Source organism: Panthera leo, chromosome F3 (assembly GCF_018350215.1).
Source record: "Panthera leo isolate Ple1 chromosome F3, P.leo_Ple1_pat1.1, whole genome shotgun sequence".
NCBI lineage: Eukaryota > Metazoa > Chordata > Mammalia > Carnivora > Felidae > Panthera > Panthera leo.
The window spans coordinates 13,398,176-13,542,354 of record NC_056696.1 but is presented as its reverse complement, the minus strand read 5'-3'; the positions used below and the strand labels follow the sequence as shown (position 1 = coordinate 13,542,354).

Here is a 144,179-nt window from a genome sequence, read left to right as displayed (position 1 = left end):
TCTGGCCACTCCCATGTCTTGGAAATAGCTTGAGTTTTAAAGTCAGACGGGTCTGGATTCACACATTAACTATGCAATATTAACTGTGTGACCCCTGACTTCTCTGATCCTCAACACCTCATCCCTAAAGTGAACACCACCTCATGGGACTTTTAAGATAAGATACAGAAAGTGCTTGGCATGTTAAAACAGACAAACAAAACAGAGGAAATAACCTCAACATTCAATGGAAGTTAGTTAGTTCTTTCTTCTCCCCTAAAAATAAAACAGAACAGCGATTTCAAGGGGAGCCATTTTGTCGCAAATCATTCTAAGGTCCAGTACTCATCTCTCCTTAATAACTGATGCCCTTGTTATGCCATCATAGACCACCACGGTTGGAGAAGTTAAAGAAGACACGATGACCAAATGCTGAACCTGCTCTATAATCTGCCTTTGTGCCAAGTACCTATAGATAGTTTTCTCACGCTGTAATAATCATAATCCTATTTTTGAATGTTGTGCTGAGAGCTATAGATATGTGTTTTCATTTATTTCACATAACAAGTTTACAAAGTCGTTTTTCATAGTTTACAAATGGCAGGGTGGAAGCTCAAGACGGGTAAAGATGTTTGCCACCACACAAATAGTGTGAGATGAGATGCGAACCCGGTTCTATCTGGCTCTGAATCCTAAGCTCTCGACTGCTATCTATGCTGCCTTATGCTCCCGGACAACACAGTACGGAACTTCAACATGCATCGGCGCACATCATCTTTTAGACTCTACTCAAATACTCTGATGACATGAAATTCACTTTGCCATCTAAGCAACTCATTCCATTTCTTGACGGTTGTGTTTTTCTATGAATCTTTAATTGGAATCTGATGGTTGTCACTGTGAAGCCGAGAGGGACACTTAAACAATTGCATGCAAAGAAATGTGCCCTAAGAGGGAGTAGACAAGAGAAGAAGCTGTTGAATTCTCTACAGGTCCCCTGGCCATTATCCAGTTTGTAGAAATATTCCCCAAGGTCACCAAGTGTTATGTCCTCATTTGTTGGAACATTTTTGTGACCAGCATTTTAGGACTGTGCTTGCTGCCTCTGGCTATTAAGAATCTGAGGGACTTCTGGGTGGCTCAGTCAGTTGAGGTCCGACTTCGGCTCAGGTCATGATCTCATAATCGTGAGTTCGAGCCCCACGTTGGGCTCTGTGCTGACAGCTCGGAGCCTGGAGCCTGCTTGGGATTCTGTGTCTCCCTCTCTCTCTCTACCCCTCCCTTGTTCATACTCTGTCTCTCTCACTCTCAAAAATGAATAAATGTTAAAAAAATTAAAAATAATCTGAAATGTGGCTAATCCAAACTGAGATGTAAATGCAAAATATACACTGTATTTCAAAGACCTCATGCCTAAAAACAGCAATAATACTTTTGAAAAATAACAGAATTATTTATTAATTGATTATATGTTGAAATGATAATATTTTGGATATGAATAATTACTTTATGAAAATTATTTTCACTTTTTTACTTTTTAAAGCATGTCTGCTAGAAAATGTTAAATTCCATATGTATAGATTTACATTTGCAGTGGACATTATATTTCTATTGCACAACGTTGTTCTGTACCCTCAAGCCTGGAATGTACCAGATGTTTGAAATGTATCAAATCCACACCTTGCCCCATATAGTCTCAGAGAACAATAAAAGCAAAAGCTTATTTTTCTTCCAATCTATGCTGCTTTAGCGCTTTGAGTATAAAAGCTATTTTGTATGCACTGAGGGACTGGGGCGTGGCTATTGGTAAAGTGACTATCCCTTATCCACCCTTGTTTAGGGTTGACAGAATCTTTATTTACACCAGAAATACTGCTCTTTGTGTTACAGGGGAATGCATGGCCTTCGCCCTTCAGACCCATGAAGTTAGCCACGGAAAAATTCAGGCATTTGTCCCCAGTTTTGCTGGGCGCGGGCAGGTGGATACTGAGGGGTGATGTGGAGAAGACGAGTGGGGAGCTATACTAAACCGACTCCACGTGTAAGGATGCTCACCTGAACGTGTATAATAAGGTGTCCAGCTAAACACAACAGAACGTTATCCAGGGTAACCAATCGTGTTGAAGACCTGAGTCGGCTCTGATAACTGCTCCCCGAGAATCCAAATGGTGTTTCCAACCACCCCGCCTAGAAATAGTCTGTGCAGGTCACAGAGAGGAGGCTACAGCTGATTTCCATCTTGGAGGAAGGAATGGTTCCCGTCAGCCTTCCTGCCTGCCTGCCGCCTGCCTGCCTGCCTGCGATTGCAGCTGAGCCATATTTAGCCTCTAAAGCTAGATGTTTTAGTGCCTGGCTCTTTTTAACTGGCATATGTTAAGAGCTTTGAATTAACAGGTGCATAAAAACTGTCAAAAAACACTTAAATCTCAAGACAGACTGTCAGTTGTATTAAAAAATATGGTGTTACATAACCATGCACTCTCAACACGTCCAGCGTGTAACAGCTTGGAAAGTCCTTTCTCCCTGCTCGAAGCCCAGCTATGCTAATCCATCCCATGAAACTAAAGGCCACGGTCCTTTAACTCTTGATGGAGGAGGCGGGTTGTGTGTGTGCGTGTGCTCACATGCGCGTGTGGAGGGGGGAGTGGGTCAGAAGCATGGAGGGGCAACGTTTCCATTCTGCGACAGAAACTTCTTTCCGTTTCCAAGACCCCCATTTGAAAACTAAGCTAACTGAAGGAAAAAAAGAACTCTCAGAGCCCTAGAAGGCACACTTGAAATTGTTCTTTTTAAGGAAAATAAACAATTCATCACGTAATATAGTGAAATTCAAATTCAAATTAGCAAAGGAGGGCAGAGAGAGAGAGAGAGGGGGAAAATGCTCTCCTTAAAACTGTGTGAATTACACAAAAGTCACTTTGTGGTTAAAATATAAAGTAAATAGAATCGATTATGATCCAGTTGAAACAAGAATAAATAATGTTTGCTTTCACGATATTAACAGTTGCTTTATTACTTTAAGATAATAGTTATAGACCATTAACTCTAAAATTGGGATGAGATCTTTTGAGATGAGCACTGGGTGTTGTATGGAAACTATGTTGACAATAAATTTCATATAATAAAAAAAATAAAAAATAAATAAAATCGGGATGAGAGAACCAAGCATCTCTGAATTAAGTACTTTCTTGCACATAATATGTACTATAAAAGCATTTTTTAAAACTCAAATTAGAAGTTAAGTACGACCTTGGCTGTGTTGTATACAGTGAGGTCTTGGATTCAGCATGGGGTCCTAATCTACCAAACAGCTGGGTGATCATGGCCAAGTCCGTTACTTAAGCCTCATTTATTTTTTGAATTGTGATATGCAGCTGGAAGGGGGTGGGATGGGCGAGAAAGACTCCTTAACATTCATGTTGATTCTAGAAAGAGTAAAATCCTATGATTTATGAAACTCTACCTGGAATGAGAGGATCACTTCTAGATATCCCTATGTTGAATACTAGAACCACTATATTGAAATGACGAGGCAGGTTTGTTTGTTTTCTTTTTGTTCCTCTTGTGTCCTGGTATTAAACTTCTTGTTGTTGTTGTCTCATTTTAATATGCATTCCAGAAGGGCATCATAGGTCAGACTTTCCAGAAAATGGACTCTGAGATGGAGGAGCAAAAGTTGATTGGAGGGTACGTTCGAGGACAACAATGGTGAAGGGGGTCAAGGAAATAGCACTTGCCAGGGAGAGGTTGTGTTGTGACGCATCACAACACAGGCCTCAGACGGTGGAGGAGTTCTGGCCTCGGTTCTTCTCAACGGAGGCAAGGGGGCCAGGCCTTTGTGTCCCCTTAACTATTAGTCCTTAATTGCAGGCTGCCTCCCAGGAAGGGGGCACTCCTTTGGCAAGGCCATTCTCATTAGCCTAGGGCAACTCCTGGAGAGAGTATTACAGTGAGCCATTAGTGGCCAACACTCCCCCTGGAGAGGGACCAGGGACTAGAGGCCTTGGCCCTGGAAGGGTCATCTGGCAGTATCCACCACGAAGACAAAGGTGGGGTCTGTTCTCATGGCTGTTATTGGAGTTGTCTCTTACAGGATGCATGATCCTAGGCAAGATACTTAATTTTTGTCTTCTTAACCCGTACTTTGCTCGTTCCCAAACTGGGAATAATAACAGAACCAGGTACAGTTATAATGAAGGCTAAAAGAAATAATATTTGTGAAGCCCCTAGTGGAGTGCCTGACACATAATGTATGCTTTGCCGTCTGCTCTTACTAAAGGATAATCCTTCTTTGTGTCTAGGGATAGTTTCACAAAAGGGAGAGCCAACAGATATTAGATTGTCTCGAGGTTAGTCCACAGATGAAAATATTTTCCTGTTGTAAACCGCTTTCTTTTTTGAGGGGTGCTGACATTTTGGATCTAGGTTGTACTTTCTGCCTTTTGAAGGATGTCACTCTTGTCAGAAAAAAACATATTGGAATGATGTAATCTCCGCCGCCCCCACCACCTCATCCCATCTTGACCCCAGCTCTGAGCATTACTGGGCGTTTAATTGTTAATACATCAGGGAATGACACAGGATGTATCCTCCAGAAAGGCCTTTTCTGCCCCACGTATACATTAACTTGAGAGGCTATCACTAAGCACCCCGCCAAATTCCTCAGACATCAGTTTATTAAGATGCACCGTGTTTGGAAGGGAGAGCGGGGAGGTAGACAGAGGCCCGTAGTTATTTTGCCAAATTCCATTATAAATGTGAAACCCAGCCAAAACCAGATAGCACACGGTTCCCAACGCTGTTTGCCCATTGGAAGGTGTTAACATTACCATTATTGTTTTATCCTTATTGATTGGCAACGACAAGTTAGTTTCTGTAATGGGTATGGAGGAGAAAGAGTTTTTGCCAGAAGGAATTACATTCTAAGAGAGATCAAAGTGTGGGTGTTGCATCTGATACACATTTCCTCTCTGCTCGGATCCTGGGCCTTATGGCCTGTTTTGAAATTCCGATACGCATGTCAAATAGTCAGGGCTCCCTCCTCACTCCAGCTCGTTCTCTCCTTCCCTCCCTCTTTGCCCACTGACTGCGGTTTCCTTGGGGCTTCTCCTCTGCTCAGCGTCAGCTAGTCTGATGTAACTATCAGAGCAGGCCAAAGAGGGAGAGGCGGTGTCATAAAACCAAACCCTGTTGGTAAATATTTTGACTTCAGAAAAGCTGAAAAACAATTGTTATTTCGGAAGTTGGATGGCCAAGTCCCGGAAGGAAATTCCTGGAAAGGGCCCTGGCCCTGGCATTGACAATCTCTTTAGCTGGGAGATATTTTTATCTTTGAATATGGAACAGGAAGATCAATTTCTCCAAACATCGGAATGAAACTGAATCTTTCCCAGCCCGCCAGCAATTTATAATAGAAGAAAGTCACTTGAGCCCTAACTGTGGAGGAGTTAAAACCATATCAATAAAACAAATGAAAAAGACCCAAACAAACGAAACCCACTTTTCATTCCACTGTGTGAGCTAAACAATCCCAACCCTCGGGGCGTATTGGTTTTTATTTGAGTTGATTTACATTTAGCCATCCACTTTGCTTCTCTTTAAAGGAATCTGAGGTGTCTTAGGGATGGAAATGCGTTTTTCTAGGTTATTTATATTCGCAGTCTTCATTGTGCCATCTTGATGATTAGGTAACACCTCAGACAGACCTTTTTTTTCCAACCTTGAAAATAAGTATATAACAAGTCCCTGAGAAACAGTTAAAAACTCCATTCATTTGAGACCTTTAGCTTTGCTAAAAAGAGATGTTCAATGGCCTCATAACTGATTCCTACCTGGCACTTTTGTCAAAATTCAATGGACTGTGTTTCTGTAGCACAAACCTTCGAGCCAACCGAATCTTGTACTGAATGACAGAGTTCCGGGGCGGGGGGGCTTGGGACGCCCGCAGGACCCTAGGGAAAGAACAGGATGGAGGTGTTGGGGGAGGGATTTGGAGGGGGACTGGCACATTCTAAGCACCTCTCAAGACTACCCGGGAGCCTCTCACTTCCCAGACCCTCACCTCTGACTTGCCTTGCTTTGCCACAGCCGGGCCTGCCGGCTCACCTGCTGGGGTGGGCAGTCTGCCGCTTTGCAAACGCCCAGGCCTCCCCCTCAGCTGCCTCCCAGGAGGCCAGAGTGTCGTCTCCGCCCGCGACCTCCCGACTTGGATAGAGCCCTATAACCACGGGCGCCCTCCACATATGACACACGTGTCACCCGTCGACAGACCGGCAGCCACCGAGGCGGCCCCAACCAGGAGGAGGGGATCCCCACCCCACGGGGCGAACTTCGACCGATGAGAAAGGGAAACAGGGAGGAGCTGGCTGGATGAATTCCCTTGTCTTCTTCCTGCCACGGGCTGCTCGGAGCATCGTTTCTTAAAGCCCATCTGCCGAAGTTCCTGCTGCGGCTGCCTGCTGTCCACCCCTGCGTCTCTGTAACACTGTGGACTGGGTACTCAAAGCACTGGCCGGTGCCGTGTGGTTTCCTATTCTTTCCTATGTTTCCTTGTTTCTTCCTCTCTCCATCTGACTTCCCCGAGCGAAGCCCTGTCAGTTCATTACCACTGACCTCAGGATCCAATAGGGAGCCAGAGCTAAAACAAGGGCGTGGCATGAAGACTTCGGAAAAATCTAGGCTTTTCAACCACCCTCACAGACCACTGTTTGAATCTTAGGAAAGGGGTACACAAGTTAGGAGATCTCTCCGAGGAACTGGGAGTTCTAGACAGTCCCCCTTTAAGATCCGGGTAGCAGAGGGTGGCACAGATACACGCCTCTGAGGGCAGAAGGGCAAGAGAAGTCTCTCTACTTCCCCAGAGCAGCAATTCAGCAGGACACTCTGGGCACCACTGGGGAGTAAGGGACCTCTGGGGTAGGAGACAGCCCGGCCCTCGTGGCTGGGATGACGAATCGTCATAGGAAGATCACTAAAGAGGAATACAGAAGGGGAGAGTATGACGGGTGGTACACGGGGGGTTTGGGAACTCGTTCAGAAGAACCTGCGAAACCCCTCTTAGAAGTTTTAGAACTATTTGGAAATTTGGGAAAGGCGATGATTGACGGAAGGCTGAAAGATTCTGCAATACAAGCTGGACCAAAGCCAACTTTTATAATGCAGTTGTTGGGTAAAACTGACTAACGGCATTCTCCGTGAGCTAGCCACCCTGTGATAACTATTTGCTATGTACCCTTAGCCATATTTCTGTAGGGGACAGTGTGACAGTTGGTGAGGGCCATTTGCTAATGGGATGTATCACGATTCGCTTGACCTTATTATCTGTTTTCTGCATCCAAAGCCCAGTTATCAACCCATGAGATGTTCCCTTTCTGTTAGAAATGAACACCGACATCATTTAAGTCTTCTTAAATAAGACTTTCATGTTACATACTCAGAGCTAAATGCTTCTCAAATGATAGCTCTGGGGAAAATGGGATTGATAACTAGACACTTGAAAAAATAATGTGTTCTGGGGTAGGGCTCCCAGAACACATTATAAGCTCTCTACTTATAACAAAAGGCAACTTCCAGATACTCTCAAACTATGTTTGAGAAATTATTAGTGATTATTAAGCTAAAAAAAAGTGACTATGGGGAAAAACAAAACAACGGCTATGAACTTGTACTTGAGAGCTGATATTAAGTAAGAATGAAGGCAGAACAAACGACTTCTTCCCTTAAATCTTAAATTATCTATGTCATTTCTTTTTTTAGATGTTTATTTTTGAGAGAGAGAGAGGGAGAGGGAGAGGGAGAGGGAGAGGGAGAGGGTGAGGGAGAGGAAGAGGGAGAGCGAGAAATCCCAAGCAGGCTCCACACTGTCAGCATGGAGCCTGATGCAAGGCTCCATCTCATGAACCGTGAGATCATGACCTGAGCCGAAGTCAAAAGCCGGACGCTTAGCCAACTGAGCCACCCAGGCACCCCACAATTTCCAAGTCCAGGAATAATTGAGGGGCCTACCCGGTTGCACAGCATTAAGTGTCTGTACAGCAAGGAGATCGATATGAAACAAATGTTTCCCTACATATTCCCTACAACCCAGCCAAAGTAGCTCAAAAGTCCATACCAGCTATGCTCATGAAATTCCTATTTTGGAATTGTATGATTTTCTTTTCCTCCTAACCCTTTCTTTGAGTAGTTAGAAGGGTCACCATTATTTTAATCTTAAAATAAAAATACTGAATAAAAGCAACAAAATGTCAAAATTATCACACATGACATGAGATTTAAGGTTCAATATCTTATGGTCAATAGATCTATTACTACTGCTTCACTCTAGTAGATATTCAACTGTGATATGTTCACACATATGTTATTATGTATACACAAAAGTTACAAATGGATAGTGTTCATCACTGTTCATTACTGCCTCTCCTCTCACACATCCCCTCCCCACCTGTCACTATACCTTCTTTCATTCAACCCAGGGATCAAACTTTGGTTGAGTTTCATTGAGGTGTTTCTAGTATCACAGCCCCTGACATATGGTAGATATTCAAGAAAGGCATGTTCAAAGAATGAAATTTATGAAAGGAGATCACTGTAGTGGATTAAATCTCTTGAAACTATCTCCTAGCCTGAAAAATCTAGACGGTCTCAGGCTACGCACTAAGCTATTTGAAGCATATCATTTTGAGACCTAACATTTATTCCTTTTTGTTCTTTTACCTGGAAGAGTATATTCCAGTTAATCAGGCAAATAAGAGACCACAGGTAGAACCGTATGATGGGAGCAATTATATAATTTTTCATAGAAAAAAACACACACGGGTTTTGTGTGTGTAATAGGGCATTATCTTCCTCTTCTGGTATGTGATGATCCCCGTCCTCATCATCCTCTGTGAGCGAACAAACACCACAGAGGACGGTGGAGGAGGCAAAGGTGGAGACAGGAAGGAAGTCTCCGGAGACAGTAGGATGTGCTTGGAAACAAGCACTGTATTAGGAATCAGGGGATGGGGTCTTTGATAACTTACTTAACTTCTCGGTCCTCTACGTCTTCAGCTATAAAACAGAGGCAATAGTAATTGCTTTGTCAATCTTAACTGGTAGAACTCTGAAGTTCTGTATAGCTATAAAACGCTATTTGGTTCACATGACAATCTACCGAGGAGGTAATGGGGCATTAGAATCAGACAGACATGAGTTTAAATCCCAAGTCCCTGAACTAGAACTCTACAATCTTGGCTGGGTGATTTAATTTTTCTGAGCCTCTGTTCTTCATTTTAAAATGCGTCTAATCATACGTACTAGAGTGGACGTGACAATAAAAGGCCATCGTGTTGCTAGACGTAGCACTTGGATGCCTTGTTCTTGTAAGTTTGGTTTAAAATGCGATCATTTTAAACAAACGGACATTTGTGGAATATTTCAATTCAAGAGTCTGACAAATTGAAACTTCTCACTTATTTACTAAAGTAGATGGCAAAACTTTGTAAAATATGTCATGCAAACTAAATTAAGTCCCTGAAGATGAAGCCATAATCTGTTTTCTGACTTGTGGTGAGACCCAAGGGAACCCAAGAAATTCGAAGCAGTTAGCAGTACCTTGGTCACATGATGCTTACAAACAGAATAATTGTTTTCCATCAGATCCCAGCACTCAGTAACTAATTAGAGAAATAGCTGACATGGAATATTAAAAGAGCATATGTCAAGTGAAAAAATGAATCACCTGTGATGAATGACCTACAATAAAAATAAGGTTTACTCATAAAAATGTTTACAAATGGCAGAGGACATGGTAAGAGCCAACAATTTATTTATTTTTTTAGCTTTACTTATTTATTTTGAGAGAGAGAGAGAGAGAGAGAGAGAGAGAGAGCCAGCACAAGTGGGGGAGGGGTTGACAGAGAGGGAAAGAGAGACAGAGAATTAATCCCAAGCAGGCTCTACACCGTCAGTGCAGAGCTCCAAGCGGGGCTCAAACTCACAAACCTACGAGATCATGACCTGAGCCAAAGTCAGACGCCTAACTGTCAGACTGAGACACCCAGGTGCCCCAGAGCCAACAATTTAAATCAACTTTTAACAACAGATAAAAGGCTAGAAACAGTGGCATACACAATCTTTCTCCAAGACTGCTGGATTTGGTGGGCAAAAAGTTTCAAGGCTACTTGACTAGTTTACAAGATTTGCAAAAGGGCAAAATTACCCTGGTGTCTTTTTCTGTTATTATGGTCTCTGATGGGACTCGAAGAAAGGCATTTGCTAAGATAACTTTTCATAAGGTAGCAATAAAGAATAACACGATCATGAAGAAATGTACTGAGGGCAAAACCCAAGGTTTAATAAGAAAATCTGTGTAAAGATTTTCCACAGATCAACAAGAGTTACCTGAAAAGATGGGTGATGAGACTCTCTAGAACCAGAAGGTTTACAGGTCAAAGAGTGAGAGGAGGAGAAAGGGGAGGCACATGTGTGTGGTCGCAGAAATACGCCACCCCTGGGCAGGAGAGTGGCACACCATCCGCCAGGTGACAGCAGATGCCAGCTCTTAGACATGATGCTGAAACCTTGGACTTCATTCCTTGCTGACTGTTGAAAATCTCTCTAGAACCCACAATCAGATTCTGTCTGCTCTGGGCTGACCCTGTGTCCTGTGCTCTGGATGCATGTCATTCTGGACTCCTCTGTTCTCTTTGGGGGCTGACTGCAAACACGTTTTTGTAAAATCTTCTTTGCTTTCTACTTTTCTGGTTAGGGAAAAAATATGAATAGAAGAGAAATAAGAATGGGGGAATGGTGGTGAAGGGCTTTAGCCTTGCTTGTAACCACAGGTGCCTTGTAGGACTGATTTATGTTTGGCCAACTTAGAGAATGTTTTTTACCAAAGCGATCCAGCCCTAATTCACAGAGCTATGTAGTCTTTCACTCTCAATCTGATGTGAACTACTAACATGATGTAAGCTCTCGAGTGCACACACCGCCTAAGGCAAGGATTTCAAGTGAGAGTCAAGTTCGCAGTCTTTTACAAAGTATACTTTCTTACCCCGTCACTTCTCCAGTTACCAAATCATTTCCAACCTGTCTGGACCTTCTGAGGCTCGTGCATAAATCAGGAGAAATGTGGTTGGAAATGGCTTCCTTTTCTTCAAAGCAACGTGTACCAACCTCAATGGAGCATTAGAAATCCATAATGATGCGTGTGGTTTCCATTATGCCAAGGGAAAGCCTGTCCTAACTACTCCAAACTGTCTCTCCTGTGTATGACATCACAGCCCAAGTTGATTATAAAAATTACAGAGAAGTCCCTGGGTTACAATCAAGAAGGGATCTTCTAGGATCTCAGACCTAGTTTCTCATTCCGATAGAAGAGGCTGGTGTTTGGTGGTTTGGCATGATCTCTGAAGAAGAGACTCTGTTATGAGATTTCTGGACTTTAAATACCACTATCCTTTTGGGATTTTAGAACTCTTCTGAGGTTGTTCCCAGCCTGAGCCAGAATGATCACGAGAGGCCTGGGAACAAACATAAAACATGCAGCCTTGAGGCAACAACAATGTGTTCACGGCTTTTTTTTTTTCCCCCTTCTTCTGTTTTTCTTCTTTTTTTTCCTTTCCTCTCTCTTCCCCCACTCCTCCCTCCCTCCCTCTCTCTTTCCCTTACATCCTCCTTTCCTTCTTCAATACCTTTATTATTGGTAGCTTGACTTTTAGTTTTTAGTCTCCTGGTATAGCTCAGCATCCTGGGCAGGTAGAAGAGGTTAATAAATGTACATATTTGTCAAATGCCTTCTTCTAGCTACCTTGTTTTTTCCTAAGATGATGATGATGATGATGATGATGATGATGATGATGATGATGATTTCCATTAGTGGGGAGTAACACTGAAGTTCATAGACAAATGGGCTCATTACCATGATAAATGGATCTTTATGTGCCATTGAGAGTTAATCTAGTTAATAGAGAGGCCAAGCACTTAGGAGAAAACACTCATCAAAGCTCCTCCGCAGTGAGTATATGAAAAGACACGCATAATCCCCGTCCTCCAAGAATTACAGACTAGTGGAGAAAACAAAATAGAAGAAGGTCAATGTTTACTACACGTGTTCATTAACTCAGTTGATGAGCATTAATTGAGCACCTACTCGGTGCTGGGAACTTTCCTAGGTGTCAGAGATAAAACAGGGAACAAAAGAGAGCTGTGATACACTTTGTACAGTAAGCGACCAAGCGTTTTGTGCAGACGACTTTATTCGATGTTACCAAGAACTCTGTCAGCTGGATACTATTACTTCCAGTTCACACTTGAGAAAATGAAACTTCAGAGAGGTTAAATCACTACGGTTTGTTAGGGAAAGAGCTTCAATCCCCAACCAAGTCTATCTGAGTCCAAAGCTTATATACTTTCTATTATCCTACATGGCCTTCAGAGACTAATGAAGTCATGAGATACAACAGGGTAAGGTAGACCAGGCGAGGTACCAATTGACAGGAACCCAGAGGAGGGAAACCCGGCAAAGGCTGGAGCCGCGCAGGAGGGTCGCACGGAGGCACCCGGTCTGAAGGCTCCAAGACAGAGCTTAGACATGGAAGGAAGGGAGGGGAACCGCACCTGAAGGTGCAGAGGCACATGGGTGGGTGTGCACAGCCCAGGTAGGGACAATGAGTGCTAATGGCTTCACTGAAAAGCAAGATTCTTCTAGGCACGAACTGGGAGACAGAGCTGGAGGCAGGGCTGGGCCACACTGTGGTGTGCCAGAGTCGGTGCTGCGTCTTTGGAAGGACGGTGGACAATGTGGAAAGTTAGACTCGGACGCGATGACCGTATGTGCCCTCCTGCTCTATGACCACTGAAAGCTGTCTACCTTTGCAAAGGCATCATTCCCGTGTCAGTGAAAGGGACAAGCATGCTTTTAGGTGACTTCAAGAATGACCAACTAATAGAAACATTGGTAAATTACTGGATAGAAAAGCTAGTGTATGATTAGCTTTCCGCTCTGGATGTATTTTTTTAATGGCCACTCGGATTCTTCTTTGGGCTGGCTTGGTGTGCGTACAACTGGATACATGAGTATGTAGCCAATAAAACTGGTTGAAGAATGTGAGAAATTTATCTACTACATGAAGTCATTGTTTCATATTTGTCTGAAGCTCCCAGCGGACTCTGAACACCAGATTTTTGTTCCCTCTGCTTTCCACATTGCTCTTTCCCATGGGGAGAGTCTTTTGATATCAGCATGGGGTATATGGAATTCTTTGGGGGTGAAAGGTGTTCTTTCTATTACAGTAACTTTTTATTTAACCAGTTCATTTCCACATAAAAGCTGCTATTAATGCAACAAAATTAGAAGGGGCGTACCAGACTTGTTTTTTAATTTTCCTGGGTGGGGGGGGGGGGCAGTGTTGCTGAGCAAATTTATTGAGCAGCTGCGATGGCTAAGGTCACACTAACACTGAAAAGAGAAGGTCCTGACATCAACATACCCAAAGATCTGAATAATTCTGGGCTGCCTCCAGTTTTGAAATCCGTTTCTCCAGGCTGTTCGTTTCTTCTTTTCTTTCTCCCACACGGGTTTCTGGCTTTTTCCCTTTTCCTAATGAACCCAATTTTATGTGAATGTTTTAATTTTGCCTGCTATAATGCAAATAGTTCCTATGGTATAACCTTTAGGTCAATTCTATCAAGTATTATTTGCTCAGTCTGTTCAGGGGGGAAAAAAAATCACTTTCTTCTGCCTAGACCTTGTGTAATTGCATGAATTCTCTGATTTCGTTGGCTCTGCAAATCTATTCCAAGGTGCATTGACTGAGGGGATGGAAGGGAACTCATTATACATTCCCTGCTGAGATCGTGACCTGCAAATGATGATGGGGAAATCAAGCTTGATCGCTGTGCTTTCTCTTTAGTCTAATTTCTGCTGAACTTTGGACTGTAACTTGTTTTTTGGCTGGAGAGCCCCAGGACATACTGGAGTCTGACCAAGGGGGTGCCGAGACCTGGATTTTCACACCATGAAGCTGGTAACAGTTTTGACTTCAATGCCTTGAAAAGTAGGTGATTTCAATTGCCCTGTTTCCTTTCAGGGGAAAATGCTTTCTTTGCACCTAAACAATCTTCCGGTGCTTTTGACTGACAAGCATATTGTTATGATTATGACTGGACTTCTTGACTCCTGCAGGGATAGCATTTAAAACTGCCTGAGACTGGCACAAATCAAAATATTCATCAACTTAAACTATGTCAGCTAAAATGGAAAAGCCAAAATTGTAGTGTTTTATATCATGTCAGAAGTCCATGAACATGGTGCAAAACTGCTTAACTCTTTCCCTGCCTAAAGAAAATTATAGTACATAACAGAAGTTATCTGGATATTTTTTCAAAATTATACCTACCATATAAATGCCCTGTTATTCTCCCTTTATAGTATCCGTTGACTCGAGGGGCTTATTGATTCAATGAACTTTCCTTCATTCCCATTCATTGATTCATTTGACCCTTCAATGGATACTTTTGAATGCCTGTTACGTGCAGGGCACTCTTGTGGGAGGGGAAATTCAGTTCTTGCCCACAAGTTGCTGGTGATCCATTATCAAATAGCTATATATCCATAATAGCTATAAAATAAACAGGACTTACGGTAAGTGCTACATGATAGGTACAGGTAAGCTGCCCAGATAGGCTAATAAGGATGAAATCATCTCCATGCAAGAAACGGTAGACTGGACATCCAAGGAATTGTTGGTCAGCCTCCACTTTTTCAAGACTTTTCCTCTCCTCCGTTGGTGGTGGGTAGTCAACAGCCTTTTTGTGAAATGGGATTCTGCCCTTCCCTACTAGCCCTCCCTCAGGTACTTGACCATTGGCCACAATGATCTGATCGGTAGCCCTTCCACTGGAATTTAGGTAGTAGAGCGAGAGACTTCTGTCTCTGCATAGTAGAAGGAGCTGAAATTTAGACCCTACCTATAGAGGGGCCAGAAAGTGTAGAGTGAATGAAACCAACAGGCTAAGAAGAGCAGAAATCAGAGAAGGCATGGTTTTGGTGGGGATTCAGGACTTCAGTGCCTTCGTAAGTCGCGATTACATTTCTGTCTCTGCCTCCAGTCCTCCCCACCCCCTCTCCCAACACCTGCATTTCATTTTCAGAGAGAGGGTGGGCAAGAATGAGTTGACTTCTATTACTTACATCCCAAAGAACCCTATCTAATGCAGAAGGCTTTGTAAGAAAGGAGAAGGATGGGTTTGTCTCCACTTAACAGAGAATAAGAAAGAGAATAGAAATCCTAGTGTTGCAGGATCATATTTTGATGTATTAACAAATGTGTTTTTCCTTGTGATTTCCTGTTACCCTTGACCCTCCCCCATCCAGGCAGCTAGACCATGAGTCATTCCTTGCCTCAAGGGAGGGTTGTCACAGCAGAACCAGAGAACAAAAGAGACAAATTCTTGGCTTTTGAGTTTAAAAGGCTGAGCTTCAGGCTTCAGACAAAAAAGATTTGGAAGAATATTTGATCAATTTGAGCCAATTTTTTCCTGCCCACGTAAAATAAAAATTCCCCTGGCTGGAAGACAAGAGGCTCTTCTAAGGAGAGCAAAAGGGTTAGATGCTGGTGAGTCCCCGAAAGCGGTTCTTGCTCTCTACTCTTGCCCCCCTCAGCAGGCTGAACCCTGGCATGAATGTGGGGTTTTCAGCTTCTGAGAACAAGACCTGTGCCTTATTTCCAAGTTAGAATCCAAAAGATGGCAAACCTCAGAGAGATCCCCTCTACCCAGCACATTGCCAGAGAAGCTTTCTGGCACATCTGGAGCAAAAGGGGGTGGGTTGCCTCAGAGAGTTTTCCATGGTCCCAGAGTCGTAAAAGAGGTTGAGCCTAGTATTTTCTGTGGCCCCTAGCAACGTGTAGAAGTAGTCAAAAGAAGGTCAGCCCTGGAGGACTCCCACTATCTGGTCTAAGGGACGTTGAAGATGTAATCTATAAGAATTGAGCATGATGGACGAGTGGTACCATATAGAACTTAGAGAATGCCAACCTAGACAGATATCAACCAAGGACCAGATCCTGAGACATGTAGGGGCAATTCTGAGAAAGTAGCTTAGCCTCCCTTCCGGTGGCAATTTGAGCTGGACCCACAATTCTCTGCGCTCTGCACTAAATATTTCCCCAAATGGATGCTCTGGTCAGATGGTTTAAGCATCTTTTAGATATGGCATACACCTCCCTAGATGGGACAGAGTTTCTGCTAATCACCCTAAGGGGGATGTCCTTCTTTATGGCCAGCTTGTATTTCATTGCCTCATTCAAATACAAGAGCTCCTGATTCAGTCTCCTGTGCCATATCAATTATCTATTGCTGCATTAAAAACTACCCCCCAAATTCTTCTCCTAAAACAACAATCATTTTATTTGTTTCCTATTCTGTGGATAAAACGGCAAAAGAACTAACTGCCCATGTGATTCTAGTCCAAATTGCTGATGCAGAATGGTGAGAAAATAAAATAATTGTTTTAAGTCACTATTTTTCCTCAAAGTCTTGTTTTCTGAGGCATGATTTATGTAAAATGAGAGTTATCCCTTTGAGATGCAGTTTTTTGTAAGCCATACCTGATTTAGATGATATATATTTATTTATTTTTAAATGCTTATTCATTTGAGAGAGAGGGAGCACACGTGCGCACGTGTGTGCGTGCGAACGGGAGAGAGGCAGAGAGGGAGGGGAAAGAGAGAATTCCAAGCAGGCTCCACACTGTCTGTGCACAGTCCAATGTGGGGCTTGATCCCATGAACCGTGAGATCATGACCTGAGCTGAAATCAAGAGTTAGATGCTCTACCGACTGAGCCCCTGGGGCCCCCGAGTTCTCTTCCTGGCTTGCAGATGCCTCCCTTCTTGCTGTGTCTTCATTTGGAGCATGTCGCAAGCTCTCTGTTGCCTCTTATGACACTAATCCTGTGGGATCAGGGTCCCACCCTTGTGACCTCAATTATCCTTAGTTACCTCCTTATAAGTAAGCCTTATCTCCAAATACAGTCCCACTGAAGGTTAAGGTTTCAACATAAGTAAGTTGTCGGGGTGGTGGGGGAGGGGGGGACAAATTCAGTCAGATACAAAGATACAAAGACAATATAAAGACAGATATAAAGTCAATAGAGGTTTTCATAAAAAATAATTATAAATGTGGCTTTGGAGTTATGAGTGAACCCCACTAAGAGTCAAAGAGAACCAACACAGTTTTAAGAGAGTTAAATGGACAACAATCACCATCAGTTTGAACTAAAAGAGACTGAGACTTTCCAAAAATGAAAAGAGGTCTCTGGACCCTCTAGTTAATACGGATGGGAAGCAGGCTGGTAAAGCTGTTCAGTGGCAAACGTGGGTCATTTCTTAGGGAAAGGGGAAGCTATCTCCGAGTACAGAGCCCAGAACTGTGGAGAACCCTGAACTAGGGAGCCATCCCCTGAGATCAGAACTCAGGCCCAGAAGGAACAGACCTGGCAATGTGCCCCGGGCTGGATTTCAGAATGCCTTTGGTCTCCGCTCTTCTTCTTTTTAAAAGGGAAGGTCCACAGAAGCTACGCTGTTCCATTTGCTGTTCCATTTTGCATGTGGAGGTGCGGTGAGAATGGGGAACTTTCCATTTTAGCTCACGGGTCTTTAGATTAAGAGGAACAATGCTGGCGGCGCAAGGTGGGGGGGGGGGCTCAAGTTGTTAGGCATCCGACTCTTGATTTCAGCTCTGGTCATGATCTCACTGTTCATGGGTTCAGGCCCCACATCAGGCTCCGTGCTGGCAGCACTGAGAAAGAATCTTAGGATTCTCTACCTGAGGAGGCTCATTCACACTTGATCAGGTGAGGAGATCCTGGACTGATGCCTGAAACCATTATGGGATGAGACTTTTGAGGGGGGTGGTGTGTGCAAGTTGCGTGTGGAACAAATGTGAATTACGATCACAAGCGGGGGGGCAAATTGTGGTCAACGGTCTGTGAAGACGGCCGCCACGATTCCCCCTGTTCCTAGATGACTGTGCCTTCGCGACGTGACTCTCCTGCTCCTCTCATCAAGAGGTAGAGTCCACTCCCCCCCCCCCCCACCTGAATCTGGGCTTGTCTTGCACCTGAATCTGGGCTTGTCTTGTGACTCGCTTTGATCAGCGGAATGCAGCAGAAGGGAGGTATGTGACTGCAGAATCTGGGTCCCAAGAAGCCTCCCCTGCTCTTGCCATCTTGAAACCCTGGCACCTCCATGAACAGAAATTCAAGCTAGTCCTCTTGCAAATAAGAAACTAACTGGAGAAGAGGCCCAGGGCACAGGCATCACCAACTGCCAGAACGTGAGCAGGGCTCTCTTAGACCCTGTAGCCCCAGGGAAGCCACCAAATTACTTCAGCCGCATGAGAGATCTCCAGCGATATCAGCGAGTTGCTCAGCCTAGATCAAATTATTAACCCACAGAATCTTACGCAAAAGTGGTTGCTGTTTGAGGACACTCAATTATGGGATGGTTTACTATGCGGCCATAAGTAACTGATCTGTGTGCCTAGAACGGCAGACTTGGTTTCCCTTCTTAAAGGGCATGTTGCACTAGCAATAGGAAGTCAGGGGAGGACGGCTTGGGGTAATTTCCCTCGAATGGAGATTATTACGCCACGGGCAATAAAGGCTCCCGGGACTCATTTCTGAGCGCACGTAGTGGAGTATGATGGCAGGATCTCCTCCAACCCTCTCCAGGCAGCGGCATACACCCCCGTTCTCACACCTGCTCTCTGATGCCTGAAGTTCCTTCAGCTGGGGGCTAAGACTTCCACTGCACAAGCTAAAATGCATTGCTTTAAAATATTTCACTAAAAAGGGACACTCTTGGGAAAAGTGACCTACTGACTTAGCCACCCAAGACACAACTGTTGTCTTAGTGCGCTTGGGCTGCTGTAACAAAATAGCGCGGATTGCGCGATTTCCAAGGAACGGTTTACTTCTCACAATCTGGGGGCTGGATAGTCCACGATCAAGGTGCTGGCAGACTGGATGTCTGGTGAGAACCTGTTTTCTGGTTCACAGACGACTGCCTTCTTGCTGGGTCCTCGCGTAGTGGAAGGAGCGCGGGAACATTCTGGGGTCTCTTTGATAAGGGCACCAACCTCATTCGTGAGGGCTCAACTGTCATGACCTAGTTACCACCCCAAAGTCGCAACTATCACATGGGGGTTGTTTCAACATACAAATTTTGGAGGGATGCAAACATTCAGTCTGTAGCACTATCTTCAGATCTTTTCTTAAAGAGCAGATTTTGAGAGAGAGAGAGAGTGAGTACTGGTCACCTGGGCTATCTAAGATAAACCACTGTTTGGCCAGAATTCTGTCCAGGGCCTGTGCCATGGGAGACATGAAGAACCACAAAAAATCTCGTTCTCAGAGGTTGGGTCAGAAGATTTTTTTAACCATCTTCTGAAGTGATGAATAAGAATCATAGAAACATGGAGAGGGATCTGGCAGTAAGACAACTGCCTCGATTTGCTCTTCAGGGCATCTGTCAGTTTGGAAAATTTTCACCCCACTACGGCTAGTGGGTATCTGGATTCTCCTGGGTAGAGGCCGGCCTCTACCACAGTTTAGGGTGCAGTTGGCCACTAGCTCCAGAATTCTCGCTGTCTTCCACCAGCAGCACGGCAGTAAGGGAAGGGAAAGCTCAGGCTAGAAGACCAGAGATGTTTCTGGACCTGTGTGACACTGGGGCCGCGTCTATTGGTAGTTTCTGAGGGAAATGCACATGAGGTAAATAAGCCAAGATATTGATAATTACTCAGTGTGACTGCTTCGGCCATTTGTCAGTTATTAAGGCCAGGTCTAGGCAACTGCCATTATAATTATACCAGACTGCAGTTCCATGGATATGCCTGTGGGCTTTCGAGTTTGTGACTTAATTGCCTGGTTTGTGTTTGGCTAAGAAAATGAGAAGGTGGATAATTCTGTGGGGTCTTCAAGTAAGTGAAGGCTCTGGTGCACACGCAGAACTTCAAGACGGATGCTGGACACAACTAACGGCCACGTGTACTAAGCACGTGCAAGTCTAACCCAACGACTGAAATAACAGCTCATGAGATGACTCTTCTAACTCTTTTTATTCATTTCCTTCTTCTCCCTCGACCCTCCCAGTGGGATGCTATACATCGCAGGGTTATTATTTCACTCATCGTATGAACCTTGGGCCTAGTGACTTATCCCTTGAGGCATGCTATAATCACTGAGAAATGTGCTCCCTGTCACGTCTTATTGCTTAATTATGGCTCTATTTTAGGCTCCTAGAGTCATTTGGCTTGGAAAGACCCCTCTTATATGTGATCTCGGAACACGCGTCCGTGTGGAGTTACCCTTGAGTCCACACGAGGCTGTTCTATCGCCACCTTATTCTGGCTTGGGTAGGGATTATTGCCCCTTGATTCAGCAAGCCCTTGAGTTACTGTCATGAGTGTTTACATTCACGCTACTGTCCCAAGACGCTATCAACCCTTTGTCAGAAAGGCGTGTAAAGTTACTTTTTCTAACACCTGGGATTTTCTTGTACTGGTAAGTCCTAGCAGCCCCCTCTTTGAAATCAATAACATGCAAAAACCTCTTTTTCTAATACTCTTGTTGTGGTGGTGACAATTTTTTTTAACTCAGAATCTGTACATGTTGTTTAACACAGGCTTTTTGTTGTCTTAGTTGTGCGTCACTCCTCACTGCTAAAGGCAAGCTGAAAGATACGGCAGGTCCTAGATACATTCACAGATTGCGAGACAACCGGATGGAATATTTAAAATGAGGAATGTTCTAAAAATTGTGGACTTCTGGAGCATGCGTCCCTGTTGTGTTCCAACCACTCATTTTGTCCCCCTTCAAGAAGACATGATGTTTTGTTATCAGCCTTTGAATGTATATCCGGGTCCTTCAAGTAGACTACACGAGCTTGAGGACAAAAGGCACAGATCACACACCTCTCACACAGCTCTGTCCATACATGTAGCTACATGCAGTTGTTTGATCAACTGCATGAAGAGATAATGTTGCATTTTCAAGACAGCTGTTTGGGATTAGGAGCTTGCAAAAGTAGCCTGACATGAAGGTAAAGGCAGACTGGAGAATAGTGTCCTGCTTCATTCCTCCAGAGAGCAGTTCAAGTCAGGCCTGGGGTAGATCTATGTTGAGAGAGGGTATAATTACCCTGGGTCCAGAGTGGCCCCAGGTCTTGTCTGGCAGACTGAGTTATATCTATCAGGGTCTTTTAAAATGCTGACTTGGCTTCTTAGAAATACAAAACCCAAAACATCATTTATAAAGGTCACTGGGAATGGCCTGGGTCAGAATAACTTGAGTCCGCTTTGTGCCAGTGTCTTCGAAGAGGAAGTTGCTGAATACTTACATAAAGCTCTTTGAGAGTACTATGTTGCTAAATCCAAACAAAGAATGAGCAAGGTTTATAGCTGAGTTTTTACTCTATAATTCAAATGCCAATCCAGCAATAAAATACGTTCTAGAAATTCCAATCAGAGATTTCTATCATCTGACTTGGAAACCAGCTGTGCTCTCAGTGACTATAAAGATTTACCACCTGCAATTGCTGTAATTCAGTAGAATTATGCAGAGGTTTGAAAAGCGAGAAAAACTCTCGCTATATTTTAAATGCAAGGAGAACTGTGCTTTAAGACATTCTGCTTCTCTGAAGCCTATAAGAATTTAAAAGAAAGCAGTGGGGCATCAAGGCGTACGAACACTTAAATTTGGGAATTCAAGTTTACCCTTTTGAGTGTAATTTCTAAAGATGATGAGTAAAAAGTACCACCGTTGGTTGGCTATCTTTTAAACAGAACAAGCGACAGAACCCCAAGTAGTTAACTCCTAAATTGCGTATCACATCGAGAGCCCCGGTAAGCTTATGCTTGAACTGTTTGAGAAGTAGGAGCAAGAGAAGAAGAGTTTGACCAGGGAGGGACAGCTAGACAAAGCGCTCCAATAAACTCAGCGCTGTAATTTTGAACCAATAATTTCCTTCGCAGAAAGTAACAATTATTTGTGGATTTGTGAATCCATATATCAAAAGTCCTTTGAATGTGTTTTATGATTTTAAAAGATATCAGGGCTATCCTACGAAAGCCGGTGCATATGGTCCTCATACCAGTGAGCCCCCACTTCTCTTGCTCGAACTCCTCTCACACATGGGATACAGCTGCCTCGTACAAAACTGATGCAATATAACTTTGTCACTTATATCATCACCTGAGCACTCGGATACCACCCTGGGAAAGCCGAGCAAGGCAAGTTTTTCAAAATAATGGTTTCAGCGGACCTTTTATAGACACATTTGAAAGCATTTCGCAAGCACGAACACAATCCCTGAATGGGTTATTAAGCAAAATTTTCAAGTGGAGGGATGCAGTGAACTTTACGGCCTGATGCATAGAAGAGATACACCAAGAGTTTTAGAATGGCAACGTTACTAGCACTTGAGTTAAGAGAAGCCAGTTGGCCAACATGCCGTAAGTGAAATCTCAGCCTCTCAAATTCCTCTTCCGTAAAGCGAGAGAATTAAATCAGATGACCTGTGAGGTCCCTTCGAATTCATTTATTTCATGGTTCTCCTTTTTCTGTATACCTTATAAATACTTCGACAGAGAATTAGATTGCGGCTACCTGTATGAAGCGAATGTTACAGAACCTCATTAATGATGAACTGTCCTTAACAGAGGCTTATATAAAAGTAGACGGCTGTATCTACCACATAGAGATACGGAATACGTGACCGCCATGTAACACTTCAGGATACATACTAAATTGTTGGAAACATTAAAAAAAATTTTTTTTAACGTTTATTAATTTTTGAGAGATAGAGCATGAGTGGGGTAGGGGCAGAGAGACAGGGAGACACAGAATCTGAAGCAGGCTCCAGGCTCCGAGCTGTCAGCACAGAGCCAGATGTGGGTCTTGAACTCATGGACTGCGAGATCATGACTTGAGCTAAAGCCAGATGCTTAACTGACTGAGCCACCCAGGCAGCCTTGAACATTTTTAAGAGTAAACAGAAGACCACGTTATGGGTGTATCAGACTTGTTTATTCCTTAGAAAAATAAGAGTATTGGACAATGATGCTTTTAGTTTTTATGAAAGTCATTCATAAATAAAAACACAACTATCTATGTAAATGCTTCTGTTCAGAGAAGTCAGCACTGGAAGGCTATAATTTCAACCCAAATTACAGAACATAAAAATACACAGCTCATCCACATGAATAACCTCAAATTCATTTAAAAATAGGATGTCCCCAACTTTTTCGACAGTATTATAAATACAATATTACATTTGTCTTTATTCTCTTTTATAATAGGTTTTTTTCAAGACTTTAGTATTTGCACTTTTGGAATTTCTAATAAATAGATCATAATTTACTGTGAAATTCACAGATTTTGTGACAAAACAACAGTATTTATTTATATATTCACATATAGCACAATGTGGTGGTCAAGTATTAGTGAAGTGATAGTAATTAACAGACTATTAAAATCACCATTTGGACAATTTAAATGCTTTATGACAGGATAATTTATATCCAACGTATATAACACATATTTACAGACAACTTTAGAAAGAAAATATATCAATTTTTTTTGATAATCAATAGTAGTAATAGATTTTCTGTATTATTTTAGCCTCACTACAGAAACGTTTTCATTGTCTAAATTTAATCAATGTGCTGATTAAAGAAAAGACAATACATTAACAGTAAAATTATGCATGCTAATGGTGTATTTGTGTGTGTGTGTGTGTGTGTGTGTGTGTGTGTGTGTGTGTGTGTAGCAACTAATGAAAACTCAGGTTGTAAGTTAAAGCCATTTAACAGGCAAACTGAAGACGAAAATGTTACTGAAGCTGTCTGGTTCCTTCTGTTAAACTGCAGCTTCCAAGTTGGGTTTTGCAGCTAGACCACGATCCAATAGACAATTCAATATGCCACTTCTGTTAGTTTTTTCTCCTTCTGTCTCTTTCACATGCTAATTTTTATGTCTTTATGGACTACATAAAACAGGTATCTCATTGTCAACACCTCTCCTAGGAAAAGTCACAGGAGTCTGATTAGGTGTCGAGTATCACTTTCCATCTTACTCTTCTAGATTTACCTGGTGCAACACACTCTCAATCGTGTAGCGTCTCTTCCGTCTGTTTAGGCGGTTTGTTTCCACCTGGTATTAAGAGTGCACCAGGAGGACCTGGCCCTGGATCAAGGTGAATGTGTGCCTATATATCAAATAATCATAATGCGAGGGTTCAGAATGTCAAACATGTTCTGCTGAAACTAACCACGGATTCAAAGTTAACACCGTTTTATCAGAGCTCACGGCATAATCCACAACAGACGTTTACCAGCCGCAAGGTACAAACTCTGGCACTTCATGTGGTCAGAGCGGCTGAAATGTCCTTTACAGTAATTTTAACTTCTTGACTTTGGTCTGCATTCAGAAGGGGATTGCTACTGGAATTTTCACACCGTTCATCTACCTTTTGAGAAGCGGCTGCGTCTCGATGATTTCTGTTCTCTTTGGCAAATCCTAAAGTCACACTCTCCCCAGAAGGCTGAGGTGGCCTCTCCAGATGAACCATCTGTCTCCCTGCTTCGGCTTCCTGTTCGCGCAGCAATCTCTCCACCTCCACCTCAAGCTCCAGGGTCTCCTCATCAGCTTGTACATCCAGTTGTTGCATCAACTCCTCCAACTTCTTGGCCTTGCGGAGCTCATTTTGCTGTATGATGGTACAGAGGTGTTCGGTGAGTTGCTCTTTGATCTCAGTCTTGCGCTGTAGCTCCAGCTTTGCCGTCACGTACTCCGCTTCCGCCCTGTCAAAGCGCTTCCTGTGGGGACAGGTACACAGATTGGTCCATTGGTTTTCCACTAAAGAAGATATTCAAAGGAGGTTCTAGAAACAATAATTAAGCTCCAGAATTGGAAAGACGTAATGAAGATATGGATAGTGATACTTTGTGAACACTTGTTCTACACGTTAGACAAGCCAGGCTGTCGCTGCTGAAACTTCCACAACATCCACACTTGGACCCTCCCAACGTAAGCATGTTCTTCTGCACTCATGTCCTCTTTCCGAAGCTGTGCTTGAAGGCTAACTCAGTGCAAACTAGCTCCGGTGGGGCTCCAGCGAGAGCCCTGATGGGACAGTGCTTGTCGATTTCTGGCGCACAAACACTACCACCACCGGGGCCAATTTCAGGCTGCCCATGTGGCGCAGCTGAACGCAGAACTGGGAAGAGATACACGACGTTGGCCCTGGTGAACTGGTGCAGCCTGGCTCCAGCACACAGCTGGTTAAAATGTAGGAGAGGTAAAAAGTGAGAGAAGTGAAAAGCAGAAAATCTGTACCTCTTGATCCATGGGTTAGAAAAGGAAGAAATATTTTGGTGGAGAAGGATACGGACGGTGGGTCCAAGGCGAATGTAAATGATACTAGGTGAGGCAAGAAGCAAGCATCGAGTAAGAACAGAAAAACTTCAGGCCGGGTTTAGGAAAGGTTTCTCAGTCCTGGCACTGACCCCTTGGACCATATCACTCTGTCGTGGGGGAGCTGTCCTGTACATTGTAGGATGCAGAGCAGCATCGCTGGCTTTCTCCCACAAGCTGGTAGCACCCACTACTTGTAACAGCCAAGAATGTCTCCAGATGTTACCAAATGTCTCCCAAGGGGCAAAACTGCCCCCGGTTGAGAATCCCTGCGTTAAGTTGTTCTCTCTCCACTTTGCAACAGACTGTTAGACTTTGATTAGGGTATTTTATCTATTTACACAAAAACTCTGCAGATACGCAATGCCTGTCTTAGAAGTAAGGTAATTCTGGGGCGTGTGGGTGGCTCAGTCAGTTAGTGGCCGACTCTTGATTTCAGCTCAGGTCACAGTCTCAGGGTTTGTGAGTTTGAGCTCCACGTTGGGCTCTGCGCGGACAGTGTGGAACCTGCTTGGGGTTCTCTCTCCCTCCCTCTCTCTCTGGCCCTCCCCTGTTCACTCTCTCTCTGTGATCTCTCTTATTTTGTATTAGCTTGACACAAAAAGAAAAATTATCATACATTGGTTCACGGTCTTTGGTTTTCCACACAAATTGTTTGTTTTGTTTCATCAGGAAAAGAGATTGGCCCACATTCGTCAATGAATTATAAAAGCCACTAACAGTTGTGAAAGCCTTGCTGCCTTGCTGTTATGACTGCCCACATCAACTCAAAGAGAGAAGTAACTTCTGGTACTACAGTTACAGCAACACAAAAACAGGTACAGCTCCTGACACAAGATTCTGTCTTGAAATGTGATGAAAAAACTGAAAGGCTTTGATTTGAGAAAACCCAGGGTTCAAAACCTGCCTTTGCCGTTTACTATGTATGTACCTGTTCTGGTCAAGGCCTTTTTTGGATGGAAAGGACAGACACCCAGTCAAGCTAGCTCAGGTGAAAAGTGGGTTTTACTGTAGGATACACGAGGCAATCTCCCAGGCATGTCATCAGAATCAAAAGCTATTCTCTTTAATTCTCTCATTTTGGCTTTCCAATCACACAGCCCAATATGGCCACCAGCTGTGGCTCCACATCAAATTCATTCCAATTTCTCAGAGCTCCACTTCCAGGAGGAGGACTTGGCTTGGCTTACCTTGGCTAGTTATCAGTTTAAACAGAGCTCTTAGTGTCCAGCCATGCCACGAAACCCTATTTAGTTTATGGATTAAATGTTCTGGAGTTGGCAGCCCATCTTTGTTCTAATCAGGTATGCCCCAGGGTCAGCTTCCGGAATACAAAACACAGATAGGCTCTGAAGGAAGAGGCTGGAGAATATGTGCGCAATGTCTGAAAATTCCAGTATGGTGACCCTTGACAGTATATTCAACTGAATTTTGGCTTATTTGTACAATGGTGACACTAATAGGAGTAGAGTATAGGACACTTCATAGGAGTGTTAAGGATTAAACCGGATAAACAAGGGCCAGTGCCTGGTAGGCACTCAAGAAACAGAATGTCTTCAGAGCACCAGAATTGAAATGCATTGCTTGTGTATCATTATAAACATGTACTGTATCTAAAATTAAAATTAGGCAAAGTTCAAGGACCTGGTGTTTATACTTGAAAACTCTTATTTACATCATGGTCATTTATCATATTTCATTTTTTTTACTGTCATCTAGTAAATATAAGAATGACAAAACTAGCTGTTTTTCAATTACCCTCTATGTTAAAAGAATTATCCTAAAGGAGCTCTGCTGGACATGTGAATCCCTGCTTTCCATACTTTATAACATATCCTATTTAAGAATGTTCTTCCATCAAGCTTAAAAGCTCTGACAACATTCTCTACAGGTATATGAATACCTTGTCCCCTACCCCGACTCAAACCTCCTTTCTGTGGCCTGTGGTCTCCCCTCAGCCAGCCAAAGTCAGTTAGTAAAGATTTACTGACCGGGCTCATGAATGCTGAATTGAAATTAAAATTCGCAAATAGGTCCCTAGGTTTCCATTGATCTTTCACCCTGGATAAATCACTGAAGATTTTGCATTTTGTTTATTTATTTAAAGTTCTTCTGGCCAGAAACATGCATATATATTCTTGTACAGAGTGATTTATGTTTAAAATATTGATTAATTTCACAAACTGCTCTATGAGCCTGAGGGTCAGGTGGATAATACCAAATCAGAATATGATGACATGTTTTGGGACAGAATAATAAGAGCATTATACATAATACAGGAAGACAAATTGAACTGGAAATGTATTCACAGAATTACTTTGTTATTTTAAATGGACACTGAGTGATTTAATGAATGTTATTTAAAGAATTCTAGAAACTGTCTCTTGGTTTGGGGATCCTGAAATTTTTTAAGAATTCAATGATTAACCCTCGGCATTCCCTTAGGTTCCACCAATCTACTTTTAGTTTTCGGTTCCTTTTCTGAGTTCTACCTCTTTGTAAGTATCAACATATAAAGGTTTTTATCCTTTCTTAGAAGTCTTCCAGAGAACAAACAGAAAAACTACTAGTATTTTAAAGGATAGACTAAAACTACATTTTGCAATTACTATATGTGCCCATTGGACCCTCTTATAAATCTGAGATACATTACGGGATTGTTGAGATAGCATTTTTCCTGTATCTTGAAACATTTTGCCATTTTATCACCCTGGGCATTATTTCTTCATTACTCACCAATTATTCTCGTTTCTGCAGAAAAAAGATTAATAAGAAAACAGAGAATGATGGAATAACCTAAAGGATGATGCCACAGTGAAATAAATCATCACTGTTTACAGTAAAATAAATCACTGTTTAGCTGCCTTACTGTGTTATCCAAAGTATTACATCATCTTTAACTTTTTTTTAATGTTTGTTTTTGAGAGAGAGAGGACAGAGACACAGAATCCGAAGCAGGTTCCAGGCTCCAAGCTGTCAGCACAAAGCCAGATGCAGGGCTCGAACCATGCAAGAACTGTGAGATCATGACCTGAGCCTAAGTCAGATGCTTAACTGAGCCACCTTGGTGGCCCCTATGTCACCTTTTAAAAAGGTATAAAAAAGGACTAGAAACACGATATTTGTAATCTGTTCTCAGCTTTCATTGAACACAGTTCAGAATTAGTTTTTCTAGCCACAGTGGCAAAATAAAGTTGACAGATGAAGATATTTTGCAGCTATTAGACAAATCAAAAGACGAATGTTGTGGTAAGCTAAAAAATGACCACCCAGAGATATTCACCTCCTAATCCCCAGAACCTGTGAATATTACCTTACAGGGCAAAAGGTGTGATTAAGTTAAAGATTTTGAAAAGAGTTTATTCTGAATTATCCAGTGGGACCCTAAATACAGTCGCATGTGTCCTTTTAAGAAAGAGGCAGAGGGGGGCACCTGGGTGGCTCAGTTGGTTAAGCATCCAATTTCAGCTCCAGTCATGATCTCACAGTCTGTGGGTTCGAATCCTGCATCGGGCTCTGTGCTGACAGCTCAGAGCGTGGAGCCTGCTTCAGATTCGGTGTCCTCCCCCCTCTACCCCTCCCCCGCTCACGCGCTCTCTCTCTCTCTCTCTCTCTCTCTCTCTCTCTCAAAAATGAATAAATATTAAAACAAAAAGAGGCAGAGGAAGTTTTGAGAGAAGAGGAGGAAGCAATGTGACTACGGAGGCACAGAAGGTAGCGGTGCAGCCACAAGCCAAGGAGTGCCTGCAGCCACCAGAAGCTGGAAGAGGCAAGGAATGGATTCTTCCCTCAAGTCTCTGAAGGAAGACTGACGCTGCCAACACCTGGATTTCAAACCTCCAGCTTCCAGAAATGTAAGAGAATGCATCTCTGTTGTTTTAAGCCACACAGTTTGTAGTAACTTGTTATGTCAACCCTAGGAAACAATACAAGGCAGAAACAGACAACCTAGGTTCTAGATAGTGAAACTGATCACGTGCGTGAAATCTCAAGAGTATGAGACTTCAGAAAACACATCCTAGGTGAATTTTCTCAAACTCAGAACCAATGAATGAAAAATATGTATCTAAGGACAAAAAGGCAAGGTTACTCTCATAGAGTTAATAATTTCAACAGAACAAACTTGATCACACAGTATTTTACAAGTACCCGTACCATCTTATGTTGTGAAAGGATGTAACTGTTCTTTCAACTTTTAATGTTGGGGGCCAAACATTACTTGAAAAAAAGAGGACTGCTATGCTTATATTCTTATTAAACTTTTTAATGAAGTTGTTTTCCACAATCATTATTTTTACTTTTGTAAATTAGACATAAAATGACTGCACATTTATGTACATGTGTGCATATGTATATGAGCATGTATGTGTCTATGTTAACAGGAGTGTCTATTAAACACAGATGGCAAACAGTGCTCCTAGTTCTTCCTGGTACAATAGGGGTCAAAGAGATGCTCTACACACATCCACTCTTGTTTTACAAGCTGGTCTATGCAGCATACAGCATCCTTGAAGTCACAGATATGAATAGTGGCAATAACTCTCAGTTTGGCTCCCAGAAGCTCTGGTCTCCTTGGAGGGGTCTACCCTAATGCTGTTCTACGGAAGCCGATTTTAAAGCAAATTCTGGCCTATTCTGTATCCAAGAACCTTTTGTGGACACAGCACTGTACCAGGTACTATAAAACTACAATATAATTTTTATTAAAAAAAAAAAGAAGTCAAGGAAATCTCCCACAGAGATGGACTGTCGTGGGGACTGGCTACCAGTAGAAATCTAAATCACAATACTGTTATCACCAATCTCTAATCTCTCAATAACCGCAGATGTAAATTTAGAAAACATCTTAATCTTATGCACGAACAAGGTATGATGCCGGTCCCAGTCACAACTGTCTATGGCTTCTCTGTGACTTACCTCAAGAGTTTAGGATTTTAAAAATAGCCTCACACATCAAATATGGATATTCACATACAACTATGCCAATATCAGTACCATGAGAAATTGCCATCTTTAGTTTAAGAAATATAAAAATTTATGTCAAATTTTTTTCCTACAGAAACTAAAGTTTCATTAAGCACATTTTATATGATCGGATGTTTTCTTTTTTAACCAGTAAACCCACTTTCTTTGTGGTTCTCTGAAGAATAAAACTATGACATTTCTTATATAATGTTCAATATACAAATGTATCCTTCTCCAGTCTCCTCCAGGACAGAATTAAAACATAATCAAATGATTTTCGGTTGAGGTATCTAGAATAATCTGAATTATTCATATTAAGGTCTACAAAGGCCTAAGAATGTTCCTCTGGTAAACTTAAGTTACAGAGAATAACATATGCTAAAAACTAGGCTGAGTTTAATCTTAATAAAATCTTGGTTACCTCCTTAATGTCCTTATTAATAGAAATAGGAACCTCCAGTTATCAGCTACTGATGGCATTAATTTAAGCAGTTAATTAATAAAGGCAGCCCATTAAGTCTAATAGCATGTGGTCAAACAACAATTACAAAAATCACAAGGACACCACAAACCTCTTTCTTAATAAACGGTGAATTGAAAACACAATCAAGCATTTCCGCTTTATTAAACTGTTCTATAAACATTCTGCTGCTGTGGTTTACCCTGGACTAATGAGGCATTCGGATGGATTTCTAGTGTTACAGAGAAAGATGCAAAACTGAGTCATTAACACAGCATTCCCTTGTGAGAAAAGACAAACCGGGATGATTAAAGCAACGCGGGAAGGACTGAAAACCCTGAAATTGGACTTAATTTTTTGCCCTTTTATCTGCTTGCAAGGTTCATGTAATTCTTTACATGTGTTCATGCATTTTTAAAATATTCCATGATGATTTTTTTTCTCTAAAATGCCAATGACTGAAACCAAGGAAACACATGATAGCTAACTATTATAGGCAGAATACAATTGAAAAGAAAAAAAAAAAGGAAAAACTTCAAGCTTTCAAGACAGAGTGGTATTTTCTTTAAAATACTTGTAGCCTTTTTAAAAAAAAAAGCTGGATCTTCTTTCTTTGGTGAAAATTGACATGAGAACTAGGCTCATCTCTAAGGACCATCTCAGATCATCAAAATTTCTTAACAGAAAGAGTACAGACTTGGTGTTAAAATAGCAGAATTTGGGGGCAAGTCATTAAGACTCTTAGAGTCCCAAGCATTATACAGATGATTGATGGTTTAGCAAAAAAGACTAAAACGTAAGTAAATAATGCAAGAAATGCGCTAACAAGAACAAGAGTAGGCCAGAGTGAAGGAAGACTTCAATAAGAACAGGCACTGGATTTAGTACAAAACAGGAATAAACAGAGCACCTGATGGCCTGATGGGACCGTTATGAGGCTTAAGTGATGACACAGATGAAAGCCCTTGGCCCAGCCAGCAGTAAATACTTCCGAAATTTCACTCCTGATTCAGAGTTCTCTCAACTCACCGAGCGTATGAATACTCAAGGCTGGCTTGATCAATCCGGTTCCTGAGGATCCCAATGTCAGCTGACACCATGTCATCTAAAGCTTGTAACTCCTTTTGGATCCGCTTTAGTTTCAGGGTCTCTGCTTGAGTTCTTTTAGATCTAGAAAAATGAATAGAAAAATAAAAACATTTTAAAATCACGTATCCATACGCAAGAGAAGTGAAAAAAGCAACCAACTATATATATGGTACTATATATACGATAGGATTATAATGTATAATTTTTAAAAATCAGAAAAAAAACACAAATCAAAATATAATAAACACTGGTAAAATTTTGGTATATCTCTAAGACTGCATTTGTGCTATTTTCCCTTATTCTAAGCTTTCTATTAGTATACAACATTTTCATACACAAAGAGTAAGATTTTTCAAAATACCAATAGTTCACTTATAGTTCTATATTCATTCCACGAGGATGAGAATAAGCACTAAAAGAACGTTATCTATATTCTCTTTACACAGAACATCTAAAAAAACTTTCCAAATTTCTAGCCTTAAATTCTTGCTCAGGCCACTTTCATTTGTCCGACACTTAGTGGACAGAAAGAATGGACCCTTACGTTAAACACCATTTCTTCATGTCTATTCGGTCTGAACATTCCTAGGACTCACTCCCCCAAACTTTTATTGCTTTGATTCCTGTGTTTTAGGCAAGACTACAGCTTAAAAGCACATCTAAGCTCAGTCCTCTCAGCACCCCAAACACAGTACACACTGAAGAACAGAATACACAGATATAAAAGCCTTTAATCTGAGTTCACTCACTTCAGAATTTCACACCCATTCTCACAGGAGAATAAAACTCCCACAGAAAACTGCTATCTTAAAACTTATATTCTCCTGATTTTTACTCCATTATGCATTTCCCCTTGTTTTCTGCCCACAGAATTAACAGTATGATTCTTTTACTTCAAGGACTTCACTGGTGCATTTATCACTAATCTAACCATGGTGTGTTTTCTCACATTTCAGCCTGTATCACTATTTCGTCTTAAACCAAAAGCACATCAAGAACAAGTGCTGAACCTATAAATCCTTTTATAAAATCCCTAGTGAACAGCCTCTCCAACCACTTCTAAACTGAAGACTACTGAAGTGATTTTCAAAAATCACTTTTCACTTTGAATAATCATGGTTTTTTCTTGAAACCTAAGTTCAGTAAGTTGCACATTTCCTGTTTCATGCAAATCAAGTGGGACCAGCTGGAGGGGGGAGAAATCATTTTCAAATACATATATCCTTTTGACAGATAAAATTCTCCATTACTCTTCTACCTACCTGCCTTTCTCTCTATCCTTGTCCCTTCCCCTCCCCCTGATACACACGGCAGTTTCAATACATAATAGTTTTGCCAGGCTTTTCTGGAGATCTAAGAAGAAAATGCCAAGAAAACTTGCTTGCATTTAATTCTCACTATTCTCAATCATTGCTTCACTGACGAAGTTTGGGTGGGTTCCTAAGGCGATAGCACACTGGAAAGCACAAACTAAAAGGGCAGAAAGAGTGGGTGAGGGGTGGAAAGTGGCTCAAAAGGGAACATTGCTGCTGGAGGCCATCATGATGCAGTGAAGGAAAAGGAACTGCTGACAAACCGACACCAGGAGGGACAGAAAAATCGAATCGCACACAGTATGGCAGAGTACTCATAATGGTGACCCCGAGTCATCGATGGCTATTCACTGCTCCCTTAGAATGTAATTTATTTATAGCAAATAAATTTGGTATAATCTATGCTTACAAAGTCCTCCTTAATGAATTAACACTGGAATTTCTGTACCATTTATAAAGGAGAATTATTTTAGTGAGCCTTAAAAGTAATGCTGTAGAGGGGCACCTGGCTGGCTCAGTCGGTAGAGCATGGGACTCCCGACCTCCGGGTTGTGAGCTCAAGTACCACACTGGGCATAGAACGTACTTTAAAAAATTTTTTTAAAAGAATGTTGTAGAGAAAATATCAACTTATCAGAACAGACAAGGGAAAATAAACATAAAACATGACAGAACTGACTGCAGGTTACAAACAACCTCTCCTAGTTCAGATGCCTCACCTTTCTGCAATAGCTTTAGCCAAAAGAGCTTTCTTACGTTTATTTTTCTCTTCCATAAGCCGTTGTTCTTCTTGGAGGACTTCCCAACGAGATTTTTCTTGCCTAGGGAGCGGAGTATAAAAATGAGTTTCAGAAACCCCATGCCACACCTTACCAGTCTCAGGCCTCTATGTATAAAATTTAATCAACCACATTATGTATATTTTCCTTCAAAAGCCCTCTTAAAAGGAACCCATCTGCAGCCCATTATTTTGTTCTAATAGGAACAAAGATTATCATTTGAAGTCAAGAAGTCTTACATAAATTGGCCCTTTGAAATCCATTATATGTATATAATCTAGGAAGCCACAAACTGGAAGCCAGAGTACTGTGGCATTTATTAGGAGTACAAAGAAAGTTGTGTAAGTTAATTATGTATTATATGCAAATGTTTCAGGAGAACAAAATTAATTGGCATGTAGCTAATGTCATATCTTTTAGAGTTTTCTATAATGAAAGTCTCTACCATTTAACACCCTCAAGACAATAACCAATGTTTATTTCATTTTTTTTTTTCAATTTGCTCACTTCTTTCCATTCTGAGACATTTTTAAAGAGAGTGAAACACTATGAGCTAAGACTTGAATACTGGACTCCACAATCTGTCCAATTCTGAAAGAAGTATATTAAAATTTCCCAGAAATTTAAGAACTTGATGTCGACTCAAAGTAACGACAAAGCTATTTATTCCTATTATTGTCATTTCTTATGGCCACTGTGTCAAAAATCTCTATTCTCAGACCTACTAACCACTTCCAAATTTATCATTTTCTTTCCCTTCCTAGAGTCTCCATCTTGGTACAGGCACTGGTCCTCTCTCATTTTGACTACTGCAGTAGTCCAGCCCAGCCAGCACCCTCCCCCAAATGGGCTGCAATCCTGACATGTGGGTTTTCTCTAACCATTGTTTTGGTAAGGGCATCTCTCCTCCAGAGGCCTGGGTGATATTCTACTGCATGGGGGAACTCGCTAGGTAGGAATTCTCAGCTTCCACATCCTTCTTCATTTCCCTAATTCTCTACTACTCTCTGGCTTAGCTCTTGCCTCTTCCAGAGAAGGGAGATGTCACCTCTGAGCATTCTCTAGGATACAGCTTTCCTTTCCCCTTCTTGCAACCTCCAATTTCTCCTTTTCAATGACAGTTCCTGAGATTACATGTCTATGAAAATTTTCCCAAGTATCTAAAAAAAAAATTATTTTCCCAACAACGTTCAATCTAAATTATCCAACTCAATTTAAACCCACCCTCCCCTACTTATCTCAGGCCTTTGCTGGTAAACTACACTTAAAGACATTTAAATACATGCACTTGTTTGGGGCGCCTGGGTGGCTCAGTCAGTTAAGCGTCTGACTTAGGCTCAGGTCATGATCTCACAGCTTGTGGTTTCGAGCCCCAAGTCAGGCTCTGTGCTGACAGCTCAGAGCCTGAGCCTGCTTCGGATTCTGTGTCTCCCTCTCTCTCTGCCTCTCCCCTGCTCACACTATCTCTCTCTCTCAAAAAACATATAAACATTAAAAAAATTTTTAAAAAATGCACTTGTTCAATGTTGCTCTCATAATTTACATGGCTTTAGATCTCCTGTAAAAATGACTTCTTGGTTGTAAACCCCTGGTGGGCCAGGAAACACTTTAAACTCATAGTACAGAACCTGGATCAGAGAAATCGTAAGTTACATCGAAATAGAAAGACTCAGAAAACGGAAAACAGAAACAAATGGCAACCTGATAAATCAGGAGGAAACAAATACGAGTGGATATCAAAACAAAAGGTATAGGATAAAAATTCTGAGAAGAATTCATAAGTCCTACATAGAACAGCAATTTCCACAAAACTGTTTCTAAATTCTGGAGGTGGTTTCTAATATAAACACATTAAATAAAGAATAAAAAGAAATCTAATGATGTAGCTGAATTGTTTTATCAGTCCTCTCAATTTCCTACACACTCTTCTTTGACCATCCCTTCCTATCTTTTCATAAACAACCTTTTCCAGGCCAGTGGAGATGGAGTGAAGCTGAAGAAGGGGTTCGATCTGGGATGAGGGGGAGCACTATGCATGTAAGAACTGCTTCTAGTGAGGGTCAAGGGCAGACACTTTGGATCCAGAAAGATTTGTATGTGAACCTCAACTCTGCCATTTATTAAGCTATGTATTTGCTTTGGGAATAAAGCATCTTTTCTGAGTCCAAGAAATCTCATCTGTCAAGTGAAAATAATGAACGTGTATTATAAGGCTGCTATGAAGACTACATGGCATAAAACATATAAAATGCCCAACACTGACTGGCTTACAACATATTTAGGTGGTAGCTATTCTTCAATAGTTTATTCATGATGTTTCTAGGTTAGAATATGAAAGAGAAAATGTTAAAACTGTATTTCTTCAAAGCCCAGTGGAGGGAAAAAAAAAGGTAAAATGGAAAAAAGTCTCAGGGATATATAGACTTACTAACAATTCCACTTTCTTTTTTTCCATTTTGCAATCTGGCTTTGGAGGTAGGACCTCAGTGTTTTTGTGACTATCATGGGAATTCTCAAGTCCCGGTTCCCTTGGTTGACCTTCAATCCCCTGTGGTTTTCCATCACCAACAGGAGAAGTGAGTGTAAGAGGATTAGGAGGAACAGGGGAAGAAGAGTGTGGTTTTTGAGTATTAAATCTTGGTTTGGGTGCAGAAAGCAGCTGCTCTGGAGGTACTGAGCTTGATCCATCTTGAAGTCCAAGTTTTTGGCTTTGCTCTTGAAGGGCTTTTTCTCGCTGAAGTTGTTGTCGACTTTTCTTCACAGGGAGACGCCGCTGTGGTTCAAATGGATCTATGTGAAAAAGAGGAGAATTCCTTTGTGTGAGCAACAAATAATTAGAATTTCTCTAAGAAAATAAAGCATTAACATTAATAATAATTCCACAGGGTTTCTCCCCCTTCTCTACCATTAAAACCCAGGGAAAAACAGCCATCTTCCTGTAGTATTTTTGACAGTTCTTCTATAATCATACTCTTAATATTTAACAAAAACTATCCCAACTCAAAACTGAGCTTAAAAGAAGTCCATTTGTCTGTTGAGTTAAGCCTCGGAATAAAAAGCAAGGTTTCTTTTTCAACTTGAATTGATAACTGACTAAGCAATTAATCTGACCAAGCAAAGCAGACAAATGAATTCTCTAATAGGTCTTAAATTTGACTTATGATTCTATTTGCTCTCCTGAAATAAAATGGTGGTTGCGGTTACAAATGGGCTGCACTCTTCTTAAATAACAGATCTTAAGCCAGTTTGATACATAGGTACATGTTATACATAAAGTATAACTGAATGAAGTCTCTTATTTCTAAGAATGCTAGTTAACCCTCAGATGTTAGCTTTCATCTTCCAGAGCAGTGCAAGGTTGTTTCCCCAAAGTTAGCTAGCCATGAGTCAATGTATACAGCTAGTTTTAACAGCAGCCTGAACAAACCAATAGAGGAAGAGAAAACAGGGAGAATTTTTTTTTACAAAAGCACTATAAAATAAATAATACCCCTATTATACTTCTTGGTTTGTCCAACCAGTGTTAACCTTGTAAGGCAGAGTACTGGAGAATTTGACTCACATTCATACTATATTTAATAAGAACTGTAAATGGTATTGTTTATAAAATGCCTGGGAAGTGAAATTGTGGTAAGTTCTTATTAATTAACTCAAATAGGGCTTTTAAAATTCTGCGTATTGACCCATGAAGCAACACAAGCCTATTATTTAAATCTCCCAAAGGAGAATTAAAAGCTCTGGAGTCATAGTTCTGGCACAGCTTTTGTTCAGCTCAATAATCGTAGACAAGTCAATTAATTATTCCATAACCCAGTTTTTCCAACTGTCAAATGGGCTGAAAATTTACCTGCTCTACTTAACTCATGAAGTTGCTGTAAGGATTAAATGAGACAGGTAAAATATTTTAAAACATAGATGTGCCATCGCAAGTAAAATGTTATTATTGTTGACTTTAGCCAGGAACACAAAGTAACCTCCTCTATCTTGAGACAGGAACTTATTCTTGACTACTGATCTTTATGTACACCAAAAGAAAATGCCATTGAGCTTACTTCCTGGTTACACTCACTAGTTGAATTATTCTTTTGCTTTTCACAGAAACTGCACAGGAGATTAAAAATGCTACAATAAAATAATAAACAAAACAGTAAACAAATCAGGCCTGAAACAATAAATAGAAAAACTCCTGGAACTAATAAGCCATTATAGCAAGGTTGCAGAATTCAAGATTAATATACAAAAGTCAACTGTTTTCCTATGTACCAGTAATGAACAAGTGGAGTTTAAAATTAAAAACATGATACTATTTGCATTAGCACTTAAAAAAAAAAAAAAAAAAAGGTAATACTTAGGAATGAATCTAAGAAAAGAAAGTACAAGATCTGTGAAGAAAACCACAAACTCTGATAATGAAATCAAAGAAATAAATGGAGAGATATTCTATATTCATGAAAAGAAGATTCAATCCTGTCTTATTTTGCAAATACTGACACAATGATCCTAAAGTTTATATGGAGAGGCCAAAGACTCAGAATAGCTAACACAATATTAAAGAACAAAACTGGAGAACTTGGCTTCAAGACTTACTATAAAACTACAGTAATCAAGACCGTGGGCATTCGTGAAAGAATAGACAAATAGACCAATGGAACAGAATAGAGACCATAGGAATATTATAAAGCTTTAAAATAGTGTGGTATTGGTGCATAATAGACAAACTGACCAACGGAATAGAACAAAAGAACACAGAAACAGGTTCATACGTGTATGAAGCACTGGTATATGACTAAGATAGCATGGCCTATCAACAGCAAAAGGTGGAATTATTCAATAAATCGACTTGAAAAAAAAAACCCAGCTATATGGAAAAGGTAAAATCAGATCCATACTTCACACCATATAAAAACAAACAAAACATTCTCCAAATGGATTAAGGATTCAAATGTCAAACCAACATTTTAAAACTCTTATTAGAAACACATTGCTTTATACAGTGTTTTGAATCTATATAGCTTATAACAAAAATGATTCTTAAAGATGCTTAATTGAATATAAGGACTAACATCTTATGGAAGGGTACTACTACCTCATGGTAGGGTACTAAGTGAAGACACAGAAAATGTGTACAAATTTGACCATATTAAAATTAAATACTTTGTTCATCAAAAGATTAACGTTAAAAGACAAGTTACAAGCTGGGAGAAGATATTTATCAGAGACCATATTCATAATATACCTGGAAAAGAACTAGTATCAAGAATAAAGAAAGAACTCATGAATATTTTCTTTAGACATTGACAGCATTGTAGTTGCACTGTTTTTCTATTTCCAATTTTTGTATTATGAAATAAATTTATTTTTTATTATAAGTCACACATCAAATACATGTATTTGCTACAGACACACATCCAACCTGTATGGATTATTAAAAAAAAACAGTCACATTTAAAAAAATAAAACATGGCTAGAGTAGACACAACTGCTATTTAAAGATAGGCATGTTATCCTCTCTTTTGGAACACTCAAGATAATTGTATTTATTGCCCTCCAAATCATATTACTTGCTTTTATTAAATGAAAGTATGAATGACATCTATCATTGACTGATGGAAGCATTTAATTGCCAATGCTCGAGTCTCAACTTTTTTCTCCTCGTGCCATGGTGAACTCCCATATGACAACATGAAAACACAATGACGAGTGACTATGTGGAAGAGTCACCTGCCAGTCTATGTTACATGAAGCTATAAAGAAAAATAAATCTTTATTATTTTAAATAATTGATATCTTAGGGCTATTTGTTAACTGTAGCATAACTTGTCTCAACTTGATTTCATTATCACCAATACTTTTAAAATTTCCTACGTATTTGCCCCTTCCTGATCATATTCCCCCTTTCTAGTACTGGGTATTTTGATTTCCTATATTCCCAGAAGAATATACCTGCTTTGTATGATTTTGACCTTCTACAAATGATATCAGGTTGTATGTATTTTTGTAACTTGTTCTTCTCATGCATTATATTTATGAAATTTATACATGTTAATGTATGTGGGTATAGTTCATATATTCCCACTAGCTCTATACTGGCCCACTGAATGGCTGTATTACAATTTATCCACTTAAAAAAAAATTTTTTTTAACGTGTATTTATTTTTGAGAGAAAGAGAGACAGAGCATGAACAGGGGAGGAGCAGAGAGAGAGGGAGACACAGAATCCCAAGTAGTCTCCAGGCTCCGAGCTGTCAGCACAGAGCCCCACAGGGGCTTGAACTCACAAACCGTGAGATCATGACCTGAGCCAAAGTTGGACACTTAACCAACTGGGCCACCCAGGCACCCCTATTTATCCACTTTTATTAATGAACACTTGGTTTGTTCCCAGCTTTTCAGTATTATAAATACGAATGCAAAGAACATTCTTGATTTTTCCCAATGTGCACATGGGGTTTTCTAGAGTACGGTCATCCTTATTTTTGCTGGCAACCAACTCTACCTTCATGGATTAATTCTATTTTTAAGGTTGGAGAACAGCTGGAAGGAGTCTTAAAAATGAAAAATCCAACTCCTCTACTTTCACACATGAGAAATCCAAGGCAAAAAAGATTTAGAGGCAGAGCTAGGAGATCTATAAGCCAATCACTGTGTCTGGTTATGAGAGTACAAAAATGCTAACGTGTTCTCTTACTCATGGTGGTCATAGACTAGGGGTTGGTGTCTATGCTTTAACATCTCACTACGAAATTATAGGCCTTGAAGCTAAGGTCTTTCCAGCTCCTCTCTCTCCCAAATTGTAAAGATATTTAGAAATGTACTTCCACAAAATGAATCTATTGTTACAATTTAGTCTATATTAAGTCTTCTTTCCCTTGGCAAACTCACCTCTACTAACACATAATGTCTGTGAAATGTTCCCAAGTTCCGCCCAACCCCCAGCAGAGTCAAGTTCCTGCTAGTCTGTTAACAAGCTCTTGCAAACTATCTATTATCACATTGCATTATAGCTTGTCTCCTCAGTAGACTATCAGTTCTCTGAATACAAGGATGATGCCTTGTTCATCTTAGTATGTAGATGTACTTACACAGTACGTACTATGTATGTAGCATGGATGTAGCTTTAGTATGCAAAATACAGAAGCTGATGCCTCTAACTTTGGGTCAGACCCGAAACAGGAATACTTGTACTCTGTACATACGAATATGGGAATGGATGTTCAAAACATAGAGCAAAAAACTGAGATTAATAAAACTTGATAGTTAATTACACACCGCAGTATAACTTTTATGATATGGTTTTTAAAGGCCTCTGGACCAGTCAAAACTTCCTCCATCTGTATAATCTACATTGGTCCTGTATTCCTACTTTACTTCCTTTTCCACTTGTTGGCCTTATTTTTACATCTACGCTAAAGATGCAGACTTACCTGAACAACATCCAATTTGATCACAAACTCTAACAAAAAGCATGCCAGGGCTTACTGAATTTTCTTCCAAAGTATATACATTATGGTACTAAGAGGGATGTAAACTCACAGAAGGAGTGTGCAGTACCAGGATCACCATACAGAATTTCATGACATTACATTCATAGTTTATATCACCAAGGGTTTCTCACCAAATAACAGTAAACTTCATTCCTTCATTAAAAGAAAACAAAATAGTAAAAGTCCGTCCAATAACTACCCTACAAAGCCAGCGGGGGAGGCACCTTGTAGCTTACAACAGTCAATAGGTATAATTTCACATCTAACCTTTCAAAAAGTCTTGGTTTTCTGACTCTCAAGAGTTACAATTTCAAAAGTCATCTGGCAACCAGAAGTGCATGCAAGACTCCAGATGTATTAAGAAAAGCATCGTCGTTTTGCGTTTATTCAGATCCCTGTACTCCCTTGTTCCCAACCATTGTCAACTTACATACACACATTCATCACAATTCGAAGCTGGTGTGTGCCCCTCCCCCTTCTTTTACCCCAACCCCAACCCTCCAGCCGTGGACTTAAGGCAGCAATCTTCCCACAAGAGACGCCGAGGCAGTAGGCTCACTTCCTCTCCCAAGTCCCGTCCCTTTCACGGGAAAAGTCAAATTCCTGAAGTGGATTCCGGAACTTTCTTACCTGAAAGATCCCAGTCCCCTGGACCCGCCCCTCCCGCTGTGGCTCCCAAGGCTCCCACCTCTGGAACCCCTCAATGCCCTCCTCCCGTTAGAGCTCCCTCCCCAAACACCAACACTTTACCCTCTTTCCCGCCCCCTACCCCCTCAAAAGCTGCAGCCCCGCCCCTTCCCCTCTAGAGACCCAAGGAGGAAACCTCTGCAGGCACGTCCCGTTACCTTTAGTTTGCTTCAGTCGCCTCAGCTCCTCCTCAGAGAAGCCGGCCCAACCCCGCGCCATCCGCCTCGGCTGCCAGCGCCCCCAGAACGCCCACACCTCAGAGCCCCGACTGCCAACACGACTACCCAGTCACATCCGGGTTCTTCCCGGCCGCGGCGACCGACCAATCAGCGCGTCGAGCTCTGGCTACAAGGCCCCCGTCGCTTGCTGCGGGGGTCCTGATCCCTTGGAGCTGCCCCGGCGGTGCCGGACAGCCGGCCTAGGGAAAGCTCGGCCGCTCCGACATTCCTGTCTTCCGAGCCGAGTCTGCTCTCTCTCCCTGTCTCCTGCTCTCGTTCGGTTAATCGCTTCAAGAGATAAGGGAGGGACTGGCGACGCGGATGAGGATGGAGATAAACAGGCAGTTAGGAAGTGGCTACAAGTCGGCGGCGGAAAAGGGCGGACGCACCTGCCTCCGGGGTCCTCGGGGAAGTCACGGGGGCGGTACCCCTTACCCGCTAGGTCTCTGGCAGGGTGCGAGTCGGGGCTCCTGGGGGGGTCTTTTCAAAACTGCGCCGGAATTGTCCTCCGAACTGACCCCAGAGAATGTTCGGATTTAGGCTTCTAATTGTGAAGAAACATTTCAGAGGGCCGGGATATAACAATGGGGAGGGAGCAGACATGTTCAGCAGGGTTTCTCTGCATAGCTGTCTCCCATGATTGTGGGCTGTTTCCATGTGTTGTGAATGGTTCTCGAAGACCTGTAGCCTATCTAAGGAATGCTTAAGTCTTTCCCCTTAAAAATGATTCCTTATCAGTTTTAAGTTCAGAGGAGACCATGGTAAAACAGTATCGGCGCTGGGGTATGGAGAAATACTAGGCTTTTCTCGCTTGGAGTCCTGATTTCAGTGTTGTGGTTCTATCCTGAGCACTTCTCTGGGCTTCTGTTTTCTCATTTTAAGCAAGATTTCAATAGCCAAGATGCAAGCGTTGTCAGAATACATAGAAATGGGACGATTTAAAAGGGATCAGTTATTACATTTTTCATGTTTCTCATCACTAAAAATGCGTTTTTAAAAAAAAAGCATTATTTTGGCTTATATTGCAAAATCCCGAGTGTGATTTTGGTTTTAGTGTGCCAATATTTTTAAGCAAACTCAAATGAAGTAGACAAAATACCGTACCAAGAAAAGAGTTGGAGTCGGTATTTCAGGTTTAGATAGGTAGTTAGAAAGTGAAGGGTATTTGGAATTCCTCTCGTAACCTTTGAACTTTTAAACTTAAAAATTTCTGAAATTAAAGAGTGCACAAACTCTTCATTTTAAATGTGAACTCATTTTTCTTCACATTTAAAAATTAAAGTGCCATTCAAAAGGATTGGCAAGAAAGATCATCAAGTTTTGGAACATAGACTACATCCTTGAAAGGTACAGATTTTCTAGCAGGTGGGGATCAGTAGCAATGGTTATTCAGTTTCCCGTTTACAAGCATCAGCCATGTAGTTTCATCTAATAAAAACAAAGCACCTTGTAGGCCCCTGTTAGCTTTTATATATAAACTTTTTTTTTTTTTTTTTTTTTTTTTTTTTTTAGCTGAGGGTGAATTTCCAGTATTCTCAATAACGTTAATAGAGGTGGAAATTATGGCACTTCAAGAGGTTTGTGTCAGCCCTGAATAAGAACCAAAATGAGAGTGAGATTATAGTAAAAATAACATCTCTGTAAAATTACAGTTTCCAGTTTACAAGGTTCTAACTCTTGTTTGTTGTTTCTCTTGGCTTTCCCTCATGGTGACTGTTTTCTTCAAATGTTATGTAAATTGGGAGCTGAGCCTCAAAGAAGTTTTTTGTTTTATGAAAGTCCTCTGTATCTTGGATTGAGAGACTGTTTTTGCAGATTGATTTTGCTGGGTGCTAGAACTTTCAGTTGCTTTAAGTCAAATTTAAAGTAATTTTTTCAACTTGTGATATAAATTTGGATCTTTTCCCCTGTGTATGATCCAGGGGTCAGGTATCAGTTTTTTGTAGGTGCCCTTAAAATATACATGTATATATTTCTTCTGTATAGTAACTACATATATAGTTAACAGCAGGCTTCCTACTGCTTTTGTAGAGCAGTAGGCTGAGTTTTTTTAATCCTTTGTTTTCACATGGATCATCCTTTCCAGGCTCTGAACCCTTATTTCAGTGATCTTGCCTTCAAATGTGTATAGGAATCCCAACACCCAGCACTTATACTCAGGTAGAGTCCCCCTGGGGTTTGCTTTCTACATCTTTTTTTCTTTCTTTTAAGTTCTAAGATATATATACATATATGTATATGTATATATATATGTGTGTGTATACATATATACACGTAGGTATATGTATATATGTGTATACATATACGTACATGTATATACACACACATATATATATATATATTTTTAAATAAAAACATGTTATATGTTACTCACCGGTTTTATTTGTTTATGGCCAGAGGAAGCCATCTGTGATAACCTAGACCACTATATTCCCTCCAATTGATTCTCTAGCAGAGCAACTAGAGAGGATATTTTAAAAAATGAAAATCTAATGTGTGTGCCTGGTTAAAACTATAAAATGGCTTCTTGTTGCGCTTTGAATAAAATACCAGTTCTTACATAGGCCTGCACAATCTGACACCTGTCTACCTCTCCTAAGTGACCATTAGGCTTATCTTTCCCTTTACCCCACAGTCCCTATACTCCCGCCAAATTGACTTTCTTTAGAGGTTTGGAGTATGCCAGGCTCTCCCCAAACCCCTACTGTCCTACCCAGGGCCTTCCCAAAGGCTGTTCTATTTGGCCATAATAATCTTTCCCTTGTCTGGCTGATTCTTCCTGCTTCAGGTTTTGACTTGAATGTCCACTTAGACTTTCAGTGACATTCCTATTCCCGTGGTCTTTTACTTTAATAGCACTAATTACGACTCTTAAGTAATTTGCATTTGTTTGTTTACTTGTTTATTTTCTATTTCCCTCTGTTAGGTAACAGCTCCATAAGATCAGAGGATGCATCTTCTATTCACCAAGTGTGTTACAGAATGTTTGATGCCTACTGAGCCTTCAGATAAATGCTGAAAGACTAAACCTTTCCAAGTTAAGTATTGAGATTAAACATCCCCACATTTCCTGTATTCTGAGATTCCTTTCTAGTATGAATTTCTGTGATGGTGAATAACATTAACCCCATTTATTACTTATTGCTTAGTTGCACCCATGGACTCATTGGTTAGTAAATAAAAAACTAAAATTAGGTTGAGAAGAATCAATATGCCCTTTTATTTTTTAATAAAGCCTTAAAATAGTATTTCAACAGTATTCTGCAGTTTTCAGTAAATGGATCTTGCACATCTTCTGTCAAATTTATCCCCAAGTAGTTAATAGCATGCTCCTTTGTAAATAGCACTTTTAAATCGATATTCAATTTTGTGTGCGTGTGTGTCTACTATATAGAAATAAAGTTGGTTTATGTTTGTTGATCAATCATGAGAAACACACTTATTAGTTACAGCAGAATTTTTTAAGGTAGATTTCTTTGGATTTTCTACATGGATGATCATGTCTGCAAATCACAATTTTCTTTCTTTCTTTCCAATCTGCATGCCATTTATTTATTTTCTTGTCATATTGCACTGGCCAAGACCCATCAGTATAATGTTGGATAGAAGAAATGAGATCGGATACCCTGTTTTGTTTCTGATCTTAGGGGAAAAGCATAAAGTTTTTCACTAAATATTGTGTTGCCTTTAGGTTTTTTGCTAGATGCCTTTTATCATGCTGATGAAATTCCTTTCTAGTCCTAGTTTGCTGAAGCCTTTTATCAGAATTCAGTAATGATTTTTCTTGCATGCTTTTTCTGGGTCTGTCGAAGTGATAATAGGATTTTTCGTTTTTAGATTGTTAGTATGGTGAGTTGCATTGATTGGCCTGTGTTACACAGGCCTGTTGCATCCTGGGATAAACTTTACTTGGACATAATATATTATGCTGTTTGTATATTTTGGACTTGATTGGCTAAAATTTTGTTTAGAAGTTTTGCATATGTTCATGAAGGATACTAGTGTATAATTGTTTTGTGTGGTATCTGCCTTGTTTAGGGATCAGGTTAATGCTGGTCTCACCAAATGAGAAATACTTTTTCTTTTTAATTTTCTGGAAGACTTACATTACTTTGATATAAATTCTACTTTGTAGAACTTACCAGTGAAGCCATCTGAAATTTCCACGTGTGAGGTAAGCACAAATTGAATTTCTTTGATTGATGTAGGGGCTGTTCAGATTATTTATTCTTGAGTGACTTTTCATAGTTTTTCTTTCAAGATATTTGTTTCTTCTATGTTATTGACTGTATTGGCATAAAATTGTTCATAATATTTTCTTATTGTGCAGTAAAGAGTTCATTTAGAGGGTTTGTGATGCTCAAACCCTGCACATTCCAAACAGAGGACTGGCCATTGACTGGCTCCTTGGAGAAAACCTCTAAACCCTTGGAATATCCTGTGTGATAAAATTGTCTCTAAATACCTAGGGCCTTTGTGCTCATCATGTGGCTTTTGCTAACAATATGATTTATGGTGAATGGCCTGTTTTTGTTTACCCGAATTCCTAGCCCATGCTTTATCAGTTTGATCTCTGGAGCAACTGGAGACTGGGTAGCTAAGGTCAGTCATGTGGGTGTTCCGTGCCTGCATGACTGATCCAATAAGAACCCTAGACAACAAGTTTTAGATGAGGTTCCCTAGTTGGCAGTACTTTGTATGTGTTGTCATAGGTAGTTGCTGGGAGAGTTAAGTGCGGTCCTTACAACTACACAGGGAGAGGACACTGGAAATTTATACCTGATTTTTTCTGGACTCTTCACTAGGTGCATTTTGCCTTATTGATGTTAATCTGTATTTGTTCACTGTAATAAACTGTAATTGTGAGTATAACAGTTTTTCTGAGTGCTTTGACTTTTTCTAGTGCTAATTATCAAAACTAAGTGTGGTGTGGGGACCCCTAATATCTATTATCCTTTTAATGACTAGGTAGTGATCACTTCTCTAATTCCTAATATTGGTAGTTTGTATCTTGTCTCTCTTTTTTTTTTTTTTAATCACTTTCCTTAGAGGCTTATCAATTCTATTTTTTTAATTTTTTTAAATGTTTATTTTTGAGAGAGAGAGAGAGAGAGAGAGAATAAGCAGGGGAGGGGCAGAGAGAGAGGGAGACACAGAATCAAAGCAGACTCCAGGCTCTGAGCTGTCAGCACAGAGCCCAGTGAGGGGCTCGAACTCATGAACCACGAGATCATGACCTGAGCTGAAGTCGATGCTTAAGTGACTGAGCCCATCAGGTGCCCCACAGTTCTATTTTTCTTAAGCAACCAGCTTTTGGTTTTGAATTTCTCTTTATTAGTTTTCTACTTTTTTGATTTTTTCTCTAATCTTTATTATTTTATTTTTTATGCTTACTTTGGGTTTCGTTTGCTCTTCTTTTCCTGAAGTAGAAATTGAGGTCATTGATTTAAAACCTTTCTTCTTTTCTAAATAAATGTTCAGTACTATAAATTTTCTCCTACACATTGCTTTAGCAGATTCTCATGAATTTTGATATGTTTTTCTTTTCATTCAATTCAAAATGTTTTTTAGTTTTTCTTTTGATTTCATCTTTTAGTTACTCATTTATTTTATTATTATTTGGAATTCTTTTGTTTAGTTTCAACTATTTGGAGATTTTTAGAGACCTCTCTTATTTATTCTGTTGTTGTTGTTGTTTTTTAATTTAAATCCAAGTTGAAATATAGTGTAATAATGGTTTCAGGAGTAGATTTAGTGATTCATCACTTATATATAACACCCAGTGCTCATCCCAACAAGTACCTTCCTTAATGCCCATCACCCATTTAATCCATCCACTCCCCCAACACCCCTCCAGCAACCCTCAGTTTGTTCTCTGTATTTAAGAGTCTCTAATGGATTATCTCTGTCTCTGTTTTTATCTTATTTTTTCTTCCCTTCCCCTATGTTCATCTGTTGTGTTTCTTAAATTCCACATATGAGCGAAATCATATATTTATCTTTCTCTGACTTATTTCACTTAGCACAATACATTTTAGTTCCATCCACATTGTTGCAAATAGCAAGATTTCATTCTTTTTGATCACTGAGTAATATTCCATTGTATATATATACCACATCTTCTTTATCTGTTTATCAGTCGATGGACATTTGGGCTTTTTCCATATTTTGGCTATTGTCGATATTGCTGCCATAAACATTGGGGTGCATTTACCCCTTCGAATCAGCATATTTGTGTCCTTTGGATAAATACCTAGTAGTAAAATTGCTAGGTTGTAGGGTAGCTCTATTTTTAATTTTTTTAGGAAACTCCGTACTGTTCTCCACAGTGGCTGTACCAGTTTGCATTCCCACTAGCATTGCAAAAGTGTTCCCTTTTCTCTGCATCCTTGCCACCATCTATTGTTGTCTGAGTTGTTAATTTTAGCCATTATGACAGGTGTAAGGTGGTATCTCATTGTGGGTTTGATTTGATGATGAATGATATTGAGCATCTTTTTGTGTGTATGTTAGCCATCTGGGTGTCTTTTTTGGAAAAGTGTCTGTTCATGTCTTTTGCCCATTTCTTCACTGGATTATTTTGCAGGGGGGGGGCGGTGTTGAGTTTGATAAGTTCTTTATAGGTTTTGGATACTAACCCTTTATCTGATACGTCATTTGCAAATATCTTCTCCTATCCATTGCCTTTAAGTTTTGGTGACTGTTTGCTGTGTAGAAGGTTTTTTTTTTTTAAATTCTATTGTGGTCAGAGAAGTAGTTTGTGTAGTTTGAATCCTTTTATACTTAATGAGACTTGTTTATGGCCCAGAATGTAGTCTCTCTTGGGAAATGTTTTGTGTGCATATGAAATGAACATGTATTTTACTCTTGTTGGATGGAGCGTTGTCAGCACCAATCAAGTCAATTTTGGTTGACTATAATTTTTATGTCTCCTATATTGTTATTGGTTTTCTATTTATTCAGTTATTTATTGAGAGATGGTAATTGAAATCTACTAGAATTGTGGATTTGTCCTTTTTGCATTTCTGTGAGTTTTGTTTTATGTGCCTTGAAGCTTTGCTATTAGGTGCATAAACATTTAGGATTGTATGTCTTGTTGATTATTTGACCCACTTATTATTATAAAATCTTCCCTTCTTTTGTCTGATAATGTTAGTCTAAAATCTTAGTCTGGTATTAATTTACCACTCTAGCATTCTTTGATTAATATTAGCTTGGTTTATCTCTTTTTCCTTTTCTTATTTTTTTTTTTATACTATTAACCTACTTGTACCTTTATTTTACGTGGCATCTAGTGGGTCTTGCTTTTCTATCTAATCTAACAATCTCTGCCTTTTAATTGGTGTGTTGATACATTTAATGTGATTATTATGTTTAGGTCTTACGCCTCTAAGCTGAACCTTAAACCAAAACATTCAAGTCTTTGTCTTTGTCTAGGACATTGTTCCCTTTCCCTATCATCTTTGTATTGATTTTTTTTTATTAGATTCTGTCTATTTCCTATGGTAACTTATTAGTTGTAACTCTTTGTTTTGTTATTTTAGTGGTCATTTGGCATCATAGTGTACATTTTTAATTCATCACAGTTGACATTCAGGTAATATAGCACTTAACATATAGTATAAGAAAATTGTATAGTAAAACCTTGGCTTGCTAGCATAATTCATTCCAGAAATATGCTTGTAATCCAAAGCACTTGTATATCAAAGCGAATTTCAAGAACCATTGGCTCAGTTGTGATCATGTGACATTTGGCATCACTTACTACTCCTGTTGCAAGATTTCACTCATTTATCAAGTTAAAATTTATTAGAAATGTTTGCTCTTCTTGCAGAATACTCACAGAACAAGTTACTCACGATCCAAGGTTTTACTGTATATCTTTACTTCCTTCCTGGCCTTTATGTTATTGTTTTTATACATCTTAATTTTACCTGGTATAAACCTCACAATTTATTGCTATCTTTGTTCAAACAATTATCTTTATCTTTTTTTTTTTTTTGAGAGAGAGAGCATGCGTGCATGTGAAAGCATGTAAGCAGGGGAGGTGCAGAGGGAGAGAGAGAGAATCTTAAGCAGGCTCCAAGCTCAGTGCAGAGCCCAACTTGGAGCATGATCTCATAACCGTGAGATCATGACCTGAGCTGAAACCAAAAGTTTGACACTCAATCTACTGAGCCACCCTTGGGCCCCAACAGTTACCTTTTTCAAAGATATAAATAAGAAAGTCTGTATATTTATTAATATAGTAACAATTTCTTACAGTCTCTAGTCCTTTGTGCAGATTATATCTATTTCCATCAGGTATAATTTCCCTTCTGAATGAAAAAGTCTTTATTTTGCTTTTGTCTTTGTAAGATATTTTACTGAGTATAAAATTCTAGTTTGCCTTTTTTTTTCTCTTGATACTTTACAGATGCTGCTCCATGTCTTCTAGGCCGTATTCTTTATGATGCGAAATCTATTGTCATTATCTTTGTTCCTTTGTATATAATTTATCTTTTCATTCTGTCTGCCTTTAAGATTTGTACTTTATCACTGTTTTTGAGCAATTTGAGCATGATGTTCCATGGTGTACTTTTTTCATGTTTCTTGTGCTGGAGGTTATTTGAGATTCTTGGATGTGTAGATTTATAGTTTTCATGAAATTTGAAAATTTTCTGGCCATTATTTCTTCAAATATATTTTCCATCCTCCCCAATCTCTTCTTTGGGGGCTTCCATTACGCAATTTGTTAGCCACTTGATATTTTCCTATACTTCTCTGATGCTCCTTTCATTTTTAAATTTTTGTTTCATTTTGTATAATTTCTATTGCTGTGTCTTCAAATTCACTAATATTTTCTCCTCTAATGTCTAATTTCCACTAATCTCGTCTGATGTGTCTTTTCATCACAGACTTTGTAGCTTTCATCTGTAGATGTCCACCTTGGGCCTTTTTTTTTTTTTTTATATCTTTAATGTCTGTCCATAACTTTTTGAACATGTGGAATATAATCATGATGTCATTACTAATTATAATTAATGTCATTGATGATTCTAACATCTGTGTTAGTTCTGGGTCAGTTTCAGTTGATTAATTTTTCCCCATTTGATTCATGTTTTCCTGCTTCTATGCATACCTGGTAATCTTTGATTTGGTTCAAGACATTGTGAATTTTACCTTGTTGTGAATTTTGCTTGCTATTTTTGTTTTCCTATAAATATATTTTTTTAATGTTTATTTATTTTTTGAGAGAGAGAGAGAGAATGAGTGGGGAGGGGCAGAGAGAGAGGGAGGGAGAGAGAACCTCAAGCAGGCTTCACCCTCAGTGAGGAGCCAGACATCGGACTCTATCCCAGGAGTGTGAGATTATGACCTGAGCCAAAATCAAGAGTCAGATGTTTAACTGACTGAGCTACCCAGGTGCCCCTTCCTATAAATATTTTTGAACTTTGTTTTGAAATGCAGTTGCTACTTGGAAAGAGTTTTATCTTTTTGAGAATTGTTTTTAAAATATGTTAAATGTGACCAGAGAAATGTTTAGTCAAGATTAGTTATTTCCTGCTCCTGAGGTAAAAGTCTTCTGAATACTCTACCAAATGTTCTGTGAATTGTGTGATTGTCCAGTATGACTGGTGGCAATGGCCACTCTTCCTGGTCCTGTGTGAGTACTGAGTGCTCTCTGATGCTTTTGGACAGTTCTTGCCCTCACCTCTCATAGTTTCCTTACCTGGCACATGCTGAATACTTGAGGGGATGCTCTGCTGGTTCCCATGATTTCCGGGGTTTTGTTTGTTTGTTTGTTTGCAGCTCTCTCCTTTCTGGTACTTTGTCTTGCAAACGCTAGCCCCATTCTTCTCCTCATACTCTGAATTCCATCTTCTCAACTTAGGGAGTCTTGCAAGCTTTGCCTGGATCCTCCCCTCACCTTCCTTCTATACTGTGATCTGGGAACTCAAGGCAATAAATTGGGGCAATCATTCAGACTTGCTTCATTTGTTTCCCATGTCTCAGGGATCACTGTCCTTCATTGCCTGATATACTTACTGTGTCTTGAAAATCATTATTTCATATATTCTATTTGTTTTTGGTAGCTTTAGGTGGGAGCATAAAATCAGTCCCTGTTACTCTGTTTTGGCTAAAAGGGTGAGTCCCAGCGCTGTTTTAAGTTCTTTATCTTTCAACAACCATATGGAATAGTTTCAAATGTTATTCCCATTTTGTAGATGAGAAAACTGAGACATCGAGATTAAGTTAGTTGCTTAAACTTGCATAGCTTCGTAGTAGAGCTAGGTTTCAAATTCAGGCACCGTGGCTCCAGAATCTATGATCTTAACTCTCCTGCCATTCTGATTTTATAGCATTCCTCAGTTTACAAACAACTGTGCTGAGGGGCACCTGGGCGGCTCAATCAGTTAAGCGTCTGACTTTGGCTCAGGTCATGATCTCGCAATTTGTGAGTTCGAGTCCCACGCCGGGCTCTTTGCTGGCAGGTCGGAGCCTGAGGCTGCTTTGGATTCTGTGTCTCCCTCTCTTTCTGACCCTCCACTGCTTGTGTTCGGTCTCTCTCTCTCTCTCTCTCTCTTAAAAATAAGTAAACATTAAAAAATTTTAAAAAAATAGCTGTGCCGAATATTTCATTAAATTCTTATGTAGCTCATATAAGTAGAATGTGAATGACTGGTAATCCTTAACCCCACACCCCCATGTTATTTGTAGTTTCAAAGGAGTATGCTTCCTCATACAGAAGAATCTTTAGTAAATTAAATATCATGAGATCTGACAAAAGAGAAATGAGTAATATTTCTGAAGTGTAACAAAAACTTTTTAGTTACTGACTCTTCCAGTTTACTCTACCTTGTACTTTTCTGGCTTGGTTTCTCTAAGTTGGTCTTGATTTTTGCCAACTTCTTTTAGTCTATTCTTTTTTTTTCTTTTGTTTATTATTATTATTTTTTAAATTTACATCCAAATTAGTTAGCATATAGTGCAACAATGGTTTCAGGAGTAGATTCCTTAATGTCCCTTACCCATTTAGTCCATCCTGTTTTTAGTCTATTCTTTAGATTGTTACAGATGATCTAAAAGTTTCCCTTTTTTTAGACTTTGCATCTAAGGCATCAGGTACTAGTAAAGATGGTGGTTATTTGTGTGCTAGAGTCTTTTAAAAACGAAGTGTGACCCTTTGACATTGGCTGTAGTAACATTTTTCTAGATATGTCTCCCGAGGCAACGGAAATAAAAACAAAAACTTTTGGGACTACATCAACGTAAAAACCTTCTGCACAGCGAAGGAAACAATGAACAAAACCAAAAAGCGACCTACTGAATGGGAAAAGATATTTGCAAATGACATATTTGATAAAGGGTTATTATTTGAAATATATACAGAACTGATAAACTCAATACCCCCACAACACAAAAAATCCAATTAAAAAATAGGCAGAAGATATGAACAGATATTTCTCCAAAGAAAACATCCAGGTGGCCAACAGACACTTGAGAAGATGCTCAACATCACTCATCAGAGAAATGCAAATCGAAACTACAGTGAGATCATCTCACACCTGTCAGAATGGCTAAAATCAAAAACATAAGAAACAAGAGTTCGCAAGGATGTGGAGAAGAAGGAACCCTCATGCACTGTTGGTGGGGATGTGAGCCGGTGTAGCCACTGTGGAAAACGGTATGGAAATTCTCCCCAAAGTTAAAAATTGAACTACCCTACAACCCAGTAATCATACTACTTGGTATTTACCAAAAAAATACAAAAACATTAATTCAGAGGGATCCATGCACCCCTGTGTTTATGCCAGCATTATTTACAATAGCCAAATTATGGAAGTAGCCCAAGTATCCATCAATGTGTGAATGGATAAGAAGATTCCAGTATACACACACACACACACACACACACACACACACACACACAATGGAATATCATTCAGCCATAAAAAAGAATGAAATCTTGCCATTTCAACAACGTGGATGGAGCTAGAGAGTATAATGCTAAGCAAAATAAGTTAGAGAAAGAAATACCATATGATTTCACTTATGTGGAATTTAAGAAACAAAACAAATGAGCAAAGGAATAAAATAAGAAAGACAAACCAAGAAATAGACTCTTAGCTATAGAGAACAAATTAATGGTTATCAGAGGGGAGGGGGGGATTGGGGGAAATAGGTGATGGGGATTAAGGAGTACACTTATAGTGAGCACTGAGTAATATATAGAATTGTTGAATCACTATATTGTACACCTGAAACTAATATAATGCTATAAGTTAACTGTACTGGAATTAAAATTAAAAATTTAATTAAAAAATGAAGTGCTGTAACTAATTTAACAGCTTGCATTTTCCTTTGGGAAGTATTCGGAGCTCTTCCATCAGCTTTTGGATTCCAATTTATTACTTTGTATTAAAATGTTTGTCTGTCTCCAAGTACACAATCATTGGGCAGGTAGGAGAGGTATATGGGAACGTAGTTTTTCTACATAACAAGTAACTAGGACAGTGCCTCAAGTGGCGGCTCAATATTGTTGCCTAAATGAATGACTGGTTGGATGAATCAAGGTATGCTGGTGGCCAGTTGGAGGAACCAAAGGGAAACTGGACAGGGCAAACATATACTGCAGAGAGCATATTCATTCTGAAGTGAATACCTAGCACAAAGGCAATTGAGGCTTGAGTGTATATGTTCTGGCTTTAGGACACCTTTTCTACTTACATCTGAATACAGTTGTGTTTTGATTTCACAATTCATCATACTTAAATCATACCGACTCTAAAATGATACTGGAAAACTGAGTTTCTCCTTCTTTTCCGTATGCTATCTTCACTGGAATTTTAAACATGTTTCTCAGTGAAGAGGCAATTCCTTTTAATTGCCCTAGTATTTCAAGCATTTTTTGAAAATGAAAATCCATTAAAAGCATTAACGTGAATTGCTGTGCAAAATAACTCTCCTGTTTAACAGTTTCCATCAGTCCTCAGTTTAATTACTACGTTATTCTGCCAGCTTTCTCCAGAAATAATTGACTGAATGAAGTCATTTCATTGGATATTTACAAACACCAGACTTGTAAAGGGGGTGTCTGTCAATTCCCCTTTGGCTTGGAAATGACTGAGGCCAACCTGGCAGAATACAACTGCTATTTTGGGCTTAGCATATTTTCATAGTCACCAACTCAGGAAGATGTGGGAAGGAAACACAGGAAGGTAAAATGTTTGGCTTTTACACTCAGTCTTAGTTTTATAATTTGTGCTATAAGTTTACTTAAAAAATGAGAGAGTAAAGCCTGGATTTGGTTTAAGACACAGAGTGGTTGGATAGTGATTTGTGTGTGTGGTTGTTGGCATATCTTGTTAAATTATGAATAGTCGGTAATTTGCAAAGCTTTGAGTATCAATAGTCAAAGTTTAAACATTGGTTTATCAATCATGGTGAAAATGAATTACCAAGGCCGGTCTGTTAATGTTACTGATTGAATATTCTTAATAAAGAGTTTGCTTTGGATTAAGTAATAAGATGTGATTTTGAAGGCGTAGTGTCAAACCAGAGATCAGACAAGATGAAGATCAGGCTGGAAATTATTTTATCTGAGGCAGCCTACAGGAAATTCCAAAAGACAAAATCAATATAAATGAAGCTTTTAAAGAATTGAAGTAGAATACCAAATTATAGTACTGTAGATTCAAGCTTAAATATGTCAGTCCCCACTCACGGGAAAAATTGATGCAAAACTTCAGATGGTCGTCAGAAGGAATTTGAGCTGTGGTAATATTTACAACGTGATGATTTCAGAGTGGTTATTCATTGTCTTAAAATACCGAGAGGTGGGGAGAGTGGAAAGAAGACTAGGGTAAGGTACTTATTTAAAAAAATAGGAGATGTTGGGAATGCAAGCTGGTGCAGCCACTCTGGAAAACAGTATGGAAGTTCCTCAAAAAACTAAAAATAGAACTACCCTACGACCCAGCAATTGCACTAGTAGGTATTTACCCAAGGGATACAGGTATGCTGTTTCGAAGGGACACATGCACCCCAATGTTTATAGCAGCACTGTCAACAATAGCCAAAGTATGGAAAGAGCCCAAATGTCCATCGATGGATGAATGGATAAAGAAGATGTGGTATATATAATATACAATGGAGTATTAGTCACCAAAAAGAATGCAGTCTTGCCATTTGCAACTACGTGGATGGAACTGGAGGGTATTATGCTAAGTGAAATTAGTCAGAGAAAGACAAAAATCATATGACTTCACTCATATGAGGACTTTAAGAGACAAAACAGATGAACATAAGGGGAGGGAAACAAAAATAATATAAAAACAGGGAGGGGGACAAAACAGAAGAGACTCATAAATATGGAGAACAAACAGGGTTATAGGAGGGGTTGTGGGAGGGGGGATGGGCTAATTAGGTAAGGGGCACTAAGGCATCTACTCCTGAAATCATTGTTGCACTGTATGCTAACTCATTTGGATGTAAATTAAAAAAAATAAAAAATAAAACAAGTTAAAAAAATAGTAGATGTGACAAATGTCTTAACAGGAATGCTAAGAAGTGAATGGTTGAAGTTAATGTAATTATGAAGATTACAGAAAGAATGAATCTAGGTTTAGTTCTCATTTAGACGTACATTTTAGTGTCACAGGAAGACAAATACCTCTCTCTCAAAGGTGACCCCAGAGTAATCCAAAGTGCATTTTAGTCTGTCATGCATTAGTAATTTTAGTTAGACGGTCTCAATCACAACTTGTACATTTGGTGAAAACCCATCGGGCCATTTTCATCCTCAATGGTAGCAGCAGGGTTTGCAGGACATGGAGACTATACAGTGTTGTGGGGCTTCCTTAAAAAAAAATAAGTAACACACTTGGAAGCCTCAAGCAAGTGGAAGGCCCTTAAGCTTGACCTTTAGTAGCTTCAAGTCATCGCTTCTAGTTAACAAATTTCATTTCATTGATAGACGATGAAAAGATTCTTGTAAGTGAAGAGTAAGTAGAATATCAATGTGGCAGAAAGAGGAGTGGATTAGATTTAGAACCCATGTTCTAGCCTAGGCTGGTCCATACATTTCATTATTTGTTTACTGAGGGCAGTATTATAGAAGGCATTGTGGAGATGGCTGTGAACACAAAGAATCCATACTTAAGAAGCATTCCAAGCCCAATCTGAATTTGGGAAATAGTATATACACCACCCCTCTTAGTGGGACACAATAGACTTCAGCATACAAATGCCTCTGAGAGATATTACTGTTTAAACACACACACATCACACACAAACACACAGTTTGACCTCATTTATTCCACTTTTTAGCTCTTTTCTTTTTAAATGTGTGTAACACACAGTAAGATCACCTGGAAAACATTTTGGGGAATGCTGCTATGAGGAATTATCTCTTTCAGCCTCCTTAACTGTTACAGGTGTTAGGTTTTCCTCTTTGGCCAAGTGGGAACTGTCATTCTTAAAGGAATTCCAAGCAGTGTATTTTATACAGACTTGCACACTTGGGCTCAGCGGCCCTTATTAAATGGTACCACCCATCAAGCAGAGATTGGCAATGGGGTGTGGATAAGTCAGTGCTTAAATGGGATGGAGGGACCAGCCCTTCACAGCTGAGGCCTGTTCTTTATGATTCCTGAGAAGACTTTCCTTTAAGCATCCTTTGGCCGCCTTTTTTTTTTTTTTTTTTAATTATTTATTACTTAGAAAGTGTGAGTCAGGAAGGAGCAGAGAGAGAGGGAGAGAGAGACAGGGAATCCCAAGCAGGTGCCATGTGGTTAGCACAGAGCCCGACTTGGGGCTCGAACCCATGAACCATGAGATCATGACCTGAGCAGAAGTCAGACACTCAACCGACTGAGGCACCCAGGCGCCCCATCCTTTGGCCTTTGTAAATGAGCTCTCTGCTTTGTAATGTTGCCTGCTATGCCTGTATGTATAAGTCACTGCACTGGAGTGTGAATACCACCCAAGCAGCCTGTGCAGTGGTCAGAGGGCCGAGCAAGAGGGAGATTCTGCCCCTTCTTCAGAGTATTTCTGAAAGTGGAGGCCTAAAAAGAGGCCTTGTGGCTAAGTATGGCTTGAAATTCAAACTTAATGTCAGAGCCACCCCACCTTCTTAAGGTAATTACCACTTAACCAAACATTTCTGAGTTCCTTATAAATTGGTCCCCTCAGTCACTTAATCCTTTTAGTAACTCTTCTCTGAACTCGGTCCAAATATTCGATAATTTGGGTAACAAGGTGCTCTGCAGGGAACGCAGTGTCCAGGTGCAGCAACCTTGCCAGGGCATTTGGTGTGGTGAGAGGGAGCCAGAGAAAGATGACAGCCACCCAATATCCCTTAGGCTCTCGTAAATGTAATGGCGGCTTTCCAACAAACAGAGTTAAGCTCACAGTAAACGCACAGGCGAGTAGACTGGAAATTGCCCCTTCCTTGATTCAGGTGGAAGGCAAGCCAGTGGCCTACAGAGCAAGTACTGGGGGTGTGTGGGAAGCTGAGAAAATCCTTCACTTTAAATAATAGTATAGCCATACTTGACAATAAGAAATGATTCTGAGCAAAGTGTCCAGAGGTCCTTAATGGGGATGTTTTGAGGAAAGGCAAGGCCAAAACTGAAAGTTGCTGCTGGTCTAGCTTTTCTCAGTATTCATGCCATATCTGTGTAAATAAGATCATTAAAAGGGTGTTCGTTATTCTTGTTTTCTCATTTTTTGATAGAATTGGAAGGAAATCTGATGAAATCTAAGTCACTTGAAGAGGAGTGATGTTCTTGGTCAAATAAATGAGTAAATGGAAGAGTCAGAATTTTACCCCAAGTATGGATGGCCTCAAGGCCTGTATTTTTCATTTAACATTAAACAAACTAAACAAAAACACTCTCACCCCCAAATCCTGTTTCTAACACCGGTTCCGGGAGTAAGATGTTAACACTGACAAGTCTCTTGGCCTTTAAATGTACTTTCTGTATCATTTGTGTCCATATTTTTTGTATCTTGTAGTCATTAGTTCACTTTTTGGGACAACTTTCATTTATACCAAAAAATGAAATTCCAAAGACATAAGCATCTGGTATTAAGGTAAAAGTAAGTTATGTCAAAGTTTGTTGGGGTTCTGGGAGACCCTAACAAGGATACTGGTGAAAGGTTGTTAAGGTTTAAGTGCAAAAGTCAATAATAAATTCCTGAAAAATATAGGGTACTCTTATTTCTTGATATTTGGGACATTTAAACAAGTATTTAACAATCTGCTTCTCAGGCTAATTAAACATATGTGTAATGGACCACCCTAAGAAATACATAAATAAGTTACTCACGCAGGAAACTACATATCTCTGTGGCAAACCAATGTTTGAACCATATTTCAAATGCATAAATATTGCTATAAAACACAACTGGGCAAGGAGAACCCTACCAGGAGGAGTATAATATTTAACGACAAATATTCATATTATTGTAGCATTTTAAAGATACTTTTTATAATCACAGGAGCTTAAGATTTCAACTGAAATGCCATTATTTCTCACAACCCTGGAAGACTGCTTGCTATTAAGATTCCCAATTCATCAATTTTGACACAGGCGGGGGTGGGGGTGGTGTGGTCACACACTCTCAATGTTGGATTGGGCTTTTGTTCTAAGCTTGCTCTATTCTAGATTTCCCCTTGACCATTTCAGGATGATTATTTCCTTAAGAAACTTCTAATCAAGGGGCGCCTGGGTGGCTCAGTCAGTTGAGGCCGACTTTGTTTCAGGTCATGATCTCACAGTTCGTGGGTTTGAGCCCCGTGTCAGGCTCTGTGCTGACAGTGTGGAGCCTGCATGTGATTCTCTCTCTCTCTCTCTCTCTCTCTCTCTCTCTCTTTCTCTCTCTCTCTCTCTTCTCCACCACCACTCATGCTTTCCCTCTCTCTGAAAATAAATAGATAAACTTAAAAAAAAAAAAAAAAGAAACCTCTAATCAAGTATGGGCTTTTAGGAGATAAAATACTATATGGAATCCAGAATTATCCTTTCCTTTTCAGGTCTAACAACCCTTTGTATCAGGCCTATCCAGCTTTGGAGGCTGCGTTCTGGAGATCTTTGAACACAGCTGGACTCTCAGGTACTTTAGTCTTTGGGGGCTGATATACCTAAAATAGCTTTGAATAGTTAAATCTGACCACGTGTGAAATGGCAGTTGCCTTTTAATTTTAATGGAATATTTTAGAGCATTTTTATGGAAAAGCTCTTAAAGTTCGTTTTTTCACTACCTTAATGAAAGGGGAAAATGTGTTGCTGTTGCTGTTATTTTTTATAATAAATTTAAAGCAGTTCCTGCAAATCTTAACAAGTAGAATCAAATATTTAATGCTTTTGGCAAAATCCCTTTATAAAATTTCCAGAACAAAATAAAATATTCTGAATTTAAACTTCTTTGAATAAAACAGACTGAATTTCGAAGAGCACTTACATCATGTATCAATATTTCCAAATTAATTTAGTATGTGGAATCAAACTACATCATTACCACAATAGTTACTGTTGTGTCTGAAAAGATTTTTAAACCAGAATAGAAAGTTATATTCATGAAAATGATATTCCAGATAGAAACCCTTTGGTTTTTTCTTTTTTTGTTTTTACGCTATATCTCTTTTATATATATAAATCAGGATGTCTTATACCTACCTACTCTTTGCATTATAAAAGCTGCCTTGTAAAAGATCCTGAGTGTACTCTTAACTCTGGGACTTTACAAAGCTGGTTCTTTTGGACAAGAGGCGGTGATGAACTGGTGACCTTTATCCAAATGCTCTCCAGGAAAAAAAAAAAAAAGCCAATAACCACTTTGATTTGATGATTCCTAATAGTGCAAATATAAAATGTGGAGGTAAGAGATGTGTAAATCACCTTTTACTAATCGATGCGAGCCTGCTGCAGCAAACCACTGAATATTTGCTATAGCATGCAGTATGGAAGTCATCAGTTATAAAAGCCTAAATTAACGGGAAAATTGGTTTAACTGGGTAAGATGGACTAGTATGGTTACTGTGAGCATAAACCACCTGGGAAGTTTTCAACAGGACTTCGTCATTTTTCAGATGGAGCATTTTAAGAAAATTCCTGTTATAAACGTTAGTGGCTAGTAGATTTGTGGTCTGACAAAATGAACGGAAAGAGAAAAAGTTGAAGAAGTCACTTTTTATTTATGTTACTTGTGGTTCATAAAGAATCTGTTTTGCTCTGAGTGAGCTTTGAGCTGGATTTTTCAAAGCAATCATCATTTGTATTACAGAATGTTAATATGGTCCTGGGAAAAATGTTTTCCAGGAAAATATTAAAATAATTATAGCTAATGTTAACCCCAGTAGTCTCTACTCTAAGAGATTCTCACACATTATCTTACTGAATCCTTACAACCTTCTTATTACTCACCCCACTTCCCTACATTTTACAGATGAGGAAACTGAAGAACAAAGAGTTTCAATAACTTACCCAACTTGCCACGCCTAGTAATTGGGATTAACCCAGGCAGTCTGCCTCAAAGGTTTGGGCTTTTAATCAATGCACTTTTTTAAAAAATTTATTTAAATCCAAGTTGGTTAACATACAGTGTAATAATGATTGCAGGAATAGAATTTAGTGATTCATCACTTACATATAACACTCAGTGCTCATCCCAACTAGTGCCCTCCTTAATACCCATCACCCATTTAGCCCATCCCCCCCCACCCAACACCCCACCAGCAGCCCTCACTCAGTTGGTTCTCTGTATTTAAGAGTCTCTTATGGATTGTCTCCCTCTATTTTTATCTTATTTTTTCTTCCCTTCCCCATGTTCATCTGTTGTATTTCTTAAATTCCACATATGAGTGAAATCATATATTTGTCTTTCTCTGACTGACTTATTTCGCTTAGCATAATACCCTCTAGTTCCATCCACGTTGTTGCAAATGGCAAGATTTCGTTCTTTTTTTGATCACCGAGTAACATTCCATTGTATGTATGTATGTATGTATGTATATACATATACCACATCTTCTTTATCCATTCATCTGTCAAAGGACATTTGGGCTCTTTCCAGACTTTGACTATTGTCAATAGTGTTGCTATAAGCATTGAGGGTGCATGTACCCCTTTGAAGCAGCACTCTTGTATCCTTTAGATAAATACCTAGTAGTGCAATTGGTGGGTCATAGGGTAGTTCTATTTTTAATTCTTTGAGGAACCTTGATATTGTTCTCCAGAGTAGCCGTACCAGTTTGCATTCCCACCAGCAGTGCAAAAGAGTTCTTCTTTCTCCACATCCTCACCAACATCTGTTGTTGCCTGAGTTGTTAATTTTAGCCATTCTGACAGGTGTGAGGTGGTATTCATTGTTGTTTTAATTTGTAATTCCCTGATGATGAGTGATGTTGAGCATCTTTTCATGTATCTGTTAACTAGCCATTTGGATGTCTTCTTTGAAAAAGTGTCTATTCATGTCTTTTGCCCATTTCTTCCCTGGATTATTTGTTTTTTGAGTGTTGAGTTTAATAAGTTCTTTATAGATCTTGGATACCAGGCTTTTATCTGATATGTCATTTGCAAATATCTTCTCCCATGCCACTGGTTGCCTTTTAGTTTTGCTGATTGTTTCCTTCACCGTGCAGCTTTTTATCTTGATGAGGTCTCAATAGTTCATTTTTGCTTTTGTTTCCCTTGCCTCCAGAGACATGTCAAGTAAGAAGTTGCTACGACTGAGGTCAAAGAGGTTGTTGCCTGTTCTCTCCTCTAGGATTTTGATGGCTTCCTGTCTTACATTTAAGTCTTTCATCCATTTTGAATTTATTTTTTGTGTATGGTGTAAGAAAGTGGTCCAGGTTCATTCTGCATGTCGCTGTCCAGTTTTCTCCACACCATTTGTTGAAGAGACTATCTTTTTTCCATTGGATGTTCTTTCCTGCTTTGTCAAAGATTAGTTGGCCATATGTTTGTGAGTCCATCTCTGGGTTCTCTGTTCTGTTCCATTGATCTGTGTGTCTGTTTTTGTACCAGTATCATACTATCTTGACAATTACAGCTTTGTAATACATCTTAAAGTCCAGGATTGTGATGCCTCCAGCTTTGGTTTTCTTTTTCAACCTTACTTAAGCTATTTTGGATCTTTTCTGGTTCCATACAAGAATCAATGCACTCTTATGCCTCAAGTATTGGTTTGGTTTGGTTTTGTGTTAAAGAAACGTACTCATTACTGTCCTTAGCTGAGCTTTGAATGTTTAAGGTTCTTCTTTTATGTAATTTAATTGACCTAAGGTTCTTTCAACATGTGGCTAAGAGGTACAGTGAAGCTATCATTGGTATTCAAAAGAGTAGGCAGTTTGAAAACCATTTTAAGGTTAGGACAGTTCTGGGCTGGATGATCTCTGGATTACATTAATAAGATGGCGATTAAATAGTAATGTAGCTAAACTATACCCTTGCCTTTAGTTAATTAAATCATCTATCAAACTATAAATGTATATTTTTTCTATCTAGGCCAGATACATATATGTCACCTTAAACATGTATATACACACATATAAATTCGAATACGTACATATATACACATGTGCAAATAAATTTTTTAAAGAAGTAAGGAAATCCAAATTAAAGGAACATAAAGATAAGAAAAATGGAATCAAGAATGAGAATAGTACACAAAAACCAGGTTTCAAAGTCTTATACTTTCTAGAGCTTCATCCCAATTTTGTCTCTGAAACCTTTTAGGCCCAAAGCAAAGGGGGAAAATAATATGTGGTGTTCATATTATGCTAATTTAGAAATATTTTTATATATTTATAATAACAGTGATCTCAACTTTACTATTAACATCTAGAATTAATCAGAACCTATGAAAATCTTCCATCTTCCAGAGCACATACATCCATTAGCATATTTAAAAAATTTTTTAACATTTATTTATTTTTATGAGACAGAGAGAGACAGAGCATGAGCAGGGGAGGGGCAGAGAGACAAGGAGACACAGAATCCATAGCAGGCTCCAGGCTCTGAGCTGTCAGCACAGAGCCCGACGTAGAGCTCTAACCCATGAGCTCTGAGATCATGACCTGGGCCAAAGTTGGAAGCTCAACCAACTGAGCCACCCAGGTGCTCCTTTAGCACGTTTTTTTTAACACCATGCTATCAACTTACATTTTAAGATTTTTTGGAATCCTTTTGATTGATTGGGTGTATTTGCATTCTCTCCTATCATTGTGTTTCTGATTCCTGATTCCTTAGGAATAATTTCTTAGCAACTGAGTTAACTTTAGTCAATTATCAGTTGCTATTGGAACTTATCTGCAGGTTTTATTTTTGCTTACAATTTTTTTCTTACATTATCTTCTTTCTTGAATTCAGTTTTTAGTTTGTTATAAAAAATTATTTTGTATTTTTTCAGAAAGGTTGTAGGTGTTCAACTCGGACTTCGCATGTTATTATTTGCCCTGGTTTTAATTTCATTTATATGCCCTAGTTTTTAAGTGATGGTTTAGTTTTGTATGTGAATTCTAATTGTCCCTTGTTAATTTAAAGTATTGATGTGTTGTCTTCTAGCATCTAGTATTGCAGATAAGAAGTCTGGTGCTGTTTTAATTTTTTTTTCCGCTTGGTTATATTCTTTTTCATAGTTTATTACAATGTGCTACTTCTTGTTGGAGCTTGTATATTTTAGTGGAATGTGTCTTCATGGTATTCTTGCACTACTGTTTATGGGCTCTTTCAGGATGAAGAGACTGTTCATCTGGCAGAATTTTCGTTTTGCTGTTCTTGTTTTTGCTATTTATTTGATTTTTTCTTTCTATTTTTTGTTTTCTCTTTCTTGAACTCCTACTAGATGGGAGTTTTAGACTAGAGCTTTTAGACGTACATATCTCATCTTTTCTGTCATCCTTTTAATCTCTTTGTTCTTTTCACTGAATTCCAATAGAATCTTTCAGTTTACCCTCCAATTCACTATGTTCATCCAAAGTCTCATTCATTCTGCAATGCAGCCCATATTTCAATAATCTTGATAATTTCTACAAACTCAGCTTCTTTCTCATTGCATCCTATTTTGAGGTGTTTTTTTTTCTTTTTTTAATTTGACATCTTTTCCTTTTGAAACCATCCATAGTTTTTTAATTGTAGGTTTTTAATGATTCTTTCCAATACTCTATGTTTTTCTTCCTCGGGAATTAATGCTTTTATGGAATGTTGTGCTTTTTAAAACATTTGGTTGACCTTCTCATGCACTTGATATTTGGTTGCCTGTTCATATTTGTAGATGAAGGTCTACCATCAGAGATTTTTAGCTTGGGGACCACAGACCAATAAGGAGTCCCTGGATAGAATTCAGGATGTTCATGCATTTAGATTGGAAAAATGATATTATTTTACTGGCTTCAAACTGAAATTTAGCAATTCCTTCAATTATGAATATAGGCAACAACTGCAGGCATATTAGCAGTATCTGTGACTTTGTTCCTGATGGAAATCACAGACTTTCTATATCACATTAGTTTGTAAGTTGTGGATTATTATCATCGCTGCTTCAAAACTTTGGCAGCGTTTGCTAGATCTTTTCATTTTATGTTTTAATAAAGAAACGAGTATATTTTTATATCATAATTTAAAAAATATTTTGATACTTTCATTCCAATGTAATTGGCTTCCTTTATAATCCTATAAGTTTTTTTTTTTTTAATATTAAACATTTCAAAACATTCTGAGAAGGGCTCCATAGGCAGGATCAGACAGAGAAGTCCATGTGGCACAAGTTAAAACCCCTCAGGCTAGGCTGATCACAGTTGCTTGTTAGAACAAATTCCATCAGCCTGGGGAATGATCCTTGTCCCTTGCTAATGAGTACATGAGCCCCGGCTCTGTTGGTTGTGCAAAGGAGAGGTATGACGTAGGCAGGCTGGGGTGCAGGAGGTTACAAGGTACTCGCGTTCTTCTGTGAGATCTCCCAGCGTTTATGATAGCTGGGGGCACGTACTTCTCCCACAGCCCATTCTGTCCATCCTGGATCAGAACCAGGAGACCAGTATCGGTGCTTTCCCTTGGGGCAACACCAAAGCAAGTGGCTGTGTGTGTGGAGGCAGGCTCAGCTGTTCTGCTGCCTGTAATTACCTGCCCACTCTGGGCCCATTCCTCCTAGACCTTGCTGTCTCTGACTCACGGGTTTAATCTAGGATTCAACTAGGTAAACTCAGATTTTCAGGAGATTCTCTCCTTCATTTTTATAGGATTAGGGGTGTGTGTGTGTGTGTGTGTGTGTGTGTGTGTATCTTTTGGAATTTGCAGTCAGTCTGATTTCATCTGCCAGAAAATTCTCACTGTTCATGGACACTGATGATATCCTTTCTGGCACTGCAGGCTTACTGTGGATTTATTTTGACTTTTATACTTTCTCTGATTGGGGGGAGGTGGAACACATCAACAATTATATTTAGCTGCCTTCTTGAACCAGGAGTCTTGTCTTCTTTATATTGGCTTCAGTTAAGATTTAGAATGTGTAGCAATGGTCCTCAAAGCTCAAACTTGCAGACCTCTTTTAAAGAAAAGCCAAAGTTTTTGCAGGCTCCTCGCTAAAGTTTACTGACTTAGCTTTAGAAACACTGTTGTACCGGGGCACCTGGGTGGCTCAGTCCATTAAGCGTCCGACCTCAGCTCAGGTCATGATCTCACGGTACATGTGTTGGAGCCCCACATCGGTCTCTGTGCTGACAGCTCAGAGCCTGGAATCTGCTTCAGATTCCGTGTCTCCCTCTCTCTCTGCCCCTCCCCCACTCTCACTCTCTCTCTCAAAATAAATAAACGTTAAAAAAATTAAAACAAAACACTGTTGTACCTAAAATCTCCACTGGGTTTGTACTTCCTTTTTTTAATATTTTATCTTATTCAAACAAAGGCATTTGTACATAGGGAGTGATTATCCTCTAGTTCTTTCTTTTGGCTCAGCGCACTTCTTGTCCGGAGATTTTAGTGTCTTTGTAGTTATAATCATATTCTTTGGTGAGACACCTATCTTGTATCAGGCATTTATAACTGTGCTTTGGTTGTGGGTTGAGAATAAGTTTAGTAAATTTCAGTGGGTGCTCTTACCCTGGTTACACTCTTTTGCCTGTTATCCAGACAGCCCCTTTATTGGAGTCTTATCATTATAGACCCAGAGCAAGCCGCACTTGCAGGGACTGCTGGCAATAAAATTCTGTGTGCTAGGTTTTCCCACATCAGAAAAATCCAAGTGAGTTGACACTGAGGTAAACATTTAGAGGTGTTTCAGTTTGCACCAAATTAATTAATTTGTTGTGACTTAAATTTGGAGATTGAAGACATGGTCCCTGCCTATATTTTGAGCTCATTAAGTAAGCTTTTGCTTCTTAAGATTATTTAACTTTCATTTTAGAATTAATGCATAATGGAAATTCTTCTTAATTTCAGTTTTTTAATTTTCTCAGAACCTTTTAAATATTTTATTTATTTATTTTTGAGAGAGAGAGAGAGAGAGAGAGAGAGAGAGAGAAGAACAGCATGAGTGGGGAAGGGGCAGAGAGAGAAGGAGACACAGGGTCCAAGCTCCGAGCTGTCAGCACAGAGCCCGATGTGGGGCTTGAACTCACAAACCGCGAGACCATGACCTGAGCCAAAGTCGGATGCTTAACGGACTGAGCCACCCAGGCGCCTGTCTCAGAACCTTTTAAATAATGGAAAAGAATAATTCTGAAAGGAAGAAGATAGATAGTTGAAAAATTCCTCCCACCTCCCCCCAGTTTTAAGCATAAAATTCAAAGTCTCAAAATGTTAGTCCCATCTCAGGATACAGTTAAACAGAAAAGTGTCCAGAGCGGGCTGCCTAAATATCACCCAGTGGTAGTCTGTTGGTAAGAGAGAGCTGAGTTTATTGCTTAGTGTGGTCAGGAGTAAGCCTCCCTTCACAGAGCTTTGGCAGTGTCTAGAAGGGGTTGGAGAAAAGGTAATGTCAGAATGTACTGAGGATTGGAAGTTTTGCCTAAATCTGATCTTTCCATGTGGGGAATTGGGTAAGAGTCCAGGATTAGTAGAAAGATCAAGGGGAAGATTTTGAGGCAAGGGATTCAAAGACTCCAAGGGCATGCCTGTTGGTCAGTACTTCCCATTGAAGAATTGGCGGGTCTTTTGGAAAATTCCTGCAATGAACATTCAAACCATTTGCTTGGTTGCACAGGACAGTCCTACCCTCTTGGGTAGTCCTTCCTCTTGGGTGGGAAGAGTTAAAAGATGCTAACGAAGACAGCAGAATAGAAAATCACTGGAATGTGGGCCGTGAGGTGTGGTGTCCTTTCTCAGGGCCCCGGCTGATGTGTGGGTAGATGATTTTACTTCTCAGGATTCTCAAGGGTTTTCTGGAGTGTCACCCTGCATTTGCTCCGCAGTCAGATCAAACTGAAGTTCTCCTCATTCTCTACTCCTCCTCACTGGAAAGCGGTAGAACAAAACTTTACTTGAAGTAGGAACACTGATGGCGTACCTGGCACATTCTGAAGTCTTTGGATCCCTGTATGATTCTCTGAAGCTTGCATCCAGGAGACAGAAGACCTGAGCACCGGCCCCTCCACTCCGCAGCGTGGGCAGGGACAGGACCTGTGGGCTCCCCACCTCGCCCAGTGCGACTTTATAAGCAAGAAAGCTGTAGCCATGGAGAGACAAGGGCCTAGACGTGGATAACATGTAGGCAGTTTGTCTCCAGAGGGACCAGCGAGATTATCAGGACAGGATTAAAAACAAAGACTCTTCAAGCTTGGCTTTCAATTATCTTTGGAGTATAGAGGGCTTTCTAGAGGCCTCCAGCTGGTCCCTAAAACAGCTGTCACAATGCAAGTAAGATGAGTAAGTCTCTCCTGTGACAAACATATTGTCTTCTCTTCTCTTTCCAAATACATATCACTTTCCCACCTATATATAAAAGATCCAAATTTCCATTTTATCAAAATTTGCACTGAGAAAATGTAGCATTTTCTATCATTAAGGTACTTCAGACAGTGCCTGACACCCAAAGTACCAGAGCACACATCAGATTGTTTTGTGCCCACGTATTGAACTGGAGAATGAGTAAGAGGAAAAATACTCATTTCAAAATCTTATTTCAGTGATGCTCAAAGGATCTCTCTTGCTTTCAGAAGTTTCAGAGTAAGATAGGGTCCTTTCTTTTTTGTAGCTTGGAGTAACTTTCCTGCCAACTGCCCATGTAACCTCTGTCACTAGAAAGCTATGCGCTGGCAAGCCGGCCTCCGCAGTTCAAGGTTGGAGAACCCTAGCCAACGCCCAAGGGCGGACAGAACCCAGGCGCCACGCAGTATCCTCGGGCTGCTAATTTGCTGGACACACAGAGCCCTGTTCTGTAACCTCCCCCTAGGTTGTGGGTGAGTGGAACCCATTAACATTTAAAAATATTTGCAGAAATCAGAGGGGGGATAAGGTATTTCTGGAGGGCCAGTACTCAGCGCACTTTCATGCGTGCCAAAGTTTGCTGGCACGGCTCAGGCTGTGATAGAGAACATCTGGACGGCTGCTGCTGCAGCATATAGTGCGGCGGAGGGCAGGGAACAAAGGGGGCTTGTGAGAGCGTGTTCCGGGGGGGGTGGGGGAAATGCTCTCCGCAAAGGCAGCCTTACTTAATGCCTATCCCAGGCTCGGCAGGGGGAGGGGATCGAGGACCAGAATGGAAATGGACGGTTTTGCCCTTCTGTCGCCTCGGTAAGGAATGCCAGGGACAGAAGCAGCATGGCGCTGGCTAGCAGGGTGCAGACCTTTGTTTCCACTGCTGGACGGACATGGGCCTAAGTGCAAAGATGCGGCCAATAGCAGTTACCCCCATTAGCCTCCTAATGCCGCTCCTTCTCTTGGCCCCACGGCTGGGGGCCAGGGAGCAGGAGATGGAGTGGAGAGGAGGGAGGGTTGATAGAACACTTCCAGTCGAGACAGATTTGTCATTGTTTCCCCCATTGCCAGTCCCATCCGTATGGAAACAAGATAAAATGAGTTGCATATCATGAATAGGTGTATTTCGAAGACAAAAGTGCTTTTATTAACTGAAGGTTAAGGTCAGACTGTTGAAAATCTGTCATTTGTGAGTAGAATTTTGCATTGGATTCTGATTTATGCATGTCGCACCTTACCAAGCATGCATATACATGTAAGAAAAATCCATATTTAGGCATTTATTAAATCATGGAAGGCTTGCCTTGCTGATGTATGATAGGATCGGCTACAGGTCTTTATAAGAATGAATACACTGCTACTCCCTTTACCAGTCAGATACTGGTTGTAGCTATAAGCTGGTCTAGGTGTTCCAACAAACATGACGTATGTATATACTTTATTTATAAAGTCCTCCCTCTCTGTTCCCTCTGTTCTCCATGTCACCACGTCCTTCATACTCAGCTCTGAAAAATTAGTCCCTTTTTAATATTGCTAAGAGCTCTCTGTCCTGTGGATTCATCTCAGAACCGAGACATAACTCTTAAAAGCGCTATAGGTTTTGTGCTGGCAGGGAGGCCGGTGCTAGTTGGTCTAAGACTGCGGAGTTTCTGGAATCTTCACATGCGATCATGTAACAAATACTTATCAAGTGTCTACTGTAAACGGGTCTAGGCTTATGTTATTCAACAAGATGGTCCTTCCTTTCCAATGTTGGTGGCTCCCAATGATATATTTGGTATTTCAAACAGTGCATTCTGGCTTTTGGCTTGCTTGGAAATAGGTAGGCAAACTTCACTTCATTAAATTCCCTTTATTGCTCTGATGACTTTTTTTATTTTACTTAAATATTTTTTTTTGAGAGAGAGAAAGAGAGCGTGTGTGTGTGTGTGTGTGTGTGTGTGTGTGTGAGTAGGAGAGGGGCAGAGAGAGAGGGAGAGAGAGAATCTCAAGCAGGTTTTGTGCTGTCAAGGCAGAGCCCGATGTAGGGCTCGGTCCCACCAACTGTGAGATCATGACCTGAGCCAAAATCAAGAGTTGGACGCTTTACCAACTGAGCCACCCTGGCACCCCTCTGATGATTGTTATTTTATATTGGCTCCTACTATTTCAGATCATTCACATTTGTAAACTTACACTACTGGGGCTCTCTGTGTCTCTCTGTATCTCTCTCTTTCTCTCAAAAACAGACAAAATAAAACAAAAATATTTCTCCTACTAAAATTGCCTGTTCTATTCAAAAGCTACTAGTAAAATAAGGCTATGACTTTGAATTTTAGATGACCTGAAATCCATGATCTGTCTATCTTCAGCCTAAAATAGACCAATTAGTGTCTTAAGAGGTTTGGCATTGGCAAAAGTAGTTTAAAAACTATTTTTAGTCCTAAGTGTGTTTAGAATTTGAATTCGCTTCAATTGTTTATGTTAAGAACTATACTCTGCTACTCATGCTTTCACTTTTTTAACTGATGTTTAATATTTTAAGATTTTCTTTTACCCTTAATTTTTTCTAAGACTTTCCCCTTGCCCTCTCCTGAATTTCCAAGCGATAAGTCAGCTTCATCTACTGGCAGATTTGCAGCCAGTTCCTCCAATAGAAACAGTTTTTCAAACTAAAATCACCAGAGGTGACTTCAAATCCTATCAAGTATTGTCTCTCTGGAATATAATAAACTCTAAGCTCCCTTATCTCAGAAGCGATAGGCAACTGGTGCTGTATAGAAATAGAATCTATAACTCAAACTGTAAAACAATGATCTCGACCAATTTTTAGTCGGATGAAAGCTACCAGGAAAAAATGCACAGAATTAGCACCAAATTTTGCCTCCATCCTTGTACAAATATGTATCTGCTGTTAAGAAACTGTACCCCAGTGATTAGTTCCACTCCCTTTTGAGGCTAACTTATGTTTATATGCGATTATTGTCTCTTGGGTATAATGGATACTCAGATGTTAAATACAACTTACATTTTTGAAATCAAGGCATCATAAGGGATTGAGAAAATGGAATATTAGTCTTAGTCATATCAGTGATATAGACGTTGGCACCAAAATCCTGAAAAGACGGTCAAATTTATCCAGCCCGTGTTAATTGAGAGCAAACCAATATACAGAATGTTTGTTTCTCTCATCTCCAAATTGTTAGGTCCCTTTTGTATTATGTGGAGACTCAAATGCCAGAAATGATTCGTTAGGTTCCAAAGAAAATGTAGAAATTATCATTAAGCCCGAGATTGATTCCCTGAATTCACTATTCTGAAGCAAATAATTGAGTCTTGGGAGATTCTAATGCCTTAGGAGATTCTACTGTGATTTTGTTTCCTTCACCAAACTAGCCATAGTGAGTCCTTTGAAATTAATCCTCCATTTAAGAGAAGTGCTAGTGGTATAGCTCCATGTCATAATTTCTTCCTTCCTCTGTATCCGATCACCAATGGCATCTAATACTTGATGTCTATTCCCTTTGTTCATCCACTAGAAAATTGGCTCATAATGAACCTGTTTGGGCTTGCGAGGCAATGAAGTCACAAAAATATCCAGAGGTCAGTCTTATAAATGCAATGGCTTCTTCAAATTGCCCACAGTTAGACAGTTGGTTTTCAAAGAGGTCTTCTGAGTTTGATGGCGGGGACCCACTGCCCACTGAAGCATCTCAGGAGTTAAGCCCACTTTATGCGGTTGTTGTCTAGTCCAAAGGCTGTCCACTGGGATAAAACATCTGCACACAGCAAAAGAGTTTGGAGTTGCCCATCTGGGTATGAGGGGGAGGATCGACCCAGCTGCTACAGATGATCCAAAAGCTTTGTTTTTCAAGACTAATTTTATAACCTTATTTCAGTCCTTCCCTGATGAGCTCAGCTGTCTTGTCCAGCTCTTTATCTGCATGGCAGCCCCGCTCTGTGGGTTCAGCCGGTAAACACTGTCTTTAAGCACCCTTCATGCGGGGAGATGGAACACGTTTATCGGGCGGCTTAGGCATTTCTCTTACACAACTCTACAGACCATCTCCACGGATCTCTGCAATCTGAGCTCTTTATTTCCTGTCCCCTTGGCCTTATTCTAACTACATTATCTCCCGGGCCCTGAGCAAGACCCAAGGTGTCATAACCCACTTGACGTCACCCACAACCTAGCATTGGCACAATTCGGTCATCCCTAGTGTGCTCATTCACTTCATAATGTGAACACTGCTGTTGTTCTGTTAATGTAAGCTCAAGTATCAGCTGATAATTTTAACACTATAAATATGTACTCTAACCGCGAACTGTCATTAATAACAAACTTCCCTGAAACATTCAGAAATTCAGCAGCGGGTCCGATACCAGAACTTGCTGTAACTATGGTTGTTCAGAGCTGTGCAAATCATCTTTAACTGCTCATCACTACCCAAAAAGAGGTGATTTTTTTTCTTTTGTGTAAAATATTATTTCAACTCAGAAATCTAACCTTAACGAGGAGCCACATTGAAGAAATAGGGTTAAGAACATGGCGAACGGAGAACTCAACGGATGGAAGGTACTGAAGTCAAATGCTTCATGGCAGAGGGCAATCAGACTCTTGGTGTGAGCAAGAAGGACTTTGCTCTTACAGAAAAATTGTGTTTATCAGTGTAAGTCTCACTGAAATGAAAGGTCGTTTTCAAAAGCAATATGTTAAATCCATTCAGAATTGACATTTGTAAAAGTAATATTTATGTTTCCATTTTCCTTTTCAAAGGAGTATAGGATTAGCAGTGTGTAAAGAAGTGAATCCTCATTCCAGGATCTTGTTCTTCTGACTTAAATATATTCCTAAGAGAACACATAACAGCAAAGGTCGGACACAGCCACTGCAATAAAATCTTTGGTGGAACCACGTGAGCTCGTATCCCAATGTTTATAATCTGATTTTGGGGGCTTCATTTACCACAGAGGAGATTAAAGGCTTCAATTCATCTCCTTCCTGTAGCATGCCTCACGGGGAGAGTATGTTGTCCCTAGTGATGTTTAAATAGTTCTCCAGCTGGTGGGTTTCTAAAGGTGTTTCTCAACCTTTTTATAACCTCTGCCCCTCTTTGATAAAGAAAAATCTCATGTTTCTCTGAAAATTATTTTATGCCGTGCCTGCTAAAGGGGAAGACCGAGATGGGTAAGGGAGGTGGGAGGGATGGATAGGTCCATTTGTTTTCTGTTTTCTGAGTTTCTTCACCAGCCACAAAGATTATATCAAACTTTTTCTGTAGATTTTTTAAAAATCTTCTTTTGTTGTTCTTTACTTGTTTTTAGGTACTAAAGATGTTAAACATAGAACACATTTTATCCAAACTATGCATGTTCCACACTTCGGTTGTATTACCCCTCTCTGGACATGCAAGATTATAGCAGCCTGCCCTGATAAATGGAAATAGCTATGTTCCCCAAATATCAAGCTATGTTTTTAAAGCACAGGATTGTTTTTAGCCTCTTTGAGGATAAAAATATGAACTTGTTTTATGTATACCTCAAAATTGTAATCGAGTTTTTTAGCTCTTGAACAAATGGTTTTAGTACAAAATGGGCAACAATTTCAGAGGAATGCTATTGTGTCATTCCTCACTTATCTGGACAAAGGAAGGAATTCTTAGGGGACATCTTCAAACTATCAGTAATTACTAGCAAGTAATATTCTGATAACTATTGTGCTTTTAGCTCTCTTTGTCCTCTTTAGGTGGTAAACTTCTCAATTATATCATGAAAATATATCTAGGTATCCTTTACTTATAATAAATCATCTCCTATTATTAGTGAAATCTACCTTTTATTCTAGTCCTGAATTTGGCTTATATGGTGCTAGTAATCAGCATTTTACTTAGAACACGAGAAGATTTAAATGGAGCTTCTGAACTTGTCATGCCCTCTCACTTGCAATGATAGGACGTTGCTCCTTTCTGTTTAGTCCACATAATCTTTTTTTTTTTTTTTTTTTTAATGTTTACTTATTTTTGAGAGGGTGGGAGGACAGAGGTTCTGAGGCAGGCTCTGAGCTGTCAGCACAGAGCCTGATGTGGGGATTGAACCCATGAACTGTGAGATCATGACCTGACCAAAGCCGGACGCTTAACCGACTGAGCCACCCAGGTGCCCAAGTCTACATAATCTTTTGTAAAATTTTTTGGTTACATCTCTGATCTCCTCAATTTCTTTTTTCAATGTCTTGCTGTGAGCCAGAGACTGTTAAGCATTCACACTTATGTGCCTCCCTAAGCCAGTAGCAGCCTGCTAGGATAGTGGTCAGTGTTATTTCCACTTTCCAGATGAAGAAATTGAGATTCAGAGAGGTCAAGTAACTTTTGCAAGGTCGGTCAGCTAGGAAGTGGTGTAGGCAGAATTTGAACCCAGATGTGTCTGAGTCCAAAGCCTATGGTCTGCACTCCATATAGCCTCCAGAAGTAATATTTGATCCTGCTTACAGCATTCTATGGATCCTCATTGAATTACTTCTGGAGCCAATTAATTTACTTGATCTACCTTGTCCGGACTTTGGATAAGCATCTCATACCTCCCTGGACAATATGCAGCTCACACATTGGTGCTCCCATTCTTCTGGTTTCCTTGTCTAACCCTGATCTAGAGACTATTGCTAAGCAAGTCCCTGTAGTTATAGTTTGCTCAGGCCAAATTCTATGGATGTCTTCTTTTATCCTGTAGTCATTTGTTTGTTTGTTTGTTTGTTTTGTCTTGTGGAGCTTCTCCTGTGAGTGAAATAAGATGTTTTTTCTAAACTTCAGGAAGCTGTTAATGGACATTAAAATATTGCTATCTGTCATGGGTTAGCAAAGTCCATCTAAGACTGCATTTTGACAAACCAGACTTTGACAAACCAGACAAACCAAACAAACCAGTCTGGTGTCACAAGATGTGATGATGGCGACTATGTCTCTGAGTCATGGTCTGGGTCAAAGTGCTCTGAGGGCAGTTTGCTATCTCTGCAAATTGAAAAACGTTGACAGGAATTTAAGAACCCGAGAGTCTTAATTTTTTTTTAATGTCATTTTTTTTTTTTGAGAGAGAGAGAGACAGAGTGCCAGCAGGGAAGGGGCAGAGAGAGAGGGAAGACACAGAATCTGAAGCAGGCTCCAGCCTCTGAGCTGTCAGCACAGAGCCCGACATGGGGCTCGAACCCATGAACCATGAGATCATGACCTGAGCTAAAGTCAAACACTTAACTGACTGAGCCACCCAGGGGCCCCAAGACCCTGAGAGTCTTGATGGCAGTGAAAGCTCTGTACGTTAAAAAACACTATCTGGAATTGCTTCAGTGAGAGAAACCAAATTTGAGAACCAACTTCATTTTTCTTAGGTATTTTATTTCCTCAGCAACAATGCCAGTTCACTTGGTAGAATTTAGTCCTGAGCTTTCTGATGATGAAGATAACTAATATTGCTGTACTCCAGAGCTGAGAGGTAAAATCACATGAGGCGATTCAGACCATTTTTTTCTGACAGTAATGGTAGAAAGTTAATTGAATTTCAAAAAATGTACCCATTGAAATTAAGCCGTATCTGAAATGAGGTCATTTTTTTAATGTTTATTTATTTATTTTTGAGAGAGAAAGAGAGAGACAGACAGACAGACAGACACAGAATCTGAAGCGGGCTCCAGGTTCCAAATTGTCAGCACAGGTCCTGATGTGGGGCTTGAACCCATGAACCGTGAGATCATGACCTGAGCCAAAGTCGGACACTTAGCCGACTGAGCCACCCAGGTGCCCCTGAAATGAGATCATTTTTATGTGCTGAATGATCAGTGTCCTCCGGAGAAGATGCAAAAGAATAAATAAATATTAACATAGGGAATTTGATATCCTACTTAACAGCAAAGATATTTAAGAACATTTTCCAAAGAATACATACAGGTGACCAACAGACCTATGAAAAGATGTTCAGTATCACAGATTATCAGGGAAATACAGATCAAACCTACAATGAGATATAACTTCACACGTCACAATGGCTAAAATCAACAACACAAGAAACAACAGGTGTCGGTGAGATGTGGAGAAAAGGGAAACCCTCCTGTACTGTTGGTGGGAATGCAAACCGGTGCAGCCACTCTGGAAAACAGTATGGAGGTTCCTCAAAAAACTAAAAATAGAACTACCCTACAATCGAGCAATTGCACTACTAGATAATTACCCAAATAATACAAAGATACTAAGTCAAAGGGATACATGCACCCCAATGTTTATAGCAGCATTATCTATGGTAGCCAAATTATGGAAACAGCCCAAGTGTCCACCTACTGATGAATGGATAAGGAAGATGTGGTATATATATATATACAATGGAATGTTATTCAGCCATAAAAAATAATGAAATTTTGACATTTACAACAACATGGATGGAGCTAGAGAATATTATGCTAAGTGAAATAAGCCAGAGAAAGACTAGTGCCATATGATTTCACTCATGTGGAATTTAAGAAACAAAACAAATGAGCAAAGGAAAGGAGAGAGAGAAAGAGAGAGAGAGAGGCAGAGGCAAATCAAGAAACAGACTCTTAACTATAGAGAACAAACCGATGGCTACCAGAGGGGAGGAAGTGGGGGGCTGGGTAAAATAGGTGATGGGGATTAAGGAGTGCACTTGCTGTGATGAGCACTGGGTATTATCGTGTGGAAGTTTCAAAGTACTGTAGTATACCGTATTACACATCTGAAACTAAAATCACACTATGTATTAACTAACTGGATTTTTTTATTTGAGAGAGAGAGAGCGTGCGAGCAAGTGGGGTAGGGGCAGAGAGAGAGAGAGAGGAAGACAGAGGATCTGAAGCAGGCTCTGTGCTGGCAGCAGAAAGCTCGATGCAGGGCTTGAATTCACAACCTGTGAGATCATGACCTAAGCCGAAGTCAGATGCTTAACCAACTGAACCACCCAGGTGCCCCTAAATAAAAACTTAAAAAAAGATGTTTAAGAAAATACAGGGACATTGTTTAAGAAACAGTGAATTTTTAAAGACCAACATTTTATGAATTCAAATATTTGATACATGTTCTTCCACTTAAAACTCGGCAGTAAATGGAATGTCAGGTTTTATCAATGGGGCAATTCTATTTTTAGAAAATTCAAATGCTAAGCTTAAACTGAATTGTAAGTTTAAACTGAAAAGTTTAAGCAAGTTGGTTCATAAATGCTGATAATATTTTAAAGTAATGTCATTGCATGGAATTATTAACTGAGTGGTCTTGTATAAATTTTTAAATTAAATTTATTTTGTTTGTTAATAGAGGAAAGGTTAGTTGCAGGAGGGTTTTTCCCTACTGAAATAGGGAACTAAGGAATAAGGAAAATAAGTTTCATAGTAATTAGGAATTATTTGTTGTGTTCTGAAATTTGCAAAGGTAATCGAAATTATTTTTTCCAACAACCTCTATATGTCTAAATTCTTGCTAGATCTCAGACTATGTTGCAGAGCAGTACTGCTTTTTTCCAAAGGGTGTATTTATTCTTTTGAAAATAGAATACAGCCTTCTTAGAAGTAGACCTACTAGATGGTTTCCCTGTTGTACACAGTCTTAAGTTATTTTGACTTTATTAAAATGGAAGTATTTCAGTTCATTTCACTGTTATTCATGTAATGTGTGTTAGAACCTGGGAAAAATACAAAGCTAATTCCCATCCCTAACCTCCCAGGGGATAGCATCTGGTTGGAATTCTTCATTTTTGAAGAGTGCTATTTGCCTTTTACAATGACTGCTACATTCCACATCTTCATTTTATTCTAATAATTCCAGGAATCAGAGAAGTTGAGAAAACTGAGTGTAGAGAACTTACAGAATCGTTTTATTATACAGTGGCTAGTTGCTATGTTCAGAGCCTTCTGACCCCAACCAGGGGACAGATGTGTGAAAGAAGACCTCGAGTCCTGGTTGATGAGTTACTAGCTGCTCAGCCTTGAGTCAGTCACTACTTCTGGGCCCTCCGTTTCCCCAACTGTATAGTAATTGGGTGGAGGTCGATAATCTCTGATACTCCTTCTAGTTTTAAAGTTGCAAGATGATTTTGCCTAAGAAAAGTCACATGGCAACCTGTTTCGAGGCTTAGTGTCCTCCTCAACTTCTCTTCCTGGGTTAATATTCTTACTTCTTTCTGTGAATCCAGATAGAACTGAGTTTTTGTAAAGATGTGTCTTTTCTCTTTTCTTCCTAATTCACTTCATTATAGGTCAGGGCTTTCGGCATTTTCTGTAACAGTTCACTGCTGTGCTTCCTATTTCTAGGACCTTTTTTCCAGAAGTATATTTGGCTCTTTTGAGCCCATTTAAAGCTCTTTGCATCGGAAAACTCTGAATTCTCTTCAGCAGTAGCAGTTGCTCTCATAGGACTCATTGTAAGGATTTAATATCGCTTCCACATCATCTTCTATGACCTCAGTAAGACTATCCAGTTGTACAAACGATGGCGTGTTGGGAATTTGAGGCATATCAAGTTCAACACTAAGGAAATCAGGTCCACTCTCAAATTAGACTTCTTTCCACACACTGTTCGTATCACTTCCCACCATCATTTTTCAATATTTTTCTTAACCTGGTAGTAGGATGTGCCAAAGTCCCTGACATATGCCGCTCTCAGCCTCAGTGTCATTGCTGAGCTATGAAATGGGTGTCCATCCAGCCCATCTTGGATATACTATCACTTCGTGCTGCATTGGCTGCGGTATGGATTTGTGTTGGGTGGAGGAAGCTTACAATTTAATGTTTTGCCACCAAAGACTCCCAAGTTTATTGAGGAACCAGGGACGTTGCTCTGGAGTAGGAGTGCTTTCATTGAAAGGTTATCACTCTCACCTTACCTATTAACAACTAAGCAATAACCACAAATTAACTGCTTACTCAGAATACCTGTTGTTGCCTAATACCAGCAAGTTTGATTTGCTCTAGCCCATTGGTATTGGGTAGAGTTCTGTGGGTGAATAAACTGGAGTTTTAAGTTCCCGGTTTAGTCTCCTTTAAGCAAGAGAGTGAGTTGGTCTGTGTGGCTGCCTTAAAGCCAGTCTTTTTTTTTTTTTTTACATACACTAAACATACAGGAAGGTATCTGTTTCCATGAGAGACTGGTTTCATCTGCATTAAAAGCAAATTGCAGCAGGCATTCATCAATTTCTATTATGAACTTAGGTTCAGGAAATCTCATCTACTGCTGCCTCGTCTGTATTTACTCCCTATCTTAGATTTTGGTGCTAGACAAATGTCTGTAACATTGAAGTCAGTTAACCATGTCTACCATTTAAAATTCCTTTGTTTGTGCTCTTATCACATAAACTGAGTGCATTGTTTATTAATGCTCAGAAGCAATGAGTTTAGTAGGAAGGGCACTGAGACAGTTTGTCCAGGCAGACTATGGAATGTATGTGGTGATGGTGGTGGTGGTGGTGGTGGTGTGTGTGTGTGTGTGTGTGTGTGTGTGTATGTATGTGTGTCTGGGCATGTATACAAGCACTCACGAGTTTGCTCACGAGGGGATGGATTTAAGGGGGGTACTTATGTAGCAAGTAAACAAAACCTTATAAAAACTTCACTCAAGATATTACACATTGACTTGGGTATGTCCTCAGCCTGGCTGGAACATCGTATGTCCCATGAGAAAATCTTCCGTCTGCGCTGTGTTCTTTGACTCCTTCTTCTGGGAGACGTCCCGATGAGTCAGGTTGATTCCTCCTGACAGTCACCTTCACAGCTCAGGTCAGAAGCCATCTCTTTAGTGAAACCCTTCTTGACATTTCCAAAAATCCAGGCCAAACTAATAGCTTCCATTTTAGGTGTTTCGTGCATTTTACCCACTTGCGAGAGACATTACGGTGGGTGTTTACAAATCTGTCTCCGGCTGTACTGTGACTAATTTGAAGGTGACAATTTTGTTTTATATAGTAGAGGCAGTGTAGCAAGTTACGAAGAGTCTGAACTTCCAAGCCAGACCTGGTTTCAGATCAGTTTCACTGCTGTGTTGTCTGGAGTTAAGTACTCAAAGGTCAGCCTCAGTTATTTTATATGGAAAATGGGAATAGGAATGTCTAATTCCATAAGGCTTTTTCAAAGTGCTAAAAGGCCCTCATGTATTTCATTTCCTTGTATCTTACTTAAGGTCTAGTGCCTGCCAGAAACTTAAGAAGTGTTCAATATCTGCATGTCCTTTGACATACAATATCCTGGTAATCGAAAGTCTGTCCCCTTCCTTTCAAAAGAAATTGGTTCTTCTCAATAATGGCATCTCGACAAGGGCATGGGATACCTTGGTGATGGCCAGGCTTCATCACCCAGGATATTCATAGAGACCACAGTTAGGGAGTCAACCGTTCAGAAAACTATAAAAAAGATGTCATCTCTAGGTAGAAGTTCAATTCAGATGACCTCATTTATTCAACAAATAATTTGGGAGTACTTACTATATGCCCGCCTACTGTGCCAGATACTATAAAGATTACAATCTAGTGGATGGCAAAGATTTTTAAATTAAGCAAGAAATACAACTAAATAAAATATAAGGAAGAAAAGAAATAAAAGCTGAGATCCTGTGTTCCTTTCCAAAGCTAAGCTACATGATTCAATGGCTAAATTTCCAAGAAAGTAGAAAAATGATCCCCAAATTGGATATTTGGAAATGGAAATTTCAAGATCCCTTGTAAATTTGTTCAGCCCTTCTTATTTAATCTTACGTCCTGTTTCCTCCTGATTGGCCCATCTAGTCAGAGTCTCCTTGTAGCCCAGGCAGATGTGGTTCCCTTTACCTGGAACCTTTTTCATACCACTACTTAAAACCCTGCCTAGTTTCCACAATTATAAAATTATAAAGTGAGCCTAAGTGATCTTTAAGATTTCTTAGCTTCCAAACATTTTTTGATTTCTTTAACTCTGCTAATGAAGACAGAGAGAGTAGATTGTCCTCCACACCTTTTTACTTCTGCATTGTATTTTCTGTGGTTGGTTATCATGATGAGCTATTTTTTTAGCTTGTCCTGGTATCAGAGCTCCAAAAAGAAGAAGCTGGAATGTAGGGCATGCATTACATGAAAAGTGAAATGTTTTGAAAGGGCTTTGAAGTGTTGAATAGGAATATTGTATTAAGAACATTCCACCAAATGGAAGAAGCCTGGAAACTGGACAAGCTGTGGATGTGCAGATGGTATTACTAACCATCAGGCAAGTAGAGAACACAGCCTATGTGTATAGATCGATACGTCGTGTCTTTCTACATTGGGATGTACCAAGAAGTTGTCAGCAGTTGTTATCTCTGTATGTATTGCTTCCAAGAATACTCAAATCGCCCATGTTACGCAGCCTAGAAGTTTCAGTTTTGTCCATATCGGTATGAATGGATTTACTCAAGATGTCTCATATGAGAGAGGATTATTCCATAAATGCAAATTGCCATAAAATTGTAGTTTTGTTTGTGAATGATTTGGGGGCAGCGGAGGGGGAGAAAGGAAGATCCTCTAACCTTACTGTTCTTTTAAACATCTCCTTTATCCTAAAATCAGACAGTCTACACACTGCAATAATCCAGTGTGCTCCATATCACCCCACAACATTTGCAGTTAGAATGTGGGCAAATAGCTCTCCCTCGGTCAATGCTAATGTTCAAGAATAGTCGAGAGTCTTTTAGGTAGGTATGACCATGAGTCAGCCAGCCATTTGGAATATTACAGAGAGGTGTTATTTCTCAGAGATAAGGAACAAAGAGGTCTTAATATCCGGCTCGGCTAGGGCAGGAAATTGCCTACTTCCTGAGCCAGAGTGGTAGAGGCTGTGGGATGGGAGCCAGATATTGGAGGGAGGAGGCGAGTAAGTACTGGAGACCTCAGGATTTTATCGTCGGGCACATGGACTTTGCATCAGAATGTCAAGAACTCATTTTGCACAGGAAAGATGCTCGGCAAAGAGTTAATTACACTAAAGCATTTTTATAAATGTCATAGGCAGACTTTAATTTTCACAGATGGACACTCATTCTCAGATGTTTATTCTTTCATTCCTGAACCTTCACAGCCCATGATATGTGACAACATTTTAATTTTAAAGTCCATCAATTATCCTGTTAATTCTAAATTCCGCTATAAAAGTGTAAAGTATCGGGTTGACCTTACATCCCTACTCCTAATTACATACATGTGTTTTTATGGACCTTCTATCCAACCCCGATGACACTAACAAACTAGTTTGCAAAGCACTTAACCTCTCCAGCTTTCTTTTCCTCATTTGTAAATCAAGAGTGTTGAATTAGATGATCTCAAAAGTTTGGGTCCTCAAGAAACGTGGCAAAAGTCCCATAAGTCTAAGGCTCTATTGTGGAAAAGAGAAACCTTTGGGATCCTAGATACCTGAGTTCAAACCTCTGCATGTCCAATTATTAATGTGCGACACTGGGAACATTCTTTAATCTCCTCGAGCTAGTTTCAGCATTTGTAACTGGAATAAAACCTCAGTTTTATGGTTGTTATAAAATTAAATGACGTAGGGCATTAAAGTGTCTGGCAGACATGTATTTAGTAGCTGTTCCTTTTCCCTCCCTTCTCTTCTTCCAGCGTTATGTAGATTTAATAGATTTTACTACCATTTATTAGGGAAAAAACCCAGGTTCACATGGTAATGTTGAAAGAAAAGAGGCGAAAGATTAATTTACAGGAGAATCTAAGGATGGGTTGAATTCTGAGAAGCAAAAAGAAGGATGGAGGATATTCTTCACAGGGAAAAATGTAACCAAGAGTCTGGTGGCTCCAGCCAAAAAGGTGTATGTGGAGAGTGCTAAGTAGTCTGGTCCTACTGAAATGTGGACTGTAGCGGCCAGAATCAAGATGCATATTTTATGCTCCTCTCAACCTGTCAGTTAACTTTTACTTACATGTTTGTATATTGCACTCAAAATTCTGTATTCTTTTTTTGCGTTTTAAAAACATACCTTGGAGATCATCCGTATCTGTACATAAAACTCCTTTCCTTCTTTTTTTTTTAATGTTCATTTATTTTATTTAGAGAGAGAGAGAGAGAGAGAGAGAGAGAGAGAGAACGCGTGAGCAGGGGAGGGGCAAAGAGAGAAGGAGAGAATCCCAAGCAGACTCCCATGAGCCATCAGCACAGAGCCCCACTCGGGTCTCAATCTCACAAACTCTGAGATCGTGACCTGAGCCAATCAAGAGTCGGCAGCTTAACTGACTGAACCACCCAGGCACCCCTTCTCTTTTTCTTTATTTACTATTTATCATATATGATTATATGTATATACTACAATTCATATAAGGAATACTCTTTTTTTTTTTTAATGTTTTTATTTTATTTTTGAGAGAGAGAGAAAGACAGAGCGCAAGCAGGGGAGGGGCAGAGAGAGAGGGAGACATAGAAACTGAAGCAGGCTCCAGCTCTGGCTCTGAGCTGTCAGCACAGAGCCCCAGCGTGGGGCTCAAACCCACAAACTGTGAGATCATGACCTGAGCTGAAGTTGAACGCTTAACCGACTGGGCCACCGGGGCGCCCCATAAGGAATACTCAACTGATGAGTAATTTGGTGGTTATCATATTTTGCTTTTCCATACAAAGTTGCAGTGAGTAATCTTTATTACATGTGTGAGTAAATCTGTAAGATGGAGCCTTGAAAGTAGAATTGCCAGATAAAGGGTTTGTGTATTTGTAATCTTGGTAAGTATGGTCAAAATAACCCTGCAAACAGGTATTATTGATTTCGATGCACATAGATGAGAGATGCATTTCGATGAGAGTGTTTCCCTGAACTCTAGTCAAAACAGAGGTGTCATACTTTCTGAATTTTGCCAATCTTTTAGATTTAAAAAAAAAAGCTATTATAATGTGCTTTAAAGTAGCAACCCTTGAGCATTTTGTCATGTATTTAAGAGTTGTCTGTATTTTTCTTTTCTGTGATCTGTCTGTTCACACTCTGTGCTCATTAGGCTAATGGAATGTTGGTGTTTTGGGCTTTTTTCCTGATTGATTAGTAGAGATTCTTTATATATTAGAGAATTTAGTTTTTTGTTTCTTATGCAAACAATTTCTCTCAATTTTTTGTTTGATCTTGACTTGATTATTGTGATTCTTGCCATACAAAATGTTTTATAAATAAATCTTTATATAGCCAAATTTATCAATTTCGTATGGCTTCTGGATTTTGTTTGTACTTACAAAAGCTTTTCTCACTTAAGGGAATAAAGTTTGTTTTTCATGGTTTCTTCTACTACTTTTAAGGTTAAAATCATACACTCAAGTTTTTGATCAATTTTAAATTTATTCTGGTAAGAGTTATGATTCCAAATTTATGTTTTTCAGGTGGCTATCCAGCTTTCCCATCACAAATTTTTATATAATTCATATTTTCAATGCCATTTTGAAATGTTTCTTGGATCTTTACATATATATAGCTGTGTATGTTTGCATCTATTTCTGGATTTTCTTTTTTATAGGCTTGTCTGTCTATTCATGTGCAAATAGCAAATTTTACATTTTTATTAGATTTATAATTTGTAACAAAATCTGGTAGTTATAGTTCTCTTGCTTTAATTTTTCAGAAAATTTCTGGCTATTTTTATTTGTTTATTTTTCTAGGTGATCTTTAGAGTCATGTAGTCTAGTCCCACACCTAAACAGATGTATCAAATTTATGAATTAACGTGGGTGGCTTTGACTCTTTAAATATTTTTGGGTATTTCTTTCCAAGCACATTCTATGCTTTTCTTTATGTGTAAGTGTGTATATGTGCATGTGTGTGTGTGTGTGTGTATCTGAGTGTGTCTTGTGATTTTCAAGAGAAGTTTTAAACTTCCTTAATATTGATCTTATTTATTTCTGATTAAGTATATTCCTAGGTTTTGTTGTTGTTACTGTTTTTGTAAGTGGAATCTTTTCTCCTGTAGATAATCTAACTGGAAATTGTTCATATGTGTATGGGCTGACATTGTACATAGCTTTTTTTACCCAGCCACCTTGCAGAGCTCTCTTATTGATGTTATACTTTTTAAAATTAATCCCCTTGTTTTTTCCAGGTATATAATCATATCATCTGCAAATGATGATACTTTTACTTTCTTTCCTTTTTACACCCTAGTTTATTTTTCTTATTGAATTATGTTGGCTGACAAAACATAAGAGACTCCTAAAAACTGAGAACAAACTGAGGGTTTATGGGGGGTGAGAGGGAGGGGTGGGTGGGTGATGGGTATTGAGGGCACCTGTTGGGATGAGCACTGGGTGTTGTATGGAAACCAATTTGACAATAAATTTCATCATCATAATAATAATAAAAAAGAATTATGTTGGCTGATATCTCCAAGACAATGTGAAATGGAAGTAGTGGTAATGAGCATTTATGTCTTATCTGTGACTTCAATAGAAAATTTTCCTTGGAACAGTTTATATGTCATTGGAATTTTCAATTTTTTAAAGATTTGGTAGACCTACCTCAGTAAGTCAGATAATGTTTGAGAAACATACTTCCTTGCATTATAAAACATAACTATCATCCCCATTTTATTTATAGTTTCTTTTTTTAAGTTTTATTTATTTATTTTGAGAGAAAGAGAGAAATATCAAAATTATAAATGCATAGAGGGCTTTGTCTTCATGTCTCTGCTTGTAGAAAGTTACCCTACAAGCACACTTAAATGTGTGTATTTCTGAGGATATTTGTTTCAGTATTGTTTATAACAGCAAGAGTTTTTAAACCATCTAAGTGTTTAATATGGGGCTAATTCAATGTTAGGCACACAAATACAATGGAATAATATGATCCCTTAAAAGGAGTAAGGTTTAGATACACCATTATCCCTGAAATAACATTTTTAAGTTTGAAGAGAAGGGGTAGCACATTGTAATTTAGTGTTAAAAAATATGACAATACTATGTATGTGTACATATGCACATACACAGACTCACACGTGTACATGTATACATACACATATCTGTAGTTACATAGGTTATTTCTGTAAGGACAACTAAGGATCCTGACTGGGTGGAGAAACAGGTAGAATGCATATCTACTTTTCACAACAGATCCTTCTGTGCCTGTTGAATTTTGTGTCATTTGTATTACTCATTCCAAAAAAATATTTAAGAATGGGGACAAAACAGTTATTTCAAACAGGTAAAGGCTCAGAATTTTTTTTTCATCATACCTTTGCTGAAAGAAATATGACAAATATATTCTAGCAAGAAAAACATACTCCACGCTGATGAATATTGCCATGTTCCAGGCATTATTTGTAGTGTTTTAAAAATCTAATAGAATTCAGTCCTCACGAAAAACTTGATGAAGTAGGTGCCATCATTATCCCTATATTACAGATGAGAAATGAAACAGTTTGCTCAAGGTCACACAAATCGAAAACCAGGGGTGTAGATTTGCATCTAGTCAGGCTGATGGAAGAGCCCGAGTTCTCGCTTAGCTCCTATTCTATTCTGTCTTCTCATTAAGAGCAGAATGCAAGAAGCACCTGTCAGCATCAGTAAAACGCATTGGTCATTCCGATATTTTGTTAACAATAATGATTGCTTTTTTTTAAACTTTATTTATTTTGAGAGGGAGAGAGCCCACAAGCAGGAGGAGGGGCACAGGGAGCGGAGGGAGAGAATCCCAAGCAGGCTTCATGCCCAGCATAGAGTCTTTCGCAGGGCTCAGTCCCACAAACTGTGAGATCATGACCTGAGCCAAAATCAGGAGTCAGACGCTTAACCAACTGAGCCACCCAGGTGCCCATAATTATTGTTCTTTTTTTAAACATAGATCGAAATCTAGATAACACTGACTTCTTACTCTCGTGGGAGGATTTTGGGTTTTTAGGAGTAGTGATCTCATTTGGGAACAAATACAAATTCTAATTCTTCCTCCCCTTTTTAAAGCAAACTGTGTATTTAAGGAAAAATAAAAAAGGGCAATGGGTAAAATAATAAAGTATATAATAAAAATTAAGAGAAATGTGATGTAGCCCATGGAAGTTAGGAAAGGAGGAAGAGAAACATTTCATAATTAATAAAACAAAATAAATTAGCATCAAAAAGCTGAGCTTATCTATAATATATAAATACAAAAAGGAAATGAGTTCAAAAAGAAGAGCCTTCTAGGGGTGCCTGGGTGGCTCAATTGATTGAGCGTCCAACTCTTGATTTGGGTTCAGGTCATGATCTCACAGTTCCTGAGACTGAGCCCCACGGTGGGAGCCACACTGGATGTGGAGACTGCTTGGGATTCTCTCTCCTCTCTTTCTGCCTCTCCCCACTCACTCACGCACTCTCTCTCTCAACATAAATAAACATTAGAAAAAAGTCTTTTAATGATAGGCAATTTACAAAATAAAACCAAATGACATAAGCCTGAAACTGAGAGACAAAAGTACACCAGGCAAAAATTAACCGGTGAAGAGAACACAACTTTACTGTACTTGCATCAGACCAAAGGAAATTTAAAGTGGCACATAATCCACTTTTTCCAGACTTTACTTACATTCAATCCATTATCTATAAATTTATCTAAAGGCTCCTTAAACAACATTTTACTGTTTAACCAGGGATGTGTATTCAGAGAGGAATTTTTATGTCTTTTTGACCTTTCATTAAAAAAAAACACACAGTTTAAAATATTGCCATACAAGCTAATTTTCTCAAGGTAGGAGGATACCCTATATACCTTTAGTTATTTATGTTTTTGTAAACAGGTCATTTTTATTTTGTCTCCCCCTTTTTGGATTAAAGAGAATCTGTGTCATTTTTGAGAAGCTCATATTTGTATGGCAGTCTCCTCCAACCCAGCTGTCCCTGGTGCCTCTTCCCACTGTTTTACTGAAAAACGTTCACCCACAAAATGAGGTATAATAGCGTAGAGGTTTTTTCCTTTCAGGCTCAAGACAATGTTTCTGCTTCATTTCTGTGTCGTCTTTTGGTGATCTCCAGAATTAAATGGCCCTTTATCTTAAGGAAACAGTCTTCAGTGACACCTAGGTTCTTCCTTTGGCTGGTGACAGCTTAAATCTCTGGAGCCCCAGCTAAGAAGCAGTGAGGGAGTCCCAATTTATTTGAAACACTTCAAGTCAATTCCAAGTTTGAGAGCCTATATTGAATTACGCATTGGGAGATTGAGAGATGACTAGGGTGTGACCTTGCCTCAGCTGCTCCAAAGCAAATCAAGCTTTGCTGATCACTCAAGGGATTTAATATGTAGGGGAAGCAAAAGAGGCAAGTGAGTGTTGCTTATGTTCAAATGAATCCTGGCCTTATGTCCAGAAACAGATACAATTCCCCCAGTGAGAGTGACTATTCATATCTTTTGGTTTTTGACTCTTGAAGTTTAAATGACCTAGTGCCCAGAGGATTAAACCCAGTCTCCAGCCCTCCTTTCCTGTGCTACCCTTGTTTAATGTGAAGAAACCTATCATTGAATTGAGGGCCAAATGCTTTAAGCTCTTATTTTATGAATGTTTGCCAAATTATTTCTCATGCAATCACCCTGCAGTTAACTATTGAATTTCTTGTCTAAGGGAAAACATCAAATGAACGAGGGCAGAAAAAGATCACAGGGTAAACTGAAATGAAAGGTCTGTGTAGGAGTTGTTGGGTTTTTTTCCTTCATTAAAAAAATGCAACCTGCAGAAAAAGGGGAATATGGGACTTCCACCATTATCTTCCCTTAACTGATTTAATGCAAGAGTGATTAGATGATGCATAGGATTACAGCTGTTTGTGTTCACATTTAAGAACAGTAATTATCGTCTGGAGGAAGACTTTTTAGAACAGGTAGAGGATGCAAGCTTGGCAAGAGTAGCTGTAGATAACTGGGAATATGAACATAAAGTTCCCTATAGAAGACACATGTATGCATGGGTGAGGGGTAAGATGTTGATATTTTGAGTTCATACAGAGAATACCATCACTACTGACAATTAACAATGATTAAGCCATTTCATGATGTGAATTAGGTGGGAAATTCTCTAAAGGTGTTATCATATGTCAGCTTCCCCAAAGCTGCACCAAAGGATATGGGTGTGCTAAGAGCTGGTCATAGGTGTGCTATGAGATACTGATCTGCTCAGCCCTTGAGGATGCCAGGAGAGACATGGACAGCTCCCGAGCCAAGCCCTTCCACCAGAGGGAGGGCACTGGCTGATGAAATCATCTTGGTTTGTTTGGGACTTTCCTGGTTTTAGTACTAAAGGTCCTGTGTCTTGGGAAATCTCTCAGTCCCAGGTGAATCAGAATGTACATCAGGGCAGCCTGGGCACAGCAGGGTCTGTGCGGGTCCCAGTGGGCCTGTAGGCAGGAAAAATGTAAGCTGCATTCAGCTCGTGCAGCTCTGATGGACTGAGCATAGCATGACCAAGAAGGTTCTCGTCTGCCTGATCATAAGCTTTACTAAGCTATGTTTTTTAAGACATTTGTCCATTTAAGTTGTTAAATTATTGGTGCAAAGTAATTTCTAATACTTCTCATCCTAATGCTTGTGATGACTTCCCCCATATTATCTTGATATTGGGCACTTGTTCTCTCTCTCTCCCTCTCCCTCTCCTTCTCCCTCTCCCTCTCCCTTTCCTTCTCACTCCCCCCTCTCTCCTCTCCCCCTGGTCTGTCCCTTCCCCTGCCAGCTCTAACTCCCCCCTCCCCCCCTCCCCATTCCTACCTTCTCCTTCTCCCTCCATCTCCCTTTTCTTTGTTTATTTAAATCAAACTTGCTGGGGATTAGGCAGGTTTCTGTGTTCTTATGATGAATTGACCCTTTTAATGTTATGAAATATACTTCTTTATCTCTCTTAATTCTTCTCACCTTAAAGTCTACTTTGATATCAGTGTAGTCATACCAACTCCTTTTTGGTTAACGCTTACTTGGTTGGTCTTTTTTCTGTTTTTTGAAGCATTGAGTATTTTTATGTTTCTGGTGTGTTTCTTATAAGCAGCTGTAATTGTATTTTTTTTAAAGTCCAGTCTGGAAATCCTACGTTTTGGTCTACCATCTTGCTATTTGTTTTCTACTTTCCCCTTTTTCTATTTTTTTTTAAATTATTCCTTTCCTGCCTTCCTTTATAAAAATCAATTAAAAAATACTCCTTTTTATCCCTCTGTTAGACTTTTGTTACAGTTTTTAATGTCCTTGTTTTGGTGGTTACCCTGAAAACTACAAGGCACAACTTAGTATGGTCTATCTTAATACATCATTTACTGCTTTGGGAAGAAACAATATTTGAACAGAACGATTACCAGCAATGAAATTGAATCAGCAAATGAAAAACTCCCAACAAATGAAAGTCCTGGACCAGATGGCTTCACAGGCAAATCCTACCCAACATTTAAAGGAGAGTTAATAGCTATTCTTCTCAAACTATTCCAAAAAAAATAGGAAAGGAAGGAAAACCTCCATATTCATTCTATGAGGCCAGTATTACCCTGGTATCAAAGTCAGGTAGACACCACAAAAAAAGAATTGCAGGCCAATATCTTTGATGAACATAGATGCAGATATCCTTAACAAAAACCAAACAAAGTGAATTCAACAATACATTTAAAAAATCATTCACCAGGAGCAAGTGGGATTTTTTCCCAAGATGCAAGGGTGGTTCAGTATTTGCATATCAGTCAAGGTGATACATCAGGTCAGTAAGAGAAAGGATTTTAAGAACATGATCATTTCAACAGATGGAGAAGAAACATTTGACAAAGTATGATATCCATTCATGATAAAAACCTTCAACAAAGTAGGTCTAGAGGGAGCATGCCTCAACGTAATAAAGGCCATATATGAAAACCCACAGCTAACATCATCTTAAACAGTGAAAAACTAAAAGCTTTTCCCCTAAGATTAGGAACAAGACAAGGATATCCACTCTGACCACTTTTATTCAACATAGTACTGGAAGTCCTAGCCACAGCAATCGGACAACAAAAAGACAACAAAAAGAAATAAAAGGCATCCAAATTGGTAAGGAAGAAATAAAACTTATATTATTTGCAGATGACATGGTACTATATATAGAAAACTACTAGAACTGATAAATGAATTCAGTAAAGTTGCAAGATATAAAATCATTGTACACAAATCTGTTGCCTTTCTACACACTAATAATGAAGCCACAAAAAGAGAAATTAAGAAAACAATCCCTTTTACAACTGCACCAAAAGTAATAAAATACCTAGGAATAAATTTAACCAAGGAGGTGAAAGATCTGTACTCTGAAAAAGTATAAAACACTGATGAAAGAAATTTAAGATGACACGAAGAAATGGAAAGACATTCCATGCTCATGGGTTGCAAGAACCAATATTGTTAAAACGTCTATACTCCCCAAAGCAATCCTCACATTTAATGCAATTTGTATCAAAATAGCAATAGCACTTTTTCACAGAAGTAGACCAAACAATCCTAAAATGTGTATAGAACCATAAAAGATCCCAAATCGCCAAAGCAATCTTGAAAAAGCAAAGTCTTTGAATAGCAAAAGTGGAGGCATCACAATTCCAGACTCCAAGTTATGTTATAAAGCGATAGTAATTAACACAGAATGGTACTGGCACAAAATAGACACATAGATCAATGGAACAGAATAGAAAACGTAGAAACAAACCCACAGTTACATAGTCCATTAATTTTCAACAAAGGAGGAAAGAATATGCAATGGGAAAATGACGGTCTCTTCAACACATGGTCTTGGGAAAACTGGTCAGCTACATGTAAGAGAATAAAACTGGACCACTTTCTTACACCATACATGAAATAAGTTAGAAATGGATTTAAGACCTAAATGTGAGACCTGAAGCTGTGAAAATCCTAGAAGAGAACACAGACAGTAATGTCTCTGACATCAGCCATACTAGTATTTTTTCTAGATATGCCTCCCGAGGCAAGGGAAAGAAAAGCAAAAATAAACTATTGGAACTACATCCAAATAAAAAAGCTTCTGCACAGCAAAAGAATCAACAAAACTAAAAGTCAACCTGCAGAATGGAAGAAGGTATTTGCAAATCACACATCCAATAAGGGGTTAATATCCAAAATATATAAGGAACTGATACAACTCAACACCCAGGAAACAAATAACCCAATTAAAAAATGGTTAGAAGAAATGAACAGACATTTCTCCAAAGAAGACCTCCAGATGGCCACCAGACACATCAAAAGATGCTCAACATCACTCATCATCGAGGAAATGAAAATCAAAACTACAATGAGATATTACCTCACACCTGTCAGAATGGCTAAAATAAAAAACACAAGAAATAACAGGTGTTGGCGAGGATTTGGAGAAAAAGAAACCTTTGTGCACTGTTGGTGGGAATGCAAAGTGATGCAGCCACTCTGGAAAATAGTATGGAGGTTCCTCACAAAGTTATTGCACTACTGAATATTTACTCCCAAAATACAAAAACACTAATTCAAAGGGATACATGCACTTCTATGTTTATAGCAGCATTATTTACAGTAGCCAAATTATGGAAGCAGCCCAAGTGTTCATCAATAGATGAATGGATAAAGAAGAAGACACACACACACACACACACACACACACACACACACACACACATTGGAGTATTATTCAGCCATTAAAAGGGATGAAATCTTGTCATTTGAAACAATATGGATGGGGCTAGAGAGTATAATGCTAAGTAACGTAAGTCAGTCAGAGAAAGACAAATACCGTGTGATTTTACTCATATGTAGAATTTAAGACAGACTGGGGGGGAAAAAAAAAGAAAAAAAAAAAACAAATGACCAAAGGAAAAAAGAGAGGGAGAGAGAGAAACCAAGAAATAGACTCCTAACTATAGAGAACAAATTGGTGGTTACCAGAAGGGAGGTGGTGGGGGGATGGTTTAAACACGTGATGGGGATGAAAGAGTTCACTTAAAAAATCTACTTACTGCTTTTTCAACAATGCAAGAAATTTAAAACAGTATACCTCCATTGTAGCCTGTACTGTTTTGCTATTGTCCTGTGCTTCTACATGTCGTAAGCCTCACAAGAAATGATCATTATTGTTATTTTAAACAGTTAATCTTCTCTTATTTTCCTTCAGCTTAAAATATGTTCTTTAGTGTTTCTTAAAGTCGTATCGGTTGTGAATTCGGTCAGCGTGTGTGTGTGTGTGTGTGTGTGTGTGTGTGTGTGTGTGTGTGTCTTCAGCACATCGATGGTTTTGTCTTCTATTAGTTACTTATCAATCCAACCTGAATTGAAGATGTCTTGTTCAATCTAAGTATTTCTACAATAAGCATTTATAAGTATACTTAGAAAACTTTTCTTTTGAACAGCTGATGATTCCTGTCTGGCTATTTTTAGATGGATGTAATCATTTTTCGGTTTTCCTTCTTCCCTAGGCTTGATCTAGAGCGTTACTTTACAGGTGGGCAGAGAACACAAATGCATGAATGACTCACATACAAAAGTACTGGGGGAAACATACATGCTATTCAAAAGCAAAGGGCAGTTTTCAGGATCTTATCACTGCTAGAGATCTGTCTCTTTAAGGCATCAGTACTCTTGTCAGTCTTACTGTTTTAGTTCACATTTTTTTCTTGTAATGAGATTATAAATGTGTATCAATGTTCATGTCTTATCTCTTTTAGGCTATATGATTCACTTGGTGGTATGGCAGTTTTCAAGTCTAAATTGGAAAGTAGCTTCTTCTGGCATGTACTTATAGTTACAAATACCAAATTCAAAACATATGATTGGTGAAATCACGTCATATGCACATTTAACTCATAAAATTCAACCATACATGCTGCACCAACTTAAAGAACACTTAGAATAGGGTGGAAGGCTTCACCCACAATTTCCCTCAATGAGCACAAGAGCCGGGCAGAGTGTGAATGGGGGAATGTGAATCTGATCTTTCTCTAGATGCTCCTGTGGGGCAAGCATCCTACTTCCCTGACCTCAGAGCCTGGCCCCCAACAGAGCACAACGCTATCATACAAACACTTCCATGGTTAACTAGATGTTCTTTTAAATCCTAACATAAACCCTCCAATTACCCAGTAGCATTTCTATGCCCTATCATTTGACTATCATAAATACTTTTCTCCTGGAAGTGTGATGTAATCAGAGGCCATCTGCAACAAATGAAATGTATCCTGCAGAGTTATTTAAGTACTTCTGATAGATATCACCTTTTCTTTCCCAGATTCTCATGAAGCAGGATCAAAGTGTAGCCAAGGAGATAGGCACAAAAAAAAACCAGTGGACAGTATATGATGTTCCGCACAAAGTGCTATCATAGAGACACGTGTGAGTGTGGAGAAGAAAACATAGGGCTTAGTGGGAAATCACAGGTCGGCAAAAGAACTGAGGCAAAGAAAACCCATAGGGGTAGCCTGGATAAAGTCTCCAAAGCACAAAAGAATGCAATAGGCTTTTGAAAAGCAAGATACTTATGGTAATTTAAATACCAAGTGTATATGGAGGATAAAGGAGTTTGGAAAGGAAAGCTATACTACAAAGTGAATTAAAATGCTATCCTAAGAATTTAGGACTTGAGCCATTTGTTACAAAAAGCCATCATCTTATTTGGCTCTCAGATATCCTTGTGAGAAGCCGTGACCCAGGTAATTTTGGACTTCTGCACACATACTGAGGTGGGACTTAAGCTCAGATGTCCCAATTCAAATTCAATGCTCTTTCGACTCTACCGGGGACTGCCTTTCTTGACAGAACCGAAGCCACCTCTGATACCTACAGTTAGCCGCATCCTGTTACTGGTTCACAACTGCTCTGGTCGTGATCTGCCACTGCTCTGGTCGTGATCTGCCCTTTCCCATCCTATCCCCTTTGGGATAGCCTAACCCTGATAGTGATTCTGGGCCTTCCCTTTATTTGGAGTTTCAAGATGGTGGCACATCTAAAGAGTTGTCAAAAGCAGACAGTTGGAATGTAGAGTTACTGGGCTGTGAAATTTCTGTGGAAAATTCAAAACACCCTGCACTTAACACAATGCCAGAGCTGATTAGTGCAGTTTATTGCTAAGCCCCAAGGGACACCTGCAGGCTTTTACCTTCAGTCTAGAACCTCTGGCCCGAGGGAAGGTGTAATGCCACGTTAGTTCCGCACTCTTTCTATTAGAGTTTACTCAAAGCTGCCGACACCAGATGTGTTACAAACGAACGTTAATTCTCCTCCAGCATCTGGATCGCATGTACAATGAGGGGCAAGATTTATGCCCTGCTGAAGCATTCCCCAGTTTTTAGCACAGAAGTGATTGAACTCCAGATGTTAACAAGATGCAGAGACCTTTTAGTATGATTAAAAACATGATTTCTTGTTTTGCTCATGACAAAAACCATTGGATTAACTTATTAGAAGTGGGGCTGCCGTCCTGCTCATTGGAAGCTGTGTCTACTTTGGCTATTGGAGCTTGTCGTCGAAGATTTTATGTAGAAAGAATGACTTACCGACCTCTAAAATCAACAACTTCAGGGGCCCTCTTAAAATCAGGGGCTGCAAAGGTAGAAATTCTGTAAGAAGTGTGATCAAGATTTGGATCAGAATGAAAATCACCACAAGTGTTTGCATGAATTAGTCACATTAGAATCTTCTTCCTTCTAGTAATTGTATTGTCAAGAAACATAGAACCACAACCTTAGAGCTGTAGGCTTCCTTCAAAGATCATCTGGTCTACTCTTCCCTTCCTCAGTCCTCCTTTCCTCTGCCTCACAAGGAAGAAGAGAATGGTCTTCTAGAGTCAGACAATTGAGCCAAAAAGATTCAGTTTTCAAAATACAGGTTTCAAAACCAGGAAGCAATGAACGTGCTGAATTCAAATCTTCTGTTTTCATAGCACAGTATTTCCACAATGATAAGATGCACTTTGCCCGAAATTGACCTTTCTCATGGTTGGAATGCATCTCATATTCAGTGTGAATATTTACTACATTTGTTTACTTATTCTTGTGTCCACAGTTGTTGTTAAATTAATAGTGTGTATGACTGTCAAAGGCATTGTAGAATCAAGAAGATACTGGGGCACCTGGGTGGCTCAGTCGGTTAAGCATCTGACTCTAGGCTCAGTCGGTTAAGCATCCAACTTCAGCTCAGGTTATGATCTCACGATTCATCGGTTCAAACCCCACCTGGGTCTCTGTGCTGACAGCTTGGAGCCTTGGAGCCTGCTTCAGATTCTGTGTCTCCCTCTCTCTCTGCTCCTCCCCTGCTCACAGTCTATCTCTCTCTTTCTCAAAAATAAATAAACATTTTTAAAAAAAGCATCTAGGGGTGCCTGGGTGGCTCAGTCGGTTAAGCGTCCGACTTCAGCTCAGGTCACGATCTCGGAGTTTGTGAGTTTGAGCCCGTGTCGGGCCCTGTGCTGACAGCTCAGAGCCTGGAGCTTGCTTCGGATTCTGTATCTCCCTCTCTCTGCCCCTCCCCTGCTTATGCACTGTCTCTCTCACTCTCAAAAATGAATAAATGTTAAAAAAAAAAAAAGCATCTGACTCTCGGTTTCTGCTCAGGTCATGATCTCTTGCAGAGCCTGCTTGGGATTCTCTCTCTCCCTCTCTCTCTGCGCCTCCCCTGCTCACTCTCCCTGTCTCTCTCAAAAATAAATAAACTGTTAAAAGAATTAAAAAAAGAAGATATAGTAACTATCAATTTCATTGGACAGAAACCTTGAACTAATAAGCAATCAACTAGAATTTTTACTACTACCGTAATCTAGGAATCTGTAAAATGTTATTATGCTGATGGGAAAATGCCTTCCTGTGAAGATACTCATTTTATGGTGTTCTCAGTCTTACCTAGTCAGGATAAAGAAGGAACTACATTGATTTTCGTATAAAACTTTCAAATAGAAAATATGATCTTTTCAAATTGTCTTCATTAATCATGAGCTTAGCCTGCTATTTCCAATATGCCTTTCAAGAGTTTATGGACTTAGTACTTGAATGGTTTATAAATTTTAGTGGCTTTGGTTATTTATATTGTTCTAGTGTCTGCCATGATAAAATTCATTTTCTTCTTATATCTCTTGTGTGATTCTGAAAAGTATAGTAATTATACCTAAATGTGTATAATTGAAATGTGTATAGATGAAAAATCATGTACTCATAATCATGAGCGATGAATCATTTTTTTAATGTTTATTTATTTTTGAGAGAGAGCGGGCACAAGTGGGGAAGGGCAGAGAAAGAGAGGGAGGCACAGAATCTGTGTCTCGTGGGGCTTCACGCAGGGCTCCAACCCATGAACTGTGAGATCATGACTTGAGCCAAAGTCAGAAGCTTAACCGACTGAGCCACCCAGGTGCCCCAGGTGGTGAATCATTCTTTACAACTTTATCTATGATTAAGAACTGAAGAATCCACAAGTGCTTTTAAAAAATTTATTTTATAAGTGCTTTGCTGTTTGACTCTGCATTTCCCTTGTCAGACTTGCTGTAGAACTCAGCCTAGTTCACATTTGCCCCCTAAATCCACTCATTGTAAATTTAACTAGAGATTTTGTCAAGAGTGGGAGGCAGGTCTTGGGTTTTCATCGTAAACTTACAAAACAATTTAAATATAACGCTTGGCTAACAAACATCTCCAGTAGACATTTTAATTCTTCCCCAATAGTTGTTTGCTTTGTTTTGGTTTGGTTTCTCCTCAAACACAAGAACAATCTTGTATTATTTTTATTTTCCTCTAGGATTTTCTGTCAGCAACTTACAGTTCCTCAATTCGTTCAAGCTTGCATTCAACAAATAGTTGAGGACCTATGGTGAGGCAGTCGCTCGCCTCCTATGAACAGGTACATTCGAGGTAATAATAATGATGATATAATAATATAATATAATATAATAATAATAACGATGATGAACAAAACAAAAATCCCTGCTTTCCCTACTCTGTGTGTGGTAGGTGTCAGATGATGGTAAGTGCCATGAAGAAAAAATGCATCAGGCTGAGAAGAAAATTGTGTGTGTGTGTGTGTGTGTGTGTGTGTGTGTGTGTGTGTGTGTGTGTAGATGCCAGGGAGGTCATTAAATTACATAGAGAGGCGAGGGAAGACCTCTCTGATAAGGAGACATCTGAAAGAAAGCTGAAGGAGTAAGGAGAGCAAACCATGAGGAGTCAGTGGAACGATTCACGTCCCCTCTAGCTCCTGCCACGGATGTTCATAGATGAATCCTAATGGGACTCAGCAAAACAAAGCAAAGGGTCTACCAGCAACAGAACAAACCTTCTGTGGACATTTTGTGACTCTCTTTTGTTAACTCTTCCTTGAGGTCTTGCCCTAGTTCCTAAGCGGCTAATTAACTAAAATGTATCTTCCAAACAAAAGAATCTCAGGCTAGGCTTCTCAATATGGCTAAGCTTCTAAGTAGAATTCTTACAAGTCAGATTCCAGAATAATAGGAGCCACATATTAAAATATCTCCTTCCTTTGTCTTTTAACCTAACCCAGTATTTCTTTTCTAGAAATCTTTCCCAAAGGAATGATGCAAATGTGGACAATATTAATGTGCAGAGATGAGCACTGGAATGTTATTTATAAAGTGAAAACATGAAAATCTAAACCATAAGATACTGTTTTATTAAACTAACATAGCAGGAATCAATAAGTTATTTAATGCTACAAATAATAATTGGTGACATGGTAAATTGACTATAAGTGGTAGATAGAAGTAGAGAAAATGGTATCATGCAATGCATAGAATCTTAACTATGAGTAAAATTTTGGGGCAAATTACAAGTATTTGTAACAAAATCGAGTGGTAGGTTTATAGATGATTTGTATATATTTTTCTTTTAAAATGAATGCTGTTGAAACATAAACTACATAGAATAAGATGCACATAATTTAAGTGAAAAATTAATAAGCATCGACAATTATATAAACCCATGTAACCATCATCCGGGCTAAGATGCAGAAAATCAGCCCAAAAAGGTTCCTTGTGACTATTTGTTGTCAACAAATCTCATGCACCTACTGACCTGATTTCTGTCACCAGAAATGACTTTCGCCTATTCTGGGTTTCATATAACGGAATATACGGCAGTACAATAAAATGTACGTACAATAGAAGAGGATGTACTCTTGTCTCTGGCTTTCTTCACTCAACATAATGTCACTGAAACTTCATGTTGTTGCTCGTGTCAGTAGTTCATTCCCCTTTTATTTTTCTGGTGGAGTAGTACTCATAATCTGCTTATCCAGTTACCTCTTACTGGACCTTTAGGTTGTTTCTAGTTTGGGGTCATTATAAATAAAGCTGTTTTGAGCAGTTATATACAAGACTTTTTGTGGACATGTGTTTTCAATTTTTGCTGATAAATATCTAAAAATGAAATCACTGGGCCAAATGGTAAGTGTACTGTCAGACAAATTGCTGAACAGTTTTCCAAAAGGGTGTATGCCATTTCACACTCCACCATCAGTATATGAGAGTATCCATTGCTTTTCTTTCATAAAAAAGAGCGGATATTGATAGTTTACATTTTGTCGCCATTCTAAATGCATGTGTAGCAATACTTTGTGTTCCCTTGATTAGTGATGATGTAGAAAACTTTTTCCCCTAACTGGCCATTTTTATATTTTCTTTTCCAAAAGGTATGTTCAAATTTTTTTTACCCATTTTTGAAAATTGGATTGTTTTCTTATATAATTGCAAGAGTGACAGATAAATATTTCTATATATATAAACTCGGCTACAAGCCAAATATATCTATTACATATTACCTGGTATAGTATTACCAGATATATGTATTACAGACACCCTCCCCCATTTGTGGTTTTCATTTTAATTTCCATGTGATGTCATTAGAAGAGCAGAAGTTGATTTTTAAGAAAATGTTGGTTAAGTCAAGTTCATCTTTTTTTTTTCCTATTATGGTTAGTGAAAATCTTTGTCTTCTTGATCAAACTAGCTAAGTGTTTATAATTTTCATTGATGTTTTAAAGAAGTAGCCCTTAGACTTTTTATTTTTATCTATTGAATTTATCTTCTCAATTTTACTGATTTTTGCTCTTTATAATTTCCTTCTTTATATTTCTGTTATGTTTAATAGTATCATCTTTTTTCTACCTTCTTAAAATGAAAGCTTAGATTACCAATGGCAGACATTCTTTATTTCCAAGATAGGCATTATAGCTGTAAATTTATCTCCAAGCACTGATTTAGCTGAATCCCACAAACTTTGATATGCTTGTGTTTCCATTTTCATAGAGTTGAAATTTTATCTTACTTGCTTTCTAATTTTCTTCTTTAATTCATTGGTTATTGAGAAGTATGTTGTTTAATTTTCAAATATAGTGAATTTTCATATATCTTGTTACTAATTTCTTTGTTAATTTTCTTGGGATCAGAAGCTATATACTGTATGACTTCAGTCCTTTTAACTTTTCTAGACTTGTCTTATAGCCTAGTATGTGGTCTATCTTGGAAAATGTTCCATTTATACTTGAACAAAACGTCTATCCTGCTATTGTTGGTATGTGTCAAATTGGTTTCAAGTTGTTTGATAGCATTCAAACCTTACAGACTGATTTTCTGTCAACTTGTTTTATTGCTGGGAGAGCTGTGCTTTTGCATCCTATTATAATTTTGGATTTTTCTATTTCTCCTTTGATGTTTATGAGTTTTTGTTTTTGAAGCTCTGTTATTGACTGTATCCACATTTAGGAATACATCTTTTTGGTGAACTTACCCCTTTATCATTATGAAATGGTCTTTAAATTTCTACTAATATTTCTTGTTCTGAAATAACACTTTGATATTCGAATAGCCACATCACCTTTCTTATGGTAGTGTTTGCTGGTGTATCTTTCCCCATTCTTTTATTCTTAGCCTATTTCTGTCTTTATATTTAAAATGCATTTATTTTAGGCAGTATATAGTTTTGTCTTGCTTTTTTATCCAGTGTAATTTCTGCCTTTTAACTGAGACAGCAAGCTATATCTCTTTTTTTCTCTTAAGTGATTACTCAAAGGTTTACAGTGTACATCTTTAACTTCTTTTTTTGTTTTTTTTTTTAATTCATTTTCGAGAGAGACAGAGACAGTGTCAGTGGGGGAGAAGCAGAGAGAGGGAGAGAGAGAGAAAATCCCAAGCAGGCTCTGCACTGTCAGCACAGAGCCTGACACAGGGCTTCAACCCCTGAAACCATGAGACCATGACCTGAATGGAAACTGTGCCCATATGTCTTTAACTTCTTAAGGTTTGCCTTTAAATAACATGATACTACTTCATGTGTAAAACAACATCCTTACCACGGTACATATACTTCCATTTGCTGTGCCCTACACTTTATGCTAATATTGTCATAGATTGTATTGCTACACATATTATAAGTCTTCAAGTACGTTGTTATTACTCTAAACAGTTGATTTTTAAAAAACAAAGTAAATGGCAAGTAAATGGAGATCTTGTATATTTATCTATGTATGCCATTTCCAGCTTTAAAAAAGGTTTTTTTATATAGATCCAGGTTTCCATCTGGTTTCCTTTAGCCTGAAGTACATCCTTCAATATTTCTTTTAGTAGATGTTTGCTAGTGACAACTTCTCTCAGCTTTTGTTTATATTTAAAGGTTTTCATTTACCCCCATGCTTGAAATTTATTTTTTCTCAACTATCAAATTCTAGATGAACGTATTTTATATTAGTCACTTCAAAGTGACTATTCCATTGTCTCCTTGCTTTTTTATTTCTAGTGAAAAGTCATTAGTCATTCTTATATTTATTCCCCTGTATGTAATGGGGCTTTTTCTCTGACTGCTTAATAATGATATACTTTCCTATGGTTTTTCTTTTGCTTATTGACTATGTAGGCTTCTTGGACGTATGGGTTATACCTTTTATCAAGTTTGGGAAAATTTCTGCTTTTATGTCTTCAAATAGTTTTTCCACGGGAATCCATTTATATATGTATGTTAAGGGGATGATGTTGTCCCACAAGTCACTAAGTCTTCTCTTTTTCTTAAGCCATTTTTTCCTGGTGTTCTAGAATCTAAACAGTCTCTCTTGATAGGTTTTCAAGTTCACTGATCTTAATTTTTAAATTTTTTTTAGAGAGAGAGAAAGCATGAGTGGGGGAGAGGGACAGAAGGAGAGAGAGAGAGAAAATCTTAAGCAGCTCTGTCCTGAGTGTGGAGCCTGATGTGGGAATCCATCTCACGACTGAAAGATCACAACCTGAACTGATTGCACACTCAACCACCTGAGCCCCCCGGGCACTCCTCACTGATCTTTTCTTATCGAATGTCTAATCTGAGGTTATTCCCATTGAGTGAAACTCTAGAGAGGAACTTCATCTCTACAGTTCAATCTGATTTTTTTACAGGTTCTACTTTTTTTGTCCTTATGTTTTAATTTAAATTCACAATTATATTTATAAGAGTTGTTTTAATATTCTTGTCTGCTAATTCTACCATCTCCATTATTTCTACATCTGTTTCTATTGATTCATTTTTCTTTGACTTACGGGTTATATTTCCAAACCTCTTTGCTTCTCTAGTCCTTTTTTGATTGGTTGATGGACATGGTGACTATTACTTTGATGAATCTGTGCATTTTGTTTTCTTTTTTTTAAAGGATGTTGCATTTTGTTTTGAGTGCTAGTTAGATTTAGATTGTGATTCAGCTTAATTCTTTCAGGCTTTAAACATAAAACGTTTATTTATTTAATCGGAGAGAGGGAAAGAGAGGAAGAGAGAGAGCATGAGCAGGGGAGGGGCAGACAGAGAGGGGGAAAGAGAGAATCCCAAGCAGGCACTGCACTGTCAGTGCAGAGCCTGACATGAGTCTTGATCTCATGAATGGTGAGATCAGACCTGAGCCAAAATCACAGGTCAGAGGCTTAACCGACTGAGCCACCCAGGCGCACCCAGCTTTTTTTTTTTTAAAGCTTCTTTAGTGGAAGTCTTGAGTTAGTCTAGTCCTGCAACTAAGGTGCAATCTTTCTTGAGTCTCTACTCCATGCTGTGGGTGTTCAGAAAGGTCTCTCTCCATTCTAAAAGATTGGAATTCAAATGTGGTCTCAAAAGTGTTTTCAGGAAGAAAGCTAAGGGATTGCAGAGCTCACTTTATTTTCCTTATTTCTTGTAGAGAGTACAGCCCTGTGTCTGAAAAACTGTTGCTTTTTATATTTCTTACATTTTGTCCAGTTTCCTAGCAGTTTATGACAGGAAGGCAAGGCAGGTACTAGTTGTTCTGTCATGGCTGGGGAAGTTTGATGTTTATATCAAACATTAAAAAAATCTTTTAAATTTTCTACAGTGAGCATGTATCACTCAGAATATACGTGTAATATTATTGTATGAATTTCCTATTGCTTCCGTAACAAGTTGCCACTAACTTAGTGACTTTAAACATGCAAATTCATTATCCTACACCTGTAGGTCACAAGTTCAGCAAGAGTCCCTCACTAGGCTAATATCAGAATGTTGACAGGGCTGCATTCCTTTTAGAGGGATGCTGCTCTAGGGGAGAATCTGTTTCTTTGCCCTTTCCAGCTTTTAGAGGTTACCTGCATTCTTTGGCTTATGGCCACTTTCTCCATCATCAAATTTAGAAACATAACATCTTCAAATCTGTTTCTAACTCTGACTCTCCTGCATGCCTCTTCTACTAAAAAAGGACTTAAAAAAAAAAGACCACCTCGTGTAATCCAGAGTAATCTCCCCCTGTCAAGATTCTTAACATTATCACCTCTGCAAAGGTTCTTGTGCAATGTAAGGTCACATATTGTAGGTTCCAGGGATTAGGACATAGACATCTTTGGGGGACCATTATTCTGCCTACCATAATTATTAAGGTATTTGTCAGTTATTAGGGCAATAAATCATCATTCTTAGAATGTACTGTAACAAAAGTTATTCTGTTGACATATTCCACATATACCCTGAATGACATTAGGGTACCTGGGTTTTGGTGACATCTAAGCGAATTATACTATTCATTTTTCTAAGGCCATGTGAAGTTGATATGCTGCTTATGTCACAGTAGATGATGCCCTGTCCACAGGTAGGTATATTTACAGACAATTGGGATTTGTCAAATATGGCGTTAAATTATTTGGTTCCTAGTCTCCCATTTCCTCTAGATTCCCCTGATTTCTTATGACATCTCTGAACATAACTGCCAGTATTGATTTCTGCAGTTATTACCACTCCCTGAGCACTGTTACTGAATATTTTATTCTCAAGATTTGCCAAAACATTCCCCTTTGATATCTTCAGTCTATAAATGGTACCATGTTTTTCTAAATTTAGGCTTAAAACCACAGTCACTCTTGCCTAGTTTTTTATACTGATCTTTACTTTCTCCACCTAATCAGTTGTCAGATTTTGTAGATTTTTTTCAAGAAATCTCTCAAAACATCTCTCACATACTTTGTCTCATTTTATTTCCCACAACCATCACTATATCACTTTTTTTATTACATTTGAACTATCACAAATGTTTTCTAATGAGTCTCCTTTATTACTATCTCCCTCTAACCACTTTTGCTAGATGACTCTTCCCAAAGATTCATTACTATGTAAAAAAATTTTAGATAATTCTCCCCCATGTCCATAAGGTAAATTTCTAACTCTACAGTATAATATAAAAGCCCCCACACTTCCACTTTAACAGTTTAAATCCTTCATGTCTGAACTCAAATCCAACTTCCTTTTATTTTGCTTCCCTTGATTATTCCAGCTTTCAGCAGCCTCTCATCAACTTGAATGGATTTCTATAGCAGTCTTCTATAGAAATCTTTTAGTAATTTATCAAATTATGTCTTGATTTATCTGTATATAATTATATCCTTTTATGTTTTACCCTCTAACTGAATTTTCCAACTGTAGAATCCAAGTTTTATAGGCCTTTGAATATTTTGTAGTATCTAATACCACTGTTAATAAACATTTACTTGTGGGTAAAAGAGAATGGGATTTAGGGTTACATTTTTCCAGGTTTTTTTTTTTTTTTGGTTGGCGGCGGGGGGGGGGGTGGGAGATAGATAATGTGGGTGGTTTTTAAAATACTTCTTTAGAAAAAACTTTCATTGTGTCCTTTTAAGCATTCTGGAGGGTTAGGTTAGATACCTCCTCTAGAACAACTCTGTGATTCCATAAAGCAGTGAAATTCCGGACGAACAGAGCCAGGTCTCCTTATTGCTACATCTGTGTTCTCTCTACTCTATTCTCCAGCCTCTCAGAATTTGACTCAATATTTCTTATTTTATTTAAAAAAATTTTAGGTCTCCATGCAACCACCTTAGTAACCACACAGACCATGTTAATCATTTTTCTCTGAAACTGACCTCACTCTTTTGGTTCTCTGTTGGCAGAATAATCTTCCTATAGCTTGTGAATCAAATCTACTTTGTTTTTACAGCAGAACCTAAAAGACTCCTTGCTTCCTTTACTACACTGTCTTGTATTCCCTGTTCCTCGGTTTCAGTTCACTCTTTTGTACAATGTAAAAAATATGAAGTCGACTTGGATTGTTTTAAAATTGTCCCAAATATCTCCAGGGTTGACTCACTGTTAAACCTCATGGAAACCCTAGTTTGTTTGGCTGAACCCAGGGCTGGGATTTGGGGAGTTATGATAATTATGGCTCATCTTAGGATCCCAGGCCAAGTATTTCCTTTTTCTTTGCTTTGTTGCTCCATCAGCAAAAGGTAAAATCTATTGTGTGTAACCAGAAAGTTAATTGGTGTATAGTAAAACTTGCATGTAGTTTGTGACTGTGAGGTTATATATAAAAGCTAAATATAGCCATCCCAACTGCTGCTGGGGAATAGAACTTTTAGGGCTTTCTCCCAGGGGGCCCAGCAATGACCGTATTTCCCGGATCCATTTTCCACACCAAATCATGTAGCACATTTCTAAATGATACCTCTGAGTTATTTCAATATCTCAAAAACATTAACGATGATGATCATGAAAATGGCGGTTACCATTTGTTGAGCCTTTAGAACGTACCAGATTCTGGATCACACTTTATGAAACTCTTGTGAGGTGTGTATTCTTATCTCTCTTTTGCAGAAAAACAAAAATAACCAAGGTCCAGTCAGTCTGAATGGCTTGCTTGAAGTCACAGAACTAGGGAGGGACAAATCCTCATCTCTCTGACCCAGGCCTGAGCTCATACCCACCATGCCACATCATTTCCACTGACCAAGGCGCTGGACATACAGCAGAGAGCTGTGAATTAGGAGCTCTGCTTGTTCTTTATGACAGTTTGATTCATTTTATAGTCACTAACTTGACCTTGTTATGCAAAGGGTATTTTAAGAGAAAGTAAGGTACAAAATAACCACAGGCTTCCGCTTACTTATAATTTGGCTTAAGTATTTGATCCTGTGCTCTTTTTGCTACTTGTCTTTTCCTTCCTTCCTTCCTTCCTTCCTTCCTTCCCTCCCTCCCTCCCTCCCTCCCTCTCTTTCTTTCTTTCTTTCTTTCTTTCTTTCTTTCTTTCTTTCTTTCTTTCTTTCTTCTTCTTTCTTTCTTTCTTTCTTTCTTTCTTTCTTTCTTTCTTTCTTTCTTTCTTAATTTCTGTAATGGCTTTGGGCTTCAACTCAATACAAGAAGGATTTATTAAATTGCTCTCTATTTCCAACACTTATCCTCCAAGTCTCCATTATATTGTAGCAATATTTTAGAAGTGTTTAAGGCAAACTTCTAGCTATCTTAACATGTCATCTAATTTGAGATAATAGTAATACTTTATTTATTGAGCAATTTGTTACTAATATCAGAACTTCTCTGGGATGCCTGGGTGGCTCAGTCGATTGAGTGTCGACTCATGATTTTGGCTCAGATCATGATCCCAGGGTCGTGGGATCAAACCCTGTGATAAATATTCACTACAGATTCATCAGCCTCTTCCCTTGTTGAGGTGTGAAGGCTTTTGGCCCTTATTAGATCCTACCAATCCATTCATTCATTCTACAACTAAACACTGGGCACAGAAGTGAACAAAACAGCTAAAATCCTTAATTTCATGGAGTTTATCCATTGCATACATTCAAGCCACGCTCAACAATCTTTACATACTCCTGGGGTTGGGTAGAGTTTTTCCTCTGGGCACAGAACTTGAGATTTGGTAAAAACACTCAGCCGGAGACTTTAGGTTAACTATCCTACAAATATTTTTAGTTTGTTACTCTTTTGGTCTTATTAGTCTAAATGTATTTCCCCTTGGATAATCTTGGTTCATATACATTTTTTTTCTTTGCCTTTTATTTTCTTGAATAACTTCAGCACCCCATCACTGATTCCTTCCCCATCCCATGCCTTAATATTCCTAAGAGCCCTGTCAGGCTTCATCTTATAGATAACAAAATTAAGCCTCAAAAAAAATTAAATAACTTCCTCAAGTCCACACAGGTAGTCAGTGGTAGATCTGGGATTTTGATTCAGATATGCTGATTCCAAAAGTTGTATTATGCAACACAGTTTTATTCTTGCACTCTATAAAACATCATCCATGCATTTACAATTAAGTATTTAATCACATGGAACTATGACTTCTCTGAGATAGTCCCTGACTCTCGGCACAATCTAAGCTCTAGTAGGTAACATGTGAATGATAAAAACCTATGTTGTTCCTGGTACTGTTTTCAGCTTACGATGCTTTTGATCCATTGCAAAATTTAATGTTTCTTATACCATTCAGTTCCAAGAGGGAAATAAACCATTTTCATTAGGAAATTCTTTGGTCTTCCTTTCAACTCTTCCTACTCTGCACCACTCCCCCAAATCAGGCAGCAGAAACTTTGTTCTGTATATATCCCTGAAACTTCTGAATGAAATTTTTCAATTTTTGAACAAAAGCACTACCTCTTTTGATAGTTGTTTAGAACTTACATATTTTTCCAGTTCTACCTGAATTGAGGGTAGTGCGATTTGAAAGGGGCCCTGTGGAAGCAGAATGAGTCCTCTTTGGAGAAATACTCAGGGCCACAAAGCACATGGAAACAGTCCATGGTTAGGAGCCTAACACCCAAGCCCAAAACAGAACCACAAAAACAAAGAGTGGGGAACAGTGTGGTACAGTAGAAAGAGCAGTATGTGAGATTCAAGTTACCTGTTTTACCTTAGCAAAGTGACCCCGTTTTTCTGGGCCTGAAGTTTCCTAATTTATGAAATTCGGCATATGACACTAGACAGTGACGAAACTTCAGAATTATGAGGAGCTTCTTAAAAAACAGATTACCCGTCCCCACCCAGAGATTCTGGTTTAGAAGGCCTGAGATTAGATTGGAAATCTCTGTATTTTAACCAGTTGCCCAAGTAATTCTATTGCAGACTTCCTTTGAAAAGAGATTGCATGGGAACCACACATGATATTCTGTGCCTCACTGCTTCAGTGGACTTTTCGTGTGATTCCATTGGATCTATTTTTCCCCCTTGCTACTTCCTCGTCACAAGAAGAGCAGTGCTGGTATCCCAGCTGCAAGCCTCTCGTTTAGGATTCTTGCTGCAGCCAGCAGTGTCCTTGGAGTCTAGTTCAAAGCTGGAGAGAATGCGCTATGGAGCCGGGAGCCATTGGTGGAGGGGCTGGCCTGAAGGAAGTGAAGTGTTTCAGCCAGAATGTACTGACGCACGACCAGGAAACCACAAGACTGGTGAAAACCTCTCCAAGCTTGAGCCCTGTGATCAAAAGAGGTACAGGAAGCAGCTCTGCCAAGAGTCCTTACTGCTGCTGGCTACGGCCCTGAGCTTCTGAGGCCTTCTGAGCCAACTCCCTGAGCAGATGCTGTCACCCAAGGAGCCATTACTAAAGCATTTTCTGCTTTGCTCTGAGGTGGCCCCACTGGTGGGTGAGAGCGAGTTGCTGTCCCTTTTTCTCTTCCTCACTTCTTTCTTTCGACAGAGGTGACCATCTGATTGTCCACTCTGATTTTGCAGAAGTCATAGGTTACTGGTTTTTTAACCTTTGCCAACCAATTGTTGTTTGGTGCTCAGAACCTGTATACAAAAACTAAATCCTCAAACCCTTACTAATACCTAGAGCACCTGATCAGTAAATATCAATAGCTTGGACTTCAGTGAGAGTGAACTTCCCTTATTTATTGCATCGTAACTATTACTTCTTCTCCCAGGCTAATGTGTGTGTGTGTGTGTGTGTGTGTGTGTGTGTGTGTGTGTGTAGATACAGATCATGTCTAGATTCAGGGTTAAAATAATTGTGTTCCTGTGATTCTTTTCCTTTCCTTGGCCAGAGTAACTGCCAGTTGCCATGTAATAAATCACATCATCATATAGCAGATCCAATTAATAGCTGAGACCCGCAAAATAACTGAACCATGTCGTCAGAGCTAAATGGCGGAGAAATTGGACTGACCATGAACGCGTCACATTGATTGCTTAGTAGTGGGGTATTTTTCCTGGAAAGACAACAGAATAAATCTGAACTATTGATCCTGTCATGGGTACAGGCTCCCATGTAGAGGAAAATAAAGCAAGTGTGATGAATTTTTCATTTGGCCTTCTGCCTGCCTGCTTGCTTGCTTGCTTTTTGCCTTGTACGGCCTGCCTGCATTTTTATTCTGTAAACCCTGACTAAATGGTCCAACAACATTGCCCACGTGGCAGAAAATCTGCAATCTTAACCTATTTGTCACCAAAATTTCAGCAAGTATGAGGTGGCCAATAGCTTTTCTGAGAGGATGCCTTGGATCTTAGCTTAGCTTTCAATCATCTTAGGAAACATGAAAAATTCAGTGACAAGAGGCCATACGCCATCTGCAAAGACGTCAGGGGCCAACACTCAGGCGACTGGACACACAAACTAGGCAGTGACAATCAAGTGTTTTCTGAGGTATTTATTCCTCCCCTGGTACCATTATGTAAAATAGAAACTGCAGACACATTGTGCTGCCGTGCCTTTTGAGACCTGCCTTTTTTTGGGGAAGCACGAACTTTGTATACTGCTGACACCAAATATTTGAAAATAAAACTTTTTTTTCCCCCTCTCTCTGTCTCCCTCCTCCGCTTTTGGCTCAGCGTATCCTACCAAAACACGCTTCATAAGACTTCTTTATAGAAAGAATGTTTCAAAAATATAATATTTCCATCTGTTATTTCAATAATACATGCCCTGGGACTCTCTTTATGAACCATTTTCCTTTCTTTGCTCTCATTTAGATGTATAAATATTTGATTCAAAAGCCCTGAGGAATAGTCAGCCAATCAGGTCACAGAGTTGTGCACATTCCTAACCCTATAATTTTGTCTGTAGCAGGCGCCTCCCGCTGTGGAACTAACTGCTAAGGGATTACAGCAATGTAATCCTCAGACTGTTGAATCTCAAGGTTACTCTCCAGTGGAGAGAAGGAAGCAGTTTTAATTTTGATAAAATAAACTTTATTTTGTAACGTTATTATTTGTTTTTCTTTCTCTTTTCAACACTTCATAATAGACGTGGCTGGTAATTTGAAGTGAGCCTCCCTGGTTGAGGCGCCCTAGGCCACCCCGTATTCCTGTAGCTTCTTAAAGAGATAGCCACACAGCGTTTGGTCCTGTCACTCCAACATACAGAACTCGAGCTTTTTGAGCCTTTTCCCTCCCTCAGCTGAACCATATGCTGGCTTCTATTAAACATGCCCAAATGGTGTTTTACGAACGGGTGGCAACAGAAGATGCAGAAACACTGTTATGCCACCCACATTTGTTGGAAATGTCACACCTTGGGCACAATTTTAAGTTACTCTTCTGTTTGTTAGACTTTCCTCACCAGAGCTCTACTTCAGCAATTATTGAAGCATTACAACATGAATTTCATGGGAACTCCCTCTTTGATATAAACTCAAACACGTTGCTAGGAATAAAAGATCTTTATGGATGAAATTTAATATATTTTGAACCAAGCTCAAAGAGATTTTTTGCCGTGTGTGAAGAATAAAATAAAAATTCCTTTTATAAATTTTATGACTGGATGATGGGTGGGGAAAAGTATTTTCCAGGATACAAATATTTTCCTGATCCTTCTGGAAATTAAAAAAACCCACAAAGTTAAAGACACACACATAAAATTAAGACTAATTATTAGCACGTAAATAGCTAGATTATTCTGGAGACGATAGGGCAAAAATGTGGCAGTGCTTTAAAATGTCTACAACTTTGACCAAGAAATTATGCCTTCAGAAGTCTACTCAGGAAATAATCAAGAAATCATGACACAAAAGTATACATCCAAAGATGTTTATCATTGCATTATTTGAAAGAGTAGGCTATGTGAAGAGTTTAAATTAAAAAGTCCATTAGCAGTCTGAATAACAAATCACATATATTTAATGTTCCTTTAAGAAGATCATTTCCAGGGGCGCCTGAGTGGCTCAGTCGGTTAAGCATCCGACTTTGACTTCGGCTCAGATCATGATCTCGTGGTTTGTGAGTTCGAGCCCCACATCAGGCTCTGTGCTATCAGTTCAGAACCTGAAGCTTGCTTCTGCTTCTGTGTCTCCCTCTTTCTCTGCCCCTCCCCCACTCTTGCTCTCTCAAAAAATGAATAAATGTTAAAAAAATAAATAATATATTAAAAAGACCATTTCCCAAGTATTATTCCTAAGTATTAATTTGAAGGTTGTCATTGTTTAGTGTTCATGAGTTAAACACTGTCAAAAAAGTGTTCAGTTCAATCCAGATATAACATGTTAGGGTGATAATCTTTAGAGGAGTAGTTAACTTTCACTTCCAGTCATGCCAGAATAGTTTGTATCTGATCAACATTCAACAATAATTCCAGGATGGGATGAACTTAAAAATGTTTGATGACACTGGGACTAGAAATTGAGGGTTTGAGATCTTCAAATAATAGACATGAGCCTAATATTTGGTGCGGTTTTCCCATTAAGATATTTCCCAATTCAGAAGCAGCCAAAAAATTAAGAAACTGAGGGAAGCTTTTGCAGGTTTATGGGACTGAAGGGACAAAAATTAGATATTGGAGTCTGTGAAGGTGTTAAGGATCTGGTAAATAACCAAGCTTTCAGTTGGGACCCTTAAAGGGCTACAAACCTGGAGTAAAAATGAACAGCATCAGCCCCTATAGAGACTAACACCCTAAAGTCAGTCTAATCCCAGATTAGAGTGGAGTGATCTGCTTAGGCTAATGTTCCACTAGAAGCAAAGTAAATGCTCTAGGCAGGGCAATAACATCATTAAAAGCTTCACACTATCTTTAAAATATTATACACAATCTAGTATTACATAAAATATAATCAGATATTCCAATAGGCAAGACCAAATGAGTAAAAGTGCAGAGAAAAAACAATACTCAGAGAAAAAAAATGAAAAAGACCTATAGGAAAACCATTTATTAGAGTTATCAGAACTGGACTTTTAAATTGCTATGATTAATATTTTCAAGAAAACGGAGGACACGGTGAAAAGTTTCAGCAGAGAACTGGAGTCTGTAAATGTAACTGAATTGAAATCTTAAAAACCACAATAACGGAGTTTAAAAATTGGTAGAGTTTCAAAGCAGATTATAGATAGCATTTTAAAATAGAATTAATAAATTGGAAGATAAGTGAGCAAAAAAAGCCTGGATAAAATATAGAAAGACAAAGGAAAATACAGATTAGAAGAGTCATATAGCACATAGTAAGAAAGTCTAACAAATGTGTAATTGCAGTCCTAGATAAGAAGAAAGAGAGTGTGGAGTATAAGCAATATTTGAAGAAATAATGGCTGGTAATTTCCCCAAACTGTTGAAAAACATCAAGCCATAGATTACAGAAGTACTGTGCATGCCAGGTAGGAAAATATGCAGGGAAGCACGCCAGGGAAGATCAGAATAAAACAACTAAAAGCCAAAAAGAAGAGAATTTTTAAAAGCAATCAGATAAAAGATTTCAATTTCAAAAAGAAACAATAGCAACTTCTCAGGAGAGATGATGGAAGGCAGTAGATAGTGGAAACCATATTCAAATAGCTGAGAGAGAGAATTTCCTACCTCAAGTTTTGTACCTGGTAAAATTATCTTTCAAAATTAAGGGAAAATAAAGACATTTCTAAGCAATGAAATACTGAGTCTTCATTATTGGCAGAAGTTCACTAAAGGTAATTCTAATGGGAATTCTTCAGGCAGAAGAAAAATGATCCTAGATGGAAGCATGGAAATGCAGGAAGAAATAGAGTTAAAATGGAATAAAAAGAAATGGAAAGATTTAAATAAATTTTAAGAATAATGATGATGATGATGTCTCCTGAGGTTAAGGGATACATATAAATCAAAACACATGACATTAAAAGCACAAAGAATGGACAGAGGCAAAGTAGTTAAAGTTCTAAAGTACTTGCATTTGGGGGCACCTGAGTGGTTCAGTCAGTTAAACATCCAACTCTTGGTTTGGCTCAGGTCATGATCTCATGGTTCGTAGGATGGAGTGCTGCTCCAATTGAGCCATGCTGATAGTGCAGAGCCTGCTTGGGATTCTCTCTCTCCCGCTCTTTCTGCCCCTCCCATGCATTCTCTCTCTCTCTCTTTCTCCCTCCCTCAAAAATAAATAAAGATTAGAAAGAAAGAAAGAAAGAAAGAAAGAAAGAAAGAAAGAAAGAAAGAGAAAGAAAGGGAAAGAAAAAAAAAAAGAAAGAAGAAAAGAAAGAAGGAAAGAAAGAAAGAAAAAGAAAGAAAGAAGAAAAGAAAGAAGGAAAGAAAGAAAGAAGTACTTGCGTTTGTGGGAAATAACAAAAGTATTCATTTGTATCACTCTTGACACAGCCTAGTACCAGAGTAACCACTAAAAATAATGGAAGCATGTATAACTAATAACAATAAAAAGAAAACAATAAAACGGTAGGTTTAAACTCAAGTGTACCGGGTAATTGCATTAAATATAAATGGACTAAATAGTCTATTTACAAGACTAAAATAATCAGATTTGTATTAAAAGCACACACAACTGCATGCTGCTTTTAAGAGGCACACATTAAATATACAAAGGATTAAAAATAATCCAAAGATATATATCATGCAAGTTACTTTATATGTATCTTTAAGTTTTCTCTTTACTTGAAAGAGATCAGAAGTAAAAGTTATACATAAAACTTTGTGTGGTTTGTGGTGTGGTTAACGCAAGAGAGAAAAGTTTAAATTGCAGTTAGTGGGTACTAATTCAAAATAAAGGCCTTGGCCTTCCATCAAAAGACTGCAAAACAAAAGAAATACACTCAAGCACGCACACATACATGCACACACACACACACACACACACAGAAGGCAGCCATTATCAGTATTTTTTAAAAACTCAGTGCTATTTTTAAAGTGTACAAATTCGTTAAAAGTTTAGACAAATATATGGTGGTATTGTTAATGTGTGTGTTTGTAATTGTTACAGAATTTATGGGTATTTTTATTTTTTTATTTATTGTCACCCATGGTGTTAATAAAATAATTGTGCGTACATTTTAGTTTCTGATGTCTTTGTTATAGCCAAGTCTTAAAAATAGTGTATATACTTGAGTAAGAAAGATACTGGGTACTGCTACTGTGATGCTGTTGACTTCATAGCTTAATAGTTGTGACTTCTCTTGTGTAAAATCTGGTTTTTATTGTTGTACAAAGATTCTTAATGTCCTATATTATGATGGCTGTGTCTTTTATTGTAGGTTCTTTGGATGTTATAACAGATTTAACTAAAGCTGGTTCTATTATATCATATATATTAGCTGGTGTTTACCTATAAGTGGAGTTGCTTTTCATTTGCCTGTAGTGGTATAATTTCAGTCTTGGCTGGAGATGGAAAATTGAGCTGAGTAAACTTTTTGGTTCTCCTTACACTGTAATTGTGAGTCAGATCATTGTTGTTTCATGAAAAACACAAATGGATTAAGTAGAACAAGGCTACTTCCTTTATATTTCCCCCAGCTTCCTCATCCTTTTGAAAGTAAATGTAATGTAAATACTGGTTTTTGTTTTTTATGCTAAAAAAGTTTTTTTTTTTTTTTTTTTTTTTACTTAAAAACTATGTATTTGTTAGGGCTGCCATAATAAAGGCTTGTGATGATGATGGATCTGTGATCTCTGCAAGGATGTTTGCATGAATTAGTATGTATAAGGAGGCAGAGAGAAGAGATGTAAGAGCCAAAATTAAAGTGGGCAAGAGTGACAGGGAGAATGGCATATCTTCCTTATCTGGCTTCATGAACTGGAGTTTAGTTTTCTTGTAGACAGATAGACCAAAGCTATAGGATTTGTTTTTCAGAAAGATTTGAAAGGACTCTGGGCACAAGTACAACTACTATGGGGCACAGTAACAAATTATAATCCAGAATAGCATAGAAGAATTCTCTCTGTCCCTCATTTTACAGTGTAGGTCCAGCACTCTGAGACTCAAATGTTCATCAGTTTAGATGATGAATATTTTGCCCAATAAGGCAGGGGACTGTCCAGACAGGCAAGTGGAGAATGCCTTGGCAAGGAGACTGTCAAGATGTATGAGCCTAATTGTTCCTCACACATGTTAAAGCTTCCCTTGAGGGCTTGCAGAGAAAACTGGGAGAAATTGTGAAGATTAAGATACCCAAAGAAGAAAGAGACAAGTCTAAGAAAATTGGCAAGATGCCTAGTTGTCAACTTGACAATTTTTTTTTTTTTGCCATTGTGTGATAAAGAAATGTGTCCTCATAATTTGGGATATTAACAATTCTTGGAAACCTTTTTGTACATATGTGAAAAATATTTGTAACGGATGCTTTGGTATGTGGCCCATCCTCCACCTCCCCATGTGCCCTTTTAGGTGGGAAGGACTTCTTCTCCTAGCTTCTGAGAATGCTGCTAACTGAAAACCTTTATCTGCCTGTTCTTTCTTGGAATTCCTTCATCCACAATCACACTCCTCTTCCAGGGCAGCCCTTTGTCCAATGAGTATAAAGGTCCTGATCTAGTCTCAAGTTGGACAACACTGAAGGAACTTTCCAATTTCAGAGCTGCTGCTGAGTTCAGATGAGTCCTTTGTTGTGATAGCACTGCAGTCTAACATCTCCATCTGCTGTTGTTGCCTGTCCTTCTGTCACAAGTGCTGATCCCAAAAGCATTCCCTGATGAACTTCCTATACACTGTCTACCTCAGACTCTGCTTCTTAGGAAGATTGTAACAGGTTTGTTCACTAACTTCCATCTTTCTTTACAGTTTTTCAGGACATCGAAAGGGACTTAGCTTTATTGAGGGAAGGCACTGTGGCTCGTTGTCATAGACCAATCTTCCAGACCAAGTGGCAAGATATCCTAGGGTTTGCCAGGGGGCATTACAGAATGTTCATGAAACAGAGAAAAATCTTACCCATGATTTTATCTCATTCTTCCACTAATGAACTGCACTTGTTTTTGTGTTTTTTATCTCTAGCATTTGTCCAAATTTATATTAGCTACACATGCTTAGATAAAGGAAGAGAAAACTATTTAAATTAGGTAGAAAATGGGGATTATTGTAGAATGTAAGGCTGGCTCAGAAAATCCAAGTAGGGAAAAACAACTAAAATCCAAGAATGTAGAATAGGGGCATTTCTGGGAATATTATTGATCTTGAGAGAAGATAGAGTTTCTCCTTGATTTAGAACTTCGGATGTTTTTTCCTCTAAGTATGTATGGTTGGATATAAACCTCCTCTCCCTTTTCTGCCCAAGAAACTTTTCTGTGGGAAAATTGGAGACTTCCTATGTGTATTTTGAATTCTTAGTGAAGATTTGCATTGGCTGGATCTGAGGTTACATTGTGACTCTAGTAACTTGAGATGTAGACTCTTTGACCCTCAACTGGCTTTGTCCTTTGTAAAAGCCTAACCTGCTTTCAGGTCAGGGAGAGACTCATAGCATGAAGATTTTTGTCATTTTTGGGAAGTCCAGGAAGCTCTTGCATTTAAAGACTCAGATGCAGTTTTGAATATATACTATACATCTGGAGCATTCATTCATTACAAATTTTATCATCCTAAGTAGAAACTATAGCTTAGAACAGGATCAAAAACCAATGATGATAGCTAAAATGAAAAATTCTGTTCATCAAGAGTTACCATCAAGAAAGTGAAAAGACAGGGGCACCTGGGTGGCTCAGTCGGTTAAGCATCCGACTTCAGCTCAGGTCATGATCTCACACTCCGTGAGTTTGAGCGCTGCACCGGGCTTTGTGCTAACAGCTCCGAGCCAGGAGCCTACTTCAGATTCTGTGTCTCCACCTCTCTGCCCCTCCCCTGCTCATGCTCTGTCTCTCTCTGTCTGAAAAATAAATAAAAACATTTAAAAAATTTTTTAAATAAGAAAAAAAGAAAGTGAAAAGACAAATCACAGAATGGAGAACATGTATCTGTCAAAAGACTCACCCAGGATATATAATAAATACCTATAAATTAAAAAGACAGAATACCTAATTGAAAATGGCCAAAAGGTTTGAACAGCCGTGTTGAAAAGAGACTCAAATGGTCGATAAACATATTAAAAGGTACTCAAAATTAATAGTCCTACAGGGAAATGCAAATCAAAACCTCAATATGAGCCCATTATACAGCCACCAGAATGTATTGACAAAATGAAATTCTCATGCAATGCTGGTGGGACTTGTAAATTAGTAAAGCAAAGTTAGAAAACTGATACCATGTATTTAAAATGGACATGTGTATATCCCACGACCTGGCAATTCCACCCTTAGGTTTATGCCACTAGAAGTGCATTTATTTGATGACCAAAAAACCTGTACAAAACATTTTAGTAGAACTATTCAAGCCCAAATTATAAATAAACCAAGTGTCCATCAATACAGAATGGATGAGTAAATTGCGTTCTATATATATATAATGAAGTACTAAATAGCAATGACAGTAATCAAACTACAGTTATATGCATCAACATGAATGAATCTCATGTAACATTATGTTGACTGAAAGAAGCAAGGCACGAAGAATATATATTGAACAGTGATATAAGTTTCAAAAGTAGGCTAAAAAGACATATGATGGTGGGGGGATATAGTAACTGGAAAGAAGCACAAGGGGCTTCTTGGGGCTGTGATGGTTTCTTGTTTTTGATCTGGTTCCCCATTACATAGGCATGTTTATTCTGAGAAAATTCATTAAGTTGTGCAATTTTGATTCATGTATACTTCAATAAAGTGAGGGGGGAAACTCCAGAGGGAGTTTTGTTCACATTATGGGAAAGATACATTTTTTTCCAGTAAAGGAATGAGGAGTACAGAAATAGCTGATTTGAGTTTGACTTCCTTAAAAGGTATTTTTTAATAATTTGAAGGATACTCCATGGAATTTGGAACTTGGAGATTTTTTAAAAATCAAAGCCTAAGGATTATAACCCTTTTTATTCCTTCTATTGCTAGTATTGAATCATGACATCTGATTTTTGAGACTGTTAGCATGGATACTTTTCTTAAATGAGACATTCATCTTGACTAGTAAAGAAAAATTAGCCTTTTACTTGTGGCCCATTGTAGACTATGATTTAAAGCAATGGAGAGTCTCAAGGATGGATCATTATTTGACAAATGGGGTAGTTATTTAACCCTACTTCTGCCTCATGAACCCTACTTCTGCCTAAGGGAAAAGATGCAGGTAGTAGGTAGACACTAAACTTTCTCAGAAACTAAAAGAGTTGAAAATTCTGAATATTGAGAAACTCTGGTTACTGAGAGAATGAAGGGGGTCAGGGAGAAAAGCCTCTAGGAGACCCCAGAGAGGGAAAGCTGAACTCAAAGTAATCCATTCCTGGGAGATCCATTCAGATAAGAGTGAGCCCATAACAGACCATTTCTCCCCACCTCCCGTTTTTGCTTTGAGCATGTATATAAAAGCTAGGACTCTATTTCAGTTGACAAACTTCTGCTTGTAGAATAATTAAAGATACAATTCTTTTGTTTGAGCTACAGGTTTCTATCTAAAGCCAAGAAGCAAGGTAACTGACATCGGAGGGGCTCTATGCTTTAGCTCTGGTACATCTCCAAAGCAGAATGAGTCTCCAATGGAATGCAACACAGAATTTCTTAATTGTTTTTTCAATGACTTTTGTATATTCTTAGATGCTAATAACATGGTCAAATGTTTATTTTTCAGATAAAAATTTCAATGATGCACCACAAATATTTTAATCTCAACAATGGTCTTTAATAAATCTGGCATGGTTTTTATCTTTGCAAAAAGAAATTTTACAAACAGTAGAACTATGTTAATATTTTTGAAGCAATTTACACTTTCTCTAGAATTTTTCTCATCTTTTAATATGATGGTGGCAAAAAAAAATGCCTCAGGGAATGAGAACAAAGAAAAATAAGACTGCTTTCTATATACCTTTTACACTTCCTCCAGTAGACATGAAATCTGTGTGACAACTCCAAGGGAATGATGCATTTGTGATACTTGCTTCCTTAATGCTCTTCGTGTGACCCATGGGTCAGTTCCATAGGACTTCCAGCATCTTCAGGGTAATTAATATCTTTCTTTCTGGAGCTATCCTAATAACCAACAGTTGTCAGGCATCACTAACAGAATAACTCCATCTTCTTTCTTAAGAGGCATGAATTCCAGGGGTTCAAAAAAGATTGAAACTCACTTGGCTCACAGAATCATGGAAAATTTGATAGCCTTCAAAATGAAAGTGGCATCCTAGTGAGTGATGCATTATTCCTTGCGTTTTGATAAAGGCCTATAAAAGTAAAAATTCTTCCTTCATTTCAACAATTTTATAATTCCTTCATAATGTGGACTCTTTTACCCATCATTCCACAATACAGGCCACATTCTTACTAGACTGTGAAGTTATTTTTGTGGGGTTTTTTAAAATAAACTTTCTGTTCCTCCTCTGCATTACAAACCTTGTCCCTGACCACATGGTTGAAAGTTGGGTTTCTCAGGTGTACATCCAATTATCTCAGTGATTGGATCAAGGGTGGGCACATGATCCAAGAAAGCTCAATCACAATTTTTTTCCTAGGAATAATATATTTTCTGAGGTATCCAAGACAGGAAGATAGGAACCTAGGGCTGCTAGCAGATATGTGGAGAGGATGTCCTGACTGAATGAAGCCAAGTGGAGGCAATTGTCATACAGAGCCAGAAGGAATTTTGTGGCTTTGAGTCTCTTGCTAAAGACCCCAAGGCTCTGATTCTTGTATGTCTTCTTTCAGGTCTATGAATTGCTCAGATATGCTCCAGACCTTTGTGAATGAAGGAATTCTGGTTTTTGCACAAGCCAGTTAGAGTTGGTTTCTGTCACTAGCAACCAACAAAGTCCTAATGAATAAAAGGACATTATCAAGAATAATAGGAGGGCCCCAAACTGCCATTTGCTTTCTTGGAGCTATTTATTCCCATCAGGTTGTATAAATATATTCTCGTCTTTGTATGGGGCCTTGGTGATTGGACATCGAATACCTACTGTGTATGTAGTGAAAATTTCCAAATAGTGCAGACACTTTTCTCCAAGGGCATTGCTTCTCAAAGTTCAGTGTACTCTCAGGAGTTAAAAATTTGCTTTGCAACATGAAGTAGCTTTCTGTTGTCTAATAGTTTAATACCATGATGTTTTTATAAAGATTTAGGGGTTTTTATGGATTAAATTTTTTATTTGCCAGTTTCACTAGTGTTTCTATGATTACAAAAGTAATATATTTTCTCTATAAAATGCCTATAGCTTACTGAAAAGCATGAAATAAATCCCTGTAATTCTATCATTCAGAGGTAACAAATGACCATATTTTGGGGTGTAGACTTTCATATTTGTTTTATGCACACACACATATATGTATTTTAAAAAATTGAATCATGGGCCACCTGGTTGGCTCAGTCAGTTGAGCATCTGACTTCTTCTCAGGACATGGTCTCACAGTTTGTGAGTTTGAGACCCCTGTCAGTCTCTGTGCTGACAGCTCAGAGCCTGAAGCCTTCTTCGGATTTTGTGTTTCCCTCTCTCTCTGCCCCTCCCCCACTCGTGCCCTGTCTCTCTGTCTTAAAAATAAGTAAACGTTAAAAAAATTTTAATTGAATCATAATGTAATAATGCACTTTTTCTTGATCATCTTTCAGAATCAAAACAATCATCTTCATGAGTAGTCTCATTGAATTCTATTTTATAGACATTGCCAATATCATAAACCTGTACCCATTTTTTTAACCTTTTGACCACCTTCATTCATTTCTCCCATTCTTCACACCTTACATCTGGCAACCAGAATATGTTCTCTATATCTGTTAGCTTGTTGTTGTTTATTTGTTTGTTTGTTTTTTATGTTCCACATATAAAGGAGATCATATGGTATTTGTCTTTCTCTATTTTATGTAGTGTAATGCTGTTGAGTTCCCTCCATGTTGTTACAAATAGCAAGATTTCTTTTCTATGACTGAATAAAATCTTCTTCACCCGTTCATCCATCAATGGACACTTAGGTGTTTCCATGTCTTAACTATTGTAAGCAATGTTGCAATGAGCACTGAGAACTGTATATCTTTTAAGATTAGTGCTTTTGTTTTTTTCAGATAAATACCCCAAAATGGAATTGCTGGGTCATATGATACTTCTATTTGTAAATTTTTGAGGGACATTTATACTGTTTTACATAGTGGCTACACCAATTTACATTCCCACCGACAGTATACGAGGATTCCTTTTTCTCCACATCCTCACCAACACTGTGTTTTCCGTAACAGCCATTCTAACGGGTGTGATGTGATATCTCATTGTAGTTTGGATATGCATTATGCATTTCTCTAATAAATGATGATGTTGAGCATCTTTTCATGTACCTGTTGACCACTTGTATGTCTTCTTTGGAAAAATGTCTATTTAGATCTCCTTTTGTAATTTTTTCTTTTGCTATTGAGTGTATGAGTTCTTTAAATATTTTGGATATTAGACCCTTACTAGATATAGGATTTGCAAATATTTTCTCCCATTTAGTAGGTTGTCTTTTCATTTTATTGATGGTTTCACTGCCGTGCAGTACTTCTAATTTTTATTTTTTAAATATCAATAATTTATTTATTTTTAAAATTTACACCCAAGTTAGTTAGCATATAGGGCAATAATGATTTCAGGAGTAGACTCCTTAATGCCCCTTACCTATTAGCCCATCCCCCCTCCTACATCCCCTCCAGTAACCCTCTGTTTGTTCTCCATATTTAAGCATCTCTTATGTTTTGTCCCCCTCCCTGTTTTGACATTAGTTTTGCTTCCCTTCCCTTATGTTCATCTGTTTTATATCTTAAAGTCCTCATATGAGTGAAGTCATATGATATTGTCTTTCTCTAACTGAATAATTTCACTTAGCATAATATGCTCTAGTTCCATCCACGTAGTTGCAAATGGCAAGATTTCATTCTTTTTGATTGCCGAGTAATACTCCATTGTGTATATATATATATATATATATATATATATATATATATATATATATATATATACCACATCTTCTTTATCCATTCATCCATCGATGGACATTTGGGCGCTTTCCATCCTTTGGCTATTGTTGATAGTGCTGCTCTACACATTGGGGTGCATGTGCCCCTTGAAAACAGCACACCTGTATCCCTTGGATAAATACCTAGTAGTGCAATTGCTGGGTCATAGGGTAGTTCTAGTTTTAATTTGTGAGGAACCTCCATAGTGTTTTCCAGGGTGGCTGCACCAGTTTGCATTCCCACCAGCAGTGCAAAAGAGATCCTCTTTCTCCGCATCCTCGCCAACATCTGTTGTTGCCTGAGTTGTTAATGTTAGCCATTCTGGCAGGTGTGAGCTGGTATCTCATTGTGGTTTTGGTTTTTATTTCCCTGGTGATGAGTGATGTTGAGCATCTTTTCATGTGTCGGTTGGCCATTGGATGTCTTCTTTGGAGAAGTGTCCATTCATGTCTTTTGCCCATTACTTCACTGGATTATTTGTTTTTTGGGTGTTGAGTTTGATAAGTTCTTTATAGATTTTGGATACTAACCCTTTATCTGATATCTTCTCCCACTCTGTCAGTTGCTTTTTAGTTTTGCTGATTGTTTCCTTCACTGTGCAGAAGCTTTTTATTTTGATGAGGTCCCAGTAGTTCATTTTTGCTTTTGTTTCCCTTGCCTCTAGAGACATGTTGAGTAAGAAGTTGCCACAGCCAAGGTCAAAGAGGTTTTTACCTGCTTTCTCCTCGAGGATTTTAATGGCTTCCTGTCTTACATTTAGGTCTTTCGTCCATTTGGAGTTTATTTTTGTGTATGGTGTAAGGAAGTGGTCCAGGTTCATTTTTCTGCATGTCACTGTCCAGTTTTCCCAGCACCACTTGCTGAAGAGACTGTCTTTATTCCATTGGTGATTCTTTCCTGCTTTGTCAAAGATTAGTTGGGCATATGTTTGTGGGTCCATTTCTGGGTTCTCTATTCTGTTCCATTGATCTGAGAGTCTGTTTTTGTGGCAGTACCATACTGTCTCGATGATTACAGCTTTGTAATACAGCTTGAAGTCCGGGATTGTGATGCCTCCAGCTCTGGCTTTCTTTCACAAGATTGCTTTGGCTATTTGGGGCCTTTTCTGGTTCCATACAAATTTTAGGATCGTTTGTTCTAGCTTTGTGAAGAATGCTGGTGTTATTTTGATAGGTGTCGCATTAAATATGTAGATTGCTTTGGGTAGCGTTGACATTTTAGCAATGTTTGTTCTTCCTATCCAGGAGCATGGAATATTTTTCCTTTTTTGGTGTCTTCTTCAATTTATTTCATAAGCTTTCTATATTTTTCAGTGTATAGATTTTTCACTTCCTTGGTTAGATTTATCCCTAGGTATTTTATGGGTTCTGTTGCAATTGTAAATGGGATCAATTCCTTGATTTCTCTTTCTGTTGCTTCGTTGTTGGCGTATAGGAATGCAACTGATTTCTGTGCATTGGTTTTTATATCCTGAGACTTTGCTGAATTCATGGATCAGTTCTAGCAATTTTTTGGTGGAATCTTTTGGGTTTTCCATACAGAGTGTCGTGTCATCTGCAAAAAGTGAAAGTTTGACCTCCTCCTGGACGATTTGGATGCCTTTTATTTCTTTGTGTTGTCTGATTGCAGAGGCTAAGACTTCCAATACCATGTTGAATAACAGTGGTGAGAGTAGACATCCATGTCTTGTTCCTGACCTTAGGGAAAAAGTTCTGTTTTTCTCCATTGAGGATGATATTAGCATTGGGTCTTTCATAATATGGCTTTTATAATCTCAAGGTATGATCCTTCTATGCCTACTTTCTTGAGGGTTTTTATCAAGAAAGGATGCTGTATTTTGTCAAATGCTTTCTCTGCATCTATTGAGAGGATCATGTGGTTCTTGTGCTTTCTTCTATTGATGTGATGAATCACACTGATTGTTTTGAGAATATTGAACCAGCTCTGCATCCCAGGTATATATTGCACTTGGTCGTGGTCAATAATTTTTTTAATGTATTGTTGGATCCAGTTGGCCAGTATCTTGTTAAGGATTTTTGCAGCCATGTTAATCAGGGAAATTGGTCTATAGTTTTCCTTTTTAGTAGGGTCTTTGGTTTTGGAATCAAGGTAGTGCTGCCTTTATAGAAAGAGTTTGAAAGTTTTCTTTCCATTTCTTTTTTTTTTTTGTTTTTTTTGTTTTTTTTGTTTTTTTTTGGAACATCTTCATGAGAATAGGTGTTAACTCTTCCTTAAATATTTGGTAGAATTCCCCTGGAAAGCCGTCTCACCCTGGGCTTGTATTTTGGAAGATTTTTGATTACTAATCAATATTCTTTACTGGTTATGGTTGTGTTCAAATTTTCTATTTCTTCCTGTTTCAGTTTTGGTAGTTTATATGTTTCTAGGAATTTATCTATTTCTCCCAGATTGCCCATTTTATTGGCATATAAATGCTCATAATATTCTGTTATTATTGTTTTTATTTCTGCTATGCTGGTTGTGATCTCTCCTCTTTCATTCTTGATTTTATTTATTTGGGTCTTTTTCTTTTTGATCAAACTGGCTTGGTGTTTATCAATTTTGTTAATTCTTTCAAAGAACCAACTTCTGGTTTCATTGATCTGTTCTACTGTTGGGTTTTTTGGTTTTGTTTTGTTTTGGTTTTGTTTTGGTTTGGTTTGGTTTCGATAGCATTAATTTCTGCTCTAATCTTTATTATTTCCAGCCATCTGCTGGTTTTGGGTTTTATTTGCTGTTCTTTTTCCAGCTCTTTTAGGTGTAAGTTTAGGTTGTATATTTGAGACCTTTCTTCCTTCTAGGAAGGCCTGGATTGCTATATACTTCCCTCTTATGACCGCCATTGCTGCGTCCCAGAGGTTTTGGGCTGTGGTGTTATTGTTTTCATTGGCTTCCATGTACTTTTTAATTTCCTCTTTAACTTCTTGGTTAGCCCATTCATTCTTTAGGAGGATGGTGTTTAGTCTCCAAGTATTTGTTATCTTTCCACATTTTTTCTTGTGGTTGATTTCGAGTTTCATAACTTTGTGGTCTGAATATGTACACGGTATGATCTCAAACTTTTTGTCCTTGTTGAGGGATGATTTGTGTCCCAGTATGTGGTCTATTCTGGAGAATGTTTCCATATGCACTGGAGAAGAATGTGTATTCCTCTGCTTTAGGATGAAATGTTGTGAATATTTCTGTTAATTCCATATGGTCCAGTGTATCATTCAAAGCCATTGTTTCCTTGTTGATTTTCTGTTTAGAGGATCTGTCTTTTGCTTTAAGTGGTGTGTTGATGTTCCCTACTATAATGGTATTATTATCAATGAGTTTCTTTATGTTTATGATTAATTGATTCATATATTTGTTTGCTGCCATATTTGGAGCATAAATGTTTACAATTATTAGGTTGTAATTAATATAATTAATTAATATAATTCCCTTCTTCATCTCTTGTTACAGGATTTATTTTAAAATGTAGATTGTCTGATATAAGTATGGGTACTCTGGATTTCTTTTATCAACCATTAGCATAATAGATGGTTCTCCATCCCCTTACTTTCAATCTGAAGGTGTCTCTAGGTCTAAAGTGGGTCTCTTGTAAACAGCATAGAGATGGATCTTGTTTTCTTATCCATTTTGTCACCCTATGTCTTTTGATTGGAGTATTGAGTCCATTGACGTTTACAGTGAGTACTGAAAGATATGAATTTATTGCCATTATTTTGCCTTTAGAGTTGGAGTTTCTGGTGGTGTCTCTGGTCCTTTCTAGTCTTTGTTGCTTTTGGTCTTTTTTTTTTCTTTTTCCTTTCTTTTTTTCCCCCATCTTTTCTCCCCCAGAGAGTCCACCTTAAAATTTCTTGTAGGGCTGGTTTAGTTATCATGAACTCCTTTAATTTTTGTTTGTCTGGGAAACTTTTTATCTCTCCTTCTATTTTGAATGACAGCCTTGTTGGGTAAAGAATTCTTAAAAAAAAAAAATCTTGGCTGCATATTTTTCCATTAAAACACATTGAATGCAACCTGCCACTCCTTTCTGGCCTGCCAAGTTTCGGTGGATAGGTCTGCTGCAAACCTGATCTTTCCTCCTTTGTAGGTTAAGGACTTTTTTCCCTTGCTGCTTTCCTGATTCTCTCCTTGCCTGAGTATTTTGTGAATGTGACTATGATATGCCTCATTGATGGTCGGTTTTTGTTGAATCTAATGGGAGTCCTCTTTGCTTCTTAGATTTTGATGTCTGTGTCTTTCCCCAGGTTATGAAAGTTTTCCACTATGATTTGCTGACATAAAACTTCTAGCCCTTTTTGTCTCTCTTCATCTTCTGGGACCCCTGTGATTCTGATGTTGTTCCTTTTTAATAAGTCACTGATTTCTCTAATTCTTAAATCGTGCTCTTTTGCCTTAGTCTCCCTCTTTTTTTCTGCTTCATTATTCTCTGTAAGTTTGTACTCTATATAGCTGATTTGCTGCTCTGCTTCATCCATCCTTTCTGCCATGACATCCATTTGAGATTGCAGCTCAGTTACCACATTTTTTATTTCTTCCTGACTAGCTTTTACTTCTTTTATCTATGCAGAAAGGTATTCTAATATATTTTCAACCCCAGCTAGTATTCTTATTACCATGACTCTAAGTTCTGGTTCAGACATCTTGCGTGTATTTATGTTGATTAAGTCCTTGGCTGGCATTTCTTCCTGTTCTTTCTTTTGCAGTGAAATTTTTGTTTTGTAATTTTGAAGGAAGAAAAGGAATTAATAAGGTAAAATTAAAATTAAAATTAAAAAATTAAAAACAACACACACACAGATAAATCAAATAAATGATGCTAGATCCTAGGTATGTTTTGGTCTGGTTGTTGAAAGGAGCTTGATTAGAGAAAAAAGGGAAAGATAAGCAAAGAAAAAAACAAAAGGAAAGAAATAAGACAAAAAAAGGAAAGTGTTTAAAAATTTGAAAAAATGAATACAACGAAATACAATAAAATGAAATGATGGGAGTAAAATAGAATTTGAATATTTTACAAAAAAGTAAAAACTATAGTAGAAAAAATTTAAAAAATGTTTTTAATAAAAATGGAAAATAAAAATAATATTTTTCTCTTTATTCAAGAATAAGAAAAGAAAAAAGAAAAAAAATGAATAGATGGACCAGTGAACAGACTGAAATACGATTGAAATTACATCAGTTTCCCCTAGTAGTGAAACAATGAAGCACTTTATAGTCCGTAAACTATGCAGGTGGAGTGACTTGTGGTGCTCCTGAATAACAAATTTGGCCCAGTTGGGTGGAGCTTAGTGTAATGGCTCCATTCTCCACTAGATGCCACTGCTTAGCTTACTGGAGTGATCATAGTGACGCATGTAGGTGTGAATGCGCATGCGTAGGAGGGGTGAAAATGGCATCACCCAGCTGCCCAGTCTCTAGTATCCTGGAACTCTATTCTCCCTGACCAGCAATCATGCACCCCTTCTTTGTTTCCCTCTTCTGTCCATTGCCTGCCTTTACACTGTCCATGACCAAGCCGTCAGGTGGCCAGGTGGCACTTCCCTCCTGGGTTTTACCTCAGATGCAACTGTGTTTCCCAACCCCTCACTTCTGGGGGACTGTGGCTTTGAACCATTTTGACCCTCTGGGGGAGGGTCTCACTGAGAAATGGCTGGGTGCTTGCCCGGCCCCAGGAACATTCACTGGACCATGCTGCTGCCAATGCCCAGAGACTGTGTAGTATTTTTAAATATAAGATATGACAAGATACATACAAATGACCCTTATTGGCACAAGGAAAATGGTCACAGTATCTGCTATATTCTAGACACTCTGCTAGGCAGAAGTCTAATGAATTTTAAAATGATATCAGAGCTCAAGTTGCCTATAGCCAGAGGGTACTTTATATATAAAAAAAATAATATACTGAATTTATTATTAATTAAAGTAACTGGCTGATACAAACTGAGTAATTTGGAAATTAAGGAAGGAACAATCATTATGGGCTGAGAAAACTAAAGAGATGTGGAATTTGAGCACGGTACTTAAGAATAGAAAGGCTCAGTTTAAGGAGCAGGGCTTTTCAGAGAAAAGAAATGGGGACAGACTCAGAAAAGAAAGAATGTAGTTCTGTGTGCCTGAAATGGAAGCTTGATGAAGAAAATATTAATCCTGTGCCATTAACCATTTGTTACTGTTTGTCTCTTTGTTGATCATCCTTTCCAATTGTGATTTCTTAATGGATTTGGATATGAGGGTGAAAAGAGAGAGCTAACCATCCCATCTGGAATTCTCCTTGACACATGGTCCCTAAAAGCATTTTTGTATGTTCCCTTTCTCTATGGCATCCGTGGGCTTCCTTTCTGATCATTCATCAAAGTAAGGGGCCATCTGCTCTGTGCTCCGTCTGCTCCATGAATGAAATGAAGGCATGTGTTATGTGGCTCTATTCCAGCTTCCCCTTCTTTACATCTGCTGTGCCCCTTTGAACAGCCCATGGGGCATAACTGATGTCTCACCTTACTACAAGGTGCATGACCCCTTTGCTTCCAGTCCTACTTTACTTTGAAAAATACCTACACTTCATGCTGTTCAGGTGTTATTGTAGAAACCATTACCATACACCAAACCACTAGTTGTTTAGATTTCTTTGGCAGTAACCCATTTTACCAATGAAAGGTACTAAAACATTTCATTAAAGGAAATTCAACATTTCAACCAATTCTTCTATTACAGGAAGAATAACAACTTTCAATTTATGTATCCCAATCCTTTTGAAGTACATTATTGACATTTGCTAACCAATCTCCTGTATATCCTTGGGCTCCTCACCTCACAGGAGAAGGTTTGAAGCTAGAACAACCTTGAAACTACAGAGTCTAAAATGAATGAGAATAGGCCTGGGAATGAAGTCACAGAAGTAAAAAGAATATTGCAAAGGCTTTCCAAAAACTGTATGTGTGCATGTGTGTGTATATATTTGAATATGTAATTGATAAATGCTCTTTTTTCCCCAAACTAGATAGCCAGAAAAAGACCTGAAGATGACTAAGAGGAAGAAATTTTTAAATTATATATTTGTGTAAACAAAAATCACTTTTCCAATATTTTTTTGTGTGTTCTGCCTAAGTAAAATCGAGCAAGTATTTAACCTCTCTGATCCTCACATTGCTAATCTGTAAATTGGCAATAATAAACACCTGCATGAAATAATGTTTATAAAGGACTAAATTCCAACTCAGTGCCTATTATGTAGTAGGCCTTCAAATAGTAATCACAGTGTCTAGAACATAGTAGGAACTCAATAATTATCCCTTGTTTGGAAGAATAAATGAGTGAATGAAAGTAATACATAGAAAGCTTCTTGTCTTCCAGGCACAGAGTTGGTATAATTTGGTGACTCTTATGCTCCTAGAAAGAAGTTCTAGAAGTTATACTTCCACCATAATTTCTCTAGTGATTAACAGCTCTTTGCTTAGCCTTTACAAAACATAAAAACTAGGCTACAGAAATAGTCTGAACCAACAACTAAGTGCCTAAGGCCTTTATAGGCTAGGGTCATTCTTTTTTAGAATTTCAAACAAAAAGTAAGTCTCTGAGAGAAATTAGTGAACATAAAGCAAAGGTTTAATTAAGGATCCACTTGAGGCAGTGAAAAAGACAGGTAAACAGAATTGAAAGAGATAGCTGATATTTTTAATAGCTTTATTGAGATATTATTGATGTATAACATGCTGCATATATTTAAAGTGCATCATTTAGGGGCGCCTGGGTGGCGCAGTCGGTTAAGCGTCCGACTTCAGCCAGGTCACGATCTCACGGTCCGTGAGTTCGAGCCCCGCGTCAGGCTCTGGGCTGATGGCTCAGAGCCTGGAGCCTGTTTCCGATTCTGTGTCTCCCTCTCTTTCTGTCCCTCCCCCGTTCATGCTCTGTCTCTCTCTGTCCCAAAAATAAATAAAACGTTGAAAAAAAAAAAAAATTTAAAGTGCATCATTTGATAGGTTTTGACATAAGTATATATGCACAAAATCATCAACATAATCAAGAGAGTTGAATCAAATATATCACTCATTCACAGGAGTGAATGCCTCTTTATAGTCCCTCCTCCCCCTGCTCCCTCTTTCCCTGGAAACTCAGTGGGCTTTTTTTCTATGACTACAGGTTAGTTTAGTTGTTCTAGAGTTTTATACAAATAGAATTATACTGCACACATTCTTCTTATTGTCTGGGTTCTTTCGTTCAGCATAGTTGTTTTGAGATTCCTCCTTACTATTGCATTTATCAAGTTCATTCCTTTTTATTTCTGAGTATTATTCCATTGTATGGCTACAACATATATTGTTTGTCCATTCTCCTGGTGGACATTTGGGTTGTCTCCTAATTTTGACTATTACAAGCAAAGCTGCTATAAATATTTGTGTACAAGACTCTGTATGATATATGCTCTCATTTCTACTTATGAGTAGAATGGCTGGATAATCATAGGTATATGTTTAACTTTTTAACAAGCTTCCAAACTCATCTGAAATGATTCCATGTTTTGTATATCCATCAGTAGTTCCCAGTTCCTCCACATCCTCACCAAACCTTGCTATGCTCACTCTTTTTAGTATTAGCCATTCTAATAGGTGTGTAGTGATACGATGTTAACTTGAATTTCATGACTAATGATGTTGAGCATCTCTTCATGTACTTATATGTTGGGTGTATATTGGTAAATTACCTGCCCAAATCTTTTGCTCCTTTTTTATGGGGTTGTTTGTTTTCTCATTACTTAATTTTAAGTGTACTTTACAGGCTCTAGATACGAGTTTTTTTATGAGACTTATGATTTGCAAATATTTTCTCCTAGTTGGTGGTATGTCTTTGCATGTTTTTAACACTGTCTTTCAAAGAGTAGAAATATTTAATTTTAATGGGCTACAATTTATCAGTTTTCTTAGTTGTTGTTCTTTTGATGGCTCATGCTTTTGGTGTCCTAAGAAATTTTTTTCTTCAGAGATTTCAATGGTTTTTGAATTCATATTTAGGTCTATGATTCTTTTTAAGTTTATACATATGCCTGTGTGGGTCACAGGCATGCTTGGCATTTGGGTATCCAGTTGCTCTAGCAGCACTTGTTGAATAGTATCCTCTCTCTACAGTATTGTCTTGGCATCTTCATAGAAAATCACTTGTCTATAAATATGTGGATGTACTTCTGGATTCTATTCTTTTCCATTGATCTATTTTTCTATCTTTATGCCAATACCATGCTGTCATGATTCATCTAGCTGTAAAGTAAGTCTTTGGTGTAAAGACTTTATTCTTCTCTTCCAAAGATGTATTGGTTATTTTATGTTCTTTGTAATTCCATATGAATTTCACAACCAACTTGTCCTTTAAAAAAAATCTGGGATTCTGAATCTGTTGAATCTATAGACCAATTTGAGAAGAATTGACGTCTTGACTATATTGAATATCTCTGCCCACAAACACAATGTATTTCTTCATTTATTTGAGCCTTCTTTTATTTCTCTCAGCAATGTTTTATAATTCATAGTGTGCAGGTTTCATAAAGCTTTTGTCAGTTTTATCCCTAAGGATTTCATATTTTATTATGCTATTATAAATTGCATATTTTTTTAGATTTCAATTTCTGATTTTTTGTTTCCAGTACATAGAAATAATAGTGAGTTTTATATTGGTTTGTATCCAAAATATCGCCAAACTCACTTATTAATTCTAGTGGCTTTCCATAGATTTTGTCGGATTGTCTACATAGAGAATATGTTATCTGTGAATATAGTTTTATTTTTCCTCTCTTGTCTAGATGCCTTTTACTTATTTTTTTGGCTAGAACCTCCAGTGTAATGATGAATAGGCATGATTGAACAGGAATTTTTGCCTTATTCTCGAACTTAGTCTTTCATCATTAAGGATGATGTTAGCTATAGATGTTCTTCATTAAATTGAGAGATTTCTCTTCTGTTACTAGTGTACTGAGAGTTTTGATCAGGAATGAATTGGATTTTGTCAAGTGCTTTTCTGGCAGCTGAGATGATTGTTTGATTTTTCTATAATTTAATATGAATTACATTGTTTGATTTTATGTGTAAAACCAACCTTGCATTCATGAAACAAACTCCACTTGTTAACGATATTACCCTTCTTTAGTACTGTATTTACTTGGATAAAATAATATTTTGAATTTTTTTTAATCTTTGTTCATAAATGATATTAGCCTATCATTTCCTTTGCTTATAATGTCTTTTTCTGATTTGGTATTCAAGAAATACTGGAACCAAATAATAATTTGAGAAATATTCTCTCCTCTTCAATTTTCTATAAGAGTTTGTGCAGAATTGGTATTATTTCTTCCTTTAATGTTTCATAGAATTCACCAAATCAACAACTTAAATGAAATGGACCAATTCCTTGAAAGACACAAACTACCAAAAAGCTCTTTTGGGAAGAAATAGATAATGTGATTAGCCCTAAATCTTATGAAGACATTGAATTTGTAGTTAAAAATCTTTCTGTAAAGATTATGACTGGACTCCATGGGTATAGTTTTCTTCACGTTTCTTGTGCTTGGAATTAATTGAGCTTCTTGGACCTTCAGGTTTACAGTTTTCACCATTTTCTTTTAAATGGCCATGATTTCTTCCAGAACCGTTTCTGTCCCCTCCTATCCTTGTTTCAGATATGCCTATATTAGGCTGAAGTTGTCCCACAGCTCGCTGATACTACTTTATCTATGCTTTTTTTTTTCTGTGTGTTTTATCTTGGACAGTTTCTATTACTTTATTTTCAAGTTTACTTATCTTTCCTTCTGCAAGATCTTATCTGCTGTTAATTGTATTCGTGTATTTTTCATCTCAGACTCTGTTTTCATCACTAGAAGCTTGATTTGCTTTTTAAAAATTTTCTTTTATGTTTCTACATAACTTTTTGAACATATGGAATGCAGTTACAATAACCATTTTTATATCCTTTTCAGTTAATTCAAATGTCTGTGTCAGTTCTGTGTCAATTTCAATAGACTGCCTTCTCTTCTCATTATGGATCGTATTTTCCTGCTTCTCGTTATGCCTGGTAATTTTTTGATTAGGGGCCAGACATTTTGAATTTTATATTTTGGGGTATTAGATATTTTTGTATTTCCATAATAGTCTTAACTTTCTTTTGGGATGCAGTTAATTTACTTATAAATAGTTTGATGTTTGAGGGTACCACTTTTAAGATTTGTTAAATGGGACCAGGGTGTTTCATGTAGGACTAATCATCCCTGTACTGAAGCAAATCTCTTCTAAGTACTCTTCCCAATTCACTGCAAATTATGAAGTTTTCTAGAGTGATGAGAACAGATTCTCTTCCTGGCCCTATGTGATTGATAGGTACTATTGCCACTAAACTTTTCAGGTAGTTCCTTCCTTGGCTCAAATGGTTTTCCTGCATGCAGACACTGATCAGTATTCCAATGAGTACTCAAGGATGACACTTTGAACTTCTTTGGAGTTCTTTCTCTGTGTAGCTCTGTGTTGTTTGTTTCACTGTCTTGTGACCAAGAGCTGCTTTGGTCTCCCTGGACTCTCAGCTCTTTCTCCTCAACTCAGGGAGTCTCCAGGACTCTATCTGGATTCTCTGTCTGTGTGCTATGGTCTGGCAACTTCTACAAGGTGGAAATCTGAGATAATTGTAGGGTTCACCTTTTTCATTTTCTGTTTCTCAGGATTCATTGTTCTCTGTTGTCTAGTAATCGCTGTATTGAAAATCATTGTTTTGTATGCTTTACCTGGTTTTTTGGTTGTTCCATAGGGGAGGGTAAATACTATACCCATGATTCCACCTCAGTAGGAAGTGCAGATCTGGAGACAGATGATATTTAAAAGCAATATAGCAGGTGCTGAGGGGAGTTGAACAATCCATATGGACTCTAAACCCTTTTCCATTCCAGTGTATATCCTAGATTTGACATCATCTTTTAAACACAGAGACTCACTACAGCAATGACTCTCAAAAAGAACAAGTGATTCTCATTCATTACCCTCACCTCTTGCAACAGACTTTTTAGAAAAGGGAAACTTGTTAAAGAGGTACTGGGAAGGGTTGTGGAACCCCAGCAGCCCCCCACCAAAAAGTCAGGTCACCACTCCTTGAGTTCTTATAATTTCTACAGAATTACAGAATATCCATAACCTGACAGGGAGTGGACTTGGATTCAAATTTGTACATGAGTTCCCATCTCCTCTGGTTCTTATCTCATGATGGGCCACAGGCGTCTAGTTCCCTCATGATGGGCCACAGGCGTCTAGAGCTCATCTAGTTCCCTTGATGGAAATTTTTCTCTCTTCCTTCTCTCAGTCTTCTCTTCCAAGTTTCTGCCTACCATTTTATGACCTCAGTATATATTAAAAAAAAGCTAAACACCATGTTTAAGTTATTATCTTCCATAAAGAACTTGATGACCCATCATATGGAGCTCAGACCTCAGAAACACAAATGTCGTGTATTTAACAAGCCCCCTGAGGTGCTTCTGGTGCACGCCAAAGTTTGAAAACCTACTGCTGTGGTCAATCACAGGCATCATGGAGCGCAGAAAGTTTCCAAATGCCCTCGTTACCCCTTGTTGACACTGGCTGATGGGGTGAAATTGTTCAGCATTCAGGCATAGGACTCTTTCTATGCAAGACTCTTAACACTACAACTTTACTTGAAGTTCTTCCATGTATGTTCAGACTATTTTTAGGTTTTGAAACATGAGCTCCATTCTGTAAGTACATGAGCTGATAAGATGCGATTTAGGCTTATAAGGATGGTTGACAGAGTTACAAAATAAGACCCAGGAGGAAAGGTGATATAGAGGGCAAATCTCTCACCTAGAAAACTGCTAGGAGGAGATTGAAGGGCATGCCACTCCATATTGTGAGACCAAACACCAACTTCTCTCTCTCGCTTCAGGGCAGAACAGAAGGGGAAAAAATTGTGATAGCAAAGAACCTAAGTGCAAAAGACATAGTGGGATCCATTTGCTTAATATCGAAGCCATCCCAGGAAAAAAGTGGATTATTTTATATCTGGCCTGAAATCAAGAGAATTGTTCCTGTGAATCTCAGAAGCTGGCTCAGTCAGTAAATGGGAGATGTGACTGAGCTTATATTTCTGCTGGTAAGCAGGATAGATATACAAGCAAACCCATAAATCCCCAATATTTTTCCCCGCAAAAGAGTTTTCTTTCAACCCCCAAATATATATATTCATACTTTTCCTGCGTTACATTTGGCTACAGATAATTCCTCTGATTTATGTTAAGTAAGCATTTTATCCCATCATACTCCTTTTATGGTTATATTCAGAATAAATAACATACATCTTTGGCAATTTAATGCATACATTTCAGTTATTCAGATCATAGAAACAAAGCACAACCGTTTTTGTACTAAAGTAATAGTGTCCCAGCTCATCTCTCTACTTCCATTTCCACTACTGCCCTCAACTCATTCTCCACGTGGCAGACAATATGCTCTCTTTTTGTTAAATTTGATTAGCAGTGTAAGTCTTTTCCTTTTAACTTAGAAATACAGAGATATGTTTTAGATTAAAAAAATAGCTGAAAAAGTTGAAAGTAGTTCTTTGGAGTAGAAATCAGTGTGGAGATGATCTTTTTTCTTCTTATTATAATATAATTTCTGCAAAACTATTTGGCATTTTATACATATGGGTTTTATTTGATAAATTAACTTTTTTCTCAAGGCACAAAACTGTAAATATTTCATCCCTGAGGAAGGTGTCCATTACCACCCTGCCATCTCTATCTTGTGGTTGCTCTGGGATTACCCTTCTGCCCAAGGATGTACAGGAGATTGGTGTTGTACCTTGTAGTAAGACCTGTTTCTTTGCCTTTTCCTTCAATTCTCTAAGCCTCTAAAGTTCTGCCACAAACTTCCTTGTAGTTGGGATCAATTTCAAATTTGCTTGTAACTAATGAGCTCTGAATGATACATCTGCTGAGGTGATCATCTTATCCCTTATTTGCATCTCCCCAGTGGATCCTTGTTGCCTACACAATAAGAAGGCCCTTGGCTGTCATACAAGGGCCTCCGTGACCAGGTTCCTCTCTGTCCTCACATTTCTATCACCACTGTTATTTCTAGGGTTGCTCACCTGCTGATGGTTAGCTGGAAACCATGTGGATTTGCTGGACTCTTCCTTTTTCCTGAGCATATCCCCCTCCTTTGGTCATTTGACCACTTGTTATTTACTTTCCATGCTTGGCTCAAACATCATCCCCTCCAAAAAACATCATTGGATCCTTCAGCATGCTGCTTTAGAGCTCTCTATATACCTTTCCTTGCTACTCACTGTCAAAGATTGATATTCTCTCATGTATCTGTTTTCTCCATCAGACTATAAATTCATCAAGAGCATAGTCATGTTTATTTTTATACCTTAACGTCTCACACATGGATTCAAATTCAAAACAATAAATATTTTGTGAACTGAAATGTATATTTCTGAATCATAAGAGGGGTTAAATTATATACCACATAATTGATTTCATTCAGCATTTGAAAATATGCAGATTATCATTTGAAAACTTTTATCCAAAAAGTGGCTTTATAAAGATCAATAACACTAAATGTCAGTGCTGAAAAATTGAGAAAACTATCCTGTATATGATGGTCATTCTCTAATGGCTGTGTAAAGTTTGATTGTGCTTCTTTTGGGCAGATCATCAAGCTCTCCTTGGTTGCACTGCCATCACCAAATGGCAGAATCAATACAATCTTTTTTAAGATGTTCTTTTGATCGTGCTTAAAGCCTTTCAGTGTCTTCTCATTGCACCTTGACTAAAATCTAAATGTCTAGGGCATCTGTCCCTGTCTGTATTAGTTTCCTAGGGCAGTTGTAGAAAAGTACCACAAACTGGATGGCTTAAACAAAAGAAATTTATTACTGGACAGTTCTGGAAACTAGAAGTCTAAAATTAAAATGTCAGCAGGGTTGGTCCATTCTGGCAGCTATGAGGGAGAATATGTTCCATGACTCCTAACTTCTGTGGTTTGTTGGCAATCTTTGGCGTTCTTTGACTTCTAAATGCATTATGCCAACTTCTGCCTTCACCTGCACATGGTGTTCTCTGTGTGTATGTCAGTTTCCACGTCCAAATTTACCCTTTTTATAAGAACACGGTCATATTGGATTAGGGCCCACCACAATGACCTCATGTTAACAAATCATCTGCATAAACTCTATTTCCAAATAAGTCACATTCCTAGGAACTGAGGATTAGGACTTCAAAATCATCTTGGGAAACACAGTTCCACTCATGACAGTGTCTACTTTTCTGATATTATCTCTTGCCACTCTCCTTCTTACTCTAGTCACACTGGCCTTCATACTGTTCCTAGAAGAAGTCAAAGGCATCCTCTTCTCAGAGATTTTGTGCTTGTTGTTTATGCTGAGAAATCCCTTCACATGTCCACCATAATCTTCTCATTTAGATCCCAGATCAAAGTCAGAGATTCTGGTCCTGACCACCCTATCTCTCTACCTATATGCTATTGACCTATTTATTTCTGCATAACCCTGACTGCAATCTGAAATCATCTAGGTCTTTTATGTATCCTTGTTGGCTCTCCTATCTAGAATGGAGACTCCAAGAGCACAGAGATCAAGCCTTCCTTCTTAATGATGTAGACCCAGTGCTTAAAACAGTGCCTATTACATAGCAGGGCCTCAATGAAAATTATTGTATTACAGTGAATTAAATGTACTGCAAAGTAAGGTATAATCATTTAAAGTCACATCTCCAAACAGCATAAATAATTTACCAAAGAAACAGGAAGAACAGGTCATTACCCAGAATCATTTTTTTTTCCAAATTGGAAACATCATTACTGCCCCTTCTCCCAAGATTCAGAATATCACATCTGATCACATAGCCTTTAACATAGCCTCACTGACCATCCTATTTAAAATCACAACCCTCCACCTCAGCCAGTACTCCCATATACCTCCTTCTTGTTCTACTGTTCCACAATACTTATCGCCTTCTAAAAGAATGTAAAATATACTTCTTGATACTGCTTTTTTATAAAAGTGACTTTCTCCCTTTCAGTAGACATTGGTCTGTTTTGTTCATTGAGGGCGCCCAGGAATCTAGAACTGCGCCTCACGCGTGGTATGTGCTCAGTGAATATTTGCAGTTGGTGGAATAAAACGTGCTGCCTTGCTCGTGCTTCTAGTTATTTACCTGGGCATTATGATGGCAATAGAGCTTTATTTGTAAAAGAAAATGCAAAAGAAAACTCCAGATTAGAGAAGAGAGATTCAGAATCAAAAGGGTGTGCACACTACATAGTATTTTTATATGGGCTCTGCCTATCCTTGCTTAACATTTGGGCATTTATTGGCACTCACATATTAAAACTGTGGGGGTTGACTGAATCTTGCAGGGGCTGTGTTAGTCCTGGGCTCCAGGCTTCACTTTTTCCTTGACTAGAATTGGGGTCTTGTCACCCTTTAGGCTGAGTGGTTTGTAGTCAGAGCATGGTCAGTATCTAGGCCCAGTGCATTTATTTTTCCTACAGAAACTTTCTTTTTTTTAACCATACCAACATGAAAGGCCTCCCAACAATCCAGACCAACCTTTGTCTTAATGGAGTCTGAAGTTCACTCTTCTGTTTATGATGTGTAACAATTGAAGTGGGAGATATAAAGTTTGCAGCTATTATGTAATCAAAACCATTTGTATTTTCCCAAAGAGGAAGGAGGAGGCAAGAAGGGGATGGGGAGGTAGAGAGGAGGAAGAAAAGGAAAAATCTCAGAATTGGAAGCTTAGAGCCTGTGCAGTAAGCAGGAAGTTGAAACTCATCCAGCTGTCACATAACAACAGAAGAAAAATATTTTATGTATTCAATCATCATTAAGTGTTCTGCATGTCTATTTCCCACATTATTTGCCAGTATATATTGGTTTTCAAATGTTAGCATTTTAAGAGCAGGAGAAATATTTGCTTTTAAGATAAAAATTGATTTTTGAAGGCCATAAAGACAAAAATTCCATGTGGTAAAAGAGGGGAGAAAAATGTGATATCCTCGCTTTAAAGCATTCTATACCGAAACCAAAAAGGCCTCTATTGCCTTTAACTTTGAAAGGCACTTTCTAAATGAAGGGCCACTCCAGGCTGAGCCACCAGTGTTCCCACTCCACAAATAAATTTTAGGAATGAAGTGTTTAATGTCCCATGATGGTATAGAGGTAGACAGGACTTCAAAGCAAGGAGGTGATTGCCCAGCAAGCTGCCAGCCCATGGCTTTCCTGTAGAGAGCCGATACTGCCAAGCTAAATTGGGAAATGGAAAGTTGGGGGAAGTAAAAGTCTCTGTGGACACTTCTCTCTTTTAGCTTCTAGAAAATGGTCTGAACAGAGCAACCGTAGTTAGAATTGGATCATTGAGTTTATGAATCTTAGCATTTGTGCAATGTTATAACTAGAAAATGTCGAAGAAAGCAGAGGCCCAGTTACTTTACAGATGAGGAAATTGGAGCACAGAGTGATGGTGTGACTTCCCAAGGTCCTGTATCTATTCACTGAAAATAAACACTAAATGTAGACACTCTCATTGTGATTTAGTCATTTTTTCCCCTCTTTGGTTGTCTAATAGGTCCACCTCTGCTGTCCTTGAAACGCTTACAAAGGATTATCTTCCTACTTCCGGAGGAAGAAGCTCACATAACATGCCTTATTCCATTCACTTCATCCCTATAAAGGCCATCTTGAGAACATGTTTTATGCACTCCGGGTCTGCATACACATAAAATATGATCCCTTATGAATAGGAATATTTGTGGTGGATTCTTAAAGAGCAACAGAGTTCTGACGCAGCTCTCCCAATGGAAGAGCTCCAAATTTCCTTAAATGATGCCCGTTTCTCCTGGAATTAAGGCTTGGTTACCTTACTCATTCACTCTACCCCTGGTCTATGGCCAGTTGTCTTCTTTAGCTCTCTCTCTTTAGGTATTTCTGTTCTGGCTCCATATCCAGCGCATTTTCTGGCCTCAGATCAAAATTGCTCTCCAAGGAGCCTAAAAAATCTTGGACTTCTTCTTGTCACCTTTACTGCCCTTGGTCTCTAGATTGGCATGTTTTTTTTTATTTATCTAGTCCCTGTGCATAGTACTCGGCTAGGTTCCCCTGAGCTTGATGTCTCCTTTCTATTAATACATCTTAAATTCTTGACATTTATTTTCTCTTCTCTTACCTTCTATATTTATTACATTTGCAATAAATAGACACAAAATTATATATGTCAGTTAACCTAATTCATTCCTATAACTCTTGAATATACACATTGCATGCATTTAAGTAATTATACTAATATTAATGTGTGCCTACCATTAACCTCAAGAAATAGAATATTGTCAATATCATTGAAGCTTTTGTGGGCTCCTTCGGATTGCATCTGCCTTTTTATTTAATCCCTTCAAAATGTTTATTATCCCATTGTTTTTCTTTCTAATTTTATCACTTATGCACATGCCCCTAAAAGATGTTTAGTTTTGCTTTTATTGAAGTTTACAAACATGGATTCATAAATATAGAGCCTCTGTGACTTGCTTTTCTGACTTACTATTTTTTGAATTAATCCTTATCGATACGTGGTACTTAATTTTTGCTTAAAGGAATTCCATTATGTAACTATAGCACCATTTATTCATTCTTTCTACTATTGATTGACAGACATTTGGATTATTTCAGTTACTTGCTATCACATACACTGCTGTTATGAACACATTTATGCATATCTCCTCATTTATTTATTAAAAAATTTCTGTAGGTTATAAAATTAAGAGGAAAATTACTAGGTCACAGTCTATGAGTATTTTCAAAGTAACTAAATAATGTTATTTCCTAAAATTCTTGTATCAATTTAATATTCCTATTGTTTTAAATTTTCACCAATACGTGGCTTAGTCCAACTTTTTGTTTGTTCTGCTGATTTGTGCGTGTGTGTAAAACTTTATCTCATTTATGGTTTTAGGAAATATGCATTTCCCTAGTCACTAATGAAATTGCAAGCATTTGTTTAAACTTTTTTTCAAGTATAATTAACATGCAGTGCTATATTAGTTTCAGGTGTACAATATAATGATTCAACAATTCTATAAATTACTCAGCGCTCCTCACGATAAGTGTACTCTTAATTCCCATCACCTGTTTCACCCATTCGCCCACCTGCCTCCTTTCTGGCAACCACCAGTTTGTTTTCTATATTTAAAGAGTTTTCTATATTTTTCTATATTTAAAGAGTCTGTTTCTTTTGTTTGTCTCCTTTTTTCCTTTGTTCATTGGATTTCTTTCTTAAATTCCACATGTAAATGAAATCATATGGTATTTGCCTTTCTCTGACTGGCTTATTTCACTTAGCATTAAACCCTCTAGATCCATCTGTGTTGCCACAAATGGCAAGATTTCATTCTTTTTTGTGGCTGAGTAATATTTCACTGTGTATATATACCACATCTTCTTTTTTTTTTCTTTATTTTTTCCATTTTATTTAATTTATTTTTTAAATTTACATCCAAGTTAGTTAGCATATAGGGCAATAATGATTTCAGGAGTAGACTCCTTAATGCCCCTTACCTATTAGCCCATCCCCCCTCCTACATCCCCTCCAGTAACCCTCTGTTTGTTCTCCATATTTAAGCATCTCTTATGTTTTGTCCCCCTCCCTGTTTTTATATTAGTTCTGCTTCCCTTCCCTTATGTTCATCTGTTTTGTATCTTAAAGTCCTCATATGAGTGAAGTCATATGATATTGTCTTTCTCTAACTGACTAATTTCACTTAGCGTAATATGCTCTAGTTCCATCCACGTAGTTGCAAATGGCAAGATTTCATTCTTTTTGATTGCCGAGTAATACTCCATTGTGTGTGTGTGTGTGTGTGTGTGTGTGTATATATATATATATATATATACACACCACATCTTCTTTATCCATTCATCCATCGATGGACAGTTGGGCGCTTTCCATCCTTTGGCTATTGTTGATAGTGCTGCTCTACACATTGGGGTGCATGTGCCCCTTGAAAACAGCACACCTGTATCCCTTGGATAAATACCTAGTAGTGCAATTGCTGGGTCATAGGGTAGTTCTAGTTTTAATTTGTGAGGAACCTCCATAGTGTTTTCCAGGGTGGCTGCACCAGTTTGCATTCCCACCAGCAGTGCAAAAGAGATCCTCTTTCTCCGCATCCTCGCCAACATCTGTTGTTGCCTGAGTTGTTAATGTTAGCCATTCTGGCAGGTGTGAGCTGGTATCTCATTGTGGTTTTGGTTTTTATTTCCCTGGTGATGAGTGATGTTGAGCATCTTTTCATGTGTCGGTTGGCCATTGGATGTCTTCTTTGGAGAAGTGTCCATTCATGTCTTTTGCCCATTACTTCACTGGATTATTTGTTTTTTGGGTGTTGAGTTTGATAAGTTCTTTATAGATTTTGGATACTAACCCTTTATCTGATATCTTCTCCCACTCTGTCAGTTGCTTTT

General features: G+C 38.6%; 1 protein-coding gene and 2 long non-coding RNA genes across 5 annotated transcripts; 2 read left to right on the top strand and 1 right to left on the bottom strand.

Moving 5' to 3' along the window:
- Positions 1-23,740: 23,740 nt before the first annotated feature.
- Positions 23,741-42,694, bottom strand: GORAB (golgin, RAB6 interacting). Of its 2 annotated transcripts, XM_042925490.1 has the most exons (5): positions 42,376-42,694; positions 36,479-36,836; positions 33,987-34,088; positions 31,895-32,035; positions 23,741-24,842 (listed from the first exon to the last, which is right to left on the bottom strand). In XM_042925490.1, exons 1-5 carry the CDS (start codon positions 42,434-42,436, stop codon positions 24,386-24,388), a joined length of 1,119 nt encoding a protein of 372 aa, XP_042781424.1. In that variant the 5' UTR covers positions 42,437-42,694; the 3' UTR covers positions 23,741-24,385. The 2 variants fall into 2 exon arrangements, with proteins under 2 accessions (XP_042781424.1, XP_042781425.1); XM_042925491.1 differs by lacking the exon at positions 42,376-42,694 and having other exon boundaries at positions 36,475-36,567.
- Positions 42,695-43,687: 993 nt separating this feature from the next.
- On the top strand, positions 43,688-45,905 carry LOC122211936. 2 transcript variants are annotated; one of them, XR_006198905.1, is made up of 3 exons: positions 43,688-43,782; positions 44,522-44,595; positions 45,362-45,905. It is a non-coding gene; the product is annotated as an uncharacterized LOC122211936 (long non-coding RNA). The 2 variants fall into 2 exon arrangements; XR_006198906.1 differs by lacking the exon at positions 43,688-43,782 and adding an exon at positions 43,954-44,012.
- A 674-nt stretch (positions 45,906-46,579) lies between these two features.
- Positions 46,580-99,090, top strand: LOC122211937. The gene is made up of 4 exons (XR_006198907.1): positions 46,580-46,609; positions 60,458-60,537; positions 61,870-61,959; positions 98,984-99,090. It is a non-coding gene; the product is annotated as an uncharacterized LOC122211937 (long non-coding RNA).
- The last annotated feature ends 45,089 nt before the right edge of the window (positions 99,091-144,179 follow it).

Excerpts from the sequence above, each read along its gene's own strand:
- GORAB (XM_042925490.1), bottom strand. The coding sequence starts at position 42,436 with ATGGCGCGGGGTTGGGCCGGCTTCTCTGAGGAGGAGCTGAGGCGACTG. Across the intron at positions 36,837-42,375 it reads GCGACTGAAGCAAACTAAAG|ATCCATTTGAACCACAGCGG; the intron begins GTAACGGGACGT and ends TTTTTCACATAG. Across the intron at positions 24,843-31,894 it reads CTTGAGTATTCATACGCTCG|GAAGCGCTTTGACAGGGCGG; the intron begins GTGAGTTGAGAG and ends CTGTCCCCACAG.